Source organism: Vulpes vulpes, chromosome 10, assembly GCF_048418805.1.
Source record: "Vulpes vulpes isolate BD-2025 chromosome 10, VulVul3, whole genome shotgun sequence".
Classification (NCBI taxonomy): Eukaryota; Metazoa; Chordata; class Mammalia; order Carnivora; family Canidae; genus Vulpes; species Vulpes vulpes.
In genome coordinates this window covers 26,441,556-26,585,734 of record NC_132789.1, presented here as the reverse complement: position 1 = coordinate 26,585,734, position 144,179 = coordinate 26,441,556, and the positions used below count along the sequence as shown (strand labels likewise).

At 45.9% G+C, this 144,179-nt stretch overlaps 1 pseudogene; it reads right to left on the bottom strand.

Annotated features, from left to right (window-relative positions):
• Positions 1-95,564: 95,564 nt before the first annotated feature.
• On the bottom strand, positions 95,565-96,298 carry LOC140594094 (large ribosomal subunit protein uL30 pseudogene; annotated as a pseudogene).
• Positions 96,299-144,179: the final 47,881 nt, after the last annotated feature.

Below are 144,179 nucleotides of genomic sequence, written 5' to 3'. Positions count from 1 at the left end.
GAACATAAACAATCCACTTACATTGTTTAAACTGAGCACGTTTATCCAGGAGGATATAGTGGTTGTAAATAAGTGTATGAAAATATTTTACGTTAGAGGGACACCTGGGTGGCTCAGTGATTCTGGGGATCGGGGATCAAGTCTCACATCAGGCTCCCTACAGGGTGCCTGCTTCCCCCTCTGCATGTGTCTCTAGAGGCCTTTCTCTCTGTGTTTCTCATGAATAAATAAATAAGATCTTTTAAGAAACGAAAATATTTTACATTAGAGAAAGAACCATTCTAGTGGTTCATATGTATTAGGATGAAAGCAAGAACTAACAAAAAATTGTGAAGCATGCCTGCTAATTCCCGGTGACGTTAAAGACATAGAACAGAAATGTGAGATCCATTTGTCAACTGGAAATCCATGAAGACATGTACTGTTTTACACAAAATAGGAACTAAATGTTGAAATAACAGAGGTTGAATTGGAACACGCAGGAAGCTAGAATCCTTGAGACAATTGGCTAATCCCTGGGTGCGGGTCAGGGTGCCCTGACTTCCTTCTTTCATTATTGAAGGAGGTTCACTTAGAGGAGAATTTCCACAATGCAGCCAATCTATCCCTCTGAACTAATCGTGACAGCAGCTTCTAGCATTAGGGAACTGAATTGAGACTTAAGGTGCTGTATCCCCCAGGCATGTTTAATATTGTCAATTAATTAAAATGTAACATTTATCTTCCTTACATGCAAAAATCTCTGCTCTTTTTTTATTTAAAATGAAGAACATGCTTTAATAAGACCTCATAAGAGACAGGAAAGTTAATTCGTGACACAGAGTGGGGCAAAAAATAGTAAAACAATAGAAATACGGGCAGCCCAGGTGGCTCAGCGGTTTAGCGCCACCTTCAGCCCAGGGCCTAATCCTGGAGACTTGGGATCGAGTCCCACGTCAGGCTCCCTGCATGGAGCCTGCTTCTCCCTCTGCCTGTGTCTCTGCCTCTCTCTGTGACTCTTATGAATGAATAAATAAAATCTTTTTAAAAAAGTAAAACAATAGCAATCCCACTTTTATTTTTCAGGACATATGTTTCTGCCCATTGGAGAGGCCCCAGGAATTCTGTGTCTCAGAGGGATGGTGTGTTGGACTCTCAAATGAGAAGGAAACAAACAAACACAAACAACTACCACCACACAAAGCATGAGGTCCTTGAGCTGAGCTCCCAGGACATCTTACATATTTGACCCAGAGACAGCATTTTATGTTAAAAGCTGAACCTCCAGCCAGTGCAGTTTCTGAACTCTCGGCTCACTGCTAGCTTCCAGTGGGGAACACACGCTGCTTGTTGGTGAAATGGCTGTTATGGAGAGAGGTTCATCAGACATTCATGTATTTAATTAGCTTTCTCATTTGGAGGCAAAAAGAAGGCCCTGGGGCTGGGGTCAGGTGCAGGTGACACTCTGTTTTGAAAATATGCATCTAAAGGGGCTCCAATTGGCTCAGTCAGTGGACCCGGGGACACTGGACCTCAGAGTTGTAGGTTTGAGCCACACGCTGGGTGCAGAGATTACTGAAAAATAAAATCTTAAAAAAAAAAGGAAAATATACATATGCATGTAATGTTTCATAAAACATAGTGTGATGGTGTGTGCTGTCAAGCGGATGGATTTCACCTTCTGCTCTACATGTTTTAAAAGGGAAAATGTATTAGTGATGTTACAATTTATTATTATTGGGCATCCCTGGTGGCTCAGTGGTTTAGTGCCACCTTCAGTCCAGGGCGTGATCCCAGGAACCCAGGATTGAGTCCCCCGTCAGGCTCCCTGCATGGAGCCTGCTTCTCCCTCTGCTTGTGTCTCTGCCTCTCTCTGTGTGTCTCTTGGAATAAATAAATAAAATCTTTTAAAAAAGATTTATTAGTATTAATAAACATTTTAACATTTTAGCTGTTTCATGGGTACTATGTGTATGAAAAAAACAGAAGTACAGAGGGGCCCCATTTAGTGTCTGCATCCCCAGGGATATGCTGTATTGCTGTAACCAGTAAAGGGATTATTGTCCTCAGTACATGTGTCCAGCTTGGAACCCATGGCCCGAAGACTGTGTCCCACCCCCTAATCTGCCTCTGTCACTGTGCTTAGCATCAGTGTCAAACACCTGACTGTAAGCTACATAGAAGATGACGAGGGTCAGAGACAAGGGCCCAGAGGTTTTTGTCTCACTTCCTCCTTATCTGAGACACTGTGGGTAAGTGTAGCTGCTCCCACTGCCATGACCATGCACAGTAGTAGTCAGCCTCGTCCTTAGGCTGCAGCCCAGAGATGAGCAGGAGCCCTGCATTGGCCGAGGTGTTCTTGGAGCCAGAGAAGCGGCTGGGGACCCTGGGCCCTGGTGCTTATCTGAGTCCGAGTAGTAGTACAGGAGATACCGGGGAGGGCTCCCTGGCTTCTGCTGGTACCAGTATGTGTTATAGCCACCAACACTGAAGCCACTGCTCAGGGTACAGGCGAGTCTGGCTGTTGATCCCAGGGATGCAGAGAGGGAGGTCAGCTGGGTCACCACAGGCTGGGACAGGGAACCCGCAGACACACAAACGTCACAATGAAGACAAGAGACAGGGTGCATGTGGTTGAGGAGCTGAGCCATAGGGATCTGACTCAGGCTGGGGTCACCACCCCTTTGCACTGGGGCCTGTCCCTACCTGTGCAGTGACAGAGGAGCACGAGGAGGACAGGGGTCCAGGTCATGGTGACGCAGCCCCTTCTTAGGCCACAGAGCTGGGGCTGGGCTGCCCCTGGAGTGTCTTATCCCCTGTCCCAGGGCCTCACAGAGGAGGGGCCGCTCACGCAAATGTGACCACCCCTGTCTCTCCCTCCTGTGAACTTACAGGTCTGTGCCCCTGTGACAGGGAGGATTCCTGATCCACTAGCTTCCTGGTGGGCCTAAGGGAGCAGCTGCTGGGGCCCACACATGGACCCAGGTCCAGGGACTCCTCCAGGTCCAGAGAGGACATGACTGCCCAGTTCTAATAGGAAGCAAAAGGCCCAGGACCTGGGCTTCCCATCAGTGGAGGGCTGCCCAACCTGGAGCCCCTGTCCTGCAGAAACCCTCAGACTCCATCTCACTTCACTCCCTGCTGGTCTTGGGCCAAATCTCTCCTTCTTTTCCACCTCAGGCAAGCCTCTCCTCCCCTGCTTGTAGGACTCCTGTGCTCCTCCATGTGAGAGTGACCCTCCAGGAATGGATAGAGGTCCTGGGGCGCTGTCTCTGCTCAGGATTCCTCTGTGTACTGGGATCTAGCAGGAGGGACCTGTGCAGTGCTGACCCGGAAAGCCTGGGAACCGCTGTAGGTCTCAGGACAAAACTCAGGGAACAGAGAGCAGAGGGGGTCTGTCTCTGCAGGGGGAGCCCAATGGAGACGGGCTGGCTCTGGGTGCTGAGTGTGAGCAGATGCTTGTGGGATGGACACACATCTTCATAGAGGAGGACACAGAGGGTGGGAATGCTGGGCCCTTCCTGAGCAGGTCTAACAGGACACAGCAAAGGCTGATGAGGTTTCTGGAGGTTTGGACAGAGTCTGGCCTGGACGAACAGCAGGGACTAGTGTAGAGCCATCCTTTGACATCCCCTCCATTTGCTGTGAAATTTTTCATCCCAGCTGTGCTTGTCCTCACTGCTGCTCATTACAAAATTAGCTCCAGAGGACGTCCTAGGACAGAACTTGGGATGGGACACCTGTAAGTTATGTTAGGGCATGGCAGGAGAAAGATGACAGCAAAGGAAACAGGGAAGGGTGAAGGACCTGTGTCCCGAGGTGGGACAGTGAGAGGTGACCCACTGGACCCCAGCTCTGGGAGGCGCAGGGATGTTCCAGAATTTCAGGTGATTGTTTCAACTCCCACAGAGCCAGGGTTGCCTGGAGTGACCCAATTGAGGTCCAGAAGAGACAACAGGTTGAGGTCTGGTGGTGGTCCTCTCTCCCTGTGTCAGTGTCTATGGTGTGACGTGGAGAGGTGTGGAGACACTAACAACCAGGGCTAGAGGGGTGCCTGCCCTCCCCCAGAGGATGGATGTGTGTGTTACCTTAACCACTTACCTGAGGGCTTAGTCCGCATCATCGTTCATTCATTCATTCATTCATTCATTCAGTTTTTCATTAAACACATTTAAGGAATATCCAGTTATGTCAAATCTCTCTGTTCATCAGGATGTAAAATAAAACATGATTTTTACACATTTCAGAATTGCTAGTACTTGTCTGTTTCAATTATGTGCATATTTACTGTTTGCCTTTCTGGATGTCTGTGTGTGAGGGCCCAACATATCACACATAGGTTCCTACTCAATCACTTTGTGTCTATTTCTCAAAAGGTTCTTTGATACACTGGAGAAAAGTTTGCAATATATATATATATATAATATATATCAAAGTTGAATATAAGAGGACCTAACAGACACACACACACACACACACACACACACACACACACACACACACATACAAGAAGGACCTAACACATAAGAAGAAAAGGAAGAATCATAAAGAATAACTGAAGAATATCTCAAAAATACAATGTCAGTTTCTGTAAGTCAACAAAAAACATAGAGATAAATGACTGATATCATATTACTTAGATATAGCAACTGAAATCATGACAGTCTGAGAACAAATGAAATATATTTGATTGTGAATAAATTGGAAAGTCACAGTAATCAGCTAGGACCCCTCACCTTGAAGGGAACCTTAAGCAAACCCTAGAACCTGTCTCAGGCATCCTCAAGGCTTCCCAGGTCAGAGGAATCCTTTCCTACGGGGAAGGTCTAGAGCCAGTGGTGAGCACAAGGATTGGAAAACTGGAGGTGGGAGGAGCACCCAGGGCCCAGGAGCACCTCCCAAAGTTGGAAGATGCAGACAGAAACCTTGTCCCCCACTGGCTCTAGGCTGATGCAGGCTGTCCCTGGGGAGACCTGTCTTTGGCTGTGCTGCTCATCTCTGAAGGCCCATGCTGATGCACTCTGTTCATGGGGACTATAGTACCCAGAAGTCCCGTCAGTGGGTCCAAGTGTGAGCAGAAGAAGCTAGGGGTGCCCAGGGAAAAAATAGGATAGAGCTCTCATGACACAAGGAGGTCATTTTAAGCCTTAACTCTTTTCTGGGATCTCAGTCCTAGTGGCTCCACCTTCCCCAAACTCATCTTGCAGATCTTCTCAGAACATGTCAGAACTAAAAAGAAATGTAAAACAAACAAACAAACAAAACTCATGTCAGATTTTAAGGAGACAAATGGAATGAAAAACTTTACAGTCTCTTCCATGGAAGGACGGAGACTAACCACATTAGAGACCACAAATCAGTGGTGAAACACCCAGTGCTGATTCCAAGGAAACTAGGCCCTGCACTCCTTACCTCAAATTAGGACTCAGATCCTTTCCAGTTTACATGGGGTCTGAGAACAGGTCCTAGCCCCTTCCTCCTGTAGGACAGGTACCTCTGCTACATTTGTGAACAAATGTAACTATTTATCTTTTATCCATACTTCATTCCTCCAAAATTCAGAAAATGCCATTATTCTTATACTTTTATGGCAATATATTTATTAGCATAAGTTTGATAAGATTCTGTTTTCTTTATATCAAGATATAATTGGAAACATTAGTTATATTAAATAGATGTTGACTAGAATGTCATATTTGAAAAAGATATGTGTATATATAAATATCCATACACTCATAATCAGGTTTGACCAGAGACATCTAAGGAACTAACATTAACTTTATGGATCCAATTGAGCCTCTCGTAAATAGAGTCAGCCACCTTCTTACAGTTTCCAATGTCTTTACTTGGTGAATCAAGAAAGTCCTGCCCTGGCAGGTGCAGAAATCTTGGATATTTAGATGCTTCAAGAACAGACAATTTACCCAACTCTATAGGTGTGGCACAATAAGTCTGATGGCAAGTATTTGACACAAGTTTTGGCTTGGCTTCTATCCTGGAGGAGCTGTTAAACATTTCATCCAAAAAATAAAAAAATAAAAAATAAATAAACATTTCATCCAAAAGTATCTTACAAAAGGCCCAGACAAGCGGGTTTTAAAGAGCCTGTATGTTTAAGTGCCATGCTTCCTGCAAATATGTGAATAATCAGAAAAATTTTGAAACTATACATATTTAATGAACCAATTAATGTTATATCAGTAATATTTAGTAGAAACAAGGGTGATTCTTGAGAAAAAAATGTTTCAATGACACTTCCAAGTAAATATTTGTATCCAGTTCTGTTCATTAAAACCTGGAACTGGAGGGTATTATGCTGAGTGAAGTAAGTCAATCAGAGAAGGACAAACATTATATGTTCTCATTCATTTGGGGAATATAAATAATAGTGAAAGGGAATATAAGGGAAGGGAGAAGAAATGTGTGGGAAATATCACAAAGGGAGACAGAACATAAAGACTCCTAACTCTGGGAAATGAACTAGGGGTGGTGGAAGGGGAGGAGGGCGGGGGGTGGGGGTGAATGGGTGACAGGCACTGAGGGGGCACTTGATGGGATGAGCGCTGGGTGTTATTCTGTATGTTGGCAAATTGAACACCAATAAAAATAAATTTATTATTAAAAAAATAGAGCTACCCTACAACCCAGCAATTGCAGCACTGGGTATTTACCTCAAAGATACAGATGCAGTGAAATGCCAGGAAACCTGCACCCCAAAGTTCATAGCAGCAATATCCACAACAGCTAAACCGTGGAAGGAGCCACGATGTCCTTCCACAGGTGAATGGTAAAGACAATGTGGTCTATAAATACAATGGAATAGTACTCAGCATAAGGGAGGACAAATACCCTCCATTTGCTTCAATGTGGATGGAACTGGAGGGTATTATGCGGAGAGAAATAAGTCAGTCGGAGGACAATCATCATATGGTTTCACTCCTATGAGGAATATAAGAAAGAGTGAAAGGGATTATAAGGAAAAGGAGGGGGGCTGAGTGGGAAAAATTAGAGAGGGAGACAAACCATGAGAGACCCCTAACCCTGGGAAACAAACAAAAGGTAGTGGAAGGAAAGTTGGGTGGGCAGTTGTAACTGGGTGATGGGCACTGCGGACGGCACATGAGGGATGAGCACTGGGTGTTATAATATATGTTGGCAAATCGAATCTCAATAAAAACAAAAAAAACAAAAAAACCTGGACTCGATCATATTTTTCTCTAACTTCTTAAAAACTTTGACTATAAGTCTCAAAACTAACATTTGATTTTCTCCCACCTTTAGAGATGGACTCAAATTGCCCTTTCCCTGAAGCTCTGGAAAGATAATGGGGAGGACATTGTGATATGAACTTCAGAAAAATCACCACAGCTGCTCTTAAAGGGACAGTCTTCATCCCAATTGCTCTGTGGGTCACTTGGAAATCACCGGACACATTTGAACTACAAACCAGGAAAGTCTGATGGATTGTCGCAGCCTGTTGTCCTTCTAACTGAAGATGCTGTGAGCTACACATCTGGAAATCTTCTCCACTGGCTCCCCTCAGAACTCAGGGACTACTTATACTTTGATTGAATCATTAACCATCATTTTTGTTTGTTTCCATAGAAATGCCTCTTGTTTAATACCTGACTTCTTGAACCACAGACCTTATTTTGAAAACATACCTGCATCACCTCCTCTTGCATTGGGTTTAAGTTTACTGGCCTATTGTCAGAAGGGGGTCAACAAAACCAAAGAATCTGCTATCCTCAATTTTAACAGGTGTAACTTCGGGAAATTTCAGAGAAATGAGGGCACCAGCCAAAGATAGGCTGCCCCAAAATGGGACCCATTGGCATGTGTATTATTTTAGGTTAAATACAAAAGAGGGACACCTTGGGTGACTCAGCGGTTGAGCTTCTGACTTCAGCTCAGGGCATGATCCGGAGACCCAGGACTGAATCCCACATTGGGCTCCCTGCATGGAGCCTGCTTCTCCCTCCGCCTATGTCTCTGCCTCTGTGTGTGTGTGCGTGTGTCTTTCAAGAATAAATACATAAAATCTTTAAAAAATAAAGGAAAAAAAAAACCTCATCATATTTTGGAAAAGGTCTTTACTCGCCCCATTACTGCCAGCTTGCACTAGGAAGAAAGCTATTACCAGCTTCCTCTTTACCTAGGACATGTTTCTACATAGCAGGACAACCTCTGTTTTCCAAACAACTCCTCTCACCTTCCTGCTAATGCTCATTCCCCATTTTGATATTCAGACCCCTGTCCTCTCCTCTCATATAAGAGTCATATTGCCTGACTGCCTTGGTAATTCTTAATGTCTGTGTGGATTCTTATTATGTAAGCCATGAAATTTGATTTTTTTCCTGTTAATCTGCCAAATGTCACCTTCATTCTGATTTAGCGAGAAGGATCTTCAAGAGAGCAGGAAATTCCTCCACTCCAGCAAAAGGCTCAGGTGCAGTTTCACCAAGAATGACACATGAGTAACATGAGGTACAAATAATCCTGCATCAGAAATGCGTCCTCAAACTGTCCCAGGTCTCAGAGCTCCCTCACTACATGGTTTCCACAACTTCCACCTCCTTCTTCTCCTTCCAACTCCCATCCTCTCTTCAGCTTCCTCCAAGTCATGAGGACTCTCTGACTTTCCTCTCCATCTTCCTCTCATCCAGAACTCTTAGTCTGACTGGGAGAGTCCACAGCCCCTGCGGGTTCTTACCTACACACTCCTCTTCTGCTCCAACACTATCTGTGCAGAACTGGGATGTCAATATGGGACATCAGACTTTGAGGTTCCCTATTAACCCCCCATTGTCAGCGCTGCCTTACCATCTTCACCCCTCTTCATGATCCTGGGAAACAGCCTTCCTTTATGACATGTTTAGCTTCTTTATCCTCTCTCTTCCCCCAGATATAGTCAACTTTCTGAGTATTGGGGCCCTACCTGTCATGTTCACATGTGTCCCACATCCCTAGGCATACATGGGGGCACATAGTAGGTGTTCAGTAAGTGGTGTGAATGCACACTATCTGAACAGTGCTCCATTTTCAGTCAGACACAGACTCTGTGTCTCTTTTTCTGTCCTTGCCCATCGCAGAGACATGGGAGTTTCAAGCTCAATGGTGAAGAAAGAATTCTTGAGATATTTAATGTTGGAAGAAGGTGATTTTACTATAACAGGATACAGGACCTATGGGCAGAAAGTTGCATGGGGATTGTGAGAAGTGGCTGATCATATGCTTTTTAATGAGTAGAAGTCAAGGATAGTGTAAGACTCTAAGGAATTTGGAAGCAAAGGCTTTCAGGACCTTGAGGGGCTAAGTGCTATAAGATAAGGTTATTCTCAGTCTTTCATAAAACATTAAGGAACTAAAACAGCCATGAGTTCTTTGACCAGTTCACCCTCTTCCTGTGTCAGGTCTCTAGGAGTGGGCTGCAGGATCTAAGGACATTTAATTTGAGCTATGTTTTTCTTGTATTTGTTTTCCTCATCTACAGACTCTGTGACCAGGGTGGCCTGCTCTGGCACCAATAATTACTCTCACCATGAGAAAATCTTAGGTTGAGTTCCAGCCAAAGACATGCTGGAGGGGCTGAATTCAAGAGAATCGGATGATTTTGTAGCCAAAGTTCCTTGAGACTGGCCACAGACTACAGCTGAGATCAAACAAAGGAGGGAGCTGACTTGGCCAAACAGTGGGAGCTACAAAGCGAGACTCAATGCTGGGGGAGAGCAGGCTTGTGTCTCATGTCCTTCCAGGCCCTGAGCATCTTGTGAGCACAAAGACTGCTGTCATAGGACTGTCAGTAATACTAAGCCTCATCCTCAGCCCAGAGGTGGTCATGGTGGCTGAGCTGCCAGTCTTGGTTCCAAAGAATCAATGAAGAACCCCAGAGGATTGATTGCTATGAGCATAAATGATGGTTTAAGGGGTCTTTCTTGAGAGCTGTTGTTACTAGTTCACATAACAGCCATAACCAATGTTGGTGCTGCTTCCAGAGCAGGAGATGGTGTCCCTCTGGCCCAGGATCCCAGACACTGAGGGTGGCTGACTCAGCACAGACTGGGTCCAGGATCCTACAAGACAGAGAGACAAAGAGGGGTGATGTCTCTTCTGGAGACAAGAGGAGGAAGCAGGACCCCACGTGTCTTCCCAGGGCCCCTACCCTGTCCCAGAAGCAGTCACCTGATCAGTGAGTGAGGAATATGAGAAGTGGGGACCATGTCATGTTGGAAGCCATCATGTATCCTTCCTTCTGTGGTCCCACAGCTGAGCAGAGCCTCCCCTAATCTCTCCCCCTCTTCATCCTCTGAAAGAGGGAGGGCCCATCCATGCAAATGTGACCCCAGCTCTCTGACCTCCCCCTGGCCTTGAGTCAGGTCCCTCTGCCTGTGGATGACAGTGGAGGGTGAGCAAAGGAGGGGTGGGGCTGTGTGGGGCCAGAAGTGTGGGATGTCCCACTTTTGATCTCTGAGCAGAGGCCACAGGCACTGACAGGTGGCAGCTTGCAGCTCTGATCACCCTTGACCCCTCAGAAATAGGATCAGTTTGACCCCTGATGTCTAGACCCAGACATACCACTGTGTGATATGGTGACCAGAGCCTATCAACACATCTCCTGCTTCCCCACATCTCCGTCCACTGTTCCCTGCATTAGGGCCAGGTATCCCTATATGCCTTCTCATAATACTTCAGGGCTCACGGTTTGTTCCACTGAGAATCTTCAGTGTGAATCCCTCCACAGCTCCGTTTATTGTTTCTGGATCAGGACCAAGGTGGTATCTCTTATACAAGCTCCTCTTAGAGTCAGGATCCAGTCCAGAGTAGTGACAGGTCGCCATGGACACATGGTCCCTGCTATGCCGGATACTGGGGCTTTTTTCTCATGTGTCTTTTCTCTGATTTCTAGAGTTATCCTTTGAGGTCTGCACAGTACTGAGGAGATGGGGAGATCCTCTCTTCAGGTTGTGGGTAGAAGCCTTCTTGTGCACTCCTAGAGGGGTTACCACACGCTGTGGGCTGTGATTCCCTCCTGGGATCTGTCCTCCCAGCACACAGACACAGGTCTCCATGAGTCCTGCCACCTGAGGCTGTGTCATTGACCTCAGAGCACAAGGGGTAAAATTGCAGACTGTTGCAGAAATGAGTCAAACTTGTTACAAATGCTCTCACAGGGACCTGGTGAAAATTGTGTTTTAGTCACCACTGAGCTAAATTCATATTTAATATAAATATGTGTAATTTATACATAATTCATTTCAGTCTGATTGATTTAATTTCAAAGACAATGTCATTGCGAAGAAGCAGGTACAATCAGTGATGTACTTTCCACAGATTGGTGCATATTGTAGGGAGAAAATTGCTGGAAATCGTGGTTAAGGACGTGTATGGAAAACAGTGGAACAGGAAAACCTTTTGTTCTCAGTAGAATAGGGGTTCATATACCCTTTCTTTTTTTCTGATACCATTTAAATTTATTTTCTTTTTTCTTTTTTTAATAATAAATTTATTTTTTATTGGTGTTCAATTTGCCAACATACAAAATAACACCCAGTGCTCATCCCGTCAAGTGCCCCCCTCAGTGCCCGTCACCCATTCACACCCACCCCCCGCCCTCCCCCCCTTCTACAACCCCTAGTTCATTTCTCAGAGTTAGGAGTCTTTATGTTCTGTCTCCCTTTCTGATATTTCCTACCCATTTCTTCTCCCTTCCCTTCTACTCCCTTTCACTATTATTTATATTCCCCCAATGAATGAGAACATATAATGTTTGTCCTTCTCCGATTGACTTATTTCACTCAGCATAATACCCTCCAGTTCCATCCATGTTGAAGCAAATGGTGGGTATTTGTCATTTCCAATAGCTGAGTAATATTCCATTGTATACATAAACCACATCTTCTTTATCCATTCATCTTTCAATGGACACCGAGGCTCCTTCCACAGTTTGGCTATTGTGGACATTGCTGCTAGAAACATCAGGGTGCAGGTGTCCTGGCGTTTCATTCCATCTGCATCTTTGGGGTAAATCCCCAACAGTGCAATTGCTGGGTCATAGGGCAGGTCTACTTTTAACTCTTTGAGGAACCTCCACACAGTTTTCCAGAGTGGCTGCACCAGTTCACATTCCCACCAACAGTGTAAGAGTTTTCCCTTTTCTCTGCATCCTCTCCAACATCTGTGGTTTCCTGCCTTGTTAATTTTCCCCATTCTCACTGGTGTGAGGTAGTATCTCATTGTGGTTTTGATTTGTATTTCCCTGATGGCAAGTGATGCATAGCATGTTTCTGTGATTTCTGTGGTGGGTCTACAGTCCACAGAATTCTTCAGAATGAAAATCTGAAGCACAAGAAAAATAATGACTTATCTTAAAATATGCAGGCAAACCTTTGTCTATGGATTCCTCCAGGATTCCCCATGAGTGAGGTCATTGGATAATTCTGAAGTAGGTAAAAATCATTACATCCCATGTGCAAATACCTAAAAGTAGATAAACACATCCTTTTCAGGAAATGTACCCCGATGTTTCTAGCAGCAATGTCCACAATAGCCAAACTGTTGAAGGAGCCTCGGTGTCCATCGAAAGATGAATGGATAAAGAAAATGTGGTTTATGTATACAATGGAATATTACTCAGCCATTAGAAACGACAAATACCCACCATTTGCTTCAACGTGGATGGAACTGGAGGGTATTATGCTGAGTGAAATAAGTTAATCGGAGAAGGACAAACATTATATGTTCTCATTCATTTCGGGAATATAAATAATAGTGAAAGGGAATAGAAGGAAAGGGAGAAGAAATGGGTAGGAAATATCAGAAAGGGAGACAGAACATAAAGACTCCTAACTCTGGGAAATGAACTAGGGGAGGTGGAAGGGGAGGGGGGTGGGGGTGAATGGGTGACGGGCACTGAGGGGGCACTTGAGGGGATGAGCACTGGGTATTATTCTGTATGTTGGCAAATTGAACACCAATAAAAAATAAATTTATTATTTGAAAAAACCCTATTATCAATGAGCAAAATAAATGTCACATTTGTGTTTAATCTTCAGCATAACAAATGAAAGGCCAGTGACTCCCACATGAGATTCTAGAAAAAGCTGAAGGACACATAGTGCCATGCTGGATGCCACTTGCCAGGGGACAGTTTACTGGTTTTTGTTAGTTACCCTTTTGAATTTCTTGTAAGGGTTCTTCAGGACATCAGAATAAAATGAACATATTCTAGGATTGAAAATGGTCCATGATTGAAAGATCACAGATTGGTAAAAATTTGCAAGATATGTAATAGTCCACATCCTTAGATTCAGATAGACTTTGTGATATAAGAAAATGATTTAATCATATAGACTCAACATTTACTAGTGAATAATATCATCTTTTTTCTCTATAAACATAGGTTTGTCTGAGTAAAGTGGGTGTTTGTGCGTAACTGTGTTATATATTTCTTGTTGGGATTTTGTGCCAGGTTTTATCATTTGCTCCTTTTGTTATTTCCCCACCTTAATTTCTCGTTGGGTATTTCCTATATCCTGGCAAGACCAGTATTTATTTTAAATTCCTACTCAGATATTTTGACTATTTGGCTATGCCAGAGCAGAAATTTGCAGTTCCTCAAAGTCACATGCAAATATACCTGTATGAACTCAGCGAGTATCCTCAGATTTCATGTTGGATCTTTCTTTCTTTAAAGATTTAGCTTATTTATAAAAGTCACAGGGAGAGAGAGAGAGAGAGAGAGAGAGAGAGAGAGAGAGAGAGAGGCAGATACACAGGCAGAAGGAGAAACAGGCTCCATGGAGGGATCCTGATGTGGGACTGGGTCCTGGGACTGCAAGATCACCCCCTGGGCCAAAGGCAGACACTCATGCGCTGAGCCAGTAAACATTGGTTTCTCCTAGGCATGCTTTCCTTATCTCCCTTTGATTTTCTCAGATCCAGTTCAGGATTCTTTGCAACATTTAGTTATGAAGTCTCCTTAAGCATCTCTCACTGTGACACTTTTTCAGACTCTCCTTCATTTGGTGACTTTGTCCACACTTTCTGAAGGGAGATTATTCCTAACATCCCACAGTGCTAACTGCTTGCACCTGTTACTTGAAAGCTCTGTACTGGGATGTGTCCCTTCTCCCACCATTTATTCATTTCTTCAAACAGTTAACAATAAGGAGCATGGACATCTATTTTAGACTTTGAAATTCTGTCTCTGATCAAGGTGGTTGTTAACACACAGGCTATGGCTGTGTCCTCAGTCACACAAGAGTCAGATTTTATGGCATGAGATGTGGGTATGAGCCTGACTACCTTGGCGCCATTTTCAGTTGAGACATCTTATTGTGAGATCTTAGAAACTACAGTCAAGACTACCCCTGGTTCCTGGCTCCTGAAACCATCATCGGTTCTCAAGTGACAAGAGCACTGGGAGCATCTTTGTTTTAATGAAGGGACTCTGTATGGGCTCCTGGGTGGCTCCCTAGAGAGATGGGGCTGGTCCCTAGAGAGATCAAGCCTTGGTCTGAGGCTGGGAAAATACACCTGCGTAGCCTATCCTTGAGAGAGAGGGAATGAGATCCAGGAGGTAAGCACATCCTTTCCAGGAGCGTGATGCATCCCAATTTCACAGGCAGAGAAGCTCCTACATATAAGTCACTCCCAGATTTAGCCCTAGGTGTCTCTCCACATGGCTGTTCACCTATCTCATTTATCAGGTCCTTTAATGGACTGGAAAACAGAAGAAAGAGTTTCCCAGAGTTCTGTGAGCTGCTCTAGCAAGTTAATCAAATTTGAGGAGGGAATCATGAGAACCCGAGGAGGGAATCTTGAGAACCCCTGATTCCTACCCAAGCTGGACAGAAGGTAAGCTACTCCTTCCTATTGGCATCAAAGAAGATAGTCGTGTCCAGGGACTGAGCTCTGACCCTGTGTATGTGACACAATCTCTGGACAGAGATATTAAGTGTTGCATTGACAGACATTGTAGAACACCCAGTAGGTACCACATCCCACAGAATTGCTGGTTTTGGGGAAAAGAAGAAAAAAAGGAAAACAAAACAAAACCTAAAAAACATAGGATTTAAGACAATAGTATGATATGTGAAACATGTAGTGTGTGTAATAAAGGAGAGACAAGAGGAGGAAGTGCAAGATTTTTGTTTTTAAAGTCTTTGTTGGGATGCCTGGGTGGCTCAGTGGATGAGCATCTTCCTTTGTCTCAGGGCATGATCCTTGGACCCTGGGATCCAGTCCCACATCAGGCTCCCTGAAGGGACCCTGCTTCTCACTCTGCCTGTGTCCTGCCTCTCTTTTAGTGTTTCTCAGGGTGCAGGTGAGTCTGGCTGTAGTACCTGGTGACACAGAGAAGGGGGTGGCTGGGTAGCAGAGGCTGGGACAGGGTACCTACAAACACGGACATGCATGAGTGGTAGGATATTTTTGCCAGAATGTTCTCAGTCTTAGGGACGAATAACATCTTGGAAGCTCTCCCAGAAGTCAGATTTTGTCCCGACATGACCAAAGAGACAGGACCAGGAGGAAGACAGGTATCTAGGCCATGTTGCTGAAGACCCTGCCACCACAGTGGGACTGGCCTGTACCAGGAGTGTCATATCTTACTGCTGACCCAGAGAAATGAAAGTGCTTGTTCTGCAACTTTGCACCTTCCGCCCGACTCTCAGACTCCACCTAATTAGTGATCAGGAGCAGAGGTAGGACCTGAGGACAAGAAGGCTGAGAACAGGCTCTGCTCAGTGGGAAACAGGGATGGGTGGAGGGAGCAGATGTGGGAACCCCCACAGGACCCTGCCCAGGAGCCTCTGCCAGGCCCTGAGGGCACCAGGCTGCTGGGGTCTCAGCCTCTGCCCAGCCCTGAGGTCCAGGGCCTCCCCCAACTGGGAGGGTCCCTATGCAGGGCCCAGGTGATGCACAGTGCCACCTGCCAGTTACATGTCCCACTCAGGGTCCTCAGTGTCCTGAGGTTAACATCCAGAGCTGTGTCACCAGCACTCACCTGTGACCTGAAATACGGTGTGAAGCAGCCTGTGGGGTCTGATGCAAGGAACATGGATACACTGTCTCTGGTTGAGAGCTTCCCACATGGAGGGAACAGTCATCCAGCTATAATCACCCCTGTGACTGTGGGAATGTCTACAAAATAAAAGTCATGCAAAAGACTGAGTCTATCCCACCTGTGGGACATTTTGGGAGCTCCTCAGAGGAGCGCCTTTCAAGTTCATCTCAAGAGAGGAGCAACCATGTCCTGCACAAAGAGTCATAGAAGAGAAAATCAAAGCAGGGCATAAGGATCCTCGAACCAGGATGGGAGGCAGAGATTTCACAGAAGCACCAGCCCCTGGTGACATTTGGGTCACCTCCTCGGTGAGATTCCCTCATTCTGGGATCTCCTCCCCAGATGGGAGGGCAGAGAGGACAGGGCAGGATTGAAGATACCAAGTTGTCAGGGCAGAGCAACTGAGGAAGGGACACAGCAGGTGGGGATGCAAGCAGCTGTACCCTCAGGAGCCACTCAGGCCTGTGCAGCAGGAGGAAGGCAGGGAGAAAAGGGGGAAGAGGACTGAGGGAACTGGAGTCTCTGCTATGACAGGCCCCTGAGAGGTTGCTGCTGTCAGTGCAGGGGAGCCTCAGGTAGGGAGAGGCTTCTCTGTGCATGAAGGAGTAGACGATCTGGGGAAGGAGCACAAACACTGAATTCCTAGCTCAGAAAGGGGGGCCCCAGACCTTGAGCAGCAGGAGCAGTGCCCATGGCCGAGGCTGGTGTGCAGGCCTGGTGAGCAGGCCCCTGGGTTAGTGTGGCCGGGCAGGGGAGACAGTAGCCTGGGACAGACCCAGAGCCTCTTCCCTGGGCGCAGCAGGGGGACAGGAGTCCTGGAGGCAGCATCCCTCAGTCCCCACGGGAATATTCAGGCAAGGCTGAGGGGAATAAGCATGTGTTAGGGGGATGTTTGCAGACCTTCACACCCCGGTGGGAGGAGTAGTCAGGGAGGAGCATGAGCTGAATGTCCAAGGTCAGGCTGCAGTACCTGGGACAGTGGGCACAATGAAGTGGGGGTGGAGATGGACCCCAACCTCTGCACCCACCTACACATCCCCAGGACACCAGGCACAGGGAGGCAGAGCTGGGGGCTCTCTCTCATCCCTTCCGCCCCTGGGAGGAGGAGAATATATCCTGGTCAACACTTCCAAAGCAAATTCCTCTCCCTGATTTCGGTCATGGAGGGTCCCTGGAGGATCCTCCTTAGCTGTGGGGGCCTGGAGCTGACAGCAGGTGGGCCCTGGACCTAGAGACACACAGGAGCTGCCTTCTAGGGCCAGCACCCCATGGACCCCAGGGGAAGAGCCTCAGTCCCCTGCTGCCCCAGCCTGGGTAACCCCTGACGAATGAGGGGACAGGAACCCAGAGCAGAGCCCCCTGCTTCCAGCGCTCTGGGTCCCGACCCATTGTGCATGGAGGACAGGCCACACTCAGGTCACACCCAGCCTTCCTGAGGCTGCATCTCATGACCACAAATGGCTCAGAGTCCCTTGCTGTGGGTCCTCCCTGTGGACTGTCTCCAACTGTCCCCACTGCTCCACTGCTTCTCCAGGATCAGAGTAAGGCTCAGGGTCAGCACGATCCCCAGGGCAGGGGGCACATGGACAAGGACATCAGGGATGCTGCCCCCATGGACTCCACTGTGGGTCCCCGAAGCCTGGTCTCTGTCTCTGTGTCTCACCCCAGCCCCTTCTCTGTCAGTGGAGCCTCTGTCCACACTCCTGGTGGGGAGGCCACAGGCTCGCTCTGTCTCTACGATCTCCTCTTTCTGTGGCCCCAGGTGTGTGCTATAATTACAGGTGTATAGACGACCAAGCCTTATTTTTCAAAGTTTCCTGTGTTGTAGCTGAAGGACCTCCTGCAGTCATCACCAGATCCACAAGGGCAGATCCAACCTTGACATTGGTTATGGAGAGGCTGAGACCCTCACAACACAAGACTTTCTGTTCCTGAAGGGACAACACTGGCTCCCACGCTCTGTGACCATGGAGGTCATGGTTCAATTCCAGGCATGGCTCTGACACACCACAATGCCTGACGCCCCAGCCCTGGGGATACACTCTGACATCTGGACTAAGGTGCTCATGTGAAGTTTCTTTGCTCCCTTTTCTAACTGCCTGTTCAAACTCCCTCAGGTCCCCTCCTTCCTGTCCTCCCCCTTTCAAGGACAAGGGGTCACACCTCCTGGAGCAGTGGATTGGATGATGTCACCCTGTCAGCTCCATCATGGATCCCAGACTCCTAGATGACATTCTCTGCCTGCACGATGGTGCAGTTTACTGAGTTGTGGCAACACAGCAGTGGTGTGGCCACCAACACAGGGCCGTGTAGGAGAGTGACATCACCAGGAATGCAGTCACCTCACACACTCACCCTCCACCTTCCTCCACCTGCTGTCAATCCCTGGCCTCCTTACACCTCTAGATTCCCGCCTCTTCCAAAATACAATGAGATTCCAGTGACGTGGAGTGTAGCCTGTGGTATATTCTTCTTCCCGAAGAAATGTGCAGTTAATACTTATGCGTATTTTTGGACTTGAGAACTTATTTTCTTTAAATATTGACTAATATCACCCTCTACGAATATACATCATGTTTCAGGACATCTTCATTACATCAAGTCTGATCATTTTATAAACAGCTGGTATAAAAATCAGTGTGTAAATTTTTTTATTGCTTTCAGGGGTGCTGATTATGAATAAAGTTTACATAAGAAAGCACATGGGGGTTTTTCTCTGGAAAGCTTTTTTTTATACCTTTTATAATTTTGATTGTGGCATTGATTTATGTGATCCATGCAATCATCAATTGATAAGGAAAACTAGTCATTTGGTTGAAGCTAAGGTAATAATGATCCCAGCTGCTAAAAGAGCTGACATGTGCATTAGCAGAACTGGGATGGGGCTGAAGGACCATGATAGCTTCACGACCTAAGAGTGTTTCATTTACTGAGAAACCAGAAGATGATAAGTAAATGTACACTAGCCTAAAAGATCCTGTCCCTGATCCTGAGGACAAAACTGTCTCTTTCCTTTGACACCGTCTGTGTACAATGAGCTACTCTGAGTGACTCTGAGGTCAGAGACGTGAAGGAGTCTCCATTCCCAGGAGGGTCCCCCAGATGCACCTGGGCCCAGGGTATCAACTGAAGAATGAGCAGAAACCCAGGGGGAGCCTAAGCAGGCATCTGCTGGGGCGCTCACTCACTTTGTAGATGGGCAAGTGGGTTTTTGTCTCACTTCCCCACAGGCCTGGAGCACTGTGAGAGCACTGAGACTGCTGTCCCACGATGAGCAGTAATAATCAGCCTCATCCTCAGCCTGCAGCCCAGTGATGGTCAGGGTGGCTGTGCTGCCTGACCTGGAGCCAGAGAATCGATCGGGGACCCCTGAGGGTCTGTTACCATTATTATAGATAAGGGTTCTGGGGCCTGCTCCTGGGAGCTGTTGGTACCATTCCACATAACCTCTACCGATGTTGGAGCTGCTTCCAGTGCAGGAGATGGTGACCGTCTGGCCCAGGGACCCGGACACTGAGGGAGGCTGAGTCAGCACAGACTGGGCCCAGGACCCTGCAAGAGGCAGAGACAAAGAGAGGGTGATGCTGGATACAAGAGGAGGATGCAGGACCCCGCATGCCTCCCAGGGCCCCTCCCTCTGTCCCTCATCCAATCACCTGTGCAGTGAACGAGGAGGGTGAGGAGGAGAGGGGACCAGCCCATGGTGGAGGTCATCACTGATCCTGTCTTCAGTGGCCCCTCAGCTGAGCAGAGCCTCCCCTCCTCTCTCCCTTCCCCTCTTCATCCTCTGAGAGAGGGAGGGGCCCTCCCATGCAAATGAGACCCCAGTTCTCTGACCCCTCCCTGGCCCTGGGTTAGGTCCCTCTGCCTGAGGATGTCAGGGGGGTGGGAAGGGGGAGGGGCTGCTTGGGGCTGGGGTGTGGTTCAGGAGGTCCCAGCTGTGAGCCCTGAGCAGAGGCCACAGTCACTGCCAGGTGGTGTTCCCAGCTCTGAACAAGCCTGACCCCTCAGAAATATGTCTCAATCGCCTTCTGGAATCCTGACACCACCTCATCCTGCATGACCTGGGGATCAGTTGGCCATAGGACACAGGTCCTTTCTCCAGAGCTCTGTCTACTCTCCTATGATCAGGATGTGTGTCCACGCACATGGTCTCCCACCTTGCAGCATAGATTTTAGGCTTCAGTCTAATTTCTCTGTGTGAGAGATGCCTGGGTGGCTCACTGGTTAAGCATCCGTCTTTGTCTCAGGGCATGATCCTGGAGCCCTGGGATCAAGTCCCACACCGGCTCCCTGCAGGGAGCCTGCTGCTCCATCTCCCTATTTCTCCATCTCTCTCTGTGTGTGAGTCTTTCTGCCACAGCTCACTTGGCTTTTCATGGGCCATTTAGGATGGAGGTGGTCTCTGTATACCAACTGCTCTTATAACACTGTCTCATCCAGAGGAGTGAAGGGTCCCCATGTACAAGTGGCCTTTTCTGTGCAAGATACTGAGACCTTCCTTATATAAGATCCACCTGGTTGCATCCCTCCCCTTCTCTGAGTTTCCTGAAATCCTGAAGATCAAGGAGTGGATTCTCCAGGATGTGGATGGAAGCCCTCGTGTGCATTCCTGGAAAGGTTACACACTCAACATCGCTGTCATCTCTCACTGTTTTCACATGTTTAAAACATAAGTTCTCCCCACCCTGTCGGCATTGACTCCCTCCTAGGAGCTGTCCTCCCCCACATGGACACAGGTCCGCAGGAGCCCTGCCATGTGAGGTTGTGTGTGTGCCACTGAACTCAGAGCACAAGGGGCAGACATGCCAGGGTGTTTTAGCAGGAAGATGTGACAGCTGGAGAATTTCCTCCAAGAATCCAGAGGAAGAGATTGCGTATTGGTCACCGCCTTGACCAACTGTGCACTTGTAGTTGGATGAGTGTTCTTTTTTAGAAACCATTCCCAAATACGCTGATTAAGTCTCACTGATGATGTCACTGTGAAGATGTAGGTGGAATCACTAGGACATTGTTCACAGATCCGTGCAGACTGCATGGAAAATAACGATGGAAGTTGCAGTAAAAACCTCAGGGCAGTTGCACCTGGTAGCTCAGTGATTGAGCATCTGCCTTTGGCTCAGGTCATGATTCCAGGGTCTTGGGATGGAGACTACATCAGGCTCCCTGAGGGGGCCCTGCTTCACCCTCTGCCTGTGTCTCTGCCTCTCTCTATATATATGTCTAATGATTAAATAAATAAAAAGTTTTTAAAAAAGGAAAGACTTTGGCTTTCATTTAAATAGACATTTATATTCCCCAAATGAATGAGAACATGCAATGTTTGTCCTTCTCCTATTGACTTACTTCACTCAGCATAATACCCTCCAGTTCCATCCACTTTGAAGCAAATGATGGGTATTTGTCGTTTCTAATGGCTGAGTAATATTCCATTGTATACAAAAACCATTTGAAAAATAAATAAATAGACTTTTAAAAACATTTTATAAAATCGTTTTTCTTTTTTTTTAACCTTATGATTATATCATGCATCTGATCGTGCAGGTAGGAAAGCCTGAAGTGGTGCCCATGAACCCCCATGAGTTCCCAGTTGTATGAACTTCACAGCCATCTGAAAGGGGAATTCACAAATATTGACCAGCTTCTAGGATGAGAAATTCAGGGTCCAACTCCTATCTGGGGTGGGCACAGCTGGGGCCTGGGTCCAGCATGTTCAGGGCAGAGCAATTACTCATTCAGCCACACATGAGTAGGAAAATAATGTTCTTTTTGTTTGTTTGTTTATTTATTTATTGGAGTTCGATTTGCCAACATATAGTATAACACCCAGTGCTCATCCCACCAAGTGACCCCCTCAGTGCCTGTCACCCAGTCACCCCCACCATCCCCCACCCACCTCCCTTTCCACTACTCCTTGTTTATTTCCCAGAGTTGGGAGTCTCTCATGTTTTGTCATCCTCACTGATATTTTCACTCATTTTCTCTCCTTTCCCTTTATTGCCTTTCACTAATTTTTATATTCCCCAAATGAATGAGACCATATAATGTTTGTCTTTCTCTGATTGACTTATTTCACTCAACATAATGAAGATCTATTGGCAAAAGCCACCTGGACCCAGAGTTTCTGTCATAGGTCATCTGTGAGTGGTGGAGAGTGGAGATGAGGGAACCATGTCCCTGAGGTCACAGACTCTGTGGTCCTGACTTGGAAAGATGATTTAGCAGAGGTCCAGCCTGGCTGCACGCATCCCTGTTGAGACTCAGGGAGTGACAGCCCAGCCCTGAGAGCAAAGGGAGGGTGAGTCCCACATCCCCAGGGGTCTTGACCTCCGGGGGAGCAGCCCTGAGGCTGGGGTCCCAGAATCAATGTACTGATCAGCCTCAGGTGCTGATCGGATCCCAGAAATCGTAGGGGGCTGAGCTGTCCATGGGGATGGAGACTCACCCTAGGAATCCTGAGGATCAGCTTTGTCCCAAGGAACAGGTATTCAAAGAACATCCTGGCTACCCAGGTCACAGCACCTCAGTAACTTGAGTTCCCTGCTACTAGGGAATGTGTCTTCTGGAGATTATGACACCAAGGACAGCGGGTGAGCACAGATTAGCCTAACCTTTGAATGGATGGAGAAGCCCAGAAACTGCAGAGCCCAAGACAATATACAACCACAGTTGAGACAGCGGTGAGTTTGAGTGTGAGTTTCAGTGTTTCTGTGTATGTGTGCATGTTTGTGCATGCGTGACCCAAAATTAGGCCAAACGGCCCTCAGTCCCTTTAAAGACATCTCCACACACGGGGGATTGCCCTTTATCTCAGGTCCTGGTACCCAGATTTCAAGGCCCCTGTCTCAAGCCCTTCTCCCTGATGGAGGATTGATCCAGGCAGTGAGGACTCATATGAGAGCAGCCCTGTAACAACATCCCTGAATCAGACGTGCAGGTCCTGCCGAGTGACAGAAACAGGAAGGAGAATGTAGGGTGTCACATGCAGCCCCAATTTCTGGTCATTCTGACCCACAGATGGACCCTAGGGCCTGGAAACTTCAGCAAGATCATTTCTGATTTTCTCTGAAATCCTGAGGTGGAGAAAGAGCTCAGACCTGAAGAACGAGAGGGAGAGACAAGCCTGAGGGACGGGGAAGCAGAGGGGAGAAGAGGAGGGACGGTGTGGGGGTGTTGTCAGGGAGAGTCTGCAGGAGCTGGTCCAAATTCATGTGTGTCTGGTTCAGAGAGAGGAGACTGTCCATGACCAGGGTTATAGACAGTGCATCAGCTGTAGGTACATCAGGAGTGACAAAGGTCACACTTCATGGAATGAGATGATAGAACTGACTGTGGATGAATATTTGCTGGGTGGCAGGTTCGTTTGCAGAAACAGCATTTATCCCTGTCCAACTTCTCCAGACCCCAAGGGGGTATGCAGTTGGGCTCTGACCTCTCATTTCTTCCTGTCTCCTCGGATGTCCTACGAGATGTCACTTTGCAGGCATATCCTTAGTTTTTCTCTTTCATCTTCTGAAACAAGACCTTCGGGGCACCTGGGTTCCTCAGTGATTGCGCATCTGTCTTTGGATCAGATTGTGATCCCAGGTCCAGGGATGGAGTCCTGCATCAGGTTCCCCGCAGGGAGCCTGCTACTCCCTCTGCCTATGTCTCTGCCTCTCTCTCCATGTCATAAATAAATAAATAAATAAATAAATAAATAAATAAATAAATATTAAAAAGAACCCAGACCTTCCTATATATGTGCCCATACATGTATCTCCGGGTAAGATTCTCTGAAAAGTAGCTTCAGACCATGTCTGTGGGTCCAGAGGTCTTTGTCTCATGTCCTCCTTATCTCAGACGCTCTGAGTATTGGGAGTTGCTCCCACTGCCATGGTCTGTAGCACAGTGACAGTCAGCCTTGTCCTCAGGCTTCAGCCCAGAGATGAGCAGGAGCCCTGCATTGGCCGAGGTGTCCTTGGAGCCAGAGAAGAGTCTGGGGACACCGGGGCCCTGGTGAGTCTCAGTAGACCATCAGCAGGTACTCAGGAGGCCTCCTGGCTGCTGGAACCAGTGTATGGCCACTGCTGCAGCCACTGCCCAGGGTGCAGGTGAGTCTGGCTGTTGTTCCTAGGGATGCAGAGAGAGAGGGCAACTGGGTCAGCACAGGCTGGGATGGGGAACATGCAGACACATTCACAGGTGATGCATCAGGGGCCAGACTGAATTTCCTCAAACCTCTAAGCTAGACCAACTGACGTAGGCTGACAGTGGCTCTGTGTCCCTGAGGTCAGTCCTGACCTGTGCACTGACAGAGGAGAATGAACATTAAAGATCCCAGGGCAGGGTGACACAGTCCCTGGTACTGGGCTGCCAGTCCCCTCCGTGGGCTGGGCTGCCGAGACCTCCTCCTCTCCGCCCTCTGCCACAGGAGGGGCTGTCCATGCACATGGGCTCCACCCACTGACTGCCCAGCCCTTCCCTGGGCCCTGATCCTTGAGCTCTGCTCACACCACACACTGAGGAGGATGGAGGTGGCTTCAGCCCTGGGGAGAGCCCTGGGGGGAAGCACCTGCTGGGACCACACACAGGTCCCCAGGGCAGACTGCCAGGCCAGAGGGGATACAGATGCTGAGTCCCCATCAGGAAGCTCAGAACCCAGTTCTCAGGCCCAGGCACCCTGAGAGAAGGGTCCTATCTGAGCAGCCCTGTAGGACCACAGCGCAGTCCCTCAGTGCCCCCTCCTGGTCACAGGGCACACACCTCAGCAAGGCCCAAAGCCCTGAGAGCCCAGCTGGTTTCCGGGGCTCACCAGTTCCCTCCCCATTGACATGTCCAGGTCTGACTCTCAGAATGGGTTCCGTCTCTTGGGCATTAGAAGCATGAGTTCCACATGTTCTCACAGAGACATATTTGTGTTTTAACCTCCCGTTTTTGTTTATTGTTGTGTATTTTTTTACTGGAGTTTGATTTGCCAACATATTGTATGATACCCAGGGCTCATCCATCAAGTCCCCCGGCATCAGAAATTGGTCTTCATACTGCCCCAGCTAGTGGAGACTGCACCCCACACTGTTCCCCAAACCCCCAACTCCTTCTTCTCCTTCCAACTCCCATCCTCAGTCCTGGATTCCTCTAGGTCATAAGGACTCTTGACTTTTGTCTCCATCTTCCTTGTGTCCAGAACTCCTAGTCTGAATGGGACAGAGTCCACAGCCCCTGCTGGGTGTTCCCTACACACACCCCCACCTGCTCTAACACTATCTGTGCAGAACTGGAAGGTCATTATGGGACATCAGGTTGGGGTTCTGTATTAACCCCTCCAATCTGTAGGTCTGCCCTCCCAATCCTCCCCATGTTCCTGGGACACAGTTTTCCTTTATGATATGATTAACCTCTGTATCCTCTTTCTTCCCCCATATATGGTCAGCTCCCTGAGAATGGGGATGCTTTCCATGAGGTCCCTCTGTGTCCCATATACCTAGGCTCACATGGGGCACATACGAGGTGTTCAGTAAGTGGTGTGAATGCACACTATCTGAACAGTCCTCTTTCCTCAGTCAGAGGCAGATAGAGTCTGTGTCTCTTCTACTGTCCTGAGTTAACGGAGTGATACAGGATTGTCGATCTCAATGGTCAAGAAAGAATTTTTAAGATATTTAAGGTTGGAAAAGGTGATTTTATTATAGCAGAGGGACAGGACCTGTGGGCAGATAATCATAATTAGATATGACCAGTCAGATTTAGGGAACTAACATTGGCTTTATGGATCCAGTAAAACCTCTTGGAAATATCATCCTACCACCTTCTTACAGAGTTTCCAACAGCGTTATCAGGCTAGTCAGAAGGTCATGTCCTGGCAGGTGCAGGAATCTTGGGATATTTTGGGACCTCAAGAACACACAATGCACCCAAGTGTATACGTGTTGCAGGCTAAGTCTGATGACAAGGATTTGGCACAAGATTTGGCTTGGCTTCTATACTGGAGGAGCTGTTAAACATTTCATCCAGAGGTTTTTCACAAAAGTTGCAGCAAATCACGTTTTAACAAGAGCCTATATATTCAAATGCCATGCTTGCTGCAAATATGTGAATAATCTAATAAGTTATTCGTGAAACTATTTCATATTCAGTGAACCAATTAATGTTAATTCAGCTACATTTAGTGGAAATGAGGGTGGTTGTTGAGATAACATATATTTCAATGACACATCTGAGTAAATACTTGAGTCAATTCCTGTTCATTACAACCTGAACATGATCCTGATTTTCTCTAGTGTCCTAGAATCTCAGGGTACAAGTCTGAAAACTAGCATGTTGATTTTTCTCCCTCCTTTGGAATTGCATTCAAACTGCCCTATATCCTGAGGTCCTGAAAAGTAAATGTGAATCCAACCATAGAAACATCAGAGAAGTCACCAAGCAACTCATGTAGAGGTGGTCTTCATGCCAGTGGCTCTCTGGGACAGTCAGAGATCACCAGACACATTTGAACTACAAACCAGGAAAGTCTGTCAGATTGTCACAGCCTTCGGTCACTCTACCTGAAGACGACATGAGATTGACATCAAGAAATCTTCTCCACTGGTTGCCCTCAGAACTCAGCAATGGCCTACAATTTCATCCGATCATTTACCATCCTTTTTCCCCCTTACAAATGCCTCTTGTTTAATACCTGATTTCTTGAACCACAAGCCTGACTTTGATAATGCACCTCCATCAACCCCTCCTGAAATGGGTTTAAATAAACTGGCCTATCATCAGGAAAGGGTCAACAAAACTGAACAGTCTGCTAGCACAAGTTTTAACACATGTATCTTTGGGAAATTTCAGAGAAGGGAGGGAACTGGCTAAACATAGGCTGCCCCAGATTGGACTCCATTTGCATGAAGGTTAGTTTCGCTTTAAACAAAAGAAACACAGCAGATTCAGGAAAAGCTTTTTAATCCCCCAAAACTGCCAACTTGTACCAGGAAGAGAGCTATTACCAGGCTCCCTCTTTACCTAAGACATGTGTCTATATAGCAGGACAACCTCTCTTTTCCACACAACTCCTCTCCCCTTCCCTCTAATGCACTTTCTCCTCTTTGGTCAGTGGACCCCTGCCCCTCTACTTCACTTACAAAGGTGTCATGGTGCCTGTCCTTGGAATTCTCCATGTCTCTGTGGATATCCACTATGTAGGCTCTGAAATTTCATTTTCTCCTTTTAATCTGCCAAATGTCAATTTGATTCTTAAACAGAGCGACCTGAAGAGCACAGGAAATACTTAATGCACAGCAACAGGCACTGGTGAAGTTTCATGAGAGATCAGTCAAGAGTAAGCAGAGGGATCCCTGGGTGGCGCAGCTGTTTGGCGCCTGCCTTTGGCCCAGGGCGCGATCCTGGAGACCCGGGATCGAATCCCACATCAGGCTCCCGGTGCATGGAGCCTGCTTCTCCCTCCGCCTGTGTCTCTGCCTCTCTCTCTCTCTCTGTGACTATCATAAATAAATAAAAAATTAAAAAAAAAATTAAGAGTAAGCAGAGATGTGCATTGCTAAGACTCCTGATCAACAGTCCCCTGGATCAGGGGCTGATCCTATATCCTGGAAACATGAAGTAGATGTCATCTTGCATCAAAAATGGATCCTCACACTGTCCTAGCTGGTGGAGGCCCCTCCCCGCACTGTTCCAAGAACCCAACCTCCTTCCCCTCCTTCCAATTCTCATCCCAGTCCCGGCTTCCTCTATGTCATGAGGGTTCTGACTTTCCTCATCATCATCCTCTTGTCCAGAACTCCTAGTCTGACTAGGAGAGAATCCACACCCCTGCCACGTCCCGCCTACATGCTCACGCCCTGCTCCATCACTCTCTGTGCAGGACTGGGATGTCATTGTGGGACATCACATTCTGGGGTTCCCTGGGAACTCCTCCAATGCTCCAACTCCGCCCCACTAAGCTCAACCCTCCTCAGAATCCAGGGACAAGCTTTCTTTATTATATGTTTATTCTGTGTCCTCTCTATTTCCCCAGACACTGTCAGCTCCTTGATCATGGAGACTCTTCCATGTCCACTTGTGTCCCACATCCTTAGGCTCACATGGGGCACATACTACGTGTTCAGTAGGTTGTGTGAATGCACACTGTAAGGACAGTGCTCTTTCCTCAGGCAAAGGCAGGTGGACTCTCTGTCTCCTGTTCGGTTGTGACTTGTCAACAGTGATACAGGATTGCCGATCCCAATGATCAAGAATGAGTTCTCAAGATAAATAATGTTGGAAACAGGTTATTTTATTATAGTGGGGACAGGACCTGTGGGCAGAAAGCTGCACTGAAATTGTGAGGAGGGACTGATGATATGCTTTTTAATAAGTGGAGGTTTGGGATGTGTAAGACCATAAGGAATTTGGAAGCAAGGCTTTCAGGACCTTCATGATCTAGCTACTGTTAAGGTGAGGTTATTCTTAGTCTTTAATAAAGATGAACATTAAGGCACTAAGGCAGCCATGAGTTCCTTGAGCAACTAACTCTCTGCATATGTCAGGTCTCTAGAAGTGGGCTGCAGGCTGTAAGGACATTTAATTAAATCCACATGTTTCTTGCCTTTGTTTGTTCATCAGCAGACTGTGAACAGGCCATCATGCTCCTGACAACAAGAAATTTCTCCTCAATATGAGAAAACCATGGAATGTGTTCGAGCCAAGGACAGGATAGAGAGGCTGAATTGAAGAGAATCAGGATCATTTTGGAGCCAAAGCTCCGTCACATTGACCACAGACTGCAGTTTCCACCAAACATAGGGGGAAGCGGACTTGGCCAAACAGTGGGTGCTGCAAAGCAAAACTCAATTCTGGGGGGAGAGCATGTTTGTGTCTCACTTCCTCCCAGGCCCAGAGCACTGTGTGACCATCGAGGTTGTCATCAGAGGACTGGCAGTAACAATCAGCCTTGTCCTCATCCTGGAGCCCAGTGATGGTCAGTGTGGCTGAATTACCAGACTTGGAGCCAGAGAATCAATCCGGGACCCCCGAGGGTCGATTACTATTACCACAGATGATAGTTTTAGGGGACTTTCGTGGGAGCTGTTGGTACCATTGTACATCATAACCACTGCTGATGTTGGAGCTGCTTCCAGTGCAGCAGATGGTGACCCTCTGTCCCAGGGCCACAGACACTGAGGGCTGCTGAGTCAGCACAGCATGGGCCCAGGACGCTGCAATGGGGAGAGACACTGAGAGGATTATGTTGGGGTCTGGAGACAAGAGGAGGAAGCAGAACCTCACATGTCCTCCCAGGGTCCCTTCCCCCATCCCCACATCCAGTCACCTGAGCAGTGGGCGAGGAGGGTGAGGAGGAGAGGGCACCAGGCCATGGTGGAGGTCATTCCTGAACCTGCCTTCAATGGTCCCACAGCTGAGCAGAGCCTCCTCTCATCTCTCTCTTCCCCTCTTCATCTTCTCTGAAAGGGAGGGCCCATCCATGCAAATGAAACCCTGATTTTGACACCCACCTGGCCTTGGGTCCGGTCCCTCTGCCTGAGTTGATAGGGGCATGAGAAAGGGAGGGGCTGTGTAAGGCCAGAGGTGGGGAGGTCCCAGCTGTGATCTCTGAGCAGAGGGCACAAGCAGTGCCAGGTGGCAGGTCCCAACTCTGATCACCCTGACTCTTCAGAAATGGAACCAGAATGCCCCCTGGTGTCCAGACCCAGAGGCACCACTGTGTGACAAGGTGGCCAGGGCCCACATCTCCTGCTTCCCCAACTCTTTGCCCACTGTTCCCTGCATTATGGCCAGGCCAGTCCCCATATGCCAGCTCACATTACTTCAGGGCTCACTATTTGCTCCACTGAGAATCATCAGAGAGAATTTGTCCACAGCTCCCTTGACCGCTCCTGGTCAGAGCAAAGGTGGTATCTCTTATACAAAATCCTCTTAGAGTTCAGGATACAGGCCAGAGCAGTGACACATCCCCATGGGCACATGGCCCCTGCTATGCAGGATGCTGGGACTTTCCTCTCATGAGGCTTCTCTGACTTCCAGAGTTATCTTCCCCTGGGTTCTGCACAGCACTGAGGACATGGGGACAAAATTACCAAAGAGACACAGCTTCTTGGATAAAGTGATTTGGAGACAGACCACTCTCTGGGTTGAGTACAGCTTGATTTTCTGCAACTTGTGTCCAGCATGTACAGGATAGAACATTAGTCGTGAACTTCCCATGACTACAGGCATGGATTTCTCCTGCCAAAGGGCCCCTGGACTCAAAAGATTCTGTCAAACATCCCACATGTGACTGGAGGAGAGTTAGTGCTGAGGGGAATGATGCCCCTGAGCTCACAGGTCCTGTGGCCCTGGGATGGGTCACAAGACTTTCCATCAGACTGCAGCCTGGTTGGAGGTGGCAGTTGGGTGATGGAGGTAGAGACAGCCCAGGCAGACAGCACAGGGAGGGGTGGCCCATGTCCCCAGGGGCCTGGAGCTCTGTGGGAGCAGCCCTGAGGCTGAGGTCCCAGAATCAATGGAATGATCAGGCTCAGACTCTGACTGGTGCCAAGAGATGCTCAGAGACTGAGCTGCTCATGGGGACGAAGACTCCCCCTGGGTATCCTGAGCATCAGCCTCACTCCAGAGGAACGGGCTCTGTGCACATCCAGGCTGCCCTGGTGACAGGACCCCAGTCACACTAGATGTCACCACTGTTTCTTGTTGAAGAAGCTTCTAGCTCCCAGAGATTGTGGCTCTGAGATTCGCTGACTGAGGACAGGTTGGCTCTGGAGGGATTGAGAAGCCTGGAAACTGCAGCATCCAGGATGCTATTCACTCAGGCAGAGGAAAGATCTGTGCGTGTGTGTGTGTGTGTGTGTGTGTGTGTGTGAGAGAGAGAGAGAGAGAGAGAGAGGCAACACAAGATGAAGAATGAGCCTATGTGACCCTTCTCCCTCTAATGACTTCGAAACATGCTGAGGGATGGTTCTCCATGGAAATGCTCTTCTAAATATCCAAGGTCTTGAACTTACATTTAGAGGTAAGCATCTCAAAGATTTTTATTTGAAAAGATTATTTCTAAAAAAAATTTATTTATTTATTCATGAGAGACAGAGAGAGAGAGAAAGAGAGACAGAAAGACAGGCAGACAGACAGGCAGAGGGAGAAGCAGACTCCATGCAGGGATCCCAACCTGGGACTTGATCCCAGGACCCGAGGGTACCAACCTGCGCTGAAGGTGGTGATAAACCACTGAGCCACAGGGGCTGCCCTGAAAGATTGTTAACCAAGAAGACTGGTGTGAGAGCAAACATGTTAACAATCCATGGAATCCGGAGTCTAGGACCTGTTGAGTGACAATAAATCTTTCCATTCTTTATCTCTGCAGACACTACACCTACATCTCTAGGGTTTCCAGGTGTCCTGCAGCTCAGGGCAGGGGTGAGACCCAGCCTCCTCCTTCTTACCCCACAACCCAGCCTCACCCCAAGTGCCCTTAGTTCCCCTGGTGTCTACCAGGAGTGAGAAAACATACTGCTGAGAGTTTTGTGTCTGTGTGTGTGAAAAAATGCTACAGCCTGGGACTGTTTCTTTGGTAGAAAATGTTTCTGTGGTGGGTCTACTGTCCACAGAATTCTTCAGAATGAAAATCTGTCACATAAGAAAAATAATGACTTATCTTAAAATAGGCAGGCAAAACTTTGTCTATGGATTCCTCCAGGATTCCGCCATGAGTGAGGGCATCTGATATTTCTGAAGTAGGAAAAATCATTACATCCCACGTGCAAATACCTAAAAGTAGATAAACACATGCTTTTCAGGAAATGTAATAATTTTGTTTATATTAAATAGAGTGGAGTAGGGGGTGCATCTAAGAGGTGAAGGTTGTTGAGTATCAACTCTTGTTTTTGCTGATGTCCTAATCCCAGAATAGTGAGCTCGAGCCCTGCACAGAGCTCTGCACTGAGCCCAGAGTCTGCTTGAGCCTCCTTCCCTCCTCCTCTGCCCACCCGCAGCTCCCCACTGCATGCTCTCTCTATATATAAAAATAAAGAAACCTCTAAAAATATTAAGACGGACTAGGAGTGCTGGGTAACAAAAAAATGGAGCCTTGATCTTAGAGCAGGAAGGAGAATGTGAGGGGTTCCATGAAAATTTGTTTTCTTTTCTCCTCCAAGAGTTGGACCCTTGAGACTAGAAACTACAGCGAGATCATTTCTGGTTTTCTCTGAAATCCTGATGTGGAGACATAGCTCAGGCCTGAAGAGCAAGAGGGAGAGACCAAAGCCAAAGTACAGAGGAACAGAGGGGAGAAGAGAAGAGAGGGGGTGTTGTCGGGGAGAGCCTGCAGGAGATGGTTCAGAGAGGAGACTGTGTCTGTGAGCAGCGTTATGGTCAGTGTATCCCCTGTGGATATAACAGTCGTGACACAAGGTCACACTCCATGGAATGAGATGATAGAACTGAGTGTGGAAGAATGTTTGGAGTCTGCACATTCAGCTGGATCACGGTGTTTCTTCCTGTTCATCTTCTCCACATTGAGTGGCGAGGTACTCCTTGGCTCTTTTATGTTGTATTTCTGTGTCTCCTGGAATGTACCATTTTCTCTCAGTCTATGCGCATTACTGGAATGTTTCTGTTTCCTGTGGAAGCATAGATCATTGTGCAGCAGAGACCACCCTGCTCAGTACCTCTAGATAAGTTTCTTCCTTAATGGGGGTTCAGAGACAAGATCCTTGGGTCCAGAGATTTGTCTCACTCCCTCCTTATCTGAGAACCTGTGAGTATCTTGTCAAGGAGGACAAGCTGACAAAGTCTGTGGAGGAAAGTCAGGCTGTAGCCTGGAAGCTCAGTCAAGGCTGTGCTAGCTCACAACTCAGGGCTTCTCCCAGAGAGCTCCTCCTATATTAACTCCCATTTTGCTGCTCTTCCCTCCACAAAAGGTGAATTCTACATTTGAGGCTTCACAACAGCTTCATAGGCAAAGGGATTTGCCGCAAATACTCAGATTCCTCCTCCCTAGACATCCAAGCCATTCTCTGCCACCCAAGACTGTTGCAAAGCTCCACTGTGTACAGGAGGAGAGGAGAGCACAACAGGCCCTGGGGGATCAGGAACACGCCCTCTGAGGATGCCCATGGTCCTGAGTGGTGTCAGCTATAGGAAGTCACATCCACAGGACTACTTCACTCAGTGGCCCTGGAGCAGGTTCAGTATTTTTACAAAATTTCAGGACCCCAAATCCCCCATTCCTAACCACAACACTGATGTCACAACTGAGGGTCAAGTCCATAGCTATGGGCCAGGAATTCCTTTTGGGCCTGGTTCTCACCCAGCATCCCCACAACCTTGTGCCTCATACCTGGGATGCACTGAGCCTTGGCCTGTCCTGAGAATAGGGGCCTGGGAGAGAAGAGGAGGTTTCTGCACTGACAGCTGGAAGGGCAGAATCCACCCTGAGTAGGACTTTCAAATTGCTGGGGTGGTCCCTTTGTTCTGAACATTAAATTTATAAAAGCAGATGTTCTATGGGAAGAGAAAAGGACCACCATGACAACAGGATCTAATTTGTCTTTTATTTGTATATTTTTTAATTGGAGTTTGATTTGCCAACATATACCATAACACCCAGTGCTCATCACATCAAGTGCCCCCCTTAGTGCCCATCACCCAGTCATCTCCACCTCCCGCCCACGTCCCTTTCCATCACCCCTTTTTTGTTTCCCAGAGTTAGGAGTCTCTCATGTTCTGTCTCCCTCTCTGATATTTCCCACTCATTTTCTCTCCTTTCCCCTTTATCCCTTTTCACTATTTCTTATATTCCCCAAATGAATGAGACCATATAACATTTGTCCTGCCCTGATTGACTTACTTCACTCACCATAATACCCTCCAGTTCCATCCATGTCGAAGCAAATGGTGGGTATTTGTCATTTCTAATGGCTGAGGAATATTCCATTGTATACATAGACCACATCTTCTTAATCCATTCATCTTTCAATGGACACCAAGGCTAATTTTTCAATTTGGATCACTAACAATCTTTCTGTATCTCTTTCTTCTCAGCTTTTATTTCTTCTGTGTCTTCAGAAAGGTGTAAATAGAAACTAGGAGGAAGGATATTGTGATCCAGAGTCTACTTCCAGTAAAATTAGTGTGTATTCAAGTTCTCTTAAATTGGGAGAGAGACAGAGTCCAAGGCCATAGGCAGGCTGAGGTGTTGCCCCACATCTTCCTCTGTGTGTGTCCCTGTGACCAAGACCACTGTGCCATATTGTACAGTAAGAGTCAGCCTTGTCCTCACGCTGCCCAGAGATGACCAGAGGCCCTGCTTCGGCTGAGGTGTCTTCAGATCCAGAGCAGGGCTGGGGACGTTGAGCCCTCGTGCTTATCTGAGTCTGAGTAGAACCTCAGGTGATACTGGGGCGGGGGGTGCTCCCTGGCTTCTGTTGGAACCAGTATATGTAGTAGCCTCCAACAATGAAGCCACTGATCATGGTTCATGTGAGTCTGGCTGTTGTTCCTGGAGATGCAGAGAGGGGAGGCACCTGGGCCATCCCTGGCTGGGACAGGGAAAATGTAGATACACAAACTCCCAGGAGGTGGGACATTTTTGGTGGGAGTTGCCAGGGGATGATAATATCAGGAAAATCTCCCAGAAGACAGATGATGTCCCTCCCTGGGCAGAAAGACAAGAACCGGAGAAGGAGAGGAGTCCAGGCCATGTTAACAAATCCCCTGTCCCAAGAATGGAGCTGCGCTCTGTTAAGCTTGTCTAGTTCTCCCTACAGTATCCATGTAAATGATAGTGCTCTTTATGTAAATTGTCACCCCTTCCAGGCTCTCTCAGACTCCATCTGGTCAGTGATTCAGAAAAACAGAGGACAGAGGATGCTGAAGGCAGGGACTGCTCAGAGTGGACATAGGAATGGTGGAGGGAGCATCTGTGGGAACCTCAGGACCCTGCCCAGGAGCCTCTGCCAGGCAGTGAGGGCACCAGGCTGCTTGGTCTCACCAGGGGCACAGGGGGCAGCTCAGCCTCTGCCCAGCTCTGAGGCCAGGGGGGCTCCTCCATGTCGGAGGGTCCCCTGCAGTGCCCAGGGGATACACAGTGCTCCCTGCTGCTTATATGTCCCTTTCAGGGTCCTCAGTGTCCTGAAGGTAACATCCAGAACTGTGACCCCAGCACACACCAGTGACCCGAAGGACTGGGTGGAGCACCCTGCATGGTCTGCTGTAAAGAACATGGATACAGGGTCTGTGATTTGAGAGCTTCCCACTTGGAGGGAAGAGTCCTCACAAAATAAGCACTCCTGTGAGAGGGGAAATGTCTACAAAACCTAAATCATGCAAAAAGACTGAGCCTATCCTAACTCCTAGATCATTTAGGGAGCTCCTCAGAGAACGGTCTTTCATATTCATCTCAGGAGAGGAGTGGCGGTGTTCTGCACAAAGAGTCACCGAAAAATATTAAAATATTAAAACAACGCATAAAGATCTTCAAACCAAGATGGGAGGCAGTGATTTAACAGAAGCATCACCACCTGGTGAGCCTGTGGCCCCGGGGAATAGGAGGAGGGACAGAACAGAGCAGGACTGAAGATACCCAGATGTCAGAGCAGAGCACCTGAAGCAGGAGCACAGCAGAAGGGGATGCTGGTGGCTGTGGTCCCAGCAGAAGGCAGGCAGAGAAGGGGGAAGAGGACTGTGTGAACTGGGGTCTCTGCTATGACAGACTCCTGAGAGGGTGCTGCTGTCACGGCAGGGGAGCCTCAGGTAGGAAGAGACTTCTCTGTGCATGAAGGAGTAGAAGATCTGGGGAAGGAGCACAAACATTGAATTCCTAGCTCTGAAATGGGAGACCCTGACCTTGAGCATCAGGATCAGTGCCCACAGCCTGAGGCAGGTGTGCAGCTCTGGTGAACAGGCCATGGGGTGTTGTGTGTCTGGGGGACAGGAGCCTGGATTGGTTCCCTGGACCCCTTCCCAGGGTGCAGGACAGGGGACAGGAGTCCAGGAGGCAGCATCCCTCAGTCCAGGCTGGCTCCAGGGGCCTTCCCTGCAGCGTCCCTGCAGTGTGTGGGGATGTTAGTCCTCCCCTCTGCTCCAGGTCCCCAGGGGTGAGCCGGGTGTCAATGACATGACACGGGACCCTCCTCGTGTCATCCATAAAAATATTCCAGGAGGGCTGAGGCCAGTGACCATGTGTTTGGGACTGACCAGACCTTTACAACCCCGTGGGATGAGGAGTCATGGAGGAGCATGAACTGAATGTCCAAAATCAGGCTGTAGTGCCCAGATATGGGCATCATGGAGAAGTGGGGTGGAGAACCCCAACCTCTGCCTTGAGCTGCATATCCCCAGGATCCCAGCCACAGGGAGGCAGAGCTTGGGGCTCTTTCTCAACCTTTCAGCCCACAGAGGGAGGAGAATATCATCTTGGTCACTGCTCCACACTCCCAGATCCTCTCCTGGTGCCTGTAATGGGAAGGGCCTGGGAGGACCCCTCTGAGCTCAGGGGGTCTGGGGCTAACAGCAGGTGGGACCTGGGCCCAGACTCAGGCAGGGGCTACCTTCCCAGCTGCCAGCACCCCATGGAGACCAGGGACAGTCTCCCAGGCTACTGCTGCCCCAGTCCTAGTCCACACTGGCTGAGATGTGGGAAGAGGATTCCAGAGCAGAGCCCTCTGCCTCCAGTGCTGTGGGTCCCCACCCCTTGTGCATGGAGGACAGGCCACACCCAGGTCACATCCAGCCTTCCAGAGGCTGCATCTCATGACTCCAAATGGCTCAGAATCCCCTGCTGTGGCTCCTCTCTGAGGACTGTCTCCAACTGTCCCCCCTGCTCTACTGCTTCTCCAGGATCAGAGTGAGGCTCAGGGTCAGGACCATCCCCAGGGCAGGGAGCACATGGACAAAGACATCAGTGATGCTTCACCTTGGACCCCAAGGTGGGTCCTCGAGGCCTGGTCTCCATCTGTCTCTCTCTGTCTCTGTCTCTCACCCCAGCTCCTTCTCTGTCGGCTGAGCCTCTGTCCACACTCCTAGTGGGGAGGCCACAGGCTCGCCATGTCTCTACGATGACCACTGTCTCTGGCCCCAGGTGTGTGCTATAATTTACAGGTTTATAAATAATCAACCTTTAGTTTTCCAACTATCCAGTGTTGTAGCTGAAGGACCTAGGGCAATCATCTCCAGAACCATAAGGGCGGGTCTGATCTCCACACTGGCTATGGAGAGTTCGAGACCCTCACATCACAGGACCTTCTGTTCCTGAAGGGACAACGATGTCTCCCATCATCTGTGACCATGGACATCACAGTTCAATTCCAGGCCTGGCCCTGACACATGACAAGGACTGAGCCCTCAGCCCAGGGGACACACTCTGTCATCCTAAGGGGCTCACGTGCAGTTTGTTTGCTCCCTTCTCAAACTTCCTGTTCACACTCTCTCAGGTCTCCACCTTCCTGTCCTCCCCCTTTGGGGACAAGGGGTCACACCTCCTTGGAGAAGTGGGTGGGATGGTATTTCCCTGTGAGCTTCGTCATGGACCCCAGACCCCTAGAAGACATTCTCTGCCTGCATGAAGGAGCTGTGGCTCTGGGGTCCAGTTTACTGAGCTGTGACAACACAGCAGTGTGGTGCGGCCACCATCCCAGTGCTGTGTAGGAGAGTGACATCACCACGAATACAGTCGCCTCACACACTCACCCTCCTCCTTCCTCCACCTGCTGTCAATCCCTGGCCTCCTTACCACCTCTAGATTCCCGCCTCTTCCAAAATACAAGGAAATTCCCATGATGTGGAATTTAGCCTTTTATATGTTATTCATCCTTAAGAAATGTGCAGTTAATATTCATGCATGTTTTTGAACTTAATAACTTATTTCTTTAAATGTTGACTAATATCACCCTCTACGACTATACATCAGGTTGGAGTAAATCTTCGTTACTTCAAGTCTGGTCATTTTATTTTTATTTGTTTTAAAGATTTATTTATTTAGTTATGATAGACACACACACACAGAGAGAGAGAGAGAGAGGCAGAGAGAGAGAGAGAGAGAGAGAGAGAGAGAGAGAGAGAAGCAGAGACACAGGCAGAGGGAGAAGCAGGCTCCATGCCAGGAGCCCGACGTGAAACTCGATCCCGGGACTCCAGGATCGCGCCCTGGGCCAAAGGCAGGCACCAAACCGCTGAGCCAACCTGGGATCCCCCAAGTCTGGTCATTTTGTAAAAAGCTGGTATAAAAAAAAATGTGCAGATTTTTTATTCCTTTGAATTGTATTGATTATGAATAAAGTTTCCATAAACATTCATGTGGGGATTTTCTAGAAAGCTTTTTTTTTCCTTTTATATTTCTGAGTGTAACATTGATTTACGTGTTCCATGCAATCATCAAATAATAAGAAGAACCCGTCCTCTGGTTGAAGCTAAGGCAATAATGTTCCCAGCTGCAAAAAGAGCTGACATGTGCATCAGCAGAGCAGGGCTGGGGCTGAAGGACCATGATAGCTTCGCGACCTAAGAATATTTCTTTTACTGAGAAATCAGAAGCTGAAAAGTGAATGTTCAATAGCCTTAAAGAACCTGTCCCTGATCCCGAGGACAAAATTTTCTCTTTCCTTTGCCACCCTCTGTGTACAATGGGCTACTCTGAGTGACTCTGAGGTCAGAGATGATGAAGCAAGTGCCATTCCCGGGAGGTCCCCAAGATGCACCTGGGCTCAGGGCATCAACTGAAGAATCAGCAGAAACCCAGGGGGAGACTAAGCAGGCAGCTGCTGGGGCGCTCGCTCACTTTGCAGTCAGGTAAGTAGGTTTTTGTCTCACTTCCCCACAGGCCTGGAGCACTGTGCCAGCATTGAAACTGTTGTCATATGTTGAGCAGTAATAATCTGCCTCTTCCTCAGCCTGGAGCCCAGAGATGGTCAGGGTGGCTGAGTTGCCTGACATGGAGCCAGGGAATGGATCGGGGACCCCCGACGGTTGGTTACTACTACAATAGATGACTGTTCTGGGGCCTGTTCCCGGGAGCTGTTGGTACCAGTCCACATTATATCTACCGATGTTGGAGCTGCTTCCAGTGCAGGAGATGGTGACCCTCTGGCCCAGGGACTCAGACGCTGAGGTCGGCTGAGTCAGCACAGACTGGGCCCAGGAACCTGCAAGAAGGAGAGAAATAGGATGATGCTGGGTCTAGACCCCACATGTCCTCCCAGGGCCCCTCTCCCTGTCCCACATCCAGTCACCTGTGCCGTGAGCGAGGAGGGTGAGGAGGAGAGGGGATCAGCCCATGGTGAAGGTCATCACTCTTCCTGTCCTCAGTGGCCCCTTGGCTGAGCAGAGCCTCCCCTCATCTCTCCCTTCCCCTCTTCACACTCTGAGAGAGGGAGGGGCCCTCCCATGCAAATGAGACCCCAGCTCCCTGACCCCTTCCTGGTCCTGGGTCAGGTCCCTCTGCCTGAGGATGTCAGGGGGGTGGGCAGAGGAGGGGCTGCTTGGGGCTGGTGTGTGGTTCAGGAGGTCCCAGCTATGAGCCCTGAGCAGAGGCCACAGTCAGTGCCAGGTGGCGTTCCCAGCTCTGATCAAGGCTGACCCCTAAGAAATATGGCTCAACTGCCTTCTGGCATCCTGACACCACTGTACCCCACATGACATGGGGATCAGTTGGCCATAGGACTCAGGTCCTATCTCCAGAGCTCTGTCCACTCTCCTCCTATGATCTGCACAAGTCTCCCCATATGTGGTCTCCCATGACTGTGGCACGCATTTTAGGCTACACTGTAATGTCTCGGTGTGAGGGACTCCTGGGTCACTCAGTGCCTAAGCGACTGTCTTTGGCTCAGGGCATGATCCTGGAGACCTCGGATCAAGCCCCCCATCAGGCTCTGTGCAGGGAGCCAGCTTCTGATCTGCCCATGTCTCTGCCTCTCTCTCTGTCTGTCTCTACCATGGATCCTTTGGCTTTTCATGGGCCACTCAGGACTGAGGTGGTGTCGCTACACCAATTCATCTGACATCACTGTCACATCCAGAGGAGTGAAGGGTCCCCGTGTACAAGTGGTCTCTTCTGAGCAGGATGCTGAGACCTTCCTCCGATATGATGACCCTGGTTGCAGCCCTCTCTTTCTCTGAGTTTCCTGAAATACTGAAGACCCAGGGAGTGAGATTTTCCAGTTGGTGGGTGGAAGCCCTCGTGTGCTTTAATGGAAAGGTTACACACTGAATATCATTGTCATCTTTCACTGTTTTCACCTGTTTTAAACTTTAGTTCTCCCCACCTTGTGGGCAGGGACTCCCTCCTAGGGTCTGTGTTCCCCGCACATGGACACAGGTCCGCAGGAGCCCTGCCATGTTTGGTTGTGTGTGTGCCACTGACCTCAGAGCACAAGGGGCAGATATGCCAGAGTGTTTTAGCAGGAAAATGTGACAGCTGGAGAATTTCTGCCAAGAATCCAGAGGAAGAGATTGTGTATTGGTCACTCCCTAGACCAACTGTGCACATAAATTGGATGAATGTTCTTTTTAAGAAAATCTTCTCAATGTGCATTGACTAAGACTCAGTGGTGATGTCACTGTGAAGACGCAGGTGGAATTATGAGTGTATTGTTCACAGACCTGTGCAGACTGCACGGAGAATAATGATGGAAGTGGCGTTTAAAACCTCAGTGCAGTTGCACCTGGTGGCTCAGTGATGGAGCATCTGCGTTTGGCTCAGGTCATGATTCCAGGGTCCTGGGAACGAGATCTGCATCAGGCTCCCTGCAGGGACCCTGCTTCACCCTCTGGCTGTGTCTCTGTCTCTCTCTCTATGTGTCTAATGGATAAATAAATAAAATGTTTTAAAAAAAAGAAATGACTTTGGCTTTCATTTAAAAGGACATTTATAAACATTTTATAAAATCATTTGTCTCAAGGGAGGGGCGAGATGGCGGAAGAGCAGGGTCCCCAAATCACCTGTCCCCACCAAATTACCTAGAAAAACCTCAAATCATCCTGAAAATCTACGAATTCGGCCTGAGATTTAAAGAGAGACCAGCTGGAATGCTACAGTGAGAAGAATTCGCGCTTCTATCAAGGTAGGAAGACGGGAGAAAAGAAATAAAGTAACAAAAGGCCTCCAAGAGGGAGGGGCCCCGCGAGGAGCCGGGCTGAGGCCGGGGCAGGTGCCACCAGGACAGGAGAGCCCCGTCCCGGAGGAGCAGGAGCTGCACCAACCTTCCCGGGCGGAAAGGGGCCCGCAGGGAGGTGGAGCAGGACCCAGGAGGGCGGGGATGCCCTCGGGCTTCCGGGGACACTAACAGGCACCTGCGCCCCGGGGAGAGTGCGCCGAGCTCCCTAAGGGCTGCAGCCCGCAAGGCGGGACCCGGAGCAGCTCAGAGGGGCTCGGGCGGCAGCTCCGCGGAGGGGGCTGCGGGGCGGGAGCGAATCCAACAGCGCAGGCCCCGGAGCACAGGGCGCCGGGACACAGCCCAGGATCCGGCCTCCCCCGGGACAGGCAGGGGCCAGGAGGGCCCAGGACAGCGAGGACGCTCCTGCCCCGCGCTGAGCAGATCAGCGGCCCCACCCTGGAGCCTCCAGGCCCTGCAGACAGAGAGCCCCGGAGTTACTGCGGGGGCTGAATCCAGGTTTCCAGAGCTGCTGCCCCACTGCTGCTGTTCCTCCTGGGACCACATGGGGTAAACAACCCCCACTGAGCCCTGCACCAGGCAGGGGGCAGAGCAGCTCCCCCAAGTGCTAACACCTGAAAATCAGCACAGCAGGCCCCTCCCCCAGAAGACCAGATAGAGGGAAGTCAAGGGATTTCAGGTTGTACTACAAAGCTGTGGTCATCAAGACAGTGTGGTACTGGCACAAAAACAGACACATAGATCAATGGAACAGAATAGAGAACCCAGAAGCGGACCCTGAAATGTATGGTCAACTAATATTCGATAAAGGAGGAAAGACTATCCATTGGAAGAAAGACAGTCTCTTCAATAAATGGTGCTGGGAAAATTGGACATCCACATGCAGAAGAATGAAACTGGACCACTCTCTTTCACCATACACAAAGATAAACTGAAAATGGATAAAATATCTAAATGTGAGACAAGATTCCATCAAAATCATAGAAGAGAACACAGGCAACACACTTTTTGAACTTGGCCACAGTAACTTCTTGCAAGATACATCCACAAAGGCAAAAGAAACAAAAGCAAAAATGAACTATTGGGACTTCATCAAGATAAGGAGCTTTTGCACAGCAAAAGATACACTCAACAAAACTAAAAGACAACAGAATGGGAGAAGATATTTGCAAATGACATATCAGATAAAGGGCTAGTTTCCAAAATCTATAAAGAACTTATTAAACTCAACACCAAAGAAGCAAACAACCCAATCATGAAATGGGCAAAAGACATGAAGAGAAATCTCACAGAAGAAGACATGGACATGGCCAACATGCACTTGAGAAAATGCTCTGCATCACTTGCCATCAGGGAAATACAAATCAAAACCACAATGAGATCCCACCTCACACCAGTGAGAATGGGGAAAATTAACAAGGCAGGTAACAACAAATGTTGGAGAGGATGCAGAGAAAAGGGAACCCTCTTACACTGTTGGTGGGAATGTGAACTGGTGCAGCCACTCTGGAAAACTGTGTGGAGGTTCCTCAAAGAGTTAAAAATAGACCTGCCCTACAACCCAGCAATTGCACTGTTGGGGATTTACTCCAAAGATTCAGATGCAATGAAACACCGGGATACCTGCACCCCGATGTTTCTAGCAGCAATGTCCACAATAGCCAAACTGTGGAAGGAGCCTCGGTGTCCATCAAAAGATGAATGGATAAAGAAGATGTGGTCTATGTATACAATGGAATATTACTCAGCAATTAGAAATGACAAATACCCACCATTTGCTTCAACGTGGATGGAAGTGGAGGGTATTATGCTGAGTGAAATAAGTCAATCGGAGAAGGACAAACAGTGTATGTTCTCACTCATTTGGGGAATATAAAAAATAGTGAAAGAGAATATAAAGGAAGGGAAAAGAAATGTTGGGAAATATCAGGAAGGGAGACAGAACATAAAGACTCCTAACTCTGGGAAACGAACTAGGGGTGGTGGAAGGGGAGGACGGCGGGTGGTGGAGGGGAATGGGTGACGGGCACTGAGGTGGACACTTGATGGGATGAGCACTGGGTGTTTCTCTGTATGTTGGTAAATTGAACACCAATAAAATTAATTTAAAAAAAATAAAGTATACAGAATCAGAAGATACTCCCCCGTGTTTTCTTTTTTTCTTTCTCTTTTTGATTTCTGGTTGCTTCCCCCACTCCATTTTTTCACCTTTCTTTCTTTTTCTTTCTCTTTTTCTTCTCTTTTTTCCTTTTTTTCTTCCTTTTTTCTTTTTTCTTTTTCTCTTTTCTTTCCTCTCTCTCTCTCTTTTTCTCCTTTTCCCAATACAACTTGTTTTTGGCCACTCTGCACTGAGCAAAATGACTAGAAGGAAAACCTCACCTCAAAACAAAGAATCAGAAACAGTCCTCTCTCCCACAGAGTTACAAAATCTGGATTACAATTCAATGTCAGAAAGCCAATTCAGAAGCTTTATTATACAGATACTGGTAGGTCTCGTAAAAAGCATAAAAGACTCAAGAGACGTCATGACTGCAGAATTTAGATCCAATCAGGCAGAAATTAAAAATCAATTGAATGAGATGCAATCCAAAATAGAAGTCCTAACAATGAGGGTTAATGTGGTGGAAGAACGAGTGAGTGACATAGAACACAAGTTGATGGCAAAGAGGGAAACTGAGAAAAAAAGACAATTAAAAGACCATGAAGACAGATTAAGGGAAATAGACTACAGCCTGAGGAAGAAAAACCTACGTTTAATTGGGGTTCCCGAGGGCGCCGAAAGAGACAGAGGGCCAGAATATGTATTTGAACAAATCCTAGCTGAAAACGTTCCTAATCTGGGAAGGGAAACAGGCATTCAGATCCAGGAAATAGAGACATCCCCCCTAAAATCAATAAAAACCGTTCAACACCTCGACATTTAATAGTGAAGCTTGCAAGTTCTAAAGATAAAGAAAAGATCCTTAAAGCAGCAAGAGACAAAAAATCCCTGACATTTATGGGGAGGAATATTAGGGTAACTGCAGACCGCTCCACAGAGACCTGGCAGGCCAGAAAGGGCTGGCAGGATATATTCAGGGTCCTAAATGAGAAGAACATGCAACCAAGAATACTTTATCCAGCAAGGCTCTCATTCAGAATGGAAGGAGAGATAAAGAGCTTCCAAGAGAGGCAGGAACTGAAAGAATATGTGACCTCCAAACCAGCTCTGCAAGAAATTTTAAGGGGGACTCTTAAAATTCCCCTTTAAGAAGAAGTTCAGTGGAACAATCCACAAAAACAAGGACTGAAGAGATATCATGATGACACTAAACTCATATCTGTCAATAGTAACTCTGAACGTGAACGGGCTTAATGACCCCATCGATTGGTGCAGGGTTTCAGACTTGGTAAAAAAGCAGGACCCATCTATTTGCTGTCTACAAGAGACTCATTTTACACAGAAGGAAACCTACAACTTGAAAATAAAAGGATGGAGAACCATTTACCATTCAAATGGTCCTCAAATGAAAGCAGGGGTAGCTATCCTTATATCAGATAAACTAAAATTTACCCCGAAGACTGTAGTGAGAGATGAAGAGGGACACTATCTCATACTTAAAGGATCTATCCAACAAGAGAACTTAACAATCCTCAATATATATGCCATGGGAGCTGCCCAATATTTAACTATGTGGGAGCTGCCAAATATTTAAACCAATAAATAACCAAAGTGAGGAAATACTTAGATAATAATACACTTAACCTAGGGGACTTCAATCTAGCTCTTTCTACCCTCAATAGGTCTTCTAAGCAAAACATCTCCAAAGAAACGAGAGCTTTAAATGATACACTGGACCACATGGATTTCACAGATATCTACAGAACTTTACATCCAAAATCAACTGAATACACAGTCTTCTCAAGTGCACATGGAACTTTCTCCAGAATAGACCACATACTGGGTCACAAATCGGGTCTGAACCGATACCAAAAGATTGGGATACTCTCCTGTATATTCTCAGACCACAATGCCTTGAAATTAGAACTAAATCACAACAAGAAGTTAGGAAGGACCTCAAACATTTTCAGTTGCACCCAAAAGCATAAGATACCTAGGAATAAACCTAACCAAAGAGGTAAAAGATCTATACCCTAAAAACTATAGAACACTTCTGAAAGAAATTGAGGAAGACACAAAGAGATGGAAAAATATTCCATGCTCATGGATTGGCAGAATTAATATTGTAAAAATGTCAATGTTACCCAGGGCAATTTACACGTTTAATGCAATCCCTCTCAAAATACCATGGACTTTCTTCAGAGAGTTAGAACAAATTATTTTAAGACTTCTGTGGAAACAGAAAAGACCCCGAATAGCCAGGGGAATTTTAAAAAAGAAAACCATAGCTGGGGGCATCACAATGCCAGATTTCAGGTTTTACTACAAACCTGTGGTCATCAAGACAGTGTGGTACTGGCACAAAAACAGACACATAGATCAATGGAACAGAATAGAGAACCCAGAAGTGGACCCTGAAATGTATGGTCATCTAATATTCGATAAAGGAGGAAAGACTATCCATTGGAAGAAAGACAGTCTCTTCAATAAATGGTGCTGGGAAAATTGGATATCCACATGCAGAAGAATGAAACTGGACCACTCTCTTTCACCATACACAAAGATAAACTCAAAATGGATGAGAGATCTAAATGTGAGACAAGAGTCCATCAAAATCATACCCTTTTTGAACTCGGCCACATGCAGAAGAATGAAACTGGACCACTCTCTTTCACCATACACAAAGATAAACTCAAAATGGATGAGAGATCTAAATGTGAGACAAGAGTCCATCAAAATCATACCCTTTTTGAACTCGGCCACAGTAACTTCTTGCAAGATACATCCACAAAGGCAAAAAGAAACAAAAGCAAAAATGAACTATTGGGACTTCATCAAGATAAGAAGCTTTTGCACAGCAAAGGATACAGTCAACAAAACTAAAAGACAACCTACAGAATGGGAGAAGATATTTGCAAATGACATATCAGATAAAGGGCTAGTTTCCAAAATCTATAAAGAACTTATTAAACTCAACACCAAAGAAACAAACAATCCAATCATGAAATGGGCAAAAGATATGAAGAGAAATCTCACGGAGGAAGACATGGATATGGCCAACATGCACATGAGAAAATGCTCTGCATCACTTGCCATCGGGGAAATACAAATCAAAACCACAATGAGATCCCACCTCACACCAGTGAGAATGGGGAAAATTAACAAGGCAGGAAACAACAAATGTTGGAGAGAATGCGGAGAAAAGGGAACCCTCTTACACTATGGTGGGAATGTGAACTGGTGCAGCCACTCTGGAAAACTGTGTGGAGGCTCCTCAAAGAGTTAAAAATAGACCTGCCCTACGATCCAGCAATTGCACTTTTGGGGATATACCCCAAAGATTCAGATGCAATGAAACGTCGGGACACCAGCACCCCGATGTTTCTATCAGCAATGTCCACAGTAGCCAAACTGTGGAAGGAGCCTCGGTGCCCATCGAAAGATGAATGGATAAAGAAGATGTGGTCTATGTATACAATGGAATATTACTCAGCAATTAGAAACGACAAATACCCACCATTTGCTTCAACGTGGATGGAAGTGGAGGGTATTATGCAGAGTGAAATAAGTCAATCGGAGAAGGACAAACAGTGTATGTTCTCATTCATTTGGGGAATATAAATAATAGTGAAAGGGAATATAAAGGAAGGGAAAAGAAATGTTGGGAAATATCAGGAAGGGAGACAGAACATAAAGACTCCTAACTCGGGGAAACAAACTAGGGGTGGTGGAAGGGGAGGAGGGCGGGTGGTGGAGGGGAATGGGTGACGGGCACTGAGGTGGACTCTTGACGGGATGAGCACTGGGTGTTTTTCTGTATGTTGGTAAATTGAACACCAATAAAAATTAATTAAAAAAAGACTGGAAAGAACTCAAATACAAAAGCTCACCTTACACATAAAGGAGCTAGAGAAAAAACAGCAAATGGACCCCACACCCAGCAGAGGAAGAGAGTTAATTAAAATTGGAGCAGAACTCAATGAAATCGAGACCAAAAGAACTGTGGAACAGATCAACAGAACCAGGAGTTGGTTCTTTGAAATAATTAATAAGATGGATAAACCATTTGCCAGCGTTATTAAAAAAGAAGAGAGAGAAGACTCAAATTAATAAAATCATGAATGAGAAAGGAGAGATCACTACCAACACCAAGGAAATACAAACGATTTTAAAAACATATTGTGAACAGCTGTACGCCAATAAATTAGGCAAACTAGAAGAAATGGACGCATTCCTGGAAAGCCACAAACAACCAAAACTGGAACAGGAAGAAATAGAAAACCTGAAGAGGCCAATAACTAGGGAGGAAATTGAATCAGTCATCAAAAACCTCCAAAGACACAAGAGTCCAGGGCCAGATGGCTTCCCAGGGGAATTCTGTCAAACGTTTAAAGAAGAAATCATACCTATTCTATTAAAGCTGTTTGGAAAGACGGAAAGAGTTGGAGTACTTTCAACTTCGTTCTATGAGGCCAGTATCACCTTAATTCCGAAATCAGACAAAGACCCCACCAAAAAGAATTATAGACCAATATCCCTGATGAACATGGATGCAAAAATTCTCAACAAGATACTAGCCAATTTGATCCAACAACACATTAAGAAAATTATTCACCATGACCAAGTAGGATTTATCCCCGGGACACAAGGCTGGTTCAACACTCATAAAACAATCAATGTGATTCATCATATCAGCAAGAGAAAAACCAAGAACCGTATGGTCCTCTCATTAGATGCAGAGAAAGCATTTGACAAAATACAGCATCCATTCCTGAACAGAACATTTCAGTGTGTTGGGATAGAGGGAACATTCCTCGACATCTTAAAAGCCATCTACGAAGAGCCCACAGCAAATATCATTCTCAATGGGGAAGCACTGGGAGCCTTTCCCCTAAGATCAGGAACAAGACAGGGATGTCCACACTCATCACTGCTATTCAACATAGTACTGGAAGTCCTACCCTCAGCAATCAGAAAACCAAAAGAAAGAAGAGGCATTCAAATTGGCAAAGAAGTCAAACTCTCCCTCTTTGCCAAAGACAAGATATTCTACATAGAAAACGCAAAAGCCTCTACCCCAAGATTGCTAGAACTCATACAGCAATTTGACAGCGTGGCAGGATACAAAACCAATGCCCAGAAATCAATGGCATTTCTATACACTAACATTGAGATTGAAGAAAGAGAAATTAAGGAGTCAATCCCCTTTACAAGTGCACCCAAAAGCATAACATACCTACGAATAAACCTAACCAAAGAGGTAAAGGATCTATACCCTAAAAACTACAAAACACTTCTGAAAGAAATTGAGGAAGATACAAAGAGACAGAAAAATATTCTATGCTCATGGATTGGCAGAATTAATATTGTGAAAATGTCAATGTTACCCTGGGCAATTTACACGTTTAATGCATTCCCTATCAAAACACCATGGACATTCTTCAGAGAGTTAGAACAAATTATTTTAAGATTTGTGTGGAATCAGAAAAGGCCCCAAATAGCCAGGGGAATTTTAAAAAAGAAAACCATATCTGGGGGCATCACAATGCCAGATTTCAGGTTTTACTACAAAGCTGTGGTCCTCAAGACAGTGTGGTACTGGCACAAAAACAGACACATAGATCAATGGAACAGAATAGAGAACCCAGAAGTAGACCCTGAACTTTATGGTTAACTAATATTCGATAAAGGAGGAAAGACGATCCACTGGAAGAAAGACAGTCTCTTCAATAAATAGTGCTGGGAAAATTGTACATCCACATGCACAAGAATGAAACTAGACCACTATCTTTCACCACTCACAAAGATAAACTCAAAAGGGATAAATCCTAGAGGAGAACACAGGCAACACCCTTTTTGAACTCGGCCACAGTAACTTCTTACAAGATACATCCGCGAAGGCAAAAGAAACAAAAGCAAAAATGAACTATTGGGACTTCATCAAGATAAGAAGCTTTTGCACAGCAAAGGATACAGTCAACAAAACTAAAAGACAACCTACAGAATGGGAGAAGATATTTGCAAATTACGTATCAGATAAAGGGCTAGTTTCCAAGATCTATAAAGAACCTATTAAACTCAACACCAAAGAAGCAAACAATCCAATCATGAAGTGGGCAAAAGACATGAAGAGAAAACTCACAGAGGAAGACATGGACATGGCCAACATGCACATTTGAAAATGCTCTGCATCACTTGCCATCAGGGAAATACAAATCAAAACCACAATGAGATACCACCTCACACCAGTGAGAATGGGGGAAATTAACAAGGCAGGAAACCACAAATGTTGGAGAGGATGAGGAAAAAGGGAACCCTCTTACACTATTGGTGGGAATGTGAACTGCTGCAGCGACTCTGGAAAACTGTGTGGAGTTTCCTCCAAGAGATAAAAATAGATCTGCCCTACGACCCAGCAATTGCACTTTTGGGGATTTACCCAAAGATTCAGCTGCAATGAAACGCCGGGACACCTGCACCCCGATATTTATAGCAGCAATGTCCACAATAGCCAAACTGTGGAAGGAGCCTCGGTGTCCATCGAAAGATGAATGGATAAAGTAGATGTGGTTTATGTATACAATGGAATATTACTCAGGCATTAGAAACGACAAATACCCACCATTTGTTTCACCGTGTATGGAACTTGAAGGTATTATGCTGAGTGAAGTACGTCAATCAGAGAAGGACAAACATTGTATGTTTTGATTCATTTGGGGAATATGAATAATAGTGAAAGGGAATATAAGGGAAGGGAGAACAAATGTGTGGGAAATATGAGAAAGGGATACAGAACATAAAGACTCCTAACTCTGGGAAACGAACGAGGGGTGATGGAAGGGGAGGAGGGCGGGGAGTGGGGGTGAATGGGTGACGGGCAATGAGGGGGGGCACTAGACGGGATGAGCACTGGTGTTATTCTGTATATTGGCAAATTGAACACCAATAAAAATAAATTTATTATTAAAAAAATAAAGATAAAAAAAATCAATCATACTCATGATCTTCCAAAACTAAGGCATGATCTTCTTAAACTAAGGCATCCCTGACACTTTAGAAAACAATAGGTAATTTCACATCTATCAAATTTTGACATGAGGAATAATATTCATACAAAGAAAAAGAGGAATGGGGAAATCAAAAATCACAAACAGTATCTATTTCAATACACCTATTCTAGTCTATTCGTTTGGGGAATATAAAAAATAGTGAAAGGGAATGAAGGGGAAAGGAGAGAAATTGAGTGGGAAATATCAGTGAGGGTGACAGACCATGAGAGACTCCTAATTCTAGGAATCGACCAACGGGTACTGGAAGGGAGATGGGTGGGGTTTGGGGTGAAGACTGGCTGATGGGCACTCTAGGGGTCACTTGACATGATGAGCACCAGGTGTTATGCTATATGTTGGCAATTTCAACTCCAATAAAATATAACTTAAAAAAAAAAGAAGGAAAGCATTACAGGGAGGCACCATTTCGTGCCAGCATCCCGTGGGAATATGCTCTACTGCTGTCATGAGTAGGGATTAACTACCTTAGTGACTGTATCCCTGCTTGGGGGCTATGGCCCCAGGACTTTGGCCTACCCCCTCATCTGTCTCTGTCACTGTGCTTAGCATCACTGTCATACATCTGACTGTGACCTCCACAGAAGCATCTCAATGACAAGGACCAGAGACAAGGGCTCAGGGGTTTTTGTGTCACTTCCTCCCTATCTGAGATGCTGTGGGTAAGTGTAGCTGCTCCCACTGCCATGTTGTATACCACAGTAGTAGTCAGCCTCGTCCTCAGGCTGGGCTCCTGTGATGGTGAGGGCGGCTTTGTTCCCAGAGATGGATCCAGAGAAGCGATCAGGGACCCCAGAGGGGCGGCTGTTTGTGTTGTAGATAATCGTGAGAGGAGCCTGCCCTGGGGTCTGCTGGAACCAGCTGGGGTAGTTACTTGCAGTGACTGACCCAGAGCTGAGGCCACAAGTGAGTGTGACTGTCCCTCCTAGAGACACTGACAGTGATGGCTCCTGAGTCACCACAATCTGAGAATCAACTCCTAAAACAAAGAAGAGGAAAGGTATAGTTATGGGAGACAAGAGTCACATGAATCCCTGCTTTTATGTTCCCCCAACAGATGCAGAGTCCATTTCCCTGACCTGAGCCATAAGCAAGTAGCCCGAGAAGAAGCACCGTCCAGGCCTTGCTGGGAACCCTCACTGGAGGTGGGCACCACTGGCTCTTCGGCTGGAGGAGGGTGTCCCTGGGCCTTTTCTTGACTCCAGACCTATAAGAATAAGCGGGTGCTTTATGCAAATCAGCTTCCTCTCTCTCCCTGCCCCAGGGTCACCCACATGTCACCTGGGAGATCTTGAAAGGGGCAGATGCTGGGACCTAACACACACAAATGTCTTCAGGGTGTCCTGGGACACAGACTGTCAGGAAGACATCTTTCACTAAATCGCCTACCTATGAGCGTGGTTACCTCCATCCCAAAGTTTCCTTCTCAAATCTGGAGATCTGTATGAGGAGATGGAAATATTCTCCAACTCCTGGCCCAGCCTCTAAATCACCTCAATTCTAACCCCTCAATGGAATGTTTTCTTCAATCCCCAGGTACATTTCTCCTTGTCTCTTTGGAGGATCTCAGCAGTCACTCCTCCAGGCATGAGGACACTGGGAATCTCAGAGTCCATGTGACAGATGTAGGGATGTTGGTCTCCTCCTAGTTAATTGTGTACCGTGTCTGAGGTAGTCTGGGGTGCTGACCAATGATATCTCTTTATCAGAAATGAACACAACACTGTGTGAACAAGAGAACCTCATGGAGCATTTTGAACTCCATTTCCCATTGTGTTCAGCTGAGGATCAGATGGTCCTGGGAGCATGGGGAAGGAACCTGGAGAAGGAGGACTAGCAGGAGCATAAAGAGTCTCCAGGAACAGGGGAAGGTGAGGCTCAGGCCTTGTGTTTGCCCCAGTGTGAGATACCAAACTGACTGCCATTCATTTTGCAGGTACTTGTTAATTGTTGGTTTGATAAATCATGCATGTTCCTTTTTCCTTTCTCTTCATGTTTGAGAGCCTGAACTCATATCAGAGAAAAATACTCATACTCATTGTCTTTCTATTAAACTAACACATCACTGACACTAGAAAACAATAGGTAATTTCACATCTATCAAATTTTGAGTTGGGGAATGGTATTCATTCAAAAGAAAAAAGAAAGAATTGGGAAAGCTGAAAACACAAACAGTATCTATTTCCATAGAAAACTATAAAGTAGTGACATAAACAAGAAAGTCCAGTAAGAAATAATAACTGAAGTGATAGCAGACAAAGGACTCAGGCACTTACTGCCTATTTCATCAAGAGCACAATGGGAAGTCATACTTAGAGCAAGGGTCCCTGAGGGTGTCCACCTGGACACATTGCTCCAGGCCTTTCCCAGACACCAGCGTCCTATTGATTTCCCTGTGGGGCAGACCTGGGCGGGGGGATCTGCAACCAGAGCAGAATTGAGGGATCAATAGACTGGAGACAGAATCACCCAAGTCCCCAGGAGTCCTCTCAGGCAGGAAGGTGATAGAGCAGCGCCCCCCGTGGGTCCTGAGGGATCCTACATGAGTCAGGCAGGAGCTTCCTCTGGGCTATCTTCTACCTCTGAGAGAACACACTGATGCAGGCTGACCAGGGAGCTCTAGAGATCACTGTGTCCCCTGTGGTGGCATCCTGTCACATCACTATTCTCTCCCACAGGGTATGAAATATAGTTCATCTTGAATTAACTGGGGAGTCACAGTAATCAGCCAGCCTCCCCCACCTTGACGGGAGCCCTGAGCCACCCCTAGAACCTGTCTCAGACATCCTCAAGGCTTCCCATGTCAGAGGAATCCTTCCCTACTGGGAAGGTCTGGAGCCACTGGTGAGCACAAGGATTAGAAACTGGGTGTGGAGAACCCATGGCCCGGAGCCCTTCCCTAAGTTGGAAGATGCAGACAGAAACCCCATCCCCCGCTGGCTCTAGGGTGATTCAGGCTGTCGCTGGGGAGAGCTGTCTTGGCTGTGCTGCTCATCTCGGAAGGACCATGCTGATGCACTCTGTTCTTGAGGGTCTAGGGTACCCAGGTGACCCATCAGTGGGACGAAGTGTGAGCAGATAAAGCTACAGGGTGTCTAGGATGTTAAAAAAGAAAGAAAAAGAAGAAAGAAAAGAAAGAAAGAAAGAAAGAAAGAAAGAAAGAAAGAAAGAAAGAAAGAAAGGAAGGAAGGAAGGAAGGAAGGAAGGAAGGAAGGAAGGAAGGAAGAAAAAACACAGTGAGAGATAGAGAGGTATAGCTTTCCTGACACAGGAGAAGTCATTTTAGTCCTCAGGTATATTCTGGGATCTCTGTCCTAGTGTCTCTCCTTTCCCAGCACACATCTTGCAGATCTACCAAGATTTAAAAAGAAATACAAAACAAACAAAAAAACAACAAAAAACCAATCAGTTGTTGAGGATTTTAACAGGACAAAAAGAATGGGGACCTGACATTCTCTACCAGGCCAGGAGAGATCCTAACCGTATCAGAGAACACAAATCAGTGGTGAACCCCCCAGTGCTGACCTAAAGGAAGCCAGGCCCTGCACTCCTTACCCCAGATGAGGTACCCAAACACTTTCTGGTTTACACTGGCCCTGAGAGCAGGTCCTCAGCGCCTTCCCCTGTGGGACAGTGACCTCTGCTACACTCCTGAACAAAAGAAACTATTTGGGCAGCCCGGTATGGCTCAGCTGTTTAACACTGCCTGCAGCCTGGGGCATGATCCTGGAACCCAGGATGGAGTCCCAAGTTGGGTCCCTGCATGGAGTCTGCTTCTCCCTCTCCCTGTGTCTCTGCCTCTCTCTCTCTCTCTCTCTCTCTGTGTGTGTGTGTGTGTCTCATGAATAAATAAACAAAATCTTTAAAAAAAAGAAAAGAAACTATTTATCTTTTCTCCATACCTGATCCCTGCAAAACTTACAATCTGTCCTTGAGCACTCTTATACTTTTATGACAATATATTTATTAGCACAAGGTTTTAAGATTCTGTGTGTTTTTATAAGAAGATATAACTGGAAACATCGGTTATATTACCAAGATGTTGACTAGAATGTCATACTGGTTTTATATATATAAATTTTCTTTTATTTATAATATATTTATAAATATATATATTTTATTGGAGTTCGAAAGGCCAACATATAGTAAACAACTTAGTGCTCATCCCGTCAAGTGCTCCCCTCAGTGCCCATCACCCAGTCACCCCATCTCTCCTTCCACTATCCCTTAGCAGAAAAGGAGATAAAATCAGTGGGAAAAATTAGAGACGGTGACAAAACATGAGAGACTCCTAACTCTGGGAAATGAACAAGGGGTAGAATATCATCTTTGAATGAGATATATGCATCTGTATACATCTATACACACATAATCAGATATGACCAGTCAGATTTAGGGAACTAAGGTTGGCTTTACAGATCCAGTAAAACCCCTTGGAAATATCATTCTACCACCTTCTTACAGAGTTTCCAACAGCTTTACCAGGCTAGTCAGGAGGTCATGTCCTGGCAGGGCGGGAACCTTGGGATATTTGGGTACCTAAAGAACAGACAGTGCACCCAAGTGTATACGTGTTGCAGGCTAAGTCTGATGACAAGGTTTGGCACAAGTTTTGGGCTGGCTTCTATACTGGGGGAGCTGTTAAATATTTCGTCCAGAGGTTTTCCACAAAAGTTGCAGTAAATCACATTTTAACAAGAGCCTATATGTTCAAGTGCCATGCTTGCTGCAACTATATTTAGTAGAAATGAGGCCGGTTGTAGAGAAAACGTATATTTCACTGACACATCTGAGTAAATACTTGAGTCGATTCCTGTTCATTATAACCTAAACTTGATCCCGATTTTCTCTAGCTTTCTAAAATCTCTGGCTACAAGTCTGAAAACTAGCAGGTTGATTTTTCTCCCTCCTTTGGAAGTACATTCAAACCACTCTATATCCTGAAGTCCTGAAAGGTAACTGTGAATCCAATGATAGACCTTCAGAGAAGGTCTAGGTAGGTCTAGGTAGACCTTCAGAGAAGGCTCAGGTAGAGGTGGTCTTCATGCCAGTGGCTCTCTGGGACAGAGATCACCAGACACATTTGAACTACAAACCAGGAACGTCTGTCAGATGGTCACAGCCCTCTGTCACTCTACCTGAAGACAACATGAGCTTGACATCAAGAAATCTTCTCCACTGGTTGCCCTCAGAACTCAGCAACTGCCTACAATTTCATTCAATCATTTACCAAACTTTTTCCCCTTTACAAATGCCTCTTGTTTAATACCTGATTTCTTGAACCACAAGCCTGACTTTGATAATGCACCTCCATCAACCCCTCCTGAAATGGGTTTTAATAAACTGGCCTATTGTCAGGAAAGGGTCAACAAAACTGAACCATCTGCTAGCACAAGTTTTAACACATGTATCTTTGGGAAATTTCAGAGAAGGGAGGGAACTGGCTAAAGATAGGTGGCCTGAGCTTGGATCCGATTGGCATGAATATTATTTTTACTTTAAACAAATGGAACTCAGCAGATTTAGGAAAAGCTCTATAATCCCCCCAAACTGCCAGCTTGTACTAGGAAGAGAGCTATACCAGGCTCCCTCTTTAACTAAGACATGTATCTACACAGCAGGACAACCTCTCTTTTCCAAACAACTCCTCTCACCTTCCCTCTAATGCACTTTCTCCTCTTTGGTCATCAGACCCCTGCCCCTCTCCTTCACTCACATATGTGTCATGGTGCCTGACTGTCTTTGGAATTCTCCACGTCTGTGTGGATACCCCCTATGTAGGCTATGAAACGTGATTTTCTCCTGTTAATGTGCCAAATTAGATTGTATTAATTCTTTATTATTCTTTAATAAGAATTAGATTCTTATGAAAACAAGGGAACTGAAGAGCACAGGAAATATTTAACTCCACAGCAACAGGCACTGGGGAAGATTCATCAGGGGTCAGTCAAGAGTAAGCAGAGATGTGCATCCCTAGGACTCCTGATCAACAGTCCCCTGGATCAGGGGCTGATCATCTATCCTGGAAACATGAGGTAGACATCATCCTGCATCAGAAATGGATCCTCACACTGTCCTAGCTGGTGGAGGCTCCTCCCCACACTGTTCCTAAGAATCCCACCTCCTTCCCCTCCTTCCAACTCTCATCCCTGTCCTGGCTGCCTCTATGTCATGAGGACTCGGACTTTCCTCATCATCATCCCCTTGTCCAGAACTCCTAGTCTCACTGGGACAGAGTCCACACCCCTGCCACATCCCCCCTACTGCTCACACCCTGCAGCATCACTATCTGGGCAGGACTGGGATGTCATTGTGGGACATCACATTCTGGGGTTCCCTGGGTACACCTCCAATGTTCCAGCTCAACCCCACCAAGCTAACCCCTCCTCAGTATCCAGGGACAAGCTTTCCCATTTTTATTATATGTTTATTCTGTGTCCTCTCTCTTTCCCCAGACACTGTCAGCTCCTTGATCATGGGGACTCTTCCATATCCAATTATGTCCCACATCCCTAGGCTCACATAGGGCACATACTAGGTGTTCAGTAGGTGGTGTGAATGCACACTGTAAGGACAGTGCTCCATCCTCAGTCAGACGCAAGTGGACTCTGTGTCTCCTGTTCTGTCCTGACTTGTCACAGTGATACAGGATTGCCGATCCCAATGGTCAAGAACAAATTCTCGAGATATATAATATTGGAGGGGTGATTTTATTATAGCAGGAACAAGAGCTGTGGGCAGAAAGCTGCACTGGGATTGTGAGGAGGGACTGATGATATGCTTTTTAATAAGTGGAGGTCGGGGATAGTGTAATACTCTAAGGAATTTGGAAGCAAGGCTTTCAGGACCTTCATCATCTAGCTGCTGTTAAGGTGAGGTTATTCTCAATTTTTAATAAAGATAAACATTAAGGCACTAAGGCAGCCATGAGTTCCTTGAGCAACTCAATCTGTTCATATGTCAGGTCTCTAACAGTGGGTTGCAGGCTGTAGGATATTTAATCTTTATTTTTCTTGCCTTTCTTTCTCATTGATAGATTCTGTACACAGGCCATCATGCTCCTGGCACCAAGGAATTTTTCTTCAATACCAGAAAACCATAGAATGTGTTCGAGCCACGGACAGGGAGGAGAGGCGGAATTGAAGAGAATCAGGATCATTTTGGAGCCAAAGCTCCATCAGGTTGACCACAGACTGCAGTTTACACCAAACAAAGGAGGAAGCTGACTTGGCCAAAGAGTGGGTGCTGCAAAGCAAAACTCATTTCTGGGGAGAGAGCATGTTTGTGTCTCACTTCCTCCCAGGCCCAGAGCACTGTGTGACCATCGAGGTTGTGATCAGAGGACTGGCAGTAATAATCAGCCTCGTCCTCATCCTGGAGCTCAGTGATGGTCAGGGTGGCTGAATTGCCCGTCTTGGAGCCAGAGAATTGATCCGGGACCCCCAAGGGTCGATTGCTATTACCACAGATGATAGTTTTAGGGGACTTTCCTGGGAGCTGCTGGTATCATAGTATATAATAACCACTGCCAATGTTGGTGCTGCTTCCAGTGCAGGAGATGGTGACCCTCTGTCCCAGGGCCGAAGACGCCGAGGGTGGCTGACTCAGCACAGCCTGGGCCCAGGACCCAACAAGTGGGAGAGACACAGAGAAGATGATGCTGGGGTTTGTAAACAAGAAGAGGAAGCAGAACCTCACATGTCCTCCCAGGGTCCCTTCCCCCACCCCAACATTCAGTCACCTGTGCAGTGAGTGAGAAGGCAGAAGAGGGGAGGGGACAAGACCATGGTGGAGGTCATCACTGATCCTGCCTTCAGTGGTCCCACAGCTGAGCAGAGCCTCCTCTCATCTCTCTCTTCCCCTCTTCATCTTCTCTGGGAGGGAGGGCCCATCCATGCAAATGAGACTCCAGCTTTCTGATACCCACGTGGCCTTGGGTCAGGTCCCTCTGCCTGAGATGACAGGAGCAGGGGCAAGGGAGGGGCTGTGTAAGGCCAGGGGGTGGGGAGGTCCCAACTGTGATCTCTGAGCAGAGGGCACAAGCAGTGCCAGGTGGCAGGTCTTTATCACCCTGACTCTTCAGAAATGGGACCAGAATGCCCCCTGGTGTCCAGACCCAGAGGCACCACTGTGTGACAAGGTATCCAGGGCCCACATCTCCTGCTTCCCCAACTCTTTTCCCACTGTTCATGCATTAGAGCCTCAGTATGGCTAGTCCAGTTCCCGTATGCCAGCTCACATTACCTCAGGGCTCACTATTTGCTCCACTGAGAATCTTCAGAATTTGTCCATAGCTCCCTTGACCGCTCCTGGTCAGGGCTAAGGTGGTATCTCTTATACAAATTTATCTTAGAGTTCAGGATCCAGTCCAGAGCGTGACACATTCCCATGGACACATGGTCCCTGCTATTCAGGATGCTGGGACTTTCCTCTCATGAGGCTTCTCTGACTTCCAGAGTTATCTTCCCATGAGTTCCACACAGCACTGAGGACATGGTGACAAAATTACCAAACAGACCGAGCTTCTTGGACAAAGGGACATTTGGGGACAGACCACTCTCTGGGTTGGGCACAGCCCGAGTCTCTGAAACTTGTGTCCAGCATGTTCAGGATAAAACATTACTCATTAACCCCCCATGACTATAGCCATGGGTTTCTCCTGCCCAAATCCCCCTGGACCCAGAAGATTCTGTCAAACATCCCACATGTGATTAGAGGAGAGTTGGTGCTGAGGGGAATGATGCACCTGAGCTCACAGGGCCTGTGGCCCTTTGTTGGGACACAAGACTTTCCGAGAGAGAGAGAGAGAGAGAGAGAGAGAGAGAGAGAACAAGAAGAAGAATGAGGCTATGTGACCCTTCTCCCTCTAAAAACTTTGAAACATATTGAGGGATGGTTCTCCAAGGAGATAGTCTTCTAAATATCCAAGGTCTTGAACTTACATTTAGAGTTAAGCGTCTCAAAGATTTTTTATCTGAAATGATTATGTTAGCCAAGAGGACTGCTGTGAGATCAAACATGTTAACAATCCACTGAATCAGGAGTCTAGGACTTGTTGAGTGACACTAAATCTCTCCATTCCTTATCTCTGCAGACACTACACCTACATTTCCAGGGTTTCCAGGTGTCGTGGAGCGCAGAGCAGGGGTGAGACCCAACCTCCTCCTTCTTACCCCACAACCCAGCCTCACCCAAAGTCCCCTGAATTCCCCTGGTGTCTACCAGGAGTAAGAAAACATGCTGCTGAGAGTTTTGTGTCTGTGTGTGTGAAAAAACGCTACAGCCTGGGACGGTATCTATGGGAGAAAATGTTACTGTGGTGGATGTACTGTCCACAGAATTCTTCAGAACGAAAATCTGGAGCAAAAGAAAAATAATGACTTATCTTAAAATATGCAGGCAAACCTGTCTCTATGGATTCCTCCAGGATTCCCCATGAGTGAGGGCATCAGATAATTCTAAAGTAGGTAAAAATCATTACATCTCACGTGCAAATACCTAAAAGTAGATAAACACATCCTTTTCAGGAAATGTAATAATTTTATTTTCATATTAAATAGAATGGAGTAGGGGGTGCATCTATGAGGTGCAGGTTGTAGCGCATCAACTCTTGTTTTTGCTGATGTCATAATCCCAGGATAGTGAGCTCAAGCCCTGCACAGAGCTCTGCACTGAACCCAGAGTCTGCTTGAGCCTCCTTCCCTCCTCCTCTGCCTGCCTGCAGCTAAACTTAACTCATGCAAAAGACTGAGCCGATCCTAACTCCAAGAACATTTAGGGACCTCCTGAGAGGAGGGCCTTTCACATTCATCTCAGGAGCGGAGTGGTGGTGTTCTGCACAAAGAGTCATGGAAGAAAATAATAAAATATGAACACAATGCATAAAGATCTTCAAACCAAGATGGGAGGCAGTGATTTAACAGAAGCATCACCCACCTGGTGAACCTGTGGCCCCAGTGGATAGGAGGAGGGACAGAACAGAGCAGGACTGAAGATACCCAGTTGTCAGAGCAGAGCACCTGAAGCAGGAGCACAGCGGAGGGGAAGCTGGTGGCTGTGGTCCCAGCAGAAGGCCGGGAGAGAAGGGGGAAGAGGACTGTGTGAACTGCGGTCTCTGCTATGAGGAGCCCCTGAGAGGGTGCTGCTGTCACGGCAGGGGATCCTCAGGTAGGAAGAGGCTTCTCTGTGCATGAAGGAGTAGAAGATCTGTGGAAGGAGCACAAACACTGAATTCCTAGCTCAGAAACGGGAGACCCTGACCTTGAGCATCAGGATCAGTGCCCACAGCCTGAGGCAGGTGTGCAGGTCTGGTGAGCAGGCCCTGGGGTGTATGTGTCCGTGTAGGGGGACAGGAGCCTGGGATGGTACCTTGGACCCCTTCCCTGGGTGTAGGACAGGGGACAGGAATCCAGGAGGCAGCGTCCCTCAGTCCAGGCTGGCTCCAGGGGCCTTCCCTGCAGCGTCCCTGCAGTGTGTGGGGATGTTAGTCCTCCCCTCAGCTCCAGGTCCCTAGGGGTTAGCCGGGTGTCAATGACGTGACACATGACCCTCTTCATCTCCCCCATTAAAATGTTCCAGGAGGCCTGAGGCCAGTGACCAAGTGTAAGGGGGTTTGCAGACCTTCACGACCTAGGGGGACGAGGAGTCACGGAGGAGCATGAGCTGAATGTCCAAGGTCAGGCTGCAGTGCCCGGGACATGGGCGTCATGGAGAAGTGGGGATGGAGAAAAACCCCAACCTCTGCCTTGAGCTGCATATCCCCAGGATCCCAGCCATAGGCAGGCAGCGCTGGGGGCTCTTTCTCAACCTTTCAGCCCCCAGAAGGAGAAGAATATCATCTTGGTCACTGCTCCCCACTCCCAGATCCTCTCCTGGTGCCTGTAATGGGAAGGGCCTGGGAGGACCCCTCTGAGCTCAGGAGATCTGGGGCTGACAGCAGGTGGGACGTGGGCCCAAACTCAGGGGCTGCCTTCCCAGTTGCCAGCATCCCATGGACCCCAGGGACAGCCTCCCAGTCTACTGCTTCCCCAGTCCTGGTCCACACTGGCTGAGATGAGGGAAGAAGATTCCAGAGCAGAGACCTCTGCCTCCAGTGCTGTGGGTCCCCACCCCTTGTGCATGGAGGACAGGCCACACCCAGGTCACATCCAGCCTTCCATAGGCTGCATCTCATGACCCAAAATGGCTCAGAATCCCCTGCTGTGGCTCCTCCCTGAGGACTGTCTCTAACTGTTCCCCCTGCTCCACTGCTTCTCCAGGATCAGAGTGAGGCTCAGGGTCAGGAATATCCCCAGGGCAGAGAGCACATGGACAAAGACATCAGGGGTGCTGCCCCCATGGACTCCAAGGTGGGTCCTTGAGGCCTGGTCTCTCTCTGTCTCTCTCTGTCTCTGCCTGTCACCAGAGCCCCTTCTCTATCAGCTGAGCCTCTGTCCACACTCCTGGTGGGGAGGCCACAGGCTCGCTCTGTCTCTATGATGACCTCTCTCTGTGGCCCCAGGTGTGTGCTATAATTTACAGGTTTATAAATAATCAACCTTTAGTTTTCAAAATAGCCGGTGTTGTAGCTGAAGGACCTACGGTCACACCTCATTGAGGAAGTGGATGGGGTGATATTCCCCTGTGAGCTCCGTCATGGACCCCAGACTCCCAGAAGACACTCTCTGCCTGCACGAGGGTGCTGTCGCTCTGGGGTACAGTTTACTGAGCTGCGACAACACAGCAGTGTGGTGTGGCCACCGTCACAGGGCCGTGTAGGAGAGTGACATCACCACGAATACAGTCACCTCACACACTCACCTTCCTCCTTCCTACACCTGCTGTCAATCCCTGGCCTCCTTACCACCTCTAGATTCCTGCCTCTTCCAAAACACAATGAAATTCCCATGATGTGGAATTTAGCCTTTTATGTTATTCATCCTGAAGAAATGTGCAGTTAATATTCATGCATGTTTTTGAACTTAAGAACTTATTTCATTACATGTTGACTAATATCACCCTCTACAACTATTCATCGGGTTGGAGTTAATCTTCCTTACTTCAAGTCTGGTCGTTTTATAAAAATCTGGTATAAAAAAAGGTGTGCAGGGATCCCTGGGTGGCGCAGCGGTTTGGCGCCTGCCTTTGGCCCAGGGCGCGATCCTGGAGACCCGGGATCGAATCCCACATCGGGCTCCCGGTGCAAGGAGCCTGCTTCTCCCTCTGCCTGTGTCTCTGCCTCTCTCTCTCTCTCTGTGACTATCATAAATAAATAAAAATTTTAAAAAAAAGGTGTGCAGATTTTGTATTCCTTTGAATTGTATTGATTATGAATAAAGTTTCCATAAACATTCATGTGGGGATTTTTCTTGAAAGGTTTTTTCTTTTTTTACCTTTTATATTTCTGAGTGTGGCATTGATTTACATGTTCCATGCAATCATCAAATAATAATAACTTGTCCTCTGGTTGAAGCTAAGGCAATATTGATCCCAACTGCGAGAAGAGCTGACATGTGCATCAGCAGAACAGGGATGGGGCTGAAGGACCATAATAGCTTCACGACGTAAGATTATTTCTTTTACTGAGAAACCAGAAGATGATAAGTGAATGTTCACTAGCCTAAAAGAACCTGTCCCTGATCCTGAGGACAAAATTTCCTCTTTCCCTTGACACCCTCTGTGCACAATGGGCTACTCTGAGTGACTCTGAGGTCAGAGATGTTGAAGCAAGTGCCATTCTCAGGAGGTCCCCAAGATGCACCTGGGCTCAGGGCATCAACTGAAGAATCAGCAGAAACCCAGGGGGAGCCTCAGCAGACAGCTGCTGGGGCGCTCACTCACTTTGCAGGCGGTAAGTAGGTTTTTGTCTCACTTCCCCACAGGCCTGGAGCACTGTGCGAGCACTGAGACTGCTGTCCCATGTAGTACAGTAATAATCAGCCTCGTCCTCAGCCTGGAGCCCAGAGATGGTAAGGGTGGCTGTGCTGCCTGACCTGGAGCCAGAGAATCGATCAGGGACCCCCGAGGGTCGGTAATTACTACCATAGATGACGGTTCTGGGGCCTTTTCCCGGGAGCTGCTGGAGCCAGCTCACATAATATCCACCGATGTTGGAACTGCTTCCAGTGCAGGAGATGGTGACCCTCTGGCCCAGGGACCCAGACACTGAGGCCGGCTGAGTCAGCACAGACTGGGCCCAGGACCCTGCAAGAAGGAGAGAAATAGGGTGATGCTGGAGTCTGTACCTCACATGTCCTCCCTGGGCCCCTCCCCTTGTCCCACATCCAGTTACCTGTGCAGTGAGCGAAGAGGATGAGGAGAGGGGACCAGCCCATGGTGGAAGTCATCACTGATCCTGTCTTCAGGGGCCCCTCACTCAGCAGAGCCTCTCCTCATCTCTCCCTTCCCCTCTTGATCCTCTGAGAGAGGGAGGGGCCCTCTTATGCAAATGAGACCTCAGCTCTCTGACACTTCCCTTGCCCTGTCTCAGGTTCCTCTGCCTGAGGATGTCAGGGGGATGGGCAGGGGAGGGGGCTATGTGGAGCTGGGGTGTGGTTAGGGAGGTCCCAGCTGTGAGACCTGAGAAGAGACCACAGTCAGTGCCAGGTGGTGTTCCCAGCTCTGATCCAGCCTGAGCCCTAAGAAAAAAAGCCTCAACTGCCTTCTGGAATCCTGACGCCACCTCACCCTGCATGACATGGGAATCATAAGGCCGTTGGCCATAGGACTCATGTCCTGTCTTCAGAGCTTTGTCCACTCTCCACCTATGATTTGGACAAGTCTCCCCGCATGTGGTCTCCCATGACTGTGGCATAGATATTAGGCTCCACTCTAATTTCTCGGTGTCAGGGACTCCTGGGTGGCTCAGTGGTTAAGCCACGTCTGTCGTTGGCTCAGGGCATGATCCTGGAGTCCTGGGATCAAGCCCCCCAACCGGCTCTGTGCAGGGAGCCTGCTTCTCCCTCTGCCTATGTCTCTGTCTCTCTCCCTCTCTGTGTTTCTGCCACGGATCCATTGGCTTTTCATGGGCCACTCAGGACTGAGGTGGTGTCGCTACACCAATTCGTCTCACATCACTGTCACATCCAGAGGAGTGAAGCGTCTCCGTGTACAAGTGGTCCCTTCTGAGCAGGATGCTGAGACCTTCCTCCGATATGATGACCATGATTGCAGCCCTCTCCTTCTCTGAGTTTCCTGAAATACTGAAGACCCAGGGAGCGAGGTTTTCCAGGTTGTGGGTGGAAGCCCTCGTGTGCTTTCCTGGAAAGGTCACACACCGAACATCGTTGTCATCTCTCTGTTTTCACCTGTTTTATTTATGTATTTATTTATTTATTTATCTTATGATTGTCACACACACACACAGAGAGAGAGAGAGAGAGACATAGGCAGAGGGCGAAGCAGGCTCCATGCACCGGGAGCCTGACGTGGGATTCGATCCCAGGTCTCCAGGATCACGCCCTGGGCCAAAGGCAGGCGCCAAAATGCTGCGCCACCCAGGGATCCCTGTTTTCACCTGTTTTAAACTTTAGTTCTCCCCACCCTGTGGGCAGGGACTCCCTCCTAGGATCTGTCCTCCCCCACCTGGACACAGGTCCACAGGAGCCCTGCCATGTTTGGTTGTGTGTGTGCCACTGACCTCAGAGCACAAGGGGCAGACGTGCCAGGGTGTTTTAGCAGGAAGATGTGACACCTGGAGAATTTCTGCCAAGAATCCAGAGGAAGAGATTGTGTATTGGTCACCCCCTAGACCAACTGTGCACATAAATTGGATGAATGTTCTTTTTAAGAAAATCTCAATGTGCATTGACAAAGACTCAATGATGATGTCACTGTGAAGATGCAGGTGGAATTATGAGTATATTGTTCACAGACCTGTGCGGACTGCACGGAGAATAACGACGGAAGTTGCATTTCAAACCTCAGTGCAGTTGCACCTGGTGGTTCAGTGATTGAGCATCTCCCTTTGGCTCAGGTCATGAATCCAGGGTCCTGGGATCGAGACCTGCATCAGGCTCCCTGCGGGCACCCTGCTTCACCCTCTGACTGTGTCTCTGTCTCTCTCTCTATGTGTCTAATGAATAAATAAATAAAGCGTTTTTTTAAAAAAAAGGAATGACTTTGGCTTTCATTTAAACAGACATGTATAAACATTTTATAAAATGATTTCTCTCTTTTTTCAACCTTATGATTATATCATGGGTCTGATCATGCAGGCAGGAAAACCTGAAGTGGTGCCCATGAGCCCCCATGAGGACCCTGTTGTATGAAGTTCACAGCCATCTGAGTGCCCTGCATTTGGCCGAGGTGTCCTTGGAGCCAGAGAAGAGGCTGGAGATCCCGGGGCCCTGGTGAGTCTCAGTACACCGTCAGCAGGTACTCAGGAGGCCTCCTGGCTCCTGGAACCAGCGTATGGCCACCGCTGCAGCCGCTGCTAGGGAGCAGGTGACTCTGGCTGTTTTCCCAGGGATGCAGAGTGGGAGGGTGCTGGGTCAGCACAGGCTGGAACGGGGAACCTGCAGACACATTCACAGGTGATGCATCAGAGGCCAGACTGAATTTCCTCAAACCTCTAAGCTAGACCAGCTGATATAGGCTGACAGTGGCTCTGTGTCCCTCTGGTCAGTCCTGACCTGTCCACTGACAGAGTAGAATGAACACTAAAGATCCCAGGTCAGGGTGACACAGTCCCTGGTACCCTCCGTGGGCTGGGCTGCCCCACGCCCCCTCTTCTCCTCCCCCCTCTGCCACAGGAGGGGCTGTCCATGCACATGGGCACCACCCACTGACTGCTCAGCACCTCCCTGGGCCCTGATCCTGGAGCTCTGCTCACACCACACACTGAGGAGGATGGGAGTGGCTTCAGACCTGGGGAGAGCCCTGGAGGAAGCACCTGCTGAGACCACACACAGGCCCCCAGGGGAGACTGCCAGGCCAGAGGGGACACAGACGCTGAGTCCCCATCAGGGAGCTCAGAACCCAGTTCTCATACCCAGGCACCCAAGTGAAGGGGCCTCACTGAGCAGCCCTGTAGGAACCACAGGGCAGTCCCTCGGCGCCCCCGCCTGGTCACAAGGCACACACCAGGGCAAGGCCCAAAGCCCCAAAAGCCCAGGTGGTTTCCAGGGCTCACCAGTTCCCTCCCCATTGACATGGCCAGGTCTGACTCTCAGAATGGGTTCCGTCTCTCGGGCCTTAAAACCATGAGTTCCACATGTTTCACAGAAATGTATTTGTGCTTTAACCTCCCATTTTTGTTTATTTTTGTGTATTTTTATTGGAGTTTGATTTGCCAACATATTGTATGACACCCAGTGCTCATCCATCAAGTTCCTCCTCAATTGCCCTTCACTCAGTCACCCCACTCCCCCGCCCACCTCCCCGTCTCCTACCCGTTGTTCATTTTGTACCAACATATTTGTTGTTCAGTGACAAACAGAGAAGCACAATGTGTTCACAGATGCACAGTACAGTGGCTCCCATCAGGCCACATTGTATTAGAATATAGTCTACACTGTGGGGACATATTGGGACCCTCATTCATTGATTCCATCATTAATTTTTCCCCATACAGACTCTTTTCTTTTTTGGACAAACCCCATTTGGTTTCACATATTTTACAGTGGAGTCTTTAGTAGGATTGTGTTGAAACGTGGAGATTATAAATTATTGCTCATATTCTGGGCTATCAACTCAATAGGTAACATTTTCTTACAAATGGTGAACCTATATATTCTTGAGGGTAACATTATGAACAATCACCCAGATTACTCATTCTCTGCACTTTATTTGCTCAAAGAACTTGTCTCATGCTCAGAATTTGCCCTCTGCCACCTTCTCCCTGTGGTTTCCTTACTTGGTACCTGGAAGCCCATCATGTCCATCTCCACCTTCTGCAGGGATGGGCCTGGGTACTGGCACCATGGGAGTGGGCCGAGATTGTGCATCTATAGGGGTGACCAGGTTTGGGGACCACAGTGGGGGAGTGGTCTTGTGTCTATGTTGGTAAGTTCTGGCCTGGTATTGAGTTCAGTTGGTGTCTGTGTCTAGAGGAATCAGTCTGCAGGCTAGGTCCTTGGAGTCAGCCTGAAATGAAGGTGGGCCAGGAGATTGGATGTACAGGAGCCTCCTGGCACCTGGGACCACAGGGCTTGGGCTGTTCCTAGAGTGGTGGGATCCTGCATCTGATGGGGAGCTTCTGGCCCCTGGGTACATGCAGCTACCCTTGCATGGAGGTTGATGACAATCATAGTCAAGATTCTAGGTCCAAAAGGCCTCCCTTCTCTTAGGTTGTTTGATCTGGGAAAACAGAAAGGCTGAGGTCACAAAGGAACAGATGTGTCCTGGGGCTCTGGATAAATTTGGGCACCCTGGGGTCACAAGGGTTTTGGATGCCCCCAAATCTGGCAAGGAACAGTAGTGGGCCAGGACCTAGGACATATAGGACCTGGCAGCCATGGGAGCTGGCCTGGCTTGGGTGCTGGCAGAGGCTCTGGTCTCCAGGAAGGTCAGGGGCACACTTCACCCTGCCTCCAGGGGAAGGGATTCCCTCTGAGCGGGGCCCCCGATCTGGGCAGAGCTCATGGGCACCATGTAAACCTCTTCCCTTCCCACTTCAAGGCACCTTGCCTTCTGTCTCATTCCACCCAGGGGCTGAAACAGCTCACTGGAATCCTCAGCTCTCTTGGAGGAATTTGCCTTGTGGATCTACTTTAAATTGATGTTTCTGAAAGAATAAGCTTGCTAGAAACTCCTGCACTGTCCTCCTGCTGATGCCACTCTGCTCTCTTCATGCAGCCTGAATGCAATGGGATGCAGAGACCTTGCATTCACAACTGTTCTGGCTGGTCCTGAGGCAGGGGGACGTCAAACTGCCTGTGTGCAATACCTATTCAAGAATATCCCCTTCTTAGACCTCAGTTCATCTGATCTCAGCTGCTCAAATTGTAGGGGGACCAGACATCCCTCCCTGAGGGACTGGGTTCTCTTGCTCTTTCCATTTTCAGGACATCGTGGCTGCAATTGTGCATCAGCCTCCAGTGGTGCTGGAGCTCTAGACCCACCCAGGGATGGGTCTACTCAGTGTGGGTGTGGCCTTGTCTTGGATCCAGAGAAGCAGCTGGGAACCTCAGAGCCCAAATGTGTACTTGAGTCCGAGTAATAGTACAGGAAACACCAGGAAGGGCTCCCTGATTTCTGCTGGAACCAACTTATTACATAGCTGTCATTTCTGAAGCCACTGCTCAGGGTGCAGGTGAGTCTGGTTGTTGTTTCCAGGGATACAGAGAGGGAGGACAGCTGGGTCAGCACAGACTGGGGCAGGGGACCTGAAGACACACACACGTCACAATGAAGACAAGAGACAGGGTGCATGTGGTTGAGGAGATGAGCCACAGGGATCTGACTCAGGCTGAGGTTCCCCCTCTATCACTGGTGCCTGTCCCTTCCTGTGCAGTGACAGAGGAACGCAAGGAGGACAGGGGTCCAGACCATGGGGGCACAACCCCTTCTTAGGCCACAGAACTGGGGCTAGGCTGCCCCTGCCTCCTGCCTTGTCTTATCCCCTGTCCCAGGGCCTCACAGACGAGGGGCTTCTCATGCAAATATGATCACCCCTGCCTCTCCCACCTGTGCACTTACTGTTCTGTGGCCCTGTGACAGGGAGGATTGATGATGCACTAGCTTCCCCCTGGTGGGCCTGGAGGAAGTATCTGCTAGGACCCACACCACATCCCAGTTCAGAAAGGACATGACTATTTAGTTCCCACTAAAGGCAAGGTACCCAGCCCCAGGACTGTGTCAGAGGAGGGACTGCATAACTGGGACCCCTGTCCTGCAGAAACCCACAGACTCCATCCTACTTCCCCCTGCTGGTCTCTGGGCAACTCCCCTTCTTTCTCACCCCAGGCAAGCCTCCTCTTCTGCATCTCTGACTCCTGTGCCCCCACCATGTGAGAGTAACCCCCCAGGGGTGGGTAGAGGTCCTGGGGTGTCATCTCTAATCAGGATTCCTCCATGGCCTGGGTTCTAGCGGGAGGGATCTGTGCAGTCCTTTTCCAGGAGAGCCAGGAAATGCTATGGAGATGAGGACAAGACACAGGGAACACAGAGCAGAGGGTCTCTGTCCCTGCGGGCAGAGTCCAGGAGAGGTGGGTGCTGAGTGTGAAGAGGAGCTGGTGGGGGGACACATATCTTCGCAGAGGAGGACACAGAGGGTGGGAATGCTGGCCACTTCCTGAGCAGGGTTGACAGGACACAGAATAGTCTGATGAAGCTGCCAGGGTTTTGGGGACAGAGCAGGGCCTGGGCATCAGGCAGGGACCAGTGCAGGGCCATCCTGTGACCTCTTTCCCCTCCATTTACTGTGAGATTTTTTCATCCCAGCTGTGCCTGTCCTCAGGGGTGCACATCAGAGAATTGGCTTCAGCGGACATCCTAGTACAGAATGTGGGACAGGGAGACCTAGAAGGGTCCTTAGGAGGAAGGAGGGGCTGGAGGATCGTGACAGCCAAGGCAATGGGGAAGGGTGCAGGGGCTTGTGTCCCCAGGTGGGACAGTGGGAGCTGATTGACTGGACTCCAGGCTGTGGGAGAGGGAGGGATGGTCCAGAGTGTCAGGTGGATGGAGGGCGATGCCCACAGAGTCAGGAATGCCTGGAAAGACACAGGTGAGGTCAATTGGAAAAGCAGTTGGAGGACTGGTGGTGGGTCTGTTTTTTCCATGTCACCTAAAGACCATATATGATTTATACAAGGATGTGTAGACATTCGCAGACAACCAGGGCTGAGGGAAGCCTTCCCTCCCCCAGTGGAAGGATGTGAGTGCTACATTAACCACAATCCTGAGGGCTTAGTCTGAGGGGTCCTGAAAGGAAAGCTGGAGGCCATAAGGTGACAGAAGGAACAGGGTGATGACCAAATGCACAACGATGATGGGAACAAGTAGTGTAACCGTTTCCCCACCCCTGCATCTTTGCTATGCATCCCTGAAGGGAACCCCTTGTCTATGAGGGAGGAGGGAAGGAAAGGACAGGACAGAGAAGCCCAGGGCACCAGGACTCAAGAGGGGGTGGTGTGTGCAGCATTGGGAACCCCCAGAGGACCCTGCCCAGGAGCCTCTGCCAGGCCCTGAGGGCACCACAGTGCTGGGTATCAACAGGGACACAGAGGGAAGCTCAGGCTCTGCCCATCTCTGAAGCCACAGGGGCTCTCCCAGCTGGGAGGATCCCCCGGGGATGCACAGTACCCTCTGTGGGTTACATGTCCCTCTCAAGGTTCTCATGTCCTGAGGTTTATATCCAGAGCTCTGTCATCAGCACTCATCAGTGACCTGAAGGACTGTGTGGAGCACCCTGTGGGGCCTGATGTAAAGAACATGGACACAGTGTCTCTGATCTGAGAGCTCCCCCCATGGAGGGAAGAGTCATCCATAAAGAAGCACTCCTGTGGGTATAAGAATTTACATAAACCATAAACCAAATGAAAGGGTGAAATCATCCCACCCTCTGAGACATTTAGGAACTCCTCAAGGGAAGGTACTCATGTCTGTTTTGAGAGAGGAGTGACCGTGTTCTGCACAAAGAAGAGAAAATGAGAACAGGGTGTGAAGATGCTCAAACCATGAAGGGACGTGGTGATTTCACAGGTGAGAAAATCATCTGCTGACAATGTCATCCTGAGATGGGTGGGGACACAGAACAGGGAAGGACTGAAGAAACCACGTGATTGGAGCATAGCAACTGAAGCAAGAACACAGCAGGCAGGGATGTCAGCGACTGTGCTCCCAGGAGGAAGGCAAGGTGAGAAGGGGGAAGAGGATGATGAGTACAGAGGTGTCTGCTATTATGAGCCCATGAGAGTGTGCTGTTGTCACTGCCGGAGAACCTCAGGTAAGTAGAGGCTTCTCTGTGCATGAAGTAGAAGATCTGGGAAAGAAGCACAAACACTGATTTCTTGGCTCAGCATTATTGAACCCTGACCTTGAGTGGCAGGAGCAGGGCCCACAGCATGAGGCTGGTGTGCAGGCCTGGAGAGTAAGGCCCTGGGGTGGGTGTGGCCATGGGACACAAGGGCCTAGGTCAGAACCCTGGGCCCCCTCTCTGGGTACAGGACAGGGACAGGAGACCTGCAGGCAGCATCCCTCAGTCCAGGCTGGCTCTGGGGGCCATCCCTGCAAGGTGCCTGCAGCTTGTGGGCCTGTGAGTCCTCCTCACTGTTCTAGGTCTCCAGGGGTGAGCTGGATGTCGATGACTTGAGACCAGCCCCTCTCGGTGTCCCCATGGGAATGTTCATGGAGGGTTGAAGACAGTGAGCATATGTTGGGGGGGGGTGTTTGCAAACCTTCACACCCCAGTGGGGAAGAGGAGTCATGGAGGAGCATGAGCTGAATGTTCAAGGTCAGGCTGCAGTGCCCAGGACATCAGGCATCATGAAGAAGTGGGGATGGAGAAAAACCTCAACCTCTCCCGCCACCTGCACATCCCCAGGACTCCAGCCACAGGGAGGCAGAGCTGGGGGCTCTCTCTCATTCCTTCAGACCATGGGGGGAGGAGGACATAATTCTGGTCACTGCTCCACACCCCATCCTCTACCTAGTGTCCTCTTGGGCAGAGGCCTGGGGGACCCTCCTGAACTCTGGGGGTCTGTGGCTGATAGCAGGTGGGGGGTCTTGGGGCCCAGACTTACTGGAGTTCGATTTGCCAACATATACCATAACACCCAGTGCTCATCCCGTCAAGTGCCCCCCTCAGTGCCCATCACCCATTCAACCCAACCCCCTGCCCTCTTCCCCTTCCACCACCCCTAGTTCGTTTCCCAGAGTTAGGAGTCTTCATGTTCTGTCTCCCTTTCTGATATTTCCTTTAAATATTGACTAATATCACCCTCTATGAATATCCATCATGTTGGAAGACATTTTTCTTACCTCTTTCAGGTCATTTTATAGTTGGTATAAAAAATCAATAGGCAGATTTTTTATTGCTTTCCTCTCTGGAGAATATGAAAAAAACATTCTTTAATCAGGCAGATTGGGATTTTTCTCTAGAAAGCTATTTTTTAACATTTATAATTTTGAGTGTGGCATTAATTTATGTGATCCATGCAAATATCAAATAATGAGAACTACTCATCTGGTTGAAGCTAAGGGAATAATGATCCCAGCTGCACAGAGCGCTGACATGTGCATCAGCAGAGCAGGGACAGGGCTGATGGACCTGACAGCTTCATGACTTATGAGTGCTTCATTTCCTGAAAAATCAGAAGATGATAAGTGAATGTTTACTGGTCTAGAAGAAACTGTCCCAGCTCATGAGGACAAAACTATCTGTATCCTTTGAGACTCTGTATAAATGTGGCTACTCTGAGTGACTTTGAGGTCAGAGATGATAAAGGAGTCTCCAATCCCAGATTGGTTCTGAGGATGGACCTTGGATCAGAGCATCAGGCCAAGCATAAGCAGAAACCCAGGGGGAGCCTAAGCAGGCAGCTGCTGGGGCGCTCACTCACTTTGCAGATGGGTAAGTAGATTTTTGTCTCACTTCCCCACAGGCCTGGAGCACGGTGTGACCTTTGAGACTGCTGTCATAGCATGAGCAGTAATAATCAGCCTCGTCCTCAGCCTGGAGCCCAGAGATGGTCAGGGTGGCTGTGCTGCCTGACTTGGAGCCAGAGAATTGACTGGGGACCCCTGAGGGTCGGCTACTATCATAATAGATGATGGTGCTGGGGCCTGTTCCCGGGAGCTGCTGCAGCCAGCTCACACTATATCTACCGATGTTGGAGCTGCTTCCAGTGCAGGAGACGGTGACCCTCTGGCCCAGGGACCCGGACACTGAGGCCAGTTGAGTCAGCACAAACTGGGCCCAGGACCCTGCAAGGGGGAGAGACAAGGAGAGGGTGATGCTGGGGTCTGGAGACAAGAGAAAGATGCAGGACAGCACACATCCTCCCAGGGCCCCTTCCACTGTCACCACATCCAGTCACCTGTGCAGTGAGCGAGGAGGGTTAGGAGGAGACGGGACCAGCCCATGGTGGAGGTCATTCTTGATCCTGCCGACTGTGGTCCCACAGCTGAGCAGAGCCTCCCCTCATCTCTCACTGCCCCTCTTCATCCTCAGAGAGAGGGAGGGGCCCTCCCATGCAAATGAGACCCCAGCTCTCTGACCCCTCCCTGACTGAGGGTCAGGTCCCTCAGCCTAAGGATGTGAAGGGTGTGGGCAGGGGAGGGGAGGAGCTGTGTAGAACCTGAGGTAGGGAGGTCCCAGCTGTGAGCCCTGAGCAGAGGGCACAGGCAGTGCCTGGTGGCAGGTCCCAGCTGTAATCACCCCTGACTCTTCAGAAATGGACCCCCTCACCCCCTGGTGTCCAATCCCAGATACACTATTGTGTGACTTGGTGATCAGAGCCCATCTAAAACAAAGGGTGCCTCCCCACCGCTCTGTCCACTGCTTTAGGGCCAGGTCAGGAGTCCCCTTATGAAACTTCCCATAACCTGAGGAAAAACTTTCTGCTTTACCTAGACTCCGCATGGGTAAATGTGTCCATAGCCCCTTGGGAATTCTTGAGTCAGGACTGAGGTGGTGTCTCTTTAGAAAGTCCTCTTGGATCAGGATCAAGTCCAGAGCAGTGACGGGTCTCTATGGACATTTGGAATCTTCCGTGCAAGATGCTGTGTTCTCTCCTGTTATGTGACTCCTCCCTGAGTTCTAGAGGATTCCTTCCTTGGAGGTTTGTACATCAATGAGGAGACAGGGAGAAATCTGTCCACGTTTTGGGTAGAAGCCCTTGAAATCATTCCTAGTAGATAATATACTGAGAATCTTTGTCATCTGTCTCTACTTGCACTTGGTTGTCACCATAGTTTCCCACACACTGTGGGCAGGGACTCCCTCCTAGGGACTCTTCCCAGCACATGGTCACAAGACTGCAGGAGCCCAGCCTCATGAGGTTGTGAGTGTTGCTGACATCAGAGCACCGGGGGCAAAGATGCTGGAAGTTCTTGTCAGACAGGAGTGACTGCTGAAGTTGCTGTGACAGAGACCAAGGGACAGAGTGATGTGTGAGTCACCCCTCAGTCAACTGGGCATTTAAAAGGGATGTGGGCTGCTTCATACAAAATGCTTCTCAGGGAGATTGATTTAAACTCAGTGACAAAGTAATTGTGAGGCTGCAGGTGGAATCACTATGCACCTTTCCCAGATCTGTGCTCAGTGCAGAGAGAATATGGACGAAAAGCCTGGTTAAGGAATTGGATGCAACAACAACTGTAAAGGAAGGCCTTTTGTTCTTGCTTCAAAAGGAGTCTACAACATTTTTATAAAATCATCTTTCTGATTTTTGGTCATAAGTTTAATATTGTGCGTTTTTTTCTACAAGCAGAGAAGTCCAAAGTGATGGCTAAGGAAATTCAAGGAGAGCCTATGCCTACAAAGTTCAGAGCTGTGTCAGCCATGGGGTCGCCAAACACACACAGAGCTTCCAGGGCAGAGCAATCTGAGGTCAGGCTTGACTCTGGGGTGGACACAGCTGTAGTCCCTCTGCCTGGTACCCAGCATGTTCAGGACAGATTTATTGCTCATCCAGCCACCCATAACTAAAAGAAGCGATTTCCAATACCAAGGCCAGCTGCACCCCAAAGTTTTTGTCAAAGGTCCCACATGTGTGTGGTGGAGACGTGGAGATAAGGGATACCATGTGGTCCTGAGTTGGGACAGAAGGGTTCTCCACAGAGGTCCAGCCTCTTTAGAAGTGTCAGGGGGGTGACTCACAGAGTGACAGTCCAGCCCTGAGAGTACTGGGAGGGTGTGTTCCACGTCACCATGGACTCTGAGAACCGTGAGAATAGTACTGACGCTGGACTCCCAGAATCAATGTACTGATCAGCCACAGGTGCTGACTGAGCACAGGGATGGTCAGAGGATGATCTGCTCATAGGGACAGAGATGCCATTGGGATTCCTGAGAATCAGCCTTGTCCCAGGAGAGCAGGTTTTCAGGGCATGTCCTGGCTGTCCCGCCGACAGGACCCAAATCATACAGGATGTTGGTGTTTCCTGGTGACTGGGATTCTGCTTCCCAGAGATTGTGACCTTGAGGATGGTGGGTGAGCACAGGCTCACATCATCTGAATTCTGGAAGCACACAGAAATCCAGAAACTGCAGAGCCAAGGATATTGTACAGGGAAGAGAGAGAAGAGGCCACTTTGTCCCCTGTTCTACGTGGCATTTCTGATGTTTGGTTCTCCATGGAGCTGATTCTAGAAATGAAGGCAAATGTCTGAAAGATCATTTCCTGGAGGGGGATTTGGTTCTGGCAGTGAGGACTCACAGGAGAGGAAATCTTGCAACAATCCGAAGTCCAGGACTTGTTGGGTGACGTAAATCTATCTGTTTATCTCATCTGTACTTGATCCAGTGAATGCCATGAGAAGGATTTATTTTTTCATAATAATTTTTTTATTGGTGTTCAATTTCCCAACACACAGAATAACACCCAGTGTTAATCCTGTGAAGTGCTCCCCTCAGTGCCCGTCACCCATTCACCCCCACCCCCTGGCCTCCACCCCTTCCACCACCCCTAGTTCGTTTCCCAGAGTTAGGAGTCTTTATGTTCTGTCTCCCTTCCTGATATTTCCCACACATTTCTTCTCCCTCTCCTTATATTCCCTTTCATTTTTATTTATATTCCCCAAATGAATGAGAACATATAATGTTTGTCCTTCTCCGATTGACTTACTTCACTCAGCAAGTACCCTCCAGTTCCATCCACGTTGAAGCAAATGGTGGGTATTTATCGTTTCTAATGGCTGAGGGATATTCCATTGTATACATAAACCACATCTTCTTTATCCATTCATCATTGGATAGACACCGAGGCTCCTTCCACAGTTTGGCTATTGTGGACATTGCTGCTATAAATATCAGGGTGCAGGTGTCCCAGAATTTCATTGCATATGTATCTCTGGGGTAAATCCCCAACAGTGCAATTGCTGGGTCGTAGGGCAGGTCTACTTTTAACTCTTTGAGGAACCTCCACACAGTTTTCCAGAGTGGCTGCATCAGTTCACATTCCCACCAACAGTGCAAGAGGGTTCCCCTTTCTCCACATCCTCTCCAACATTTGTGGTTTCCTGCCTTGTTAATTTTCCCCATTCTCACTGGTGTGAGGTGGTATCTCATTGTGGTTTTGATTTGTATCTCCCTGATGGCAAGTGATGCAGAGCATTTTCTCATGTGCATGTTGGCCGTGTCTATGTCTTCCTCTGTGAGATTTCTTTTCATGTCTTTTGCCCATTTCATGATTGGATTGTTTGTTTCTTTGGTGTTGAGTTTAAGAAGTTCTTTACAGATCTTGGAAACTAGCCCTTTATCTGATATGTCATTTGCAAATATCTTCTCCCATTCTGTAGGTTGTCTTTTAGTTTTGTTGACTGTATCCTTTGCTGTGCAAAAGCTTTTTATCTTGATGAAGTCCCAATAGTTCATTTTTGCTTTTGTTTCTTTTGCCTTTGTGGATGTATCTTGCAAGAAGTTACTGTGGCCAACTTCAAAAAGGGTGTTGCCTGTGTTCTCCTCTAGGATTTGATGGAATCTTGTCTCACATTTAGATCTTTTATCCATTTTGAGTTTATCTTTGTGTATGGTGAAAGAGAGTGGTCTAGTTTCATTCTTCTGCATGTGGATGTCCAATTTTCCCAGCACCATTTATTGAAGAGACTGTCTTTCTTCCAATGGATAGTCTTTCCTCCTTTATCAAATACTAATTGACCATAAAGTTCAGGGTCCACTTCTGGGTTCTCTACTCTGTTCCATTGATCTATGTGTCTGTTTTTGTGCCAGTACCACACTGTCTTGATGACCACAGCTTTGTAGTGAAACGTGAAATCTGGCATTGTGGTGCCCCCAGATATGGTTTTATTTTTTAAAATTCCCCTGGCTATTTGAGGTCTCTTCTGATTCCACACAAATCTTAGAATAATTTCTTCTAAGTCTCTGAAGAATGTCCATGGTATTTTGATAGGGATTCCATTAGACGTGTCAATTGCCCTGGGTAACATTGACATTTTCACAATATTAATTCTTCCAATCCATGAGCATGGAATATTTTTCCATCTTTTTGTGTCTTCCTCAATTTCTTTCAGAAGTGTTCTATAGTTTTAAGGGTATAGATCCTTTACCTCTTTGGTTAGGTTGATTCCTAGGGATCTTACGCTTTTGGGTGCAATTGTAAATGGGACTGACTCCTTAATTTCTCTTTCTTCAGTCTCATTGTTAGTGTATAGAAATGCCACTGATTTCTGGGCATTGATTTTTTATCCTGCGACGCTGCCAAATTGCTGTATGAGTTCTAGCAATCTTGGGGTGGAGGCTTTTGGATTTTCTATGTAGAGTATCATGTCATCAGCGAAGAGGGAGAGTTTGACTTCATGAGAAGGATTTAGAGCAAAATACTAGTAATGGAGCCTTTGTTATTCGACCCAGTGGATCTCCAGGGGGTATTGCTTTGTTGTCCAGGATATGTGGAAATTACCTATGCAATGAGGGAGGAGCGTGAGGAACAGGGTAGAGACAGCCCAACTCTGGATCCTGATCCCCACATCCAAGCCTGAGCCTACAACCCATTTTCTGTGCTCCTCTAGTAGAAGCACATTTTCTGTGCTTCTACTCACGTTTTGGGGGGAGGTTTCTCATGCAAACTTTCCTCTTTCCTAAAGTTATACAAGCTCCTCCTTTGACTTTAGCCGGGGCTCCAGCTGAGCATTAGAGAATATAGGAGTCGGGGTAGGGCTTCACCCAGGAGTGACACAGGAGCACCTGCATAAAGCCCAGAGACAACCCTCCCAGGGGATGTACAAGGGAGCACCACTTCTCTCTGGTGGTTGCAAGAGACATGTGGACCTTGGGCTAAGCTGGAGCCCAAGGTTCCTGTCCCCCATTCCTCAATGTTTAGTCTCTTCACATTGGTTTCTTTTACTGAGATATATACATGGAAGTCTCGCCCATGTCTTCCTCTGCCCTGAAAATTTATGTCTTTGAATTGTTGAATCACATTCCATGTATGAACATACTAGAATATCTTACCCATTCACCATTTTCAGGACATATTTGTCTATTTCTAGTCTTGACAATCATCAACAAAACAGGAATAAACATTTAGGGACATATTTTGGGTGAACATAAGTAATTCATTTATAGAATTACCTAGGAGTATGAATTTTGTATTGTATCATTAAGATTTTGTTTAGCTCTGCGAGAAACTGCCCAGGCATGTTCCAAAGTGGCTGGGGCATTTGGCATTCTCCCGAGCAGTGAAGGAGAGTTCCTGCTGCCCCACATCCTGGGCACCATCTGATGTTGACGTGGTATTGAATTTTAGCCATACTGATGGGAGTCTGGTGCTACCTCACTGTTTCAGTGTGTAATCCCCCAGTGACATATTATGTGGGAAATCTTTACACAGGTGCAATAGTTCTCTGTGTACATTAGTGGCAAGAGGTCTGTTCACATCTGTTCACATCTGATCACATCTGTTCACCCACATCACCCAAATTCACTGATGCACGCTAAGCATCTTCTCAGTAACGGTACAAATTCCCCCAAATCTCATATCACATAAAAGGGTTCATGGCGAAAGGCCTCAAATTCCCTCTTTGACTGAACCCTTCTCTTCAACTGCACAACTGAAGTCTCAGGTGCTGAGCAAAGGATCCCATCCAGCTCTGAGAATGGAGTTTCCCAGGGCCTGTGTCCTCACACAACATCCCAAATCCTAGTGCTCAGACCTAAGACACAGTGAACCTTGGCCACTCCTGAGCACTGGAGCCTGGGAGGGAAGGGAGGGCCCTGCTCTGAGCCCTGGAGGTGCTGAATCCATGCTGGGAAGGAGGGCCCCCTGCTGAGATGGTCCAGGATCTGAGGGGAATAAAGTCAAAGAAAGGTTCCTCCTCATTTCAGGAGAAAAACACTTAGCAGCACAGACTCTGGTTATATGACATTTGGAAAGCCAGGGAACATGAGTACTTACAACATTTTTTTTGTTTTTATTTTGTTTTGCAATTTCTAAGGACATAGAAACACTGAAGAGATAATTGAGAATAGACCCATGATGAATCCGGTGTCACTTGTTAGTACACGTTATATATACAACTTATTTGATACATTTTAAATTGTCATGGAAGAAGAAACTGAACAGCGATTTGATTTTATTTTGAAAATTGAGTCTGGGTGTAATAAATGAGGAACATAAGCTTTATATGTATACTCAAAGTTGTTAATTCCTCCCTGCTTCTCTGTAGTATTCTCATTATTTCTTCCTTAAATGTTTGAAGGAATTATCTAGAGAAACCTTTGTACCTGGAGTTATCTTTGTGGCGAGGATGTCAGCAGCAGATATGAACACATAACTTGGTGCAAGTGCTGGCCAGCATGAGTTAAACAAAGCAACTCCTCCTTCCTTTAACATAATTTACAGTGCATAAATTATTTCCATGGCTCCCCTTTATCTGGCTGTAGTTTTCCTTGATGTTTAATATCATTGTTTATTTTTTATTTTTATTTTAAATATTTTATTTATGTGTTTGACAGAGTGACCTCTGACCTCAGAGAGTGCACACAATCAGGAGGAGAGGCAGGCTGAGGCCAAGGGAGAAGCAGGCTCAAAGCTGAGCAGGGAGCCCAATGTGGGGCTCAATTGCAGAACACCAAGACCATGATCTGAGCTAAAGAGAGATGCTTGGGGATCCCTGGGTGGCTCCGTAGTTTAGCGCCTGCCTTTGGCCCACGACATGATCATGGGGTCCCGGGATCGAGTCCCACATCAGGCTCCCTGCATGGAGCCTTCTTCTGCCTCTGCCTGCGTCTCTGCATCTCTCTCTCTCTCTCTGTCTCTCTCATGAATAAATAAATAAAACCTTTTCAAAAAATGAAGACAGATGCTTAACCAACTGAGCCACCCATGTGCCTCTAATATCATTGTTGATGTAAAAAGAACTAAAATATTAATTTTATTACAAATGAGATTTTACTAATATTTAATATATATAATGTATTTTAAAACAACATAAATAGAAACCATTCAAGCATAATGGCAAGTATTGCAAAAATTATTTAGAAGGAGCCATGAAACAGGTAATAATTACAGTATCCTAGGTCTCTTGATATTTCCCTGAGAGCCCACGGTCATCAGGAACCATGATGCTCAAATCGTACAGTCTCCAGGCCTAATTACACATTCACATCTACTGGTCACCTATGGTCCTTCACTTCTTCATGTCACAGCATGCACCGCTCCAATGCAGACTGTTGTGACCACAAACGGATTGCAATTTTGCATCTGTTTTTCAGTGTGGTTGTATCGTTAGTGGGATGTGGGAATGATTATGTTAGAAGATGTTACTCTCTTTGCATTTAAGGGGATATTTTCAGAACTAATTTCATATTAATACAATAATGGATGCTTCGTAACACTAACTTCCATAAAAATTTCTTGGATGCTTGTTAAATATACATCTCTGAACACTGACAGTGGTTTCAAATTTAGAGGTATAACATGGAGGATTACATCTTTATCAAGCTCCACATGATGAAAACATTAATTTGGTCCTCATCATCAAATTAGTGAATAAAATGATATCTACCAAGGCTTTATGTTTAATAGACCATATTGAAACTGTAGATTGGGTCTCAGTATTGGTTTACGTAAAATGGAAGGGAAGCCCCACTCCTCAACATTTTAGGCAGAGATGGAGGAAGAAAGCACAGTCTTGGAAGGTCACATTGGAGAGATGGACACACCATGGGAGAGATAAATAGGGTTATTGCCATGAACCACTGAACAGGAGAATGGGCCAGGGAGCTTCACTTCCCATGGTGGTGTTGACTCTTTCACATCTCACTTTCTCTCCTGCCTGTAAAGCTGAGCCTTTCTGAGGCCATGAGGTTTTGGCTGCACTTCCCCATAGATTTAAATCACTGTGTCAGTGTAACTACCCATATACAAGAGACAGTAATAGTCAGCCTCATCCTCAGGCTGGGCTCCTGTGATGGTGAGGGCGGCTTTGTTCCCAGAGATGGATCCAGAGAAGCGATTAGGGACCCCAGAGGGGCGGCTGCTTGTGCTGTAGATAATCGTGCGAGGAGCCCGGCCTTGGGTCTGCTGGTACCAGCCGGGGTAATTACTTGTAGAGACTGACCCAGAGCTGAGGCCACATGTGAGTGTGACTGTTCCTCCTGGAGACACTGAGACTGATGGCTCCTGGGTGACCACAGTCTGAGAATCTGCTCCTAAAATCAAAAGGAGAGAAAGGTGATGATATGGGAGACAAGGGTCACATGAGTCCCTGTTTTATGTGCTCCCCACAGATGCAAAGTCTTTTCCCTGACCTGAGCCATAGGCAAGGAGCACAAGAAGAAGCACCGTCCAAGCCATGGTGAGGACCCTCGCAGGTTGCAGCTTCCGCAGGCTCCTGGGATGGAATGGGGTGTCCCTGGACCTTTTCATGTCTCCTGTCCTATGAGGTTAAGAAATCACTTCATGCAAATCAGCTTCCTCTCTCTCTCTGCCCTAGAGTCACCAGCATGTCCTCTGGAAGACTTTGAAATGAGCAGACTCTGGGACCTCACACGCATAAGTGACTGCAGGGTGACCTGAGACACTGGGTGTCAGGAGGACATCTTTCAGCAAATGACCACCATACTGTCTCTAGTGACCTCTGCCCCAAGGCTCTTCTCTGAAAAGCCTGAGAGCTGAATGAGGAGATGGACGTGTTCTCACCCCCTGGCCTCATATCTACTTCACCTCAAATCTAACCCATCCCTGCAACATTTTCTTCCCTCCCCAGTGACATTCTCTCTTCTGTCTTGGAGGGTCTTAGCGGTGCCTCTTCCAGCAGTGAGGACACTGGGAATCTCAGAGCCCCTGTGACAGAGGTAGGGGCAGTGGTCTCCTCTCAGTTAATCATGGACCTTGTTGCAGTAGTCCCCGGGGAGGTGAGCAGGGATGTCTCTTTATCAGAAATGAGCATGACATTGTGTGAACAAGTGATGCTCATGGAGCATTTTGAACTCCATTCCCCTTTGTGTTCTGCTGATGATTGTATTGTATGATTGTCCTGTCCATCTATCATTCCATGTAAATCATGTCTGGACAGGTTACTCCATGACGTAGTAGAGGACGAATTACGAGGCCTGTGTGACTCAGAGCTGAGAGCGCTTGTGGCTCCAAGGCCGTAGGTGCAGGAAAGTCACCCATAGGGAGGACCCTGCTTGCTCTAGGGTGCAGGGGCCAATGATAGATGTTCCTGGTCTTCCTGACCCAGACCCTGACTCCCAGGAGTAGCCCACTCGCGCCCCCTGCTGGCCTCAGACACCATGTCCCCCAGCCTGTATCCACCTTCCCAGCCCTCCTGGAAGGGCCTCTGACCTTTGCAGTTGGACCTCTGATGTCACCACCCAGGAGAGTAGAATGAGCAGGTCAGCTCTGTGGGGTTGAGCCATTCATTTTTCTGGGCATCAATGCCGTCATTTAGACAGCTAACTGGAATATTTATGTCTCAGTATGTTTCATGATTTCCTGACATTGGAGTTTGCACAGGTCTTGTCCCTGGCATCATTATTGGGATTTAATGCACTTGAAGTGAGCTCAAGATTTAAAGTCTCTAGAGCGGCCCATTGGTTCAACCTGGGTAATATTTCTACTTGGGGTACCCTTATAAGCTGACTTTTGGTTTTTGTTGGTATTGGCAGGATCTCCTGTTAGGTCCACCAGCCCTCATGTGCATGTCTTGGCTTTTATCTCAGTCCTTACAATGAGAGTATCATGCATTCAGGGATGACATGTCCTTGGTCCTTGGTTACTTCTGTGGCTTCTCATTTATTCTTGGATATTACCCTTACAACAATTATTTTGTAAGGACTTGTTGATACGTTTAAGGTGTTTTTGGTCTACTTGTGTAATTTTGCTCAGTACAAAGGTTGATACTAAATAACATTGCTCTAAATGGTCTATAAAATTGATATGCAGAGCCTGGTTGGCTCAGTAGGTTAAGTGTCTGCCTTCAGCTCAGATCGTGATCCCAGAAATCCAGGATAGAGCCCTGCATTGGGCTCCTTGCTCAGTAGGGAGTCTGCTTCTCCCTCTCCCTCTGATCCTCTCCCTGCTCCTCCTCTCTCACTCGCTCATTATCCCAAATAAATTAGTGAAATCTTTTTCATGAATTAATATGATACCAATGCAGCCTCAGTTTGGCTGCCACTTACTTCCTGAAGGGATAACTGATAATACTGTCTTAGATTTGCTCTAGTATTTTATATACACACAATCCCACCCGTACACACACATACACAACACATATATATTATGTAACATAATCTTGTTTTTTTCTGTAGTTCCATTGCTCTTCATGAAACATAGTCATCGAATTTTTTAAAATATTTTTTAAAGATTTCATTTATTTATTCATGAGAAAGAAACAGAGAGAGAGGCAGACACACAGGCAGAGGGAGATGCAGGCTCCAGCAGGGGGCCTGATGTGAGACTGGATCCCAGGACTCCAGGATCAAGTCCTGGGCAGAAGGCAGCTGCTAACCCTCTGTGCCTAGGGATCCCCTAATCACTGAATTTTGAAGCAGTCGGATTCTTGATAAGCATTAGAATACTTTCATTTTGATTCATAGTTCATCATTTATTCATAGGTTAATTTACCGTAATTTCACGACTTTTCCACAGAGAAATATTCAAGTTGGTTTCATTTATTTGTTATTTTAATATGTCTTAACTAGATGTACCTGTATATTTACCTTGGAGTGTGTTAGCTAGTAAATTTTCATTAAAATTGATTTCAAAAATTTGTAACACTGATGCGGGTCATATATATATTTAATATTAAAAAAGTATTTAAAATTTATGTTCCAAAATTGATTTACTAATTCATACTCTCATCATCACAGTATGAGATTTCCCTTTTCAGCAGACAATTTCAGTGGATAAAGTCAAACTTAATATCTTCCAATTTTATAATTGGGAAATAATTGTTTAGTTGTAATCCACTTATCAGTGACATTTCCTAGGTCTATAAATTGATTTTTAGATTATATTACATTTCTAGGGCTGCCATAATAAAGCACCACAAAATCAGTGGCTTAAAACAATAAAAAGGCATTTCTGCTGTTCATGCACACCTCCACAGTCTGTAGGGAGGGGCCATAATCTGTTTGGAACCTGCAGAGGAGTCCTTCTTGCCTCTCCATAACTGTAAGAAATTTGAGAACAATTTTTGGGGTTCCCTGTCTGCAGCTGCAGAACCACAATTTCTGTCTCCACCCTCCCACGGATCGGTCCTTGTCTCCATCTGACTGTCATGTTACAAGCACAGGAATCAACTGAATTAGGAGGTCACCCCATCCCCTTCATCGCCACATCTGTACTAATTACATCTGCAGCACCCTTTTCCATATAAAGTCACATTCTTAAGTCCTGAGGTCTACAATTACAACATATATTCTTTGGTAGGATAGAATTTAAATGAGGATATGAAGAAAGATGAATCCTTTCCAAAAAGGCTTATAATAATCACTATGGTTTATTTATTTATTTATTTATTTATTTATTTATTTATTTATTTATCTGTTATTTATTTGTTTGTTTATTTATTTATTTATAAGTTTATAAGTTTATATTTATTCATTCAAGGGAGACACACAGAGAGAGGCAGGGGCACAGGCTCTGGGAAAAACAGACTCCATGCAGAGAGCCTGACATGGGACTCCAACCCAGAAATCCAGGATCAAGCCCAGGGCCGAACTCAGGGGTTCAACTGCTAAGCCAAGCGCGTGTCCCCCCCCTTTTTTTTTCGTTAAGATTATTTTTACTATTTTTAAATATGCAATGCAGTTGCATTGCACTGAAATACAACCCAATAAAGTGAACATTAAGAAAATACAAAATGACGGTTTTTCCATTTTTACTTTTTTATATGTAAAGGAAGGTTTTTAATGTTCCCTTTTTTTTCTAGAGGAAATGTATTTAGCCTCTATCTATAGTCCTGATCCTGCAGACATTTTGTAATACAAAATACCTGAATTTGTCTTTTTGTGAACTAATGCCTCCTGAGTCACTCATACATTTATTCAATGTTAGGACTCACACAGGGATGGAAATCAATCCAGACGCTTCCCAGTGCCCATCTCCCCATGGCCAGTCTGCATTTATAGTGCTCTGGGTTCAGGTGTTTGGCCATGAGATGTCAGTAATCACATGATATTTGTATCCACACTGAATGAAACAAAGTGTATGTGTCCCTTCCTCATCTGGGTCTCTCACTGGACCTAGCACCACTATAGTGTAGCCCCAGGGGTACTCAGTCTCGGCCTCAGGCTGGGCACTAGGAGATGGTCAAGTCAGGTTTGCTCCCAAGAAGGGAGTCTGAGAAATCTGTATTTGTTGTTTTTATTATAAATATATGGCCTAGCCTTGGCCAATCTTCCTGGATCCAGTATGGATAGTGTCCTATGCTGGAGGCATTGTTGAAAGTGTCTGTTCCTCCTGGGGACATGGCCATGAAGGCTCCTGAGTCACCATGACCTGAGAATTGGTCCCTGAAATGAAAATAGACCCTTTTTAGGAATGGAGAAGAAAGGCAGATGGATCCCTCCTAAGGATGCCTCTCAAATCTCCATGAATTGGGGAAGTGGCTGAGGAGGGGGAGGAGAAGGAGAGGAGTCAAGATCATGGTATGGAATTTCCACAGATTCCCTGGCCTTAAAACTGGCCCTGGTCTCTGGGATGTCTCTTTTCTATTTAAGTTTTTCTTGATATTCCAAATATCTAACACAATGTGTAATAGGAGTACAACTTAGTAATTCAAGACTTAAATAAATGAGCCCGTGCTCATCACAAGTGCACTCGAGAAGCCCCACCACCTTTGTAACCCATCCCTCCACCCATCTTCCTTTTGGTAAGGATTAGTCGGTTCTCTAGATTTAAAGGTTTGTTTCTTGTTTTCCTCACTTTTCCCCTATGATATTTTGTTTCATTTCTTAAATTCTACATGAGTGAAATTATATATTTGTCTTTCTCTATTGACTTATTTCACTTAGCATTATACTCTTTAGCTCCAATGCGTCTTTGTAAATGATAATATTTCATTCTTTTTTTATGGCGGAGTAATAGTCCATCATGTATATATCTGATGGACTATATATATATATATATATATATATATAGACAATATATATGGAATATACATATATATAATATTCCATCATCATCATCATCATCTCTCTCTCTCTCTCTCTCTCTCTCTCTCTATATATATATATATATATATATATATATATATATATATATACACATTCCTTTTCAATTATCAGTTGGGCTCACACTATAATTTGGGTATTGTTGGAAATGCTACTATGAACCTCAGGATGCATGTATCCCTTTAAATTAGTATTTTTGTATTCTTTGGGTAAATACCTAGAAGGGTAATTGCTGAATCAGAGTATTTCTATTTTTAACGTTCTGAGTGGCCTCCAAACTGTTTTCCAAAGGAGCTACACAAGTTTCCACACCCATCAACAGTGCAAGAAGGTTCCCCTTTTTCTGCATCTTTGCCCACACCTCCTGTTTCCTGTTGTTTCTGTTAGCTGTTATGACTGGTGTGAGGTCATATATCAGTTTCGTTTTGATTTGTATTTGGGATGATTCCTTTCTCTCCTTCTCAGCCCCAGGGATGAAGGGCATGCTTGCTGTTATATTGGGCAAATTGGAGCCCACAATGCCGTCTGATTCTGGATCCTCAGCCCACCTAGTAGCTTCCATCCAGGGAGGAGTTCTGGGGTGGGTGAGAGCTATGGGTTTGTCCCCTGGGGGAGACAGCTGCTGTCATCTCTCCCTCTGGCAGTGAGCACCAGTGCAGGGCCCAGGCAGGTGGAACCATTTCAGTGGGTTTCAGGCCTGGCCAGCTCTGAGCCGGTGCACAGCACCCGCTGCTGACAGGCACAGCAGATCAGTCAAGATGGTGGGAACTGTGCAGAGGGAATGGAGCCCATTTTTGATTTCAGCAAATAAGCCAGAAAACAAATAAGAAGTGTTACCTACTCTTGAGTCCCTCTGGAGAGTTTCCTTTTTTTCGATGACTTCTGTTATCTTTTTCAGTTCTAAAACTTCCATTTGGTTTGTTTTGATGATTTCTCTATCATTTCTGCATTTCTATTTTTTCCATTTGTTGAAGATTGTTTGTAATTTTACACCACATAGATTTTATGAGAGTTGCCTAAAACTACCTGTCCAATAATTACAGCATGTGAGTGATCTCAGTGTTGGTGGCAATCAATTCTCCTTTCTCATTCAGAATTTTATTTTCCTGGTTCTTGACATGTCATATTTTTTTATTGGATCCTGGATATTATGGCTATTATATAATGAGATGCTTGGTCCTCAGTTATTTTTTTCAAACAAATGATCCTCCTGCTGAGGTGCAGCAGCAACGGGAAGGGTGTTCGTGTCAACTTCCAGGTGGCTCGAGTGAAAATGCTTACCATTCTGCTACTTACTATCTGCTGGAGAAGGTGGGGCAGTGATTGCCACCTCCCAGCTCCCATCAGGTGGGGGTGTGGGACAAGCTATTTGCTGAGCCCTGTCAACACCTGTTGGGATGCACAGGACTGAATGGAGCTGCTTTCCTTCAGAGAGTGGATCTTCTGCTCCCCACTGCATTCCTTGTCCTCACTGACACCAGGGAGCGGAGGGTCAAATGCAGCACCAGCTCCCTGCCTCCTGCATCAACATTCAGTATTTTCATGCAAGGGAGAACCCAGTCTCAGTTCCCCAGTGTTTAGACAGTCACCAACATTGGGCATATGACAACAAACCAGCTTTGCCTTGTACCACTGCATTCATTCTCTCTGCTGAGCAATGGGGTTCAGATGAGCTACCCAGGACTGCCAAAATCATAGGTGGGAAAAACTGGAGTGCAAACTAGTCAACTAGGCCTGCCTTGCCCAGAATTGTTGATGTTCCCATGCGATGGAGGCTCAGCTATCTCCTGAGTAGCTGACAGCATGGCAGGTGGGTATTGGGACACGGCCTGCTTCTGCCAGGAGGATATGGACACCATGTCTCTGCTGAGCAATAATGTGAACCCTACATGAGGGCACATTTTGGGGATTCATTAGTGTGTGCAAGTGGTGGGCAGGTTTGTCCAAATATTTCCTCCACTCAGGCCAACTTATCTCCATATCGTCTGACCAGAGGAGTTGCTGCTTTTGGAGTTTTAGTGTTTTCTGGTTTGATTTTCTGGATCTCAGCCTTTGAATGTTTCTTGCTTGGAGGAATCTTCAGGATCTTGTCTCTCATGTGGGGGACCTAATACAAGAAAAGGAACCAGGGTTTTCCTCAATTTGTTTGAAGTCTTCTTTCTTCCTTTTTGTACCTTCAAAAGATTTCCATACTTGTTTGTTGTCGTGTGTCAGGACATTTCAGTTGAAAGAGAGAGGACCTACATGAATGGGAACACTTCCTACTGTCCAGAACTGGGATCCCCATGGTGCCTGCTCTGAATGCTTTCTTCCAGGGCTAGGATGGTTGGGATCCTGCTGAGCTGCTATGCAGATGATTTATCTTGACTCTCAAGCTGTGTAAATAAAAGACAAAGAACACAATTATTATTTTTATATTACTTTTTACAGGGTAATAAATAGTCAATACATTGCATAAACAAGAATTCAATGTGAGAAGTTTTAAAGGCTGGCTGGAAACCAGTATAACACAAATGTCTGGCTTTCTGTTATTAAATGCAGAAGAGTGAGGGAAGAAATTTTTACTACTTTGCCTTATGCATTTTGTGTAGAATTTGTTCTGTAATAATTTTATATTTACAGGAAAATTGCAAGTACGGGATAGAGATTCTTCGTTTCACCCAGCTTTTCCAAATGGTAACCTTTGTGTTGTTATGAATCATTTATAAAAACAAGTACTTACCAGTGTTCTGATCATCTTACAAAATTGCAGACTTTATCTACATTTCAAAGTTTTTGTATATATTTATATACTTACATACTTATTTTAACACTGTTTTGCCTGCAATCAATCCAACTACAACATTGCATCTATTCATCAGGACATACTAAAATCCTCCAATGTATGAGTTTTCAGTCTTTCACTGTTCTTGATTTTGAACAAGAGACAAAGCTTATTTGGAGACAGCTGGTGTGGTATTTTGTAAAATGTCCCATAAAATGGGTTTATCTGATGTTTTCTTTTCTTTTTCAAGGTTTTATTTATTTATTCATGAGAGACACAAAGAGAGAGGGAGACACAGAGACACAAGCAGAGGGTGAATCAGGCTCCATGCAGGGATCCCGATGTGGGACTCAATCCCAGGACTTGATCCTGGGACTCCAGATCAGGCTCTGGGCTGAAGGCAGGCGCTAAACCGCTGAGCCACTGGGGCTGCCGCTATCTAATGTTTTCTCATGATTACACTGGATTAGACTGTGATGACCATCCTGTGCAAATAATGGGAGCAAGGGAATACAAATGACCCCCCTCTGCATCTTTTCCCTCATCACTGAAAGGAACTCCTGTTGATGAGGGAGGAGGTAAAGGGAAGAATCAGGACAAGGCAGAAAAGCCCCAGCACTCTGCCCCCTGAGGACTCACTGTTGACATTCCTATCCTCCCCTCCTCAAGGGTTTCTCACCCTAGACCCAGGTAGCAATACTAGTGATTTTTTTTTTAACGTGCAAGTTTGCCCAGTTATAGGGTATCTCCCCCTGCCTGAACATCATCTCTGAAAAGGACTCCATGGGGATTGAGGATGAAATGTGACAGGAGAAAGTGAGTCAGAACTGAGAAATCATGAGACTCCAGGGACATCTGTGCCGCACAATCACACATCACTGAGGACACTGCCTGCCCCTTTGCAAGAATTTATGTATTTTCTTAGATGTCTGGCCCAGAAGTCTGTTCTCCCAGGACCCATGCGACAGCGCCCCCTGCTGCGCTAACATGCTTAGCCCTCCATCCTTTTTACACCACCCAAAACTCCTGGGATGGTGTCCAGACTATGCAACTGACATTTTATGCAAGTGAGATTTTAACGTCACTGCCCAGAACGGGAGAATCAGGAGGTGCCCCTTGTCGCCTTTGGCCCTGACACTTTTTTCTCAAATCACTAATGGTCTCCAGATATTAAATACCTTATAATTGTATGGTGCTCATATTACCAGATATTTCAAAATTATCTGACATTGAGTTTGCTTCTTCCAGGTGCCTGAGGTCCTTACCAGTCTATCATCATCCTGAAACAAGCAAGGGTCATGAGGTCCTCAGGGTACCAAGGTAGTTCACACCTTGTAATAATTCTATGTGAATTCTTCCTTCCTTTGAACGTTGCTGTTGTTTCGTTGTTGTTGTTGCCTATATATTTTCCTGTCAGGGCATAGTAATCAGTGATAAGGCTTTTCAGCCTACATTTGCTATGACAATATAATGCCATCAGGGGAAATGTGTCTTCCACTCCTACTGACTTGTGTGAGTTCAAATTTTCCCTTGAATGTTAGCCAGAAATTCTAATTTCTTTGTTTGTCTGATATACTTAGTATTTTTAAGGCTCATTCTATTACTTACTCAGCACGATGATTCCTATCAAGAGAACACTACTAAAGATGGACTTTTCCTCAATTTTGAGGAGTTCTTCAACCTCCCCTATACTCAAATCCTCGTGGTCCTGCACTCCACGCACATTGGACCCTAAACTAGATGTTTTCTTCAGACTTCCATGGAATTCACTGGGGTTGTGTTTCTAAGATCTGAGTCCAAGGAACAGCTATTGTCAACGTCTTGCCTCACAGGGAACAAGAGGGGATGAACAGTAGACATTGAGGACTTAAACCAGAGGCAGTGCCCAAATGGCAGGATGACACCGAGTGTGGAGATGTATTTGGATGGTGATGGTTGTAGCTTCACTATTTTTAAGTCATCCAATCCATTCCCACCGTGACCTCAAACTTATTTAAAACTGTTTATTTTTTGGCAATCTTTGTAGTTTTCAGTTCACACGTCTTATTTTTCCTACTAGTTATATTCCCTCTTAAATGTTTGATTCTTTTTGAGGCTATCCTAAATAGAATAGTTTATTACTATGTTTTTTGGGCTTCTTCATTTTTGATATAGACAAAACTACCTGATTGTTATTGGGCATTACCACTTGAACTCCTGTGGAAAATACTAGATAGATCCCATTGAGGGTTGATGATAGAATTTGTTCCCTATTTTGGAAGAGTGGGAACAAGAAATGAAACAGGAAAGAATATGTATAGGAAGCTTTGCACCCGTGACCTTAAAATAAGCAATCTCACATGATAAACGGTATGCACAGGAGAAAGTAGATAACAAAATAGAAGGGGTGCTGCCTTCACCTCTTACGGGGAAAATAGAAAACTCAAAAGCATTTCTTCTGTTCCAGGTTGAGAAACACCTGATATATGTTTTCCAGAACCTATGTAATCATTTGTGAAACATGTATTTCACAAGAACCAAGAGTTCTCTGATGCAGATGAAGGAGAAATAGGTCGGGTGAGGAAGGAGCTTCACTCTTTGTTCCTCACCTAGTGATTTAGGCAGGACGGAGAGGAGAGATAGGCTTCTAGCACTTTGGTTCCTTAGGATGTGGCCCCTCAGAGAGGACACCAACCTCGCTGCAAGCAGCCTTTCTCTGCTGGTTCCCCAGCTCTAACTTCCTCCTTCAGCCTCTAACATCTCCCCCATCTCCTCAATGGACCATGATTCTCCTTCTCTGAAAACAATGATATCTAGGGAATACCCCTCAAGATTTGACACACACCTATTACTGTTGGATTATTTGAAGGTGGAGAGGAAGAAAGCATATTTCACTCCAGTGAAGCATCTTTTTTCTATTTACTCTGGAATTGTGTAGTTAGTAACCGAGAAGTTTCTGGTTATAAATTATTTCCCAGATAATTATACCTTATTTTATTGATTCATATGTTCCTCTGCTGAAACTTTTTCCATTACAAATCAAGAAGTTACAGAAATTATTCAGTATTGTGTCTCTAGAGCAAGAGCCATATACTCATAAAGTACTAAATTTTCAAATATGTGGTGGTATCTGAACTGTATATAAATTTCAAAAACACATAGGTATCAGTGGGATATGATATTTGAATAACAAAAGGCCAGATTGTGAAAATAAGGGTAATTCATGTTGAGGAGGATGGGGACCATCTAAGTGAGTCCTTAGGGAAGGAGGTTGTCAAAGACCAGCAGTCCTCCCCTGCGATGTGTGGGTCTGCCCCACCTCTGAACTCTCCAAGTGAGGAAGGATTGGAATGAGAATTCTGGGGAATGTATATGGACCTTCAACAAAACTAAGGTTCCCTTGCAAAGATGCATCTTTCCTATATGAGGTAGTGGCCTATTCCCATACATCGACTCCACATGTTTGCCCATCTCTGCTTCTGGTCTCAGACAAAAGCAAGCACAAGAAGGAGAAGTTGGAGACAGAATATGAAATTCTGTCATAGAAAAACGTGGTGCAGGGGAAGGATTTCTCTGGGCCTGTTAAGGAGTGAGAGAGGCGTTCTTCATGGAATTCCAGTTGAAGGGGAGATTTCCACCCTGTCTTCTGAAAATGGAGGTGATTAGTGTTTGAGGAACCAAGTCAATAACAGAGGGACAGGAGCTCAAAAGTTTGAAGATGCTCAGGAGAGGAGAGGAGGTTAAGCAAAAAGTGCAGGGTGAGGGAGGACCGTTGAAGGCAAAGGGAATGGACCTCTTATGCCTAGATTATTGCAGAGCCCCCACCCCTTCACAGGAGAGCTGTCGGAGGAACCTGCAGAATGTGCTGGAGTGAATGGCTAAGGGCATGAGGAAGCTGGATGGATACAGAGAACCTGGAAGAAGATTGATCCTTTCACAGCTCAGGCTACTGTCAGGTCAGAGAAGCCCTTGTGAACTTAACAACTTGTCATCTGCAAATCACCATAGTCTTCCAAATTGAGGGAGCTCCTCCTCACTCCTCTCAGGAGGCCCCCGGTTCTTCTTCCCATCACAAGGGTCCTGTCCTCAGTTGCCCTCTCTGATGTTTTGTCACTTGTACAAGGACCTTAATCATGCTGATTTTGTACTCTTGGTGCTCATGTGTGTATAGTAGAAACAGGTGGGAGTTCTGGAATCCCACAAGGTGGGGGTGGGGGGTGGGGGGCGTGGTGGGCACCACTCCTGTGAAGGCAGGATCTGCTCTCTGAGCTACACTGGGGTAGCAGGTGGTGTTCTCATGTGCATTTTAGGTCACAATTAGGCATTAAACTTGAAGGAAATATGACAGCACAGCATCTTGGGCACCACCATGACACCTGGGGACAGTCTTGCTCCTTCTTTCCTTTTGCTCTTAGGAATGGAGTCACTAATGACATATGGGGTCTTATTCCCCATGACTGTTCTGTACATTATTCTGGACTGGTAATGGCTTTGTCACAGGAAGAATGAAGAGATGATGTAGGTATCCATATGGGTTGAGGGAAAACCACCATCCAGTTTCTATAACCAGAGGGTTATAGTCACAGCACAGGAGAGCCTCAAATGGGTGGAGCCATTGTTCCGAGCCTATTGGAGTAGGCTCAGGACCTTCTCACATGTGAAGAAGTTTAGCATCAGTCCTTCTTTCTTGTCAGCTGCCCAGAGCACCCTGGTGTCCCAACAATCATGACCTGTATTTATCAAAATGGTACTTCACAGTCGGGTTTTTCAGTGACAGAATAAGATAAACCTCTTGAAAACTTTTAAATGAAAATGTATGATACTGAAATATGGAAATAAGTAATGAAATGTGGACAAAAATAAACAATGAAAAATTTGGGTTAATAATAAATAACAGGTACACTTTATTATGAAGAAGAAAATCATCCAAAAATGTTTAAATACACCAATTTCCCTAGAAAAAATACTCAAAATAATTAGAAGCTATTCCTCAAAAAGGAATAAGATACAGTCAGCTTCAATAGAAAAACTAAAGAAAATGAAGATACAAACATTCAAAATCTTTGGAATACAACAAAAGTAGTCCTAAGAAGGAAATACATCACAATACAAGCATCCCTCAAAAATTTTGGAAAAAAAAAAAAACAAATACACCAGACAACCTCACACCTAAAGGAACTAGAGAAGAAGAGTAAATGAATCCTACACCAAGCAGAAGAAGAGAGCAGAGCTCCATGAAATAGAGACCAGAAGAACTTTAGAACAAATCAACAAAACCAGAAGTTGATTCTTTTAAAGAATTAATAAGATAGATAAACCATTAGCCAACCTTAAAAAAAGAAGAGAGAAAAGATTCAAATAAATAAAATCATGAATGAGGAAGGAGAGATCACCCCAGCACCAAGGAAATACAAACGATTTAAAAATCTTATTATGAGCAGCTATATGCCAATAAATTAGGCCATCTAGAAGAAATGGATACATTTCTGGAAAACCACAAACTACCAAAACTGGAACAGGAAGAAATAGAAAACCTGAACAGGCTGATAGTCATGGAGGAAATTGAAGTAGTCATCAAAAACCTCCCAAGGCACAAAAGTCCAGGGGCAGATGGCTTCCCTAGGGAATTCTATCAAACGTTAAAAGAAGAAATAATGACTTTTCTGCTAAAGCTGTTTTGAAGGATAGAAAGGGACAAGATACTTTAAACTTGTTTTATGAGACACCACACCTTAATTCCAAAACCAGGCAAAGTCCCAACCAAAAAAGAGAATTATAGACCAATATCTCTGATGAACACAAATGCAAGGATTCTCAACAAGATACTAGTCAATTGGATCCAGCAGGACATAGTGGAAAGGGAGGTGGGGGGGTGACTGGGTGATGGGCATTGAGTGGGGCACATGGCGGGATGAGCACTGGGTGTTATATTATATGTTGGCCAATTGAACTCCAATAAAAAAATTTAAAAATTAAATTAAAAAAAGAAAAAAATGGATGCAGCAGTACATTAAGATTATTCACCGTGACTAAGCGGGATTTATCCTCCAGATGCAGTGTTAGTTCAACATTTGTAAAACAATCAATGTGATATATCACATCAACAAGAGAAAAAGAAAACCAAATGATCCTGTCAATAGATGCAGAGAAAGCATTTGAAAAGATACAGCCTCCATTCTTGATCAAACTCTTCAGAGTGTAGGGATAGAGGAAATATTCCTAGGTGTCTAAAAAACCATCTATGAAAAGCCTACAGCAAATATCATTCTCAATGGGGAAGCTCTGGGAGCATTTCCCCTAAGATCAGGAACAATTGATCTGGTCTTCCCAGTTCCCAGCATCTCCAAATTCTTCAAAATGAGTGGTCTTTTTCTTCATTCTGTCACATGGAGAAGATAATTTGAATGACCATAAAAAGTTGTTTGTTTCTTTGAAATGTTTCCCAACAGTATAGATCGTGTGAATCAGATCCTCCATGCAGATGATGCCATATTTACCACGAGATCGGGCAATCGATGTGTTACCTATCAGGGCATTTGACTTCTTGTTGATCTTGCCATAACCATCCTTGTAGATCAACTCGTTCACTGACTTCAAGTTTGGGTACACCCTACTGTATATGTTTCCACAATCCTCAGGATGATGTTGACTGAAGCCCTGTTGAGCTTAACAAAGGTGCCATTGAAGACCTGGCAAAGGCAAAGAAGCTGTAACACCTTTGGAACCTTTGGGTTCACATCATTGATACATCCAATCCTGATGACAAATGCCAATTTGGCTTCTGCGGGCACGTAGAAGTTGCCAGCTTTTCTCGCCATCCTCGCCATTCGCATCTCAGTTCTGTACATCTGCCTGGAGTCCTCCTGTTAATGCTTAGCCTTTTCATAGATTAGCTTCCTCCTTACCCTTCAAAGCATCTTTTGAGCAACTTTTTTTCTCAGACACTTGATCTTCAACTCTGCAAAATTCCTTTGCTTTTTCTTAAGCGTTTCTGGCACAGCAGGAACCCTCTTTTTCTTCTGTTCTGCACCCTCCATGGTTCCAGCCAGGAAAGAGCTTGAGTGTCTGATTCTTGATTTTATCTCAGGTCACGACCTCAGTGTCATGGGATCGAGTTTTACCATGTCAGATTCAGCACTCAGGGGGGAGTCTGCTAGAGATTCCCTCACTCCCTCTCCCCCTGCCTCTCCACAACTCATTCTCTTCCTTTCTCTGTCTCTCTAAAAATAAATGTCATATATATGACTTATATACATTTTAAACATTGAAAACAATGGAAATTTTAAACTCTTATGGAAATAAAGACAATAGGGATACATACACATGACACATAAAATACAGAAAAAGAAATATTGTGGAATATTGTGAACTAAAAAGAAGAAATACTGTTTCAAATGTTCTAAATAAATTATGAGCAGTGAGATTGTGTTATCAGACTAATATATCAGACCCTATAATCATTGTGGATTATTATAGATATGGAGTGGGTTTTCATAAAGATAATTGCTCTAATAACAGTCATACTAATAAATTAACAGGGTAAAATTACATGATCTCACTAGACCTTGAAATAAATTTTGACTAATGTGAAAGCAAAGGCCTCATAAAAACCACATGAATAGAAACAGAGAAATTTTACAATGATAACTCGCTTTCTTGCACAAACATAGAACTCAGTCTCACACCGAGGAAAATAATTAATGGGGTGGTGGTGGGAAGACATTTCTACCATTTGAAGAATGTGCCAATGTGACCTAAATACCATTAAACTGAACATCTTGGGGAACCGTGAGTGTCTCGGCGGTTTAGTGCCTGCCATGGGCCCAGGGCATGATCCTGAAATCCCGGGATAGAGTCCCACATTGGGCTCCATGCATGGAACCTGCTTCTCCCTCTGTCTGAGTCTCTGAGTCTCTTTCTGTGTCTCTCATGAATAAATCAGTAAAGTCTTTAAAAAATAAATAAATAAACTCAATGTCTTTCTTCAAGTATCAGACAATGCAAGTGAACAAGAAAAATTTCCTGGTTAGGCTTCAGCATTGATGGGAATGGAAAGGGAGTTATGTCAGAAGATACAAATCTATGATTCAGATATAGATACTCTGGGATTGGTGCATCAGTGACAGAAGCAATCACCCAATGAGCAAAAAGAACAGGCATTCATATTGAAGATGAGTAAGAGGATTCCGTGCATCTGGAAACTTCCAGATATAGTTAAATGACCAAGGATAGAGATCCTGGATTCCTCAGAGGTCAGGTGGGAGATGAGCACCCTGGCCCTGAAACCCCAGTCCATGATTTCAGTAGAAAGAGACCCTGTGTCACAAGCTGATGGGGGAGATGGCTTTTCTGTGTCCTTTGAGTCCTTTTTTTTCTTTGAGGCCTCTTTTCTAGGAAGATGCTACACGAGTATCTTTGCTGACACAAGGGAAAGAGTAGCACTGAGACCCAGGTGGCAGCCCTGTATGGACCTGAACCCATGTTGGCAACAGGAACTGCAGGCACAGGAGCCGCACACTGAGCCTGAGCAGCTGCTGGGGCCTCCCCCTCCCAGCAGATGACAAAGGGTTTCCGTTCTCAAGGACCTGAGATTCTATGTGAGCCTTGAAATGCTGTCACCGGAGAGGCAGTAAAGTGTGACCTCATCCTCCAGGCTCAGACCAGCAATAGTTAGAGAGCCAGAGCTGCCAGGCATGGAGCCAGAGAATGGACAGGGTCCACATTAGGTCCAGCCATCATAATACATGAGGATGTAGCTGCCCATTCATGGAGGTGTTGGTAGCAGGACACATTTTGGACACTCCTGATGTGTCCTGATTCAGACACAGCTAGATTTAGGGTCCCTGATTCTGCCCTGACCTGCCAAACTTTCAGAACTGCACTGGCAGCCCCGTCACTCTGGGAACGGCAGGTTTGTGGCTCACTTCCCCCCAGGCCCGCAGCACTGTGTGAGCACCAAGCGTGGGATCAAAGGACTGGCAGTAATAACCAGCCTTCTCCTCAGCCTGGAGCCCAATGATGGTCAGGGTGCCTGAGTTGCCAGACTTGGAGCCAGAAAATTGGTCAGGAACCCCTGATGGTCGATCTCCATCACTGTCCAGGAGGAGTTTAGGGGCCTTTCCCAGGAGCTGTTGGTACCAGCTCGCACCAAACCTACCCATGCTTGTGCTTCCAGAACAGTAGATGGTGACTCTCTGGCCCAGGGACCCCGACACTGAGGGCGGTTGAGTCAACACATACTGGGCCCAGGAACCTGCAAGGGGGAGAGACAGGGAGAGGGTGATGCTCTTTTCTTCAGAAAAGGGTAAAAAACGGAGCCCATGTGCCCTCCTAGGATTCCTTCCCCTTTCCCCATATCCAGTCACCTGTGCAGTGAGCAAGGAGTGTGAGGAGGAGAGGGGACCAGGCCATGTTGGAGGTCATCAGTGATTGACCCTGCCTTCTGGGGACCCACAGCTGAGCAGACCTCCTCTAATCTCTCCCTTGCCCTATTCATCCTCTGAGAGAGGCAGGGTCCTTCCATGCAAATAAGACCCTAGTCCCTCTGTCTGAGAACACTAAGAGGGTAGGGCTGGGAAAGGCTGCATGGGACAGGGTTGCAGAGGTCCCAGCTATGAGCCCTGACACAGGCAGTATCAGGTGGCATGTTTTCTGCTCTGATCAAGCCTTATCCCCCAGAAACATGTGAAGGGTGCTCCCTGGGTCCAGGCCTAGACACAGCATTGTACGACATGGTGACACGAGTCCATTAGGGATAACTCCTGCCTCCTCACTATACTGTCCAATCTCAAGTTCCTTAGCGCCAGGCCTGGTCTCCCCTTATGTGGCCTCCCATCCCTACAGGACACATTTTTACCCTATTCATGCTCCACACAGTGAGTCTGTCCACAGATCCCTGAGCTGTTCATGGGACAGGACTGAGGTGATGTCTCTTGTAGAACCACATAGAGGAGGATCACATCCAGAGCAGTGATGAGTCCACATTGACACATGGGCAGTTCTGTGTAGGAGGCTGATTTCTTTCCTCTTACCTGATTCCTCTCTGTTTGGAGAGTTCTCCTCTCCCAGAAGTTCCCTCAGCACTGAGGACCAAGGAGCCCTCTTCCCAGGCTGTGGGTAGAAGCGGTCATGTGCATTGTAGAGGATTATACACTGGACATCCCTCAGAAATCTCTGCAGGCCTGAGTCCCCAGCAGGGAGCACAGGGCCCAGCCCCCAGGACCAGGCTCCTTAGTGTCAATGGTCTTCAGTAAGCAGTGGAGTAGGGACCACAGGGCAGTCCCACCATGCCCCCTCTGGCTGCAGAGCACACACTCACCCTAGCACGAAGACCTGAGTCCAGCTGGTTTCTGCAACTTGCCAGGTCCTTGTAGATTCTCACATCTCTGATCTGATTTCTAGATACAGAGATTCCAGTATATTGTACCTGATTCTTTTGTATCTCACTCTCGAGAGGTGTTCCAATCTTAGGGGGTTCAGGAATGTACATCAATGGCAATTATTTTCACCCCAGAGACGACCCTACACACTTTGAACCACTTCATTGGTCTGTGATTTTGGTTAAACGTTCATTGTTAGTTTTGCATCAGTTTTGCTTCCAGATAAGAGTTTTTACCTACTGTGCCATAATTTGCCTTCTGTTGCACTACTTCGTGTTGTCATAAGAGAAAGATTGCCTGGGACGCCTGGGTAGCTCAGCAGTTGAGCATCTGTCTTTGGCTCAGGGGATGATCCTGGGGTCCTAGGATCGAGTCCAACATCGGGATTCCCACAGGGAGCCTGCTTCTCTCTTTCCCTATGTCTCTGTCTCTCTCCCTGTGTCTCTCATGAATAAATAAATAAAATCTTAAGGAAATACTGCTCTAATAGCTACCTTGACAGAAGCATGATGTATGTCATTTTGCAGATTCTACGTTTAAAGCACTCCACACTGTCAAAAAACAGAGACAAGTGGAGGAATCAATTCTCAGACATTATTTCTGGGCTTCTATCTTTGACTCACCCATGTGAAGAAACTTCTTTTCTGTGAACACTGAACCCCTGCATCAACATTGTTCGATAGATTTGCCACCATGGGGGCATTTCAAGGAACTTTGGATAAGGAGGTAAATATTACAATTTCTTGAGCCTGCAGTATATTATTACCAACTTCATCCTTATGTCGGCAAATGACAATTTTCCTGGTACTTGGTTCGGTGAATTGTTAGCAGATGGTCATACACCCGACCTGTATGTTGCACTTCATTTGCTCAAGGACATTGTCTTCTGTGCTCAGAATATGTTCTATGATCCAGCTGCTCCCTCTGGTTTCTTCCACCAGTAGCTGGATGCTAATCATGTCCTTTCTTCTTCCCTGCAGGAACCCATTTAATCCAGTCCATGGGACTGTCACCTTCTCCAAGACTGAAGTCTGTGTTTTCCCTTGTTCTGTCCTAATATCAAGTGCTTAGTTCCCAACTCCTATTTGATCAATTCAGCCCTCCAAATATGAAATGTTCCACAAGCAGAAGTCATTGTCTTTGCCTTAGATCTATTCCTTTTTTTTTTAAACTGAAGTTCGATTCCCCAACATATAGTATAACACCCAGTGCTCATCCAATAAGTGATCTATTCCTCTTCATGGGAATCCTATTCTGGTGAATTCACACATTCATTCAAGAAACTGGTGTTGAATTCGTCCTTGTTGTCAGGCTAGGTTTTGAGCTTCATGGATACAGTAATAACACATATACACAAAAGGAAAAAATTCAAATGTGGGGCACACAGCAAAGACAGTCACAGAGAAACATCTCCCCGTGATTGATATTACCCGACCAGTGATCATCCTGGGTATCTGGAGCCCACTGACTGCTTAGAACCCCTCACCTCCTACAGAACATCAACAATGACCTCCTCTATCCTCTCTCTGCTGCTTGCCCTTTGCCTTCACATGTCCCTGCTCCATTTCAGGTGCCTGAGTGCAGGTGTCCAGTCCTGCTCACCTGGTGTGGGTTCCCAATGCTCTAAGGAGCTTCCCAGGTATGAGCAGAAATGGGCTCCTGTCCTCACAGGGAACAGAGACAGGAGAAAGAGGAAGGAGACTCCAGGTCAGTAGATGACTAATAAGCAAAGGAGGACTGCATACAAGCCTTGTGTTGGTCAGCAGCAAGACAAATAGAACCTCACACACATCCACTAAGTCTTATGTTTATGAAGATGCCTCTACTATGTTGAGGCCTTTGTACAGCACATCAACACCACATCACAATCTCAAGGATACATTCTTGGGGCGCACTCTGGGAGCAGCTAAGTCAAGCAGAACCCACCATCCACAGACAAGGACAGAGTTGAATAGCCTCAGAGTTCTTGAGTCCAGCTTCTGGATCAGTCTGTGATTACAACTTTTTACGATATTCCCCAGTAACTGGCAATGCAGAGTTCGTCCTGTTTCCTGTCCACCAATTTCTCATTTTATTTATTTATTTATTTATTTATTTATTTATTTATTTATTTTTAATATTTATTAAAGATGTTATCTATTTATTCATGAGACACACACACACACACACACGCAGAGAGAGGCAGAGACACAGACAGGGGGAGAAGCAGGCTCCATGCAACGAGCCTGATGCAGGACATGATCCCAGGACTCTATGATCTCACCGTAGGCCGAAGGCAGGTGTTAAACTACTGAGCCACCCAGAGATCCCCAATTTACTCATTTTTAATCTGTATTTAGGAGTTTGTAATTAGGGGGTGCCTGGGTGGCTCAGTTGGTTAATCATCTTTCAGCTCAAGTCATGACCCTGGTGTACTGGGATGGAGTCCTGTGTTTGGCTCCCCACTGAGCAAGGATTCTGCTATGCCCTCTCCCTTCTCTTCATCTTCTCTTTCACAAATAAATAAACAATATCTTAAAAGGAAATAATTTCTTATTAGGGCTCCAGTTAAGAGGCAGGTGATAAACTGCTGGAAGGGATGGTACAAGGGTAAGGCCTGGAAGATGCTGGTTCTTGGACGACAGTGACCACTCTCCTCACTTGACCTGTGACTACATGGAAGAGGGAGACAGGATCCCTTCCATGGTGGAGACACCAGCTATTGGGCCTTCAGGCCTCACCCGAGCTTTGGATTCCAGGTCTTATACCCTCCCCATAGTGTTGAGATGGGCTGGCACATTCCTACCCAACTGCTTCCTCCAAGGTTGGTATTTAACAAGAGTGGAGGTGCAAACTGAGAAGTCAGTTCTCTCAGATTCGCAGCCTGTCTTCTCCCTCATGGCTGCACACGGACTTTATCTCTCACACGCAGACATGGCTTCCCCAGGTGCCTGCACCAAAGCCTGTTTATGGAGCTCACCTGCAAGTGCTTGAAAGTCCTCAGGCCCCACTTCTGATTTCTCAGGTGTCCCCCCAGGACTCCTGCCCCTCTGTGTCCCACCACAGAATGAAGCCCCTGAATCTTCTACCCTGGAGTCTGCCCAACGCCCTGTCCCAGATCTCATCTTCCATGGAAGAGTCCTTAAGCTCAGACTCAACAGACACCTACGATGTGCCTCCCTTGGTCCAGTCCCCATCCTTGGCTCTGGGGTGAGAAGGGAAACAGAAGACCCAGTTCTGCCCCATGAAGGCTCAGTTCTTACCAAGACCCACTCCATACAACTCCATACAATTCATGTGGAGAGTTGCCCTCCTCAGGGAGAGGAGACACTTCTGGTCACAGAGGAGACCCCCTTCTCTGTGCCTCTCCAGACAGGCCCTGGTGTAGAACCCCACGGGTGTCAGGTGTGACTGTGGACACCCTGCAGGCAGGACAGTGGTTCCTACTCACTGACCCTGTGCTCCAGCCAAAACAGCAGACATAACTGATCACAGATATCATCAGATCAATTTCAATTCATTTTGATAAAATGCCCCGTATGTTGCAGCCAAGGTCAGGGTTGGGAGATAGATTTTAAGCCAATTTGGACAGAACTGTATGCAAAATTCTCTGCGGTGAGCTCAGATCTGGATTTCAGCCAAAGAGAAATGAAACAGCTGACATGGACAGGAATTCTGGGCATCATAGGGAGCCCCACTGCTGTGGGAATAGCAGGTTTTTTTCTAACAGCCCCACAGGCCTGGATCACTGGATAAGCACTAGTAATCAGCCTATTTTTCAGTCTGGAGCCCAGAGGTGGTCAAGGAGCCAATGATGCCAAAATCAGAGCCAGAAAATTGATTGGGGACCCAAAGATCAATTGCTATTGCCATAGATGAGGAGTCTGGGGTCTGTTCTTGCGAGCTGCCTGTACCATTTCAAACCATAATCACCAATATAGGGACTCTTCCAGGACAGGAGAGGGTGACCCTCTGGCCAGGGCCTCAGGCCCTAACAGTGGCTGTGTCAGCACAGACTGGGCCCAGGACCCTGCAAGGAGGAGAGACATAGACAGGTTGTGCAGGCCCAGTGAGCAGACCTCGGGGTGGGTGTGGTCGTGGAAGGGGCGGGAACTTGAGTTGGGACCCTGGATCCCCTCCCCCAGTGCAAGATGGGGGACAGGAGTCCTGCAGGCCTGATCCCTCCAACCAGGCTGGCTCCCGGGGCTTTCCCTGCAGCGTCCCTGGAGCATGTGGGGTAGTGAGTCCTCCCATCTGCTACAAGTCCTCAGGGATGAGCCGTGTGTCCGATGAGGTGAGATCTGCCCCTCTCCATGTCCCTCAAGGGAATGTTCAGGGAGGATTGAGGACAGTGAGTGTGTGTTGGGAGGGATGTTTGCAGACCTTCAAACCCCAGGGGGAGGAGGAGTCATGGAGGAGCACAAGCTGAATGTCCAAGGTCAGGTGCAGTGCCTGGACATCAGGTGTCATGAAGAAGTGGGGATGGAGATGAACTCCAACCTCTGCACCCACCTGCACACCCCCAAGACCCCAGCCACAGGATGGCAGACCTGGCGGTCTCTCTCATCCCTTCATCCCTATGGGGGAGGAGCACTGCATTCTGGTCACTGCTCCCCACTCGCACTTCCTCCTCTTAATGTCATCAAAGGGCTTTGGTGGACTCCCCTAAGGTCTGGGAGCCTCGGGCTGGTGTTCAGGGCATGTCCTGGCTGCCCCCGCTGACAGACCCCAGTTATACAGGATGTTGCTGGTGTTTCCTGGTGACTGGGAATCTGCATTCCAGACATTGTGACCTTGAGGATGGTGGGTTAGCACAGGCTTACTCTCAATTCTGGAAGCACAGAGAAATCCAGAAACTGCAGAGCCAAGGATATTGTACAGAGAAGAGAGAGAAGAAGCCACTTTGCCCCCTTTTCTACTTGTGACTTCTGATGGATGGTTCTCCTTGGAGCTGATTCTAGAAATAAAAGGCAGTTGCCTGAAAGATCGTTTCCTGGAGGGGGATTTGTTTCCGGTGGTGAGGACTCACATGAGAGGAGACCTTGCAACAAACCAAAGTCCAGGTTTTGTTGAGTGACATAAATCTGTCCGTTTATCTCATCAATCCTCGATCCAGTGAATCCCATAAGAAGGACGTAGAGCAAAATCCTAGAAACGGAGACTTTGTTATTCGACCCAGTGGATCTCCAGGTGGTTTTATATTGTCGCCCAGGATATCTGGAAATTACCTATGCAGTGAGGGAGGAGTGTGAGGAACAGGGCAGAGACAGCGCAGACACTGGATCCTGAGCCCCACGTCCAAGCCTGGGCCTACCAACCGATTCTCTGTGCTCTCCTGATACTCACATTTTGGGGGAGGTTTCTCATGCAAACTTTCCTCTTTCCTAAGGTTATACAAGCTCCTCCTTTGACTTTAGCCAGGGCTCCAGCTGAGCATAAGAGAATATAGGAGTCAGGGATAGGGCTTCACTCAGGAGTGACACAGGAGCACCTGCAAAGGGCCCAGAGACAGACACTCCCAGGGGATGTACAAGGGAGCACCACTGCTCTCTGGTGGTTGCAAGAGTCATGTGGACCTTGGGCTGAGCTGGTGTCCAAGGCTCCTGTCCCCCATTCCTCCATGCTCACTGTTCTAGTCTCTTCAGATTGGCTTCTTTTAGAAATACACATGGAAGTCTCCCCCATGTCTTCCTCTGCCCTGAAAATTTATGTATTTGAATTGTTGAATCACGTTCCATGTATGGACATACTAGAATTTCTTTACCCATTCACCATTTGCAGGGCATATTTGTTGTTTTCTAGGCTTAGTAATCATCAATAAAATAAGAATAAATATTTAGGAACATATTTTGGGTGAACACAAGTAATTCATTTATAGAATTACCTAGGAACATGGATTTTTATTATATCTCTAAGATTTTGTTTAGCTCTGCAAGAAACTGCCCAGGCATGTTCCAAAGTGGCTGGGGCATTTGGCATCCCCCGCAGGAGTGAAGGAGAGTTCCTGCTGCCCCACATCCTGGGCACCATCTGATGTTGATGTTGTATTGAATTTTAGTCATGCTGATGGGAGTCTGGTGCTACCTCACTGCTTCAGTGGGTAATCCTCCAGTGAAACATTATGTGGGAAACCTTTACACATGTGCAATAGTTCTCTGTGTACATTTTTGTAAGGGGTCTGCTCACATCTGCTCACTGGGAAATCATGACCCAGCAGCCATGAAGTCTGGAGCTTGCAAAGCTCCAATATGAAAAGAAAGAGAGAAAATCAATATCACCAAGATTCCAGGACTCAGGGAATTCCACTAAATTCTTAGGATGGCACCAGGGGATAGGCAGGGCCTGGGCAGAGGGCCACATGGTTCTCCTGCATCACACAACTGCCCTTCTTCACATTCCAGCCCAGCAACAGTAGGGGTCATCTCGGTTCTGAAATCCTTGTAGCTATTTTTTCATTGGGAAATGAATATCTTCAAAAGGAGGTATTTTCATTAACCTTTTATACTTAAAATAGTCTGGACTATCAATCATTCCCTTTCTTGCAAGATACAAAGCATTCGTAGCCCGATTCTGAGCCTGTGTTGGTCACAGGCAGGGACACGGGATTGATGGAATAAGAGGTGGAGGATAGACGTTAAAACACGTCCCCAGGAAACACAAGTTCTCTGTGTGATAATGGTAGCATGTTGCTCGACAGCAGTGATGACCAATCTCTCCTCAGGCGGCAGCCCAAGGTGGTCGAAGGTGTTTTTGTCAACACACCCAGATCTGGAAAATCAGGCTTGAACCCCTGGCTGGTCTCTCAATGCTGTTCTGGGTCACAATGTAGGATCTCTGCCTGGGAGCTGTGGTACCAATGCCAGGGTAACCCCTGTGTTTCTACTGTTCTTGTGCAAGAGAAGGTGACTTTGGATATGGGCCCATCAAGAGGTTCCCTAGGGGAGGGACACATGTACACATGGGAGTGTTCTTGCTCTTGACCGCCACAGCCCCCACATCCCTGGATTATGGAAAAGCTACAATGGGACTAAGAAAAGAGGGAGACAGAGTCAGTACTTTTGGGCTTAGGACACCCACTCACAGGAGTCCCCATTAAACTGTTGGCAGCTATAGAAGAGGCTCATTCACGCACCCACATCACCCAACTTCACTAATGCACGCTGAGCATTTTCCCAGTAATGGTGCAACATCCCCCAAATCTCATAGCCCATAAAATGGTTCATGGTCCCAAATTCCCTCTTTGACTGAACCCTTCTCTTCAACTGCACAATGGAAGCCTCAGGTGCTGAGCAAACGATCCTGTCCAGCTCTGAGAATGGAATTTCCCAGGGCCTGTGTCCTCACACAACATCCCAGATCCTAGTGCTCAGGCCTAAGACACAGTGAACCTTGGCCACTTCTGAGCACAGGAGCCTGGGAAGGAAGGGAAGGCTCTGCTCTGAGCCTGGAGATGCTGAATCCATGCTGGGGAGGACTGCACCCTCTGCTTAGATGGTCTAAGACCTCTGAGGGGGATAAATTCAAAGAAAAGCTCTTTGTCCTCATTTCAGGAGAAAAACACTTACCAGCAGAGAATTCGGTTTTATGACATTTGGAAAACCAGGTAACATGAATGTTACAACATTGAAGTGTTTTGATTTCTTTTTCTTTATGTTTTTTTCTGAGGACATAGAGACACTGATGAGATAATTGAGAATAAACTCATTATGAACCAGGTGGCACTTGTAAGTACACGGTATATATATATATATATATATATATATATATATATATATATATATATATATATATATACACACACATATATCCTATATATATATATATATATAACTTATTTTACAAGTTTAAATTTTCATGGAAGAAGAATCTGAAGAGATGAAGGATTTTGTCCCATGTCCTGATCTGCCAGTGTCATTATGAGAAACATTATTGTTTCCGATTAGACAGTGAAGGTCAGTCTAGTCCTCAGGCTGCAGCCCAGAGATGAGAGAGCCTTGCCCTGCCTGAGGCATCCTTGGATCAGGAGAAGTGGCTGGGGACCCCAGAGCCCTGGTGCTCATCTGAGTCTGAGTACTAGTACAGGAGATACTGGGGAGGGCTCCGTGGCTTCCACCGGAACCAGTGTATGTAGTAGCTGCCAACACTGGGGCCACTGCTCTGGGTGCAGGTGAGTCTGACTGTTGTTCCAGGAGATGCAGACAGGGAGGGCACTGGGTCAGCAAAGGCTGAGACAGGGACCTGCAAACACAGACACTGATGGGTAATGGAGCAAAGACTGGAGAAAACTTCCCAGTAGCTGAGCCAGAGGGGCTTTTGGAGCCTAGGAACTGGGACCCAGTATGTGAGGCCTGTCTGTACCTGTGAACTGAGAGAAGTACATCAGGAGACAAGAGTCCAGGACATGGTGGCTGTCCCCACAGCAGGTGGGCTTCCGCAGATGCCTCCTTTTACCCCCATTATTTTCTACCCGAGGGTGTCCATGCAAATGAAGTCCATCTAGTGATTTCCCAGCCCCTCCCTGAGCCCTGGTGCTGGAGCTTAGCTCACACCACATTATGGAGGTTGGGAGTTGGCTTTACCCCTGGGAAGAGCCCTGGAGGAAACGTCTGCTGAGACCACATGCAGTCCCTGCTCAGGGGACTCCTCCAGGCCTGAGAGGACACAGCTGTTGAGTCCCCGTCAGTGAGCAGATGGCCCAGCACACAGACCCAGGCTTCCTTGAGTGAAGGGTCCTCACTGAATAGTGATGTAGGGCCCACAGCCCCACTCCTCCCCCTGCTGGTCACAGGCACCCACCCCATCTGGTATCAAAGCCCTGGGAGCCCAGGGGCTTTCACCAGCTCACCAGGGCCCTGTCCACTCCCCCATGTCTGATCCCTAGATACCATGATTCATATACACTGCACACGATTACTCTGGTCTCATTCTCTGAAGTGATGCTTCCCTATCTAAAGGACAACCATGTGCATAAATAGCCAACTAATGTGTCACCAGAGAAGTTACCACAAAAGGTGAAAGTTAAGCCTGTATCATGTCAAGCATCACTGATCAGAGGACAGTGGAACTGGTTTTTAGGGCTGGTAGGTGCACAGGACACATTCATAGATAAATATTTAACAAGTATTCTGAGAGATATTTATGGAAGATAGCGTTCAAGAAGCATCTATTACTACATTTTTTAAATTTTTAAATTGTTTATTGGAGTTCAATTTGCCAACATATAGCATAACACCCTGTGCTCATCCCGCGAAATGCCCCCCTCAGTGCCTGCCACCCAGTATCCCACACCCCCCGCCCACCTCCCTTCCACTACCCCTTGTTCATTTCCCAGAGTTAGGTGTCTCTCATGGTTTGTCACCCTCAGTGGTATTTTCATTCATTTTTTCATTTTCTCTCCTTTCCCTTTCACTATTATTTATATTCCCCAAAATGAATGAGACCATATAATGTTTGTCCTTCTCCGATTGACTTAGTTCACTCGCATAATACCTTCCAGTTCCATCCACGACGAAGCAAATGATGGGTATTTGTCGTTTCTAATAGCTGAGGAATATTCCATTGTATACAAAGACCACATCTTCTTTATCCATTCATCTTTCGATGGACACCGAGGCTCCTTCCACAGTTTGGCTACTGTGGACATTGCTGCTAGAAACATCGGGGTGCAGGAGTCCCGGCATTTCACTGCATCTGTATCTTTGAGGTAAATCCCCAGCAGTGCAATTGCTGGGTCATGGGGCAGATCTATTTTTAACTCTTTGAGGAACCTCCACATAGTTCTCCAGAGTGGCCGCACTAGTTCCCATTCCCATCAACAGTGCAAGAGGGTTCCCCTTTCTCCCCATCCTCTCCAACATTTGTTGTTTCCTGTCTTGTTAATTATCCCCATTCTCACTGGTGTGAGTGGTATCTCATTGTGGTACTTTTTTAATAATGAATTTATTTTTTTTTTTTTGGTGTTCACTTTGCCAACATACAGAATAACACCCAGTGCTCATCCCGTCAAGTGGCCCCCTCAGTGCCAGTCACCCATTCACCCCCACCCCCACTCCCCGCCCTCCTCCCCTTCCACCACCCCTAATTCGTTTCCCAGAGTTAGGAGTCTTAATGTTCTGTCTCCCTTTCTGATATTTCCCACCCATTTCTTCTCCCTTACCTTCTATTCCCTTTCACTATTATTTTTGATTTGTATTTCCCTGATGGCAAGTGATGTGGAGCATTTCCTCATGTGCTTTTTGGCCATGTCTATGCATTTTTGCTGTTCATACACAGCTCCTCGCTTTGTAGGGAATGACCATGATCTGTCTGGAACCTGCAGAGGAGTCCTTCTTGCCTCTCCATAACTGTAAGAAATTTGAGGACAAATTTTCGGGTTCCCTCTCTGCAGTTGCAGAACCACATTCTTTGTCTCCACCTTCCCACGGATCCCTCCTTTTCTGCAAATGACTGTCACGGTACAAGCACAGGAATCAATTGAATTAGGAGGCCACCCCATCCCCTTAATCACTGCATCTGTACTAATTACATCGGCAGTACCCCTTTTCCATATAAGGTCACATTTTTAGTCCTGAGCTCTACAATTTCAACATATGCTCTTTGGTAGGATAGAATTTAAATGAGGATGTTAGGAAAGAAGAATCCTTTCCCAAAAGGTTTATAAGTATCACTATTTTATTTATTTATTTATTTATTTATTTATTTATTTATTTATTTTAAAGTTTTCATTTATTTATTCAAGAAAGACACAAACAGAGAGAGTCAGGCACACAGGCAGAGGGAGAATAGGCTCCATGCAGGGAGCCCAACATGGGACTCGATCCCAGTACTCCAGGATCAAGGCCAGGGCTGAAGGCAGGAGTTCAACCCCTGAACTAAGCAGGCCTCCTTTAAAAAAATTATTATTCCTATTTTTAAGTATGCAACACAGTTTCATTGCACTGAAATGCAACCTAATAATGTAAACATCAAGAAAATACTAAATCAACACTCCTTCGATTTTTCATTTTTTATCTGTAAGGAAGACTTTTAATGTTCCTTTTTTATCTAGAGGATATGTATTTAGCCTCAATATATAGTCCTAGTCCAACAGACATTTGGAATACAAAATATCTGATTTTGGGTTTTTGTGAACTAATGCCTCCTGAGTCACTCATACACTTTTCAATGTTAGGATTCACCCAGGGATGGAAATCAGTCCAGACCATTCCCAATGCCCATCTCCCCATGGTCAGTCTGCATTTATAGTGCTCTGGGCTCAGGTGTTTGGCCATGAGACGTCAGTAATCACATGATATTTGTATCCACACTTGATGAAACAAAGTGTATGTGTCCCTTCCTCATCTTGGTTTCTCACTGGGCCCAGCACCACTAGAGTGTAGTCCCCAGGGGTACTCATCCTCATCCTCAGGCTGGGCACTAGGAGATGGTCAAGTCTGATTTGTTCCCAAGAAGGGAGCCTGATAAATCAGTATTTATTGTTTTTATTATAAATAAATGCTCCAGACTTGGCCAATCTTTTCCTAGATCCAGTATGGATAGAGTCCTGTGCTGGAGGCATTCCTGAAAGTGACTGTTCCTCCTGGGGACACTGCCATGAAGTCTCCTGAGTCACCATGATCTAAGAATTGGTCCCTGAAATGAAAATAGACACATGATAGGAATGAAGAAGGAAGGCAGATGGATCCCTCCTAAGGATGCCTCTGAGATCGCCATGAACAGGGGAAGTGGCTGTGGAGGGGGAGGAGAAGGAGAGGAGTCAAGATCATGGTGTGGAATTTCCACAGATTCCCTGGCCTTGAAACTGGCTCTGGTCTCTGGGATGTCTCTTTTTTATTTAAGTTTTTCTTTACATTTCAATTATTAACACAGTGTGTAATAGGAGTACAATTTAGTAATTCAAGACTTAAATAAATGAACCCGTGCTCATCACAAGTGCACTCCTTCATCCTCACCACCTTTGTAACCCATCCTTCAACCCACCTTCCATTTAGTAAGCATTAGTTAGTTCTCTAGAGTTAAGGGTTTGTTCTTGTTTTCCTCTTTTTCCTCTATGATGCATTTTTTCATTTCTTAAATTCTCCATGAGGGAAATTATATGGTATTTGTCTTTCTCTGATTGACTTATTTCACTTAGCATTATACTCCCTAGCTCCATCCACATCTTTGCAAATGATAAAATGTGATTCTTTTTATGGTTCAGTAATATTCCATCATCTATATATACACATATATATGTATATATATAACTTCTTTAACCATTTATCAGTTGGGCTCACTCTGGTATTGCTCAAAATGCCACTATGAACTTCGGGGTGCATGCATCTCTTTGAGTTAGTATTTTTGTATTCTTTGTGTAAATACCAGGAGGGCAATTGCTGAATTACCGTCTATTTCTATTTTTAACGCTTTGAGTATCCTTCAAACTGTGTTCCAAAGGAGCTACACAAGTTTGCACACCCATCTACAGTGCAAGACGTTTCCCCTTTTCTCCACATCATTGCCCACACCTGCTGTTTCCTATGTTGTGTCTGTTAGCTGTTATGACTGGTGTGACGTCATATCTCAGTTTAACTTTGATTTGTATTTGGGATGTTTCTTTATCTCCTCCTCAGCTACAGGGATGAAGGGTGCGCTTGGTGGTATATTGTGTAAATAGAAGCCCACAATGCCATCGGATTCTGGATCCTCAGCCCAGCTAGCACCTTCCATCCAGGGAGGAGTTCTGGGGTGGGTGAGAGCTATGGGTTTGTCCCCTGGGAGGAGACAGCTGCTGTCATCTCTCCCTCTGGCAGTGAGCACCAGTGCAGGGCCCAGGCAGGTGGAACCATTTCAGTGGGTTTCAGGCCTGGCCAGCTCTGAGCAGGTGCACAGCGCTCCCTGCTGACAGCCTCAGAATGGTCAAGATGGTGGGAACTGTGCAGAAGGAATGGAGCCCATTTTTGGTTTCAATAAATAAGCCAGAAAACAAACAAATAAGGAGTGTTATCTACTCTTGAGTCCCTCTGGAGAGTTTCCTTTTTTCGATGACTTCTGTTATCTTTTTCAGTTCAAAAATTTCCATTTGGTTTGTTTTGATGATTTCTCCATCATTTCTGCATTTCTATTTTTTCCATTTGTTGAAGATTGTTTGTAATTTTATACCGCATGGATTTTATGAGAGTTGCCTAAAACTACCTGTCCAATAGTTATAGCATGTGACTGATCTCAGTGCTGATGGCAGTCGATTCTCAGGATTTTATCTTCCTGGTTCTTGACATGTCATATTTTTTTTATTGGATCCTGGGTATTATGGCTATTATATAATGAGATGCTTGGTCCTCAGTTATTTTTCTTCAAAAAAGTGATCCTCCCGCTGAGGAGAAGCAACAAGGGGAAGGGTGTTCGTGTCAGCTTCCAGGTGGCTCAAGTGAAAATGTTTACCACTCTGTTGATTACTCTCTGCTGGAGAAGGTGGGGCAGTGATTGCCACTTCCCAGCTCTTATCAAGTGGGGGTGTGGGAAAAGCTCTTTGCTTGGCCCCATCAACACCATGGTGGGATGCACAGGACTGAATGGAGCTGCTTTCCTTCAGAGAGTGGATCCTCTGCTCCCCACTGCATTCCTTGTCCTCACTGACACTAGAGAGTGGATGGTCAAATGCAGTGCCAGCTCCCATGCCTCCTGCATCATACTTGAGTGTTTCCAGGCCCAGGGAGAGCCCAGGCTCAGTTCCCCAGTGTTCAGACCCCCACCAGCAATGGGTATGGCAAAAAAACAGCTTTGCCATGTACCACTGCATTCATTCCCCCTGCTGAGCTATGGAGTTCATATGAACTCCCCAGTATCTGCCAAAATCATGGGTGCGAAAACCTGGAGTGCAAACTAGTCACCTAGGCCTGCCTTGCCCAGAATTGTTGATGTTCCCATGCGATGGAGGCTCAGCTATCTCCTGTGTAGCTGACACCATGGTGGGTGGGTATTGGGACACTTCCTGAGCCTGCCAGGAGGATATGGACACCATGTCTCTGCTGAGCAATAATGTGAACCCTGCATGAGGGCACAGATTGGGGATTCATTAGTGTGTGCAAGTCATGGGCAGGTTTGCCCAAATATTTCCTTCACTCAGGCCAACTTATCTCCATATCGTCTGACCAGAGGAGTTGCTGCTTTTGGAGTTTTAGTGTTTTCTGGTTTGATTTTCTGGATCTCAGCCTTTGAACGTTTCTTGGTTGGAGGAACCTACCAGATCTTGTCTTACATGTGGGGGACCTAATACAAGAAAAAGAACCAGGGTACACACTGTTGCAATCCTCAATTTTTTGAAGTCTTCCTTCTTCCTCTTTCTACATTCACAACTCTTCCTTACTTGTTTGTTGTAGTGTGTCAGGACAGTTCAGTTGTAAGAGAGAGGACTACATGAATGGGAGCACTTCCTACTGTCCAGTGCTGGGGATCCTCATGGTGCCCGTTCTGAATTCTTTCTTCCAGGGCTAGAATGGGGGGATCCTGCTGACCTGCTGGAAAGGAGGAGATTTATCTTGACTCTCAAGCTGTGTAAATGAAAGACAAAGAACCTGATTGTTATTTTCACATTACTCTTTACAGTGTAAAGAAAAGCAAATACATTCCATAACCAAGAACTCAATGTGAAAAGTTTTACAGGCCGGCTGGAAACCAGTAGAGGACAAATGTCTGTCTTTCTGTTCTTAAATGCAGAGGAGTGGGGAGAAGAAATTTTTATTCCTTTTTTGCTTTTATTTGTTTATGTGTAGAAATTTTATTCTGTAATAAGTTTATATTTAAAGAAATAAATACAAATACGGGATAGAGAGCTCTATGTTTCACCCGGCTTTTTCTAATGGTAACATTTTGTGTTGTTATGATATGTTTATAAAAACATATTTACCAGTGGTCTGATAATCCTGAAAAAATTTCAGACTCAATCTGGATTTCAAAATATGTTTGTTTGTTTATTTATTTATTTATTTACTTACTTATTTTAACACTGTTTTGCCTAAAATCAATCCAAGTAATAACATTGCATTTATTCATAAAGACATACTAAAATCCTCCAATGTATGAGTTTTCAGGCTTTCTCTGTTCTTGATTTTGGGAATTTGGAGACAGCTGGTGTGGTATATTCTAGAATGTCCCAGAACATGAGTTTATCTGATTTTTTCTCATGATTACGTTAATATTATGGATTTGGGGGAAAATAGCACAGAGGTGAATTGATGTTCTTAACACATCATTGAGAAGATGTGTCATACTAACATGACATATCATTGAGAGTATGGGTGGGGACAATGCATATTCGGTGCTTTTATTTTATTTATTTATTTTATTTATTTTTTGAAGATTTTATTTCTATTCATGAGAGACACACAGACAGAGAGAGAGAGAGACAGAGAGACAGAGAGACAGAGAGAGAGAGAGATAGGCACAGATACAGCCAGAGGGAGAAGCAGGCTCCATGCAGGGTGCCTGACACGGGACTCCATCCCTGGTCTCCAGGATCACACCCTTTGCTGCAGGCACTGCTAAACTGCTGAACCACGGGGCTGCCCCATTTGGTGCTGTTTTAAATGATTCTTTTTCTGTTCATAATCTATCTGATGCCAGTCTATGGGATTTTGGCCATTCTGATAAGTGTGCAATGGTAACTCATTCATATTTGCATTTGCTTTTCCCTAATGATATATAGTATGGAACATAATATCACATGTTTATATGAAATCTCCCTATTTCCTTCTGTGAAATATCTGGTAATGTCTTTAAATTAACTTTTAGCCACGTGTTTTTTTTTTCTTGTGCTTTTTTTGAGAAATACATTGTAAACCATCTTTCTTTCCTTCCTTCCTTCCTTCCTTCCTTCCTTCCTTCCTTTTTCTTTCTTTTTTTTTTCTTTCTCTCTCTTTATATTCTTTCTCTTTCTTTCTTTATATATTTGTATCTGTATATTTATGACTGCTCAACTCTCCAGAAGTTTGGCAATTTATCTGAAATATATTCTGTCTCTGGTTTATTGATTTTCTCTGTTAGGTTTTATTTTTGTCATTATTCAGGGAAATGGGACACATCTTCTCTAAGAGACATTTCACATCACATTTTCCAGTCATGCAGATCATACTAGTAGTGGAACCATACCAGTCATGGCACCAGCTGCTCTCCATCGGCTCTGGTGTTCCTGAAAACCCAAGTGTCTGTGTTCTGCTGCTATAATCTTTGCCTGTGAAGTTGGCCAAATATGCCAGTGTTTCTAATGACTTGGTGAAGTGGAAATAACTATGCTCTGGGATGACACTAGTGATGGTAGTAAAAGTCCTTATGATGATCCCATCTCAAGGCCTAGAGAACACACAGTCTGAATCCATACATGCTACAAACGAGCTTCCAAACAACAAGCCATTTGGTTCAGGCCCAATGGATTGAGGAAAGAACTCAGGAGGTTCGTCCGGTCTCAATTCCTCACAACTGCTTGTCACCTCTACAGTGGAATCTGCTAAAATTTCTCACTCCTCCCCACTGCCCTTCCCCACACATTCTCTCTCTATTTCCCAGATAATGATACCTTGTTTAATTGATTCATATGTTCCACTACTGAGACTTCTTCAGTTACACATAAAGAAGTTATAGCAATTATTCAGTATTGAATCCCAACACCCAGATATTCATAAAGTACATAATTTTAAAATACATTGTAATATCTGAAATGTATATAAATATCTAAAATACATAGATATAGATGGGATATGACACATGAATGACAAAAAGGTCAGATTGTGAAAATAAGGGTAATTCATGTTGAGGAGGACGGGGACCATCTAAGTGAGTCCTTAGGGGAGAAGATTGTCAAAGACCAGCAGTCCTTCCCTGAGATGTGTGGGTCTGCCCACCTTTGAACTCACCAAGTGAGGAAAGATCTGAATGAGGATTCTAGTGGAGATTCATGGACCTTCAACAAACTTAAGTTTCCCTTACAAAGATGCATCTTCTCGGGATCCCTGGGTGGCGCAGCGGTTTGGCACCTGCCTTTGGCCCAGGGCGCGATCCTGGAGACCCGGGATTGAATCCCGCATCGGTCTCCCGGTGCATGGAGCCTGCTTCTCCCTCTGCCTGTGTCTCTGCCTCTCTCTCTCTCTCTTTGTGACTATCATAAATAAATAAATAAAATTAAAAAAAAAAACAAAGATGCATCTTCTCTATATAAGGCAGTGGCCTATCCCCATACATCTACTCCACATGTTTGCCCATCTCTGCTTCTGGTCTTAGACAAAGGCAAGTGTGAGGAGAAGTTGGAGACAGAATTATGAAACTCTGTCATAGAAAATCATGGTTCAGGGAAAGGGCCTCTCTGGGCCTGTTGAAGAATGAGAGAGGCATTTTTCATGGAATCCCAGATGAAGGGAGATGTTCACCCTTTATTCTGAAAATGGAGGTGATTCGTGTTTGGAGAACCAAGTGAATAACAGAGGGATAGGAAGTCAAAAGTTACAAGATGTCTAGGAGAAGAGAGAAGGTTAAGCAAAAAGCCCAGGGTGAGGGAGGACCATCTAAAACAAAGGGAATGGACCTCCTCTGCCTGGATCATTGTGGGTTCTCCAGCATAGAGTCCTTGCCCCTACACAGGAGAGCTATCTTAGGAACCTGTGGAATGTGTTGGAGTGAATGGTTGAGGGCGTGAGGATGCTAAATGGATACAGAAAACCAGGGAGAAGATTGATCTTATCAAAGATCAGGCTACTGTCGGGTCAGAGATGCACCTGTGAACTGAACAACTTGTCATCTGTCACTCACTTTAATCTACCAGTTTGAGGGAACTCCCCTGCACTCCTCTCAGGACAGCCCCCCAGTTATTCTTCTCATCACAAGGGTCCTATCCTCAGTTGCCCTCTCTAACATTTGGTCACCTGAACAAGGACATTAACCATGCTGACTTTGTAGTTCCTGGAGCTCATGTGTGCAGAATAGAAACAGGTGGGTATTCTGGAATCACACACTGTGGAGGTGTGACATGGTGAGCACCACGTCCTGTAAGTGCGGGCAGGATCTTCTCTCTAAGCTGCACTTGGGTAGCAGGTGGTGTCCTCATGTGCATTTTAGGTCGCAATTGGGCATTGAACCATGAAGAAAATATGACAGCGCAGCCTCCTGGGCACCACCATGAGATCTGTGAACAGAGTCTTAGTCCTTCTTTCCTTTTGCTCTTGGGAATGGAGTAATCCATGACGTATGGGGTCACATTCCCCATGACTGTTCCTTACATGATTCTGGACTGATGATGCCTTTCTTCACAGGAAGAAGGAAGAGATGATGTACGTTTCCATGTGGGTTGAGAAATGCCACCCTCCAGTATCACCAGGGGGTTATAGAGTCACAGCAGAGGAGAGCCTCAAATGGGTGGAGTCCTGCTCCAAGTCCTACTGAAGCAGGTTCAGGCCCTTCTGGCATTTCTAAAAGGGGGGCATCAGTCCTCTAACTTGTCAGTCGCAATGGCCCAGAGCCTCCTGGTGTCCACAGAATAATGACCTGTATTTAAATCAAAATAGTGCTTCACAGTCAGGTTTTTCAATGACAGAATAAGATAAACCTCTTGAAAACTATTAAATGAAAATGTATGATATGCAAATATGGAAATAAGTACTGAAATGTGGACAAAAATAAAGAATGACAAATATGGGTTAATAATAAATAAAAGGTACACATTATTAAGAAGAAAAAAGTCCAAAAATGCTTAGATAGACCAATTTCCTAAGAAAAAATACACAATGTTATTAGAAACTATTCCTAAAAAGACATAAGATACAGGGAGCTTCAAAAGAGAAACTAATGAAAATAAAGATACAACCATTCAAAATCGTTGGGAAACAGCACAGCAGTCCTAAGAGGGAAATACACCGCAATAGAAACATCCCTCAAAAATTTTGAAGAAACCCAAATACACAAGATAAACTCTCACCTAAAGGAACTGGAGAAGAACAGCAAATAAAACATACACCAAGCAGAAGAAGAAAGCAGAACTCAATGAAGTAGACCAGAAGAACTGTAGAACAGAACAACAAAGTGAGGTGTTGGTTCTTTGAAAGGATTAATAAGAAACATAAACCATTAGACATCCTTATTTAAAAGAAGAGAGAAATGACTCGAATTAATAAAATCATGAATGAAAAATGAGAGATAAAAACCAATACCGAGGAAATACAAATGATTTTCAAAACATATTATGAGCAGGTATATGCCAATAAATTAGGCAATCTAGAAGAAATGGACTCATTTCTGGAAAAATGCAAATATTTTATTATAAAAATGCAAACTATCACAGAAAGAAGTAGAAAACCTGAACAGGCCAATATCCAGGGGGGAAATTGAAGCAGTCATCAAAAACCTCCCAAGACACAAGAGTCCAGAGCCAGATAGCTACCTAAGGGAATTCTATCAAACGTTTAAAGAAGAAATAATGCCATTTCTACTAAAAATGTTCCAAAGAATAGAAAAGGATGGGAAACTGCCAAACTCATTCTATTATGCCACCATCACCTTAATTCCAAAACCGAAAAAAACTCACAAAAAAAGTATACATCAATATCCCTGATGAACACAGATGCAAAAATTATCAACAAGATATTAGCCAAAAGGATCCAATAGTACATTAAGATTATTCACCATGACCAAGTGGGATTTAATCGGGGAATACAAGGTTGGTTCAACACTCATACAACAATAAACGTGATACATCACATCAACAAGAGAAAAAACAAGTATCATATGATCCTCTCAATAGATGCAGACAAAGCATTTGACAAAATACAGCATCCATTCCTTATCAAAACTCTTCAGAGTGTAGGGAGAGAGGGAACATTCCTCAACATCCTCAACATCCTAAAAGCCATCTATGAAAGCCCACAGCAAATCACATTCTCAATGGGGACACACTGGGAGCCGTTCCCCTCAGATCAGGAAGAAGACAGGGATGTTCACTCTCAAAACTGCTATTCAACATAGTACTAGAAGACCTAGCATCAGCAATCAGGCAACAAAAAAATAAAAGGCATTCAAATTGGAAAAGAAGAAGTCAAACACTCCCTCTTCGCCAATGACATGATACTCTACATAGAAAACCCAAAAGACTCCACCCCAAGATTGCTAGAACTCATACAGCAATTTGGCAGTGTGGCAGGATACAAAATCAGTGCCCAGAAGTCAGTGGCATTTCTATACACAACGGGCTTTCTTCAGAGAGTTGGAACAATTCATCTTAAGATTTGTGTGGAATCAGAAAAGACCCTGAAGAGACGGGAGAACTTTAAAAAAGAAAACCAGATCTGGGGGCACACAATGCCAGATTTCAGGTTGTACTACAAAGCTGTGGTCATCAAGACAGTGTGGTACTGGCACAAAAACAGACACATGGATCAAAGGAACAGAATAGAGAATACAGAAGTGGACCCTGAACTTTATGGTCAACTGATATTCTATAAAAGAGGACAGATGATCTACTGTAAAAAAGACAGTATCTTCAATAAATAGTGCTGGGAAAATTGGACAGCCACATGCTGAAAAATGAAACTGAACCATTCTCTTACACCATACACAAAGATAAACTGAAAAATGGATGAAATATCTAAATGTGAGACAAGATTCCATCCTACAGGAGAACACAGACAACACCCTTTTTGAACTCGGCCACAGCAACTTCTTGCAAGATACGTCCATGAAGGCAAGAGAAACAAAAGCCAAAATGAATTATTGGGACTTCATTAAGATAAGAAGCTTTTGCACAGCAAAGGATACAGTCAACAAAACTAAAAGACAACCTACAGAATGGGAGAAGATATTTGCAAATGACGTATCAGATAAAGGGCTACTTTCCAAGATCTATAAAGAACTTATTAAACTCAACACCAAAGAAACAAACAATCCAATCATGAAATGGGCAAAAGACATGCACAGAAATCTCATCGAGGAAGACATAGACATGGCCAACATGCACATGAGAAAATGCTCCACTAGCCATAAGGAAATACAAATCAAAACCACAATGAGATCCCACCTCACACCAGTGAGAATGGGGAAAATTAACAAGGCACGAATCCACTAATGTTGGAAAGGATATGCGGATAGGGGAACCCTCCTGCTCTGTTGGTGGGAATGGGAACTGGTGTAGCCACTCTGGAAAACTGTGTGGAAGATCCTCAGAGAGTTAAAAATAGACTTGCCCTACGACCCAGCAATTGCACTTTGGGGGATTTACCCCACAGATACAGATGCAGTGAAATGCCGGGACACCTGTACCCCGATGTTTCTAGCAGCAATGTCCACAATAGCCAAACTATGGAAGGAGCCTCGGTGTCCATCGAAAGATGAATGGATAAAGAAGATGTGGTTTATGTATACAGTGGAATATTCCTCAGCCATTAGAAATGATATATACCCACCGTTTGCTTCGACTTGGATGGAACTGGAGTGTATTATGCTGAGTGAAATAAGTCAAACAGAGAAGGACAAAAATTATATGGTCTCATTCCTTTGGGAAATATACAAAATACTGAAAGGGAATAAAGGGGAAAGGAAAAAAACGAGTGAGAAATATCAGGGAGGGAGCAGAACATGAGACTCCTAACTCTGGGAAACAAATAGGGGTGGTGGAAGGGGAGGTGGGCGGGCTGTGGGGGTGACTGGGTGACGGTCACTGAGGGGGGCACTTGATGGGATGAGCACTGGATGTTATTCTATATGTTGGTAATTTGAACACCAATAAAAATTAAATTTATAGAAAAATAAATAAAATCGTTTACATCCCGTGTTATTGTTTGTGATCTCTCCTCTTTCATTTATAATTTTAAGTAACTTGAGTCTCTTTTTTTACCTTTTCAATAACGTTGCCTATTAGTTTATCTATCTTATTAATTCTTTCAAAGAACCAATTCCTGGTTTTGTTGATCTGCTCTACAGTTCTTCTGTTCTTTATTTCACTGAATTCTGCTTGAATCTTTATTATCTCTTCTTCTGCATGGTGTAGATCTTATTTGCTGGACTTTCTCCAGTTCCTTTTGTGCAATGTTTGCATGTGTATTTGAAGGTTTTTTTTCAATTTTTTGATGGATGCTTGTATTGCAATGTATTTTTCTCTCAGGACTGCTTTTGCCTTTTCCCAAAGATTTTGAACAGTTGTATCTTCATTTTCATTAGTTTCAATGAATATTTTTCATTCTTCTCTAATTTCCTGGTTGACCCATTCCTCTTTTAGTAGGATGCACTTTATCTCCACGAGTTTGAGTTTCTTCCAAATTTCTTCTTGTGACTGAGTTCTGGTTTCAAAGCGATGTGGTCTGAAAATATGCAGAAGACAATCCCTATCATTTGGTCTCTGTTGAGACCTGATGTGACCCAGCATGTGGTCTATTCTGGAGAAAGTTCCATGTGCACTTGAGAAGAGTGTGTATTCAGTTGCCTTCGGATGCAAAGTTCAGTGTACATCTGTGAAATCCTTCTGGCCCAGTGTATAATTTAAGGCCCTTGTTTCTTTTGTGATGTGCCTAGAAAATCTGTCTTTTGCAGAAAGTGCCCTGTTGAAGCCTCCTACTATTAGTATATTATTATCTAAGTAACTCTTTACTTGTATTATTAATTGATTGATATACTTGGTAGCTTCCACATTGGGGGCATAAATATTCATGATTCTAAGGTCTCTTTGTTTCATAGACCATTTAAGTATGAGATAGTCATCCTTTATTTTTTTTTAAACAATTTTTTTTTTTATTTATGATAGTCACAGAGAGAGAGAGAGGCAGAGACACAGGCAGAGTTCGGAGAAGCAGGCTCCATGCACCGGGAGGCCGACGTGGGATTCGATCCCGGGTCTCCAGGATCGCGCCCCGGGCCAAAGGCAGGCGCCAAACCGCTGCGCCACCCAGGGATCCCCTGAGATAGTCATCCTTTACTACAGTCTTTGGGATAAACTTTAATTTTTCTGATATGAGGATTGTTTCCCCAGCTTTCTTTTGAGGACCATTTGAATGGTGATGGTTTTCCAACCTTTTATTTTCAGGCTGGAGGTGTCCTTAGGTGTAAAATGAGTCTCTTATAGACAGCAAATAGAAGGATCTTGCTTTTTTATCCAGTCTGATACACTGCATCTTTTCATGGAATCGTTTAGCCTATTCATGATCAGAATTTACTATTGAAAGATATGAATTTAGTGTCATTATAATACCTATTCAAGTCCTGTTTTTGTGGATTATTTCATTGGGCCCCCTCTTTCTTTTAAAACGGTCTCCCTTAGTAATTCCTGCAGAACCAGTTTGATGGTCACCTATTCTTCCGGTTTCTGCCTATCTTGGAGGCTCTTTATCTCTCTTTCTATTCTGAATGACAACCTTGCTAGATAAATTATTCTTGGCCACATACTTTTCTCATTCAGTACTCTGAATATACCACACCAGCTCTTTCTGGTCTGCTACGTCTCTGTGGAGAGGTCTGCTGTTAATATATTTCTCCTCATATAATTTAAGAATCTCTTGCCTCTCATTGCTTTAAATATTTTCTCTTTATCTTTGGAATTTTCAAGTTTCACTATTAAATGTCACGGTATTGTACAGTTTTTATTGATTTGGGGAGGAATCCCTCTATCTACTGGATCTGAATGCCTGTTTCCCTCTCCAGATTAGGGAAGTTCTCAGCCATGATTTGTTTAAATATACTTTCTGGCCCTTCATCCATTTTGGCATTTTCTGAATTCCAATTATTCATGGCTATTTCCTTACAAGGCTATAAATTGTTTCCCTTAACTTTTTCTCATGGTCTTTTAATTGTATTTCTCGTTTTTCCTCAACTTCCTTCCTTACCATAAACTTTTCTTCTACATCGCTCACTCTTTCCTCCACCTCATTAGCACTAGTTGTTAGGACATCCAGTTTGGGTTGCATCTCATTTAATTTATTTTTAATTTCAGCCTGATTAGATCTAAATTCTGCAGTCATGAAGTCTCTGGAATCCTTTATGCTTTTTTCCAGAGTCACCAGTAGCTTTATATTTGTGCTTTTGAATTGGCTTTCTGACATCAAATTGTAATCAAAATTCTGGAACTCTGTGGCAGAGAGTACTATTTTTGATTCTTTCTTTTGTGGTGACTCTTCCTTCTAGTCATTTTGTACAGTGCAGAATGGCTGCATGAGTGGGCTAAGTCAAGACTATCAACCATGACCTAAGTAAATTTCACCCTAGATGATTCTGACAAGGTCAGAGACCAGAAAAGGAAAACAAAGATCAGAACAAAATAAAACAAAAGGACCACTAAAGTGAAAAACAAATTTTCAAACAAAGTAGTAGAAAAATGAAGGGCAAAAATCCCAAATAAGAAGAGAAAAAATGAAGATAAAAAAAAACTAAAGAGGAAAGAGAGAGAAAAAAACAGAAAAAAAGAGAAGAAAAAGATAAAACAGACGAGGGACTGGGAGATGGTGGTGAAGGAGTCGTAGTGGAGGGAGAATATAGTCTACCTGAGGGGTCCTAGAATATGATTCCCTTGGTTCTGAGTGTTAAGTTCTGTATGTTAGAAGATGCTTGGTCCCAAATTCATATAAACCAGAAATACTTTTAGAAAGCCACAATATTGACCACCAAAACATAATCGAGATAAAAGGGTGGCAGAATGAGAATGAGGAGAGAATATAATCTCACAGAATGAACCTGCACAGTATTCCACTTGGTTCTGGGTGCATGCTGGTCATGTTTTAGATGGTATTAACTTCCACCATTGTAGAACAAAATAAGGCAGATAAAACAAAAAACACAAAGCAAAACTCATATTTTGGGAGATATATCTCCCAAAATTAAATTGAGTGTGTTGGAAGGAATTGGGAAGTGAATAATATATCTAACACATGTAATTGTAGAAATATGAAAGTCAAAAAAGAAGAAATTTAAAAATGAAGAGGTGATAAAATATTGTAATTAAGGTGGGAATAGAGAAGACATATTGGAAATTTTTAGTCTGATATAAAAACGAGTTGTAATGGAAAAAGGGAAAAAATTTAAAAAGGAAAAGGAAGGTGGGGCCCTCTAGTTCTATACACTGTAAATCCCTTGTCTTCCCCTGGAGCTTTGCAGTGCTAGTTGGTTAAGAACTTGCTCTTCCCCTGTCCTTCCAGTTCATTTTTTGGGGAAAGGACCTGCTGTGCTGATTCTCAGGTGTGTGCACCTGGGGGAGCTGCCCCCGCCCTGTTTACCCTGTAACACCTCTGGTTCCTGGAGGCCCCGCTCCGTCCCAGGCAAGGGTGACACCAGGAGGACATCAGCACTGGTGGCCGCCAGCTCCCCAGCCCTGGAGTCAGCTTCCGCAGTAACTACCACCATCTCCCAGTCCGCAGGGGCCTGGATGCTCCCAGGGAGGCGCGGGTGCCCTGATCTGCACAGCTTGGGGGCGCCCAGCCGCAGGACACTTGTCACTGTCCTGTGCACCCCCGCCTCCACCTGCCCAGGGGGGATGCGGGATCCTGGGCTGTGCCCCCCAGTGCCCTGGGATCCGGGGCCTGCGCTGCTGGAATTGTGCTCCCCGGGTGCAGCCCCCGAAGGTCCCAGGGCGCAGCCCCCTCATCCAGAGCCCCTGCCTGACTGACCAGCTTCTCCCCGAAGCCCCGCAGGGCATGTCCCAGCCCTTTACGGAGACAGGCCCACAGTCTGGGGCTCACTTTCCCCAGGTGCGCTTCCTCTGTTAGTGACACTGGGAGACTGGAGGCTCCACTGCCCCTCCTGTGGTCTTGCCCAATTTCCTCTTAAGCACTTTAATGTCCAGGAAGAATCCGGTGCAGATTTTTAAAGTTCCCACTTATCCAGGCCTGGGCTTTCCTGCCTGTGGCTTTCACTGCTCCACTTTAGCCCAGGGCCTCGCAGTGCTGCGCCACTTGATTCTTTTGTATTTTATTTTATTTTTCTGCCTTCCTACCGTGCTAGAAGTGAAAACCCTCTTCTCTGTCATGTTCCAGCTCTTCTCTCTTTAAGTCTCAGGTGGATTCGTAGGTGTTCAGGACATTTTGAAAGTTATCCAGGTAAGTTGGTAGCACCAGGTGACTTGAGGAAGGTACTCCTTTGCCAGCTACTCCAGTTGTAGTGAATTGAGCGGACACCTGCACCCCAATATTCACAGCAACACTGTCTACAATAGCAAACTGTGGAAGGAGCCACCATGTCCTTTGACAGATGAATGCATAAACAAGATGAGAGATATGTATATATATCCTGTATATACTGTATATACACACACACACAAAGGAGTATTCCTCAGCCATCAGAAACGACGACTGGGAGAGGAGGGGCAAGATGGCGAAAGAGTAGGATCCCAAAATCACCTGTCCCTACCAAATTACTTAGATAACCTTCAAATCATCCTGAAAATCTATGAATTCGGCCTGAGATTTAAAGAGAGACCAGCTGGAAGGCTACAGTGAGAAGAGTTCCCACTTCTATCAAGAGTTCACGCTTCTATCAAGGTAGGAGGACGGGGAAAAAAGAAATAAAGAAACAAAAGGCCTCAAAGGGGGAGGGGCCCTGCTAGGAGCTGGGCTAGGCCGGGGCAAGTGTCCCGAGGACAGGAGAGCCACGTCCCAGAAAAGCATGAGCTTCACCAACCTTCCCAGGTGGATAGGTGCTTGCAGAGAGTTGGAGCAGGATCCCAGGAGTGCGGGGAAGCCCTCAGGCTCCCCGGGACACTAACAGACACCTGCGTGCCCAGGAGAGTGCGCCGAGCTCCCTAAGGGCTGCAGCACACACGGCAGGACCTGGAGCAGCTCGGAGGGGCTCGGGCGGCGTCTCCGCGGAGGGGGCTGCGGGGCGGGAGCGAGAATCCAACACCACAGGCTCCGGAGCACAGGGCGCCGGGACACAGACCAGGATCCGGCCTCCCCCCGGGACAGGCAGACGCCGGGAGGGCCCAGGACAGCAAGAACGCTCCTGCCCCGAGCTGAGCACATCAGCGGCCCCGCCCTGGAACCTCCAGGCCCTGCAGACGGAGAGCCCCAGAGTTACTGCAGGAGCTGAATCCAGGTTTCCAGAGCTGCTGCCCACTGTGGCTGTTCCTCCTGGGGCCTCACGGGGTAAACAACCCCCACTGAGCCCTGCACCAGGCAGGGGGCGGAGTAGCTCCCCCAAGTGCTAACACCTGAAAATCAGCACAGCAGACCCCTCCCCCCAGAAGACCAGCTAGACGGACCAGTTCCAGAGGAAGTCAAGGGACTTAAAGTATACAGAATTAGAAGATACACCCCCGTGGTTTTTTTTGTTTTGTTTTGTGTTTTTTTTTCTTTCTTTTTGATTTCTGATTGCTTCCCCACCCCCTTTTTTTCACCTTTCTTTCTTTTTCTTTCTCTTTTTCTTCACTTTTTTCCCTTTTTTTCTTCTTTCTCTTTTTTCTTTTTCCCTTTTCTTTCCTTCTCTCTCTTTTCTCCTTTTCCCAATACAACTTGTTTTTGGGCACTGCACTGAGAAAAATGACTAGAAGGAAAACCTCACCTCAAAAGAATGAATCAGAAACAGTCCTCTCTCCCACAGAGTTACAAAATCTGGATTACAATTCAATGTCAGAGCCAATTCAGAAGCACTATTATACAGCTACTGGTGGCGCTAGAAAAAAGCATAAAGGACTCAAGAGACTTCATGACTGCAGAATTTACATGCAATCAGGCAGAAATTAAAAATCAATTAAATGAGATGCAATCCAAGCTAGAAGTCCTAACGACGAGGCTTAACGACGTGGAAGAACGAGTGAGTGACATAGAAGACAAGTTGATGGCAAAGAGGGAAACTGAAGAAAAAGAGACAATTAAGAGACCATGAAGACAGATTAAGGGAAATAAACGACAGCCTGAGGAAGAAAAACCTATGTTTAATTGGGGTTCCCGAGGGCGCCGAAAGGGCCAGAGGGCCAGAATATGTATTTGAACAAATCCTAGCTGAAAACTTTCCGAATCTGGGAAGGGAAACAGGCATTCAGATCCAGGAAATAGAGAGATCCCCCCTAAAATCAATAAAAACCGTTCAACACCTCGACATTTAATAGTGAAGCTTGCAAATTCCAAAGATAAGGAGAAGATCCTTAAAGCAGAAGAGAAAAAAACTCCCTGACTTTTATGGGGAGGAATATTAGGGTAACAGCAGACCTCTCCACAGAGACCTGGCAGGCCAGAAAGGGCTGGCAGGATATATTCAGGGTCCTTAAATGAGAAGAACATGCAACCAAGAATACTTTATCCAGCAAGGCTCTCATTCAAAATGGAAGGAGAGATAAAGAGCTTCCAAGACTGGAACTGAAAGAATATGTGACCTCCAAACCAGCTCTGCAAGAAATTTTAAGGGGGACTCAAAATTCCACTTTAAGAAGAACTTCAATGGAACAATCCACAAAAACAAGGACTGAAGAGATATGATGATGACACTTAACTCATATCTGTCAATAGTAACTCTGAACGTGAACGGGCTTAATGACCCCATCAAAAGGTGTAGGGTTTCAGACTGGATAAAAAAGCAGGACACATCTATTTCCTGTCTACAAGAGACTCATTTTAGATAGAAGGACACCTACAGCCTGAAAATAAAAGGTTGGAGAACCATTTACCATTCAAATGGTCCTCAAAAGAAAGCAGGGGTAGCCATCCTTATATCAGATAAATTAAAATTTACCCCAAAGACTATAGTGAGAGATGAAGAGGGACACTATATCATACTTAAAGGATCTATCCAACAAGAGGACTTAACAATCCTCAATATATATGCCCCGAATGTGGGAGCTGCCAAATATTTAAACCAATTAATAACCAAAGTGAAGAAATACTTAGATAATAATACACTTATACTTGGTGACTTCAATCTAGCTATTTCTATACTAGATAGGTCTTCTAAGCACAAAATCTCCAAAGAAACGAGAGCTTTAAATGATACACTGGACCAGATGGATTTCACCGGTATCCACAGAACTTTACATCCAAACTCAACTGAATACACATTCTTCTCAAGTGCACATGGAACTTTCTCCAGAATAGACCACATACTGGGTCACAAATCGGGTCTGAACCGATACCAAAGATTGGGATTGTCCCCTGCATATTCTCAGAACATAATGCCTGGAAATTAGAACTTAATCACAACAAGAAGTTTGGAAGGACCTCAAACACGTGGAAGTTAAGCACCATCCTGCTAAAAGATGAAAGGGTCAACCAGGAAATTAAGGAAGAATTAAAAAGATTCATGGAAACTAATGAGAATGAAGATACAACCGTTCAAAATCTTTGGGATGCAGCAAAAGCAGGCCTTAGGGGGGAATACATTGCAATACAAGCATCCATTCAAAAACTGGAAACAACTCAAATACAAAAGCTCACGTTACACATAAAGGAGCTAGAGAAAAAGCAGCTAATGGACCCCACGCCCAGCAGAAGAAGAGAGTTAATTAAAATTCGAGCAGAACTCAATGAAATCGAGACCAAAAGAACTGTGGAACAGATCAACAGAACCAGGAGTTGGTTCTTTGAAAGAATTAGTAAGTTAGATAAACCATTAGCCAACCTTATTAAAAAGAAGACAGAGAAGACTCAAATTAATAAAATCATGAATGAGAAAGGAGAGATCACTACCAACACCAAGGAAATACAAACGATTTTAAAAACATATTATGAACAGCTCTACGCCAATAAATTAGGCAATCTAGAAGAAATGGAAGCATTTGTGGAAAGCCACAAACTACCAAAACTGGAGCAGGAAGAAATAGAAAACCTGAACAGGCCAATAACCAGGGAAGAAATTGAAGCCGTCATCAAAAACCTCCCAAGACACAAGAGTCCAGGGCCAGATGGCTTCCCAGGGGAATTCTATCAAACGTTTAAAGAAGAAACCATACCTATTCTACTAAAGCTGTTTGGAAAGATAGAAAGAGATGGAGTACTTCCAAATTCGTTCTATGAGGGCAGCATCACCTTAATTCCAAAACCAGACAAAGACCCCACCAAAAAAGAGAATTACAGACCAATATCCCTGATGAACATGGATGCAAAAATTCTCAACAAGATACTAGCCAATAGGATCCAAGAGTACATTAAGAAAATTATTCATCATGACCAAGTGGGATTTATCCCCGGGACACAAGGCTGGTTCAACACTCGTAAAACAATCAATGTGATTCATCATATCAGCAAGAGAAAAACCAAGAACCATATGATCCTCTCATTAGATGCAGAGAAAGCATTTGACAAAATACAGCATCCATTCCTGATCAAAACACATCAGAGTGTTGGGATACAGGGAACTTTCCTCGACATCTTTTTTTTTTTTATGATAGTCCCAGAGAGAGAGAGAGAGAGAGAGAGGCAGAGACACAGGCGGAGGGAGAAGCAGGCTCCATGCACCAGGAGCCCGATGTGGGATTTGATCCCGGGTCTCCAGGATCACGCCCTGGGCCAAAGGCAGGCGCCAAACCGCTGCGCCACCCAGGGATCCCTTTCCTTGACGTCTTAAAAGCGATCTATGAAAAGCCCACAGCAAATATCATTCTCAATGGGGAAACACTGGGAGCCTTTCCCCTAAGATCAGGAACAAGACAGGGATGTCCACTCTCAACACTGCTATTCAACAGAGTACTGGAAGTCCTCACCTCAGCAATCAGACAACAAAAAGACATTAAAGGCATTCAAATTGGCAAAGAAGTCAAACTCTCCCTCCTCGCCTATGGCATGATACTCTACATAGAAAACCCAAAAGCCTCCACCCCAAGATTGCTAGAACTCATACAGCAGTTTGGTAGCGTGGCAGGATACAAAATCAATGCCCAGAAATCAATGGCATTTCTATACACTAACAATGAGACTGAAGAAAGAGAAATTAAGGAGTCAATCCCATTTACAATTGCACCCAAAAGCATAAGATACCTAGGAATAAACCTAACCAAAGAGGTAAAAGATCTATACCCTAAAAACTATAGAACACTTCTGAAAGAAATTGAGGAAGACACAAAGTGATGGAAAAATATTCCATCCTCTGGATTGGCAGAATCAATATTATGAAAATGTCAATGTTACCCAGGGCAATTTACACGTTTAATGCAATCCCTATCAAAATACCATGGACTTTCTTCAGAGAGTTAGAACAAATTATTTTAAGATTTGTGTGGAATCAGAAAAGACCCCGAATAGCCAGGGGAATTTTAAAAAAGAAAACCATAGCTTGGGGCATCACAATGCCAGATTTCAGGTTGTACTACAAAGCTGTGGTCATCAAGACAGTGTGGTACTGGCACAAAAACAGACACATAGATCAATGGAACAGAAGAGAGAACCCAGCAGTGGACCCTGAACTTTATGGTCAACTAATATTCGATAAAGGAGGAAAGACTATCCATTGGAAGAACGACAGTCTCTTCAATAAATGGTGCTGGAAAAATTGTACATCCACATGCAGAAGAATGAAACTAGACCACTCTCTTGCACCATACAGAAAGATAAACTCAACATGGATGAAAGATCTAAATGTGAGACAAAATTCCATCAAAATCCTAGAAGAGAACACAGGCAACACCCTTTTTGAACTCGGCCACAGTAACTTCTTGCAAGATACATACATGAAGGCAAGTGAAATAAAAGCAAAAATGAACTATTGAGACTTCATCAAGATAAGAAGCTTTTGCACAGCAAAGGATACAGTCAACAAAACTAAAAGACAACCTACCGAATGGGAGAAGATATTTGCAAATGACGTGTCTGATGAAGGGCTAGTTTCCAAGATCTAGAAAGAACTTATTAACCTCAACACCAAAGAAACAAACAATCCAATCATGAAATGGGCAAAAGACATGAAGAGAAATCTCACAGAAGAAGACAATGACATGGCCAACATGCACATGAGAAAATGCTCTGCGTCACTTGCCATCAGGGAAATACAAATCAAAACCACAATGAGACACCACCTCACACCAGTGAGAATGGGGAAAATTAACAAGGCAGAAAACCACAAATGTTGGAGAGGACGCGGAGAAAAGGGAACCCTCTTACACTGTTGGTGGGAATGTGAACTGGTGCAGCCACTCTGGAAAACTCTGTGGAGGTCCCTCAAAGAGTTAAAAATAGACCTGCCCTATGACCCAGTAATTGCACTGTTGGGGATTTACCCCAAAGATTCAGATGCAATGAAACGCCAGGACATCTGCACTCCGATGTTTCTAGCAGCAATGTCCACAATAGCCAAACTGTGGAAGGAGTCTCGGTGTCCATCGAAAGATGAATGGATAAAGAAGGTGTGGTTTATGTATACAATGGAATATTACTCAGCCATTAGAAATGACAATTACCCACCATTTGCTTCAACGTGGATGGAACTGGAGGGTATTATGCTGAGTGCAGTAAGTCAATCGGAGAAGGACAAACAGTGTATGTTCTCATTCATTTGGGGAATATAAATAATAGTGAAAGGGAATATAAGGGAAGGGAGAAGAAATGTGTGTGAAATATCAGGAAGGGAGACAGAACATAAAGACTCCTAACTCTGGGAAATGAACTAGGGGTGGTGGAAGGGGAGGAGGGCGGGGGGTGGGAGTGAATGGGTGACGGGCAGTGAGGGGGACACTTGACGCAATGAGCAATGGGTGTTATTCTGTATGTTGGTAAATTGAACACCAATAAATATTAATTTATTAAAAAAAAAAAAGAAACGACGCCTGGAACTGGCAGTATTATGCGAGTGAAATAGGTCAATCGGATAAAGACAATAGTCACAGGGTTTCACTCATATGTGGAATATAAGAAATAGTGAAAGAAAATATAATGGAAAGAGAAAACTGAGTGGGGGAAATTAGAAATGAAGAACAACCATGAGAGACTCCTAATTCTGGGAAACAAACAAAGGGTTGCAGAAGAGGAGGAGGGTGGGAGGTTGGGGGGGGGCAGGGTGACAGGCACTAAGGAGGGCATGGATGGGATGAGCACGGGGGTTATATGTTGAAAAATTGAATTTAAATAAAATATTTTTTAAAATTAGAGTGCCTAGTTGGCTCAGAGTTTGAGCATCTGCCATTGGCTCAGGGCATGATCCTGGAGTCCTGGGATGGAGTCCCACATTGGACTCCCTGCAGTGAGACTTTCATCCTTCTGCCTATGTCTCTGCTACTCTCTCTGTGTCTCTCATGAATAAATTTTAAAAATCTTTAATAAAAGAAGAAAATATGCATCTATAGGGGCTCCTTGCTGGTCAGTCAGTGGAGGGTAGGTTTCTTGATCTCAGCTGTAAGTAGAGGTTAGTGAAAAACAAATTCTTAAAAAATGGAAAATATTGGAGATCTCTTGGTGGCTCAGTGGTTTAGTGCCTTCCTTCAACCCAGAGTGTGATCCTTGAGTCCCGGGATCGAGTCCCCCATTGGGCTCCTTGCATGGAGCCTGCTTCTCCCTCTCCCGGTGTCTCTGCCCTTCTCTGTGTGTGTGTGTCTCTTGTGAATAAATAAATAAAATCTTTTTAAAAATGGAATATATAAATGTAATATTTCCTAAAACATAGTATCATGGTGTATGCTCTCATCTGTATGGATTTCATGTGTGCTCTACATGTTTTATGAGGGAAAAAGTTTTAGTGATTTAAGATTAATTCCTATTAATAAACTTTTTGTCTAGCATTTTTAAGGATCCATTGCTATCGTGTGTAAGGAAGGAAAGCATTACCATTTCATGCCAGCATCCCCAGGGAATATGCTCTACTGTGGTCACCAGTAAAGGGATACACTACCTTAGGGCATGTGTCCCTGCTCGGAAGCTATGGCCCCAGGACTGTGGCCCACCCCCTAATCTGCTGCTGTCACTGTGCTTAGCTGTCTCTTATCACTGTCATGCACCTAACTTTAAGGTCCACAGAAACTTCTCGATGATGAGGGCTGGAGACAAGGGTCCAGGGTGTTTTGTCTCACTTCTTCCTTATCTGAGATGCTGTGGGTAATTGTAGCTGCTCCCACTCACATCATGCATACCACACTAGTAGTCAGCCTCGCCCTCAGGCTGGGCTCCTGTGATGGTGAGGGAGGCTTTCTTCCCACATATGGATCCAGAGAAGCGATCAGGGACCTCAGAGGGATGGCTGCTTGTGTCATAGATAAACATGCGAGGATACCGGCCTTGGGTCTGCTGGTATCAGCTGGGGTAGTTACTTGTAGTCACTGACCCAGAGCTGAGGCCACAAGTAAGTGTGACTGTCCCTCCTGGAGACACTGAGACTGATGACTCCTGGGTCACCACAGCCTGAGAATCTGCTCCTAAAACCAAGAGAGAAAGGTGTTGTTATGAGAGATAAGGGTCACCCTGAGACCTTGATTTTGTGTGCTATTCAAGGATGCAGAGTCCATTTCCTTGACCTGAGCCATAAACAAGGAGCCCAAGAAGAAGCACCATCCAGGCCATGGTGGGGACCCTCACAGGATGTGGTCTCACAGGCTCTTCGGCTGGAGTAGGGTGTCTCTGGGCCTTTTCATGTCTCCACACCTATGAGAATATGCAAGTGCTTCATGCAAATCAGCTTCCTCTCTCCCCTGGCCCAGGGTAACTCTCATGTAATCTGGGAGATCTTGAACGGAGCAGATGCTGGGACCTCACACACACCAATGATAGCATGATGACGGGGACACTGCATTTCAGGAAGACATCTTTCACCAAATCACCTTCCTATGACCCTGGTGACCACCATGCCAAAGTTCCTTTCAGAGAATCCTTAGAGCTGTATGAGGAGATGGATATGTTTTCAAACTCCTGGCCCTGCCTCTAAATCACCTCAACTCTAACCCCTCAGGGTGACATTTTCTTCCCTCCCCAGGGACATTGCTCCTTGTCTCTTTGGAGGATCCTAGCAGTCACTCCTCCAACCATGAGGACACTGGGAATCTCAGAGTCCATGTGACAGATGTAGAGATGGTGCTCTCCTCTTAATCATGGACAGTGTTTACAAGGAGACGGGGGGGTGACAAACAAGAATGTCTCTTTATCAGAAATGAACACAACACTGTGTGAACAAGTGAACCTCATGGACCATTTTGAACTCCATTTTCCTTTGTGTTCTGTTGAGGATCAGATGGCTCTGGAAGGCTGGGAAGGAACCTGGAGAAGGAGGACTGCAAGGAGCATAAGGATTCTCCAGGAACAGGGGAAGATGAGGCTCAGGACTCATGTTTTCCCCAGGGTGAGATACCAAAATGACTGGCATTCATTTTGGAATTACTTGTAAATTGTTCGTTTGATAAATCCTGCATGTTCTTTCCCCCTTTCTCTTCATGATTAATATTGAGAACTCATATCTAAGAAAAATACTCATACTCCTGATTAGCTGATTAAACTAACACATCCCTGACACTTTAGAAAAGAATAGGTAATTTCATTGCTATCCGATTTTGAGATGAGGAGCAGTATTTATACTTAAGAAAATAGAAGAACGGGGAAAGCTGAAAACACAATATCTTTTTCCATAGATAACTATATAGTGACAAAAAAAGGAAAGATATAAGAACTGAAATGGTAGCAGACAATGGACTCAGGCACTTACTGCCTATTTCATCAAGAGCACAATTGGAAGTCATAGTTCGGGCAAGGGTCCCTGAGGGTGTCCACCTTGACACCTTGCCCCAGGCCTTCTCCAGACACCAGCCTTTTCATGTCTTCCTATTGACATCCTATTGACTTCCCTGTGGGGCAGACCTGGGGGGGGGATCTGCAGCCAGAGCAGAATGGAGGGATTGATATACTGGAGACAGAATCACCCAAGTCCCCAGGAGTCCTCTCAGGCAGGAAGGTGATAGAGCAGCGCCCCCGTGGGTCCTAAGTGATCCTACATGAGTCAGGCAGGATCTTCCTCTGGGCTGTCTTGTACCTCTGAGAGGACATAGTGATGCAGGCTGACCAGGGCGCTCTAGAGATCACTGTGTCCCCTGTGGTACATCCTGTCACATCACTGTTTTCTCCCACAGGGTGTCAGGGAACCAGCACTGGGAGCTCGGGGACTCTACCCGGGTTGGGGCATCTGATGCATGGCTTAGTGCCTCTTCACATCTGCTCCCTTCATTCCATGTTCCTCATCACTGAGAGAGTGCACACAACTACTCTCAGCTAGATTAGACAACTAGTCTAATCCTCCCAGGGGATCAAGGGCAATTTTTAAAAAAGATTTAACTTATTTATTTATGAGACAGTGAGAGAGAGATAGAGAGAGAGAGAGAGAGAGAGAGGCACAGATACAGGTAGAGGGAGAAGCAGGCTCCATGCAGGGCCCTGATATGGGACTCGAAGCCGGGACTTCAGGATCACGCCCTGGGCTGAAGGCAGGCACTAAACTGCTGAGCCACCCAGGGATCATGGACCTGCTGAAATTATGGTTGGGAAGAACTGGAGCACAAATTAGCCAATTAGCCCTGCCTTGCCCAGAATTGTTGATGTTCCCATGAGATAGATGCGAAGCCATCTACTGAGTAGCTGACACCATGGCAAGTGGGCAAAAGGAAATTGCCCTCTTCTGCCAGGAGGTTATGGACACCATATCTCTGCTGAGCAATAAAGTGAACCCTGAATGAGGGCACAGTTGGGGGATTCATTAGTGAATGCAAGCAGTGGGCACATTTTTCCAAATATTTCTTCCCCTTAGGCCAACTTATCTCAATATCCTCTGACCATGAGAGTTGGTGCTTTTGGAGATTGGGTGTTTTTTTGCTTGCTTTTATGGCTCTCAGCCTCTGGATAGTTCTTGGTTGGCGGAACTTACAGCATTGTATCTTACATGTGGGGGACATAATACAAGAGAAGGACCCCCAGGTTCTCCCTGTTGTGTTGTGTTTTCCTCAATTTGTTTGAAGTCTTCCTTCTTCATTCTCCCTTCTGAAGTCTTCCTATACTTGTCTGTTGTAGTGTGTCAGGAGATTTCAGTTGTAAGATCAGACCTGATTGAATGGGAGCACGTCCTATTGTCCAGAACTAGGGATCCTCGTGGTGCCTTCTCTGATTGCTTCACTGCAGTGCTAGGATCGTGAGGATCCTGCTGAGGTGATGAGATGGAGGTGATTTATCTTGACTCTCAATCTGTTAAAGTAAAAGACAAGTAATTTGAGTATATTTTTACATTATTCTTTATAGAATAATAAAAACTATAGACAGCACATAACCAAAACTTCAATGCAAAAAAGTTTACAAGCCAGATGGGACCCATTATAATACAAATGTCCAGCTTTGTGTTCTTAAATGCAGGGGATGGAAGAGGATATATCTTTATTCCCATTTTCCGGATGTTTTTGTGTGTGGAACTTTTTATTTATATACAGAAAAAGGGCAAAAATGTGTGAGAGACGTCTAACATACATTTCTTTTTATAAGATTTTATTTATTTATTTATTCATGAGAGAAACAGAGAATGAGAGAGAGAGACAGAGACACAGGCAGAGGAAGAAGCAGGCCCCATGCACAAAACCCCACGTGGGACTCGATCCCGGGTCTCCAGGATCAGGCCCTAAGCTGAAGGCAACACTAAACCACTGAGCCACCTGGGCTGCCTCTAACATACATTTCACCCAGTTTTTTTAAATACATTTATTTTTCATTGGTGTTCAATTTACCAACATACGGAATAACCCTCTTACACTGTTGGTGGGAAAGTGAAACGGTGCAGCCACGCTGGAAAACCGTGTGGAGGTTCCTCAAAGAGTTAAAAATAGACCTGTCCTCACCCAGTTTTTCTAATGGCTTTAGGAGTGAGGGACCCAGAGCATCAGAAATGAGGGGCAGAGAACCTCCTGAATCTCATAAAGGTATTTATCTCTTAGCTGCCTCAGCTTTGACCTTCTGTGTCCCTAAAGGACATGAGAGTAAAGACCCCAACTGTTCTCCTTGCATCTCCTTTGCACTCATGTTTAGGGGGCCCTGGCCTCTTCCTGAGAGATGGAGGATTTACTACATATGTCCAGGGAACCGCTGAGGACAGACAGGGGCTGTGTCATGATGGGAACTGGCCTTGGAGCCTCAGCCACCACTGACCCAGTGAAGTATTTACCTTCACAATCTCCAGATTCATATCTGGAGGTGTGGAAAGGAGGAGCCTAGGGAGGTGTGAGTGCTGGTGGATCTGGGCCTGCGGTGTGTATTAGGATTAGACCCATCCCTGATAAGACACTCAACATATGAGGAGAGAGAAGGAGAGTCCCCAGCTGCCCTTTGCCTGTGACTAGTACAGAAAGTAGTGATATGGAGGTGGGACATGTGCAGGAAATCATGCAGCAAACCCTGAGATCTACAGATCTGCTGGCATCCCCCCACACACAGTCTCCCTCACTGCCACCCAAATCCCTGAGCAGGGGCTCCTCAGGCACATCCACACTCCACCCCTGGAGAAGTCCAACAGCTTCAGGCCGTGAGGAGGGGTCTCTCTCCTCCTGTTCTCCACAGGGTGGCCTAGGCCGGAGGATGCAGGGAAGGAAGCACATGAACATCCTGATGTACAACCTAATCAATATAACCCCACTCTGAGGCTGCAAAGGCCCTTGGTTATCCCTGAAGTAGGGCTCACACCCAGAGGGACTCAGCTCATAGGAAGCCTCCTGTCAGCAAGAACATGGCAGGAGGGGTCACAGCAGTGACCAGGCAGCCTTGAGCTCCCCATCTCATCACAGAAGAACCCAAACATCCTGTTGACTTCCCAGTGCAAACTAGAAATGTGTCTATTAATGACTCTCTGGAAAGACAAGTATAGATGGATGTACACATGGTATGGCTCCTATTTATGACCACATGTATTCTCAGTCCTCAATCAATAAATTGTAGTATAATTTAGAATTTTTATCTATGGGCATTTTAAGAAATAAGAAATATGAATTATGCCATGAATCAACAAAACGAGGTATTGGTTCTTTGAAAGAATTAATAAGAAACATAAACCATTAGACATCCTTATTTAAAAGAAGAAAGAAATGACTTGAATTAATAAAATCATGAATGAAAAATGAGAGATCACAACCAATACCAAGGAAATACAAATGATTTTCAAAACATATTATGAGCAGCTATATGCCAATAAATTAGGCGATCTAGAAGAAATTGATGCATTTCTGAAAAAGTACAAATATTTTATTATAAAAATGCAAAACTATAACAGGAAGAAGTAGACAACCTGAACAGGCCAATATCCAGGGGGGAAATTGAAGCAGTCATCAAAACCCTCCCAAGACACAAGAGTCCAGAGCCAGATGGCTACCCAAGGGAATTCTATCAAACGTTTAAAGAAGAAATAATGCCATTTCTACTAAAAATGTTCCAAATAATAGAAAGGGATGGGAAACTGCCAAACTCATTCTATTAGGCCACCATCACCTTAATTCCAAAACCAAACAAACCTCACAAAAAAAGAAGTATACATCAATATCCCTGATGAACACAGATGCAAAAATTCTCAACAAGATATTAGCCGATAGGATCCAATAGTACATTAAGATTATTCACCATGACCAAGTGGGATTTAATCGGGGAATACAAGGTTGGTTCAACACTCATACAACAATAAACGTGATACATCACATCAACAAGAGAAAAAACAAGTATCATATGATCCTCTCAATAGATGCAGAGAAAGCATTTGACAAAATACAGCATCCATTCCTGATCCAAACTCTTCAGAGTGTAGGACTGGAGAGAACATTCCTCAATATCTTAAAAAAGCCATCTACGAGAAGCCCACAGCAATCTCATTCTCAATGGGGAAACACTGAGAGCCTTTCCCCTAAGATCAGGAACAAGACAGGGATGTCCGCTCTCACCACTGCTCTTTCAGATAGTACGAGAAGTCCTAGACTCAGCAATCAGGCAGCAAAAAGTAATAAAACACACTCAAATTGGCAAAGAGTATGTCAAATACTCCCTCATTGCAGATTACATAATACTGTACGTAAAAACCCAAATGATTCCACCCTAAGTTTGCGAAACTCATACATCAATTTGGCAACGTGGCAGGATACAAAATCAATGCCCAGAAATCAGTGGCATTTCTATACATTAACAATGAGACTGAAGAAAGAGAAATTAAGGAGTCATTCTCTCCAGAGAGTTGGAAAAAAACATCTTAAGATTTTTGTGGAATCAGAAAAACCCTAAATAGCCAGGGGAATTTTAAAAAAGAAAACCATATCAAGGGGGCAACACAATGCCAGATTTCATGTTGTAATTCAAGGCTGTGGTCATCAAGACAATGTAGTACTGGCACAAAAACAGACACATAGATGAATGGAAAAGAATAGAGAATCCAGAAATGGCCCCTCAACTGTATGGTCAACTGATATTTCATTAAGCAGGAAAGACTATCCACTGGAACAACGACAGTCTCCTCAATAAATGGTGCTGGGAAAATCGGAACTCCACATGCAGAAGAATGAAACTGGACCACTCTCTTACACCACACACAAAGATAAACTCAAAATGGATGAAAGATCTAAAAGTGAGACAAGATTCCATCAAAATCCTAGAGGAGAACACAGGCAACATGCTTTTTGGACTTGGCCACAGCAACTGATCGCAAGATACATATAAGAAAGCAAGGGAAGGGATCCCTGCGTGGCGCAGCGGTTTGGCGCCTGCCTTTGGCCCAGGGCGCGATCCTGGAGACCCGGGATCGAATCCCACATCGGGCTCCCGGTGCATGGAGCCTGCTTCTCCCTCCGCCTGTGTCTCTGCCTCTCTCTCTCTCTGTGACTATCATAAAAAAAAAAAAAAAAAAAAATTAAAAAAAAAAAAAGAAAGCAAGGGAAACAAAAGCAAAATGAATTATTGGGACTTCAACAAGATAAAAAGCTTCAGTGCGGCAATATTAACAGTCAACAAAACTAAAAGACAGCCTACAGAATGTGGGAAGATATTTGCCAATGACATATAAGATAAAGGGCTAACATCCAAGATCTATAAAGAACTTAAAGTCAACACCCAAGAAAAAATAATCCATCATGAAATGGACAGAAGCCATGAACAGACTTTTCTCCAAAGACCTGCATGCGACCCAACAAACACATGAGAAAATGCTCCATGTCACTTGTTGTCAAATCACAATGAGATACCACTTTACACCAGTGAGAATGGCTAACATTAACAAGACAGGAAGCAACAAATGTTGCAAAGAATGTGGAGAAAGGAGAACTCTCTTGCACTGTTGGTGGGAAGTCAAGCTGTTACAGCCACTCTGGGAAACAGTCCAGAGGATTCTCAAGAAGGTAAAAATAGAGCTACCCTACGTCCCAGTAATTACACTACTGGGTATTGGGGGCAACCACTGGGGGCAACCCAGAGATCCAGATGTAGTGGAATGATGGGACGCCTGCACCCCAGTGTTCATAGCAGCAATGTCCACAATAGCCAAACTGTGGAAGGAGCCACCATATCCCTTGACAAATGAATGGATAAAGTGGATATATACAATGCAATATTACTCAGCCGTCAGAAAGGATGAATTACCTAAAATTTATGTTGACCTGATGGAACTGGAAGGTATTTTGCTGAGTGAAATAAGTCGATTGGAGAAAGACAATCATCAAATGGTTTCACTCATATGTGGAATATAAGAAAGAGCGAACAGGACTATAAGGGTAAGGAGCAAAACTGGGTGGTGGGAAGTTTTGGAGGAAGACAAACCATAAGAATCCTGACTCTGGGAAACAAAAAAAGGGTTGCATAATGGGAGGAGAGTAGGGGACAGGGTGACTTGGTGACAGGCACTAAGGAGGGAATTGATGGGATGGACACTGGTGTTATATGTTGACAAATTGAGTTTAAATAAATAATTTTTAAAAAATTATTATGCTTGGGTGGCTCAGGTGGTAAATGATCTGCTTTCAGCTCAAGACATGATGCTGGGGTCCCGATATCCAGCCCAGCATAGGGCTACCTGCTGAGCAAGGAATCTCTTATCCCTCTCCCTCAGCTCCCCCTTATCTCATGCCATCTCTCTCTTTCAGATAAATACAAAAAATATTTTCTCTGTTGAAAGTACACATTTAGGGATGCCTAGGTGGTTCATAGTTTGAGCGGCTGCCTTTGGCTCAGGGCATGATCCTAGAATCCCGAGATGGAGTCCCACATCAGGCTCCCTACAGTGGGTTTGCTTCTCCCTCTGCCTTTGTCTCTGTCTCTCTCTGTGTAGGACTCATGAATAAATAAATAAAATTTTTGAAAAAATAAATATACATCTATAGGGGCTCCTTGCTAGCTCACTCACTGGAGGGTGGGATTCTTGATCTCGGTTGTAGGTTTGAGCCTGATGCTGGATGTAGAGGTTCCTGAAAACTAAAATCTTAGAAAAAGAAAAATATATAAATATAAGTGTAATATTTCCTAAAACATAGTATGCTGGTGTGTGCCAGTGTGTGGTGTGTGTCGTCTGTAGGGATTTCATCTATTCTACACATTTTATGAGCAAGAAAGTATTAGTGATGTTAATATTTTAGTATTAATAAACATTTTATCTAACAGTTTAGAGGGTCCACGGATATTGTCTTTAAGAAAGCAAAGAGTTACAGGGAGGCATATTTTCATGACAGCATCCCCGAGGAATATGCTCTACTGCGGTCACCAGTAAAGGGATTCACTACCTTAGGGCCTGTGTCCCTGCTTGGGAGCTATGGCCCCAAGAATGTGGCCCACCTCCTCATCTGTCTCTGTCACTGTGCTTAGCATCACTGTCATACACCTGACTGAAAGCTCCACAGAAGCTTCTCAATGAAGAGGACCAGAAAAAAGGACCCAGGGGTTTTTGTCTCACTTCCTTCTTATCTGAGATGTTGTGGGTAAGTAAGGCTGCTCGCACTGCCATGTTCTGTAACACAGTAGTAGACAGCCTCGTCCTCAGGCTGGGCTCCTGTGATGGTGAGGGCTGCTTTGTTCCCAGAGATGGATCCAGTGAAGTGATTAGGGACCCCAGAGGGGCGGTTGTTTGTGTTGTAGATAAGCATGCGAGGAGCCTGCCCTGGGGTCTGCTGGGACCAGCTGGGGTATTTATTGTAGTGACGGACCCAGACCTGAGGCCACAAGTGAGTGTGACTGTCCCTCCACTAGACACTGACAGTGATGGCTCCTGGGTCACCACAATCTGAGAATTAGCTCCTAAAACCAAAAAAAGAGAAAGGTGCTATTATGGGAGACAAGGGCCACATGAATCCCTCATCTCTGTGCCCCCAACAGATGCAGAACCCATTTCCCTGACCTGAGCCATAAGCAAGGAACCCGAGAAGAACTGTCCAGGCCATGGTGGGGATCCTCCCTGTAGGTGGGATCCACAGGCTCTTTGGCTGGAGAAGGGTGTCCGAGAACATTTCCATGACTCCAGATATATGACAATGAGCAAGTGCTTTATGCAAATCAGCTTCCTCTATCCCCCTGCCCCAGGGTCACCCGCAAGTCACCTGGGAGATCTTGAATGGGACAGATGTTGTGACCTCACACACACAAATATCTGCAGGGTGACCTGGGACACAGACTGGCAGGAAGACATCTATCTCTAAATCCACGACCTATGACCCTGGTGACCTCCATACCAAAGTTCCTCTCTGAGAATCCTGACACCTGTATGAGGAGATGGATACATTCTCCAACTCCTGGCCCAGCTTCTAAATCACCTCAAGTCTAAGGAGGATCCTAGGATCCTAGCAGTCACTCCTCCAGCCATGAGGACACTGGGAATCTCATAGTCCATGTGACAGATATAACGATGGTGCTCTCCTCTTCGTTAATCAGGGACCATGTCTGCAGTAGTCCAGGGCGAGCTGACCAAGGATGTCTCTTTATCAGAAATGAACCCAACACTCTGTGAACAAGTGATCCTCATGGACCATTTTGAACTCCATTGCCCATTGTGTTCTGCTATGGATCAGAGGGTCCTGAAGGCTGTGGAAGGAACCTGGAGAAGGAGGACTGGCAGGAGAATAAGGAATCTCCAGGAACAGGGGAAGATGAAGCTCAGGCCTTGTGTTTGCCCAAGTGTTAGATACCAAAATGCCTGCCATTCATTTTGCAACTACTTGCAAATTGCTGGTTTGATAAATCATGCATGGTCCTTTTTCCTTTCTCTTCATGTTTGAGAGCCTGAACTCATATCAAAGAAAAGCAATCATACTCATGATCTTCCAGTTAAAAGAAGGCATCCCTGACACTTTAAAAAACAATAGGTAATTTCACATCTATCAAATTTTGAGATGAGGAATGATATTCATACAAAGAAAAAAGAAAGAATGGGGAAATCTAAAAACACAGACACTATTTCTATAGATAACTATAAAGTAGTGACATAAACGAGAAAGTCCAGTAAGAAATAACAAGTGAAATAATGGCAGACAAAGGACTCAGGCACTTAGTCCCTATTTCATCAAGAGCACAATTGGAAGTCATAGTTCGAGCAAGGGTCCCTGAGGGTGGCCACCTGGACACATTGCCCCAGGCCTTCCCCAGACAGCAGTGTCCTATTGACTTTCCAGTAGGGCAGATCTGAGTGTGGATCTGCAGCCAGAGCAGAATGGAGGGATTTTTTTAATAATAAATTTATTTTTTATTGGTGTTCAATTTGCCAACATACAGAA